The 144,179-nt window shown below is 37.3% G+C and overlaps 8 protein-coding genes and 1 long non-coding RNA gene across 11 annotated transcripts in view; 3 read left to right on the forward strand and 6 right to left on the reverse strand.

The window, feature by feature from the left end:
- Positions 1 to 8,992: 8,992 nt before the first annotated feature.
- LOC128204347 (loricrin-like) lies at positions 8,993 to 10,220 on the reverse strand. The gene is made up of 4 exons (XM_052905762.1): positions 10,202 to 10,220; positions 9,901 to 10,082; positions 9,403 to 9,712; positions 8,993 to 9,119 (listed from the first exon to the last, which is right to left on the reverse strand). Exons 1-4 carry the CDS (start codon positions 10,218 to 10,220, stop codon positions 9,073 to 9,075), a joined length of 558 nt encoding a protein of 185 aa, XP_052761722.1. The 3' UTR covers positions 8,993 to 9,072.
- A 21,535-nt stretch (positions 10,221 to 31,755) lies between these two features.
- Positions 31,756 to 34,425, reverse strand: LOC128204058 (loricrin-like). Its single transcript, XM_052905396.1, has 4 exons — positions 34,301 to 34,425; positions 32,648 to 32,832; positions 32,168 to 32,462; positions 31,756 to 31,911 (listed from the first exon to the last, which is right to left on the reverse strand). Exons 1-4 carry the CDS (start codon positions 34,386 to 34,388, stop codon positions 31,865 to 31,867), a joined length of 615 nt encoding a protein of 204 aa, XP_052761356.1. The 5' UTR covers positions 34,389 to 34,425; the 3' UTR covers positions 31,756 to 31,864.
- A 5,387-nt stretch (positions 34,426 to 39,812) lies between these two features.
- LOC128206888 (extracellular serine/threonine protein CG31145-like) lies at positions 39,813 to 66,561 on the forward strand. Of its 3 annotated transcripts, none has more exons than XM_052909596.1 (13): positions 39,813 to 40,152; positions 47,938 to 47,998; positions 51,502 to 51,650; positions 52,387 to 52,496; positions 53,211 to 53,360; positions 53,800 to 53,927; positions 59,184 to 59,262; positions 60,790 to 60,882; positions 61,409 to 61,521; positions 62,046 to 62,199; positions 62,901 to 63,043; positions 63,756 to 63,837; positions 64,131 to 66,561. In XM_052909596.1, the coding sequence occupies exons 3-13, from the start codon at positions 51,516 to 51,518 to the stop codon at positions 64,411 to 64,413; spliced, it is 1,470 nt and encodes a 489-aa protein (XP_052765556.1). In that variant the 5' UTR covers positions 39,813 to 40,152; positions 47,938 to 47,998; positions 51,502 to 51,515; the 3' UTR covers positions 64,414 to 66,561. The 3 variants fall into 3 exon arrangements, with proteins under 3 accessions (XP_052765556.1, XP_052765557.1, XP_052765558.1); XM_052909597.1 differs by lacking the exon at positions 39,813 to 40,152 and adding an exon at positions 45,558 to 45,650; XM_052909598.1 differs by lacking the exons at positions 39,813 to 40,152; positions 47,938 to 47,998 and adding an exon at positions 50,917 to 51,149.
- A 1,211-nt stretch (positions 66,562 to 67,772) lies between these two features.
- LOC128206847 (uncharacterized) lies at positions 67,773 to 72,197 on the reverse strand. The gene is made up of 8 exons (XM_052909542.1): positions 71,854 to 72,197; positions 71,219 to 71,366; positions 70,385 to 70,500; positions 70,000 to 70,114; positions 69,680 to 69,776; positions 68,960 to 69,091; positions 68,215 to 68,316; positions 67,773 to 67,944 (listed from the first exon to the last, which is right to left on the reverse strand). Exons 1-8 carry the CDS (start codon positions 71,939 to 71,941, stop codon positions 67,852 to 67,854), a joined length of 891 nt encoding a protein of 296 aa, XP_052765502.1. The 5' UTR covers positions 71,942 to 72,197; the 3' UTR covers positions 67,773 to 67,851.
- A 1,421-nt stretch (positions 72,198 to 73,618) lies between these two features.
- LOC128206380 (protocadherin Fat 3-like) lies at positions 73,619 to 94,451 on the reverse strand. Its single transcript, XM_052908779.1, has 22 exons — positions 94,279 to 94,451; positions 93,719 to 93,799; positions 91,546 to 91,707; positions 91,331 to 91,412; positions 90,890 to 91,050; positions 89,900 to 90,073; positions 85,080 to 85,195; positions 84,061 to 84,247; positions 83,267 to 83,431; positions 82,046 to 82,177; positions 81,303 to 81,425; positions 80,647 to 80,868; positions 80,003 to 80,202; positions 78,684 to 78,777; positions 77,936 to 78,022; positions 77,182 to 77,252; positions 76,646 to 76,818; positions 76,062 to 76,168; positions 75,158 to 75,404; positions 74,541 to 74,797; positions 74,218 to 74,281; positions 73,619 to 73,719 (listed from the first exon to the last, which is right to left on the reverse strand). Exons 1-22 carry the CDS (start codon positions 94,337 to 94,339, stop codon positions 73,704 to 73,706), a joined length of 2,982 nt encoding a protein of 993 aa, XP_052764739.1. The 5' UTR covers positions 94,340 to 94,451; the 3' UTR covers positions 73,619 to 73,703.
- Positions 94,452 to 100,280: 5,829 nt separating this feature from the next.
- On the forward strand, positions 100,281 to 102,621 carry LOC128204084 (uncharacterized). The gene is made up of 2 exons (XR_008256089.1): positions 100,281 to 100,367; positions 101,738 to 102,621. It is a non-coding gene; the product is annotated as an uncharacterized LOC128204084 (long non-coding RNA).
- Positions 102,622 to 127,954: 25,333 nt separating this feature from the next.
- LOC128204348 (zinc finger protein 555-like) lies at positions 127,955 to 129,118 on the reverse strand. The gene has a single exon (XM_052905763.1). It carries the CDS (start codon positions 129,116 to 129,118, stop codon positions 127,955 to 127,957), a length of 1,164 nt encoding a protein of 387 aa, XP_052761723.1.
- Positions 129,119 to 130,930: 1,812 nt separating this feature from the next.
- LOC128206539 (uncharacterized) lies at positions 130,931 to 133,101 on the forward strand. The gene is made up of 2 exons (XM_052909088.1): positions 130,931 to 131,674; positions 131,894 to 133,101. Exons 1-2 carry the CDS (start codon positions 131,036 to 131,038, stop codon positions 132,143 to 132,145), a joined length of 891 nt encoding a protein of 296 aa, XP_052765048.1. The 5' UTR covers positions 130,931 to 131,035; the 3' UTR covers positions 132,146 to 133,101.
- A 3,738-nt stretch (positions 133,102 to 136,839) lies between these two features.
- The window catches only part of LOC128206085 (histamine H1 receptor-like), a 9,188-nt gene continuing 1,848 nt past the window's right edge, over positions 136,840 to 144,179 (reverse strand). Inside the window, exon 2 of the mRNA XM_052908247.1 lies at positions 136,840 to 138,740. Coding sequence (XP_052764207.1) covers positions 137,173 to 138,735 — 1,563 coding nt within the window. The 5' untranslated portion in view covers positions 138,736 to 138,740 and the 3' untranslated portion in view covers positions 136,840 to 137,172. The remainder of the gene's footprint in view (positions 138,741 to 144,179) is intronic.

The raw sequence follows: 144,179 nt of genomic DNA on the forward strand, positions 1-144,179 counted from the left end.
ATCAAAGTAGTACCAGAACTGATTATAATGAAGACATCCAATAAAAATAGTTCTCCTAACAAGACAAGCTAATTGTATGTTCTTTTAATGAAGCACAGGAAATGGGTACGTAGCGAGTGAGTAAATCGGGTTAACTACATGAATGTTCTTGCATACGCTCAGATTAAATGCAATAAGAATATGAACATATTGGAAAAGTACGCATCGACATTTTCCGTTCAAAGCTCTTTATAGATAGACTGGTAGCCGCTTTCTCTTTTATCCGAATAGAGACCAGTATCAGCTAACCACGGTGCCCGTCACGCATTCAAAATGTCTTGTGGGTACGTAAACCGAATCAAGCGTGCGGTCTAAGTAGTAAACAACCAGGATATTTGTTTGTTTGTTTTTAAAAGTTTTGTTATCCTTTGTATAGAATGTTGGTATTAATTTATTAACAGGGCTGTTCTTTTTTTCGACCTAATTTTCATGTTTCCGTGACATTTTCTTTTTAAATACAAAGTTTATTTTTTAACTAATCATTGCATGGCACTCAGCACTTTTTTAAATACAGTATGATTTAATGTAAAATAAAAACCATATGCCGCTTACCTGTATAACGTTATAATTTGTGTTTTTAAGGAAAAGTACATTCGGGTACCAGTGTACTGTATTGACTCATTCACTCTGACCAGAGCGGCCGAATGATTCATACATGTACATGTTATCACTACTTCCGGATGCTGATGGTGTGAATTTAATACGTGTTATATTGAAGAAATTTATCAATAAAGTCGCCATTGAATGATTACCACCATCAAACGGATTTATTGTCATCTTACCGTGGATAGCATGTTTAATTTGACACGTAGAATTTCAAGCAATACAAGTTCGTTTGATAAAATCATGTGATTTCAATTTTGCAAAATGGAGATAAATACATATCAAATATGCGCATACTTATTTATGAAGTTTCATCCTAAATGAAGCCAAATGTATTAATATGTGCACAGCATCTGGCTTATGAATATGATGAGTGTTTACCTATGTGCATAGAAAAGTCTTGGAGCCATTCTCAGTGTAAGTACATTTTGTTCAATGACATTGTGTGATAAACCATCGCCATTTGCCTGCTCACTTTTGATTTCTAATCTTATTATGCATCAGTCAATTGTTACCACCCCACGGTGTATACTAGGGAAAGGGGCAGTGCTTTCACCTTTCAGGACTCCTCGCAGTGCCTGATGATTGCGGTGGTTTTATCTTCCCGCAAAATATAGCGGGGAATTACCCTTACCTAAGAACCTGGGGTTGCGAGGTTTTTTGGCAGGGATTTTACCACCAGTTCGTTCCCGCAGGGTAGGGCAGGGATTTTATAGGGGATTGATGGACTGAAAGTCAAAGTATTCCCCAGACCTGGGGGCGGGGGGCGGGCGTGGTTACATTTGACTGGTGCATCATGAAGTTCTTTTTCTGAAGACGCTTTGATCTCACTTTTTGTTTCCTAGCCAAGAATGAAAATCAGTAATCACCCAATGTTGTGGCATAGTGAAGTAATGAAGATTTAACCTCACAACAGCCTTTCTCAAATGCTGTCCAGGCTTTTTTATGCTTAAGAATAACTTACCTGGCGATGTCAGACCAGAAATCGTCTTGGCATGAGATTGGATTACTATGGATCAGTATGCACCAGTCAATTGTAACCAGGGCCCTCACATCCGGGGGTATACCGGGGAAATGGGCCGTGTTTTTACCTTTCAGGTGGCCCCGCAGTACCGGGTCTTCGTGGAAAATACAGTGCGGATGTGGCTTAACCTAATGTCCCTTGGGTGCTGGGGGGGATTTGGTGGGAACTTTGCCATCAGATCATCCCTGCAGGGCGGGGATTTTAGCTTGGGTTGGCTGGACCGAAAGTAAAAGTCCTTGCTATTCCCTGGACCGGGGGGCGCATGGTTACAACTGACGGATGCATAAGCTTGCGTATACATTCAGATACAGTGTTTTGGTGCGCAGTTGACAAATTAACTAATTACATATAAGTTATACTTTGCAATATAAATCATAGATTTGAAAATGGTAACCTGTATCAATAAATGCAATTATACATAAATAACTGTGCAAATGTTTATGAATCATCCCGTACCTTGCAGGGTCTATGTTATTTAAAAAAAAATATACTAGGGGAGCTTTCAAGATTAGCTTTCCAATCGCATACACAATGCAGTTTGAAACCTTGATAATTCAAACAAATCTTGGTTGCAGACCATTACTATTAAATATTTTATAAGTCACAGACATTATAAGGTACATTTTAAATGTGCTGTACTCAGTTAATAATGAAAAAGAAAAAAAAAACTTTCTTTTTTTTATAGAAACCTGACATTAACTTGGTATCGATGTGTACAATTAATGCATTGAAACTTACTAACTGATGATGCACATAGTTTACAAATGATTTATTAATAGCAGTTATTTCGTGTTTTTCCATTAAAAAAGATTACTAGGTACATTGTATGCCTACCGAGTATAATTCATTCCTTATGTGTAATTAGCCGTTGATGTTATTACGTGATTTAAGCGAGTTTGGTATATATCTGGAAATTCAACCCAGTAAGAGTAAGTCTGAATAGCATAGTGGATTCGACACTGCACTGCATTTTTTTACATTTTGGTATTTTATTTACAATAACGATATCAAAGAGTAAAACAGTTTATTAAAAAATTGTCCTTAGATTACAATGAAGACATCCAATAAAAATCGTTTTGGTGCCAATCTGGTGTACAGTCCCTTTAATAAACAACAAGTGAAGCCAATGCTGTATTAAATTTGAGACAAACAAAAAAGAAGACAGTACAACGTTTAAAAAGTGTGACCAATTTGAGAATACCCGGTACCTTACGTAATTTATAAATTTTCATGCGATTCAGACAATTTTAATGCTAGAAATCACAAAAAAAAACATTCCCTTGAATTATTCCTATCATAGTTTTAACTCATAATCAAATTTCAATGCACAGCATTTGAAATAATTTTAAACAGATGAAAAACTGTTATTTTTAAAAAGTACAATACATTGTTTATCTTTTATGTGACATAACATTAATATAAAAAAATATTCAGATGATAATTTAGAGACTTGTCTTGCTCTTAAATGTGAACAAGTATGCTTGGGATTGAACACTAAGGAAAACAAATTTCAAAGAATGAAATAAAATGAAGCACAAATTATACAAAAATTGAAAGTTTTAGACTTTGAAAACTTAAACATTTATACTAAATACGGTTACATAAAATGATGAATACATTTGTAGGATTTGATATCCCACTAAATGTAACCGTCGGCTTCGTTCATTCTAAACTTTTTCTCAGTGATAAGGAATAAATTTTATTCACTGCAGTTGTTTTCTAACTTTATGAAAATAAGAACAATGGAAACAATGCATTTACTACTGTTTATCAGTGCAGATTGTGGGAGGTCATGGTTGATTTCACTGAAACACCAATAAGTCCTGCCGAAATTTGATTCTAATTGGTCAGTCAGGTGTTTTTGGTAGGCATAATTAGTATGAATCTTAATTTTAACCATCATTTATGAATGTTTACAAAATCATTGAATATTGAAATAACAAGCGAAATGTTAGTTTGAATGATGAATGCCATGAAATATGTGAAGTATTCAAAAAGATACCATTTCCAGCTTGTGTAAGTATTGAGAAAATTATTAAGTAAAAATATTTATTTTTTATCTGGAAAATGTTGAAATCTCATGTTTAGGCTTATAGTGATCATACTTGATTGCTATGTTATTGCAATATGTTTTATTCATTGCAATATTAATGTAAAACATTTTTTATGTTGACTTAAGTTTGTAGATAATACTAATGGTATAGGTGATATGAGAATGATGTGTTTTTAAAATCCCTTTTGGTATTGTGAGTTCTTTGCTCCAGTCTTGATCAGTTTAGCTTTTGAAGATTTTCAAAGTAACTGCAAAACAAGTCCAGCTGTCTAGAAAGACTATGTCAAACCCTTACCAGATAAAATTTCTAGTGTTTTCAAATTATCAAATTGGCAATGGTTTTATCAGAACATAGGATATTAATGCTAGTTGTTTTAAAGAAAATTCTAGTGGTTGTATGTGGAATGATATATCATAAGTGGAACTAAATTGAACATAATGAAATGCAGTATTGCTTAACCAGCTCAATTGACATCATGAGTTGGACATTAAATTGCTGCAATTAAAGGCACATCTAGATATCAGAATTATTCAAACTCTGATTTAGCAACCTTATTATAGTTTAATATATGAACTACTTTTGCGAAATGAAAGCTTTTTAGATTTACAAGGGCGGGTAAAAGTATTTGTAGTTAAGGAAATGTACTGCAACACCTGATACATGTTGCCTAGGAACCCTACAAATTCTAGGCACTCCAAATGGTACAGTTCTATTCAATTCGGAGTGCCTGAAATGAAAGCTTCTTGATTCTACATTCAACATCTTTCTATATGGCCAATGACCAGGAGAATCATGAACCTACAACCATTTGCAACTATTGAGATAGGGAGCTATCAGGACAGAGACAGAGGACAATACAAGAATGGCCAACTGTTGCATTTATTGATGTCTTTTACAAATATTATCCAAAGTATGGCCCTGTGGTTTAAAGCTCCCCTGAAAGAGGTGACAGGTTTTCTATATAGGATATAATTACATCATTGAAAATCTTCTCTGAAACTGCAAATAACAGACCTTTGATATAAAATGATTTAATCAAATCAAAGAAGTATGTGTACTTTGGTTAACATACGCCAACCACGTAAATTAATTTGTTTAGGTCTGGTTTAACGACATTGAGATTTTCAAAAGAACTAGGACTTTATCTGATTAAACACTTTAGCCCCCCCACCCTCCCTTTACCCACATTTTTAAAATTTCCTTTGCAGCTTGCATGCAGTTTTAGTCTAAAGTTTAAGCTAGCCCATTAAACAGTGACCCCTTGTGATGTGAGCCGATTTGTTTAATGCTTAGAACATGGTTATCAACATTCCCCTAAATGAAGCCCTAGTCCATCAGTGCTTTCAGCACTTTGATTCTTTTTGTAAGCATTTCCGCTTGGAATGATATTCCTGAGGCTCGAAGTATTTTGGCCGGGTTCAGGGATATCGAGCCAGCGGGTTTCGACTGTATATAATATATGGTTTAAATGTGGTGCGGGGCTCTTGCACCCAAACAATGCTATCTTAAATTTGAAATGATACATTTGATTTTAACGGTACAAAAGTAAAAAATAAGTTGAACAATTTAAGGGGGAATGGAGGAAGCGTCGGTGCAAAACGGTTACTTCACCATCTATCCCCGTAGTTGCAGATACTATTACACAAGGAGACCTGGATGTGCAAATGTAATCATTCAGGGACGAGCGAATCTGGTTTGAACCATTTTGACGACAATGTGACTAACCTGGCTACAGGAACTATGATAATTAATCAACTATTACGTATTTGACGCGATGTCGGGGCAATCGCAGTACTTATACTCGACAATTGACGACAAAACTCCCCAATATCGACCAAAGTCGGCGAATACAAGTTTCTACCGTTTTGATTGGCTACTTAATTCGCTAAATACGGGATTCGAGGAACAAACCATTTTCATTGGCTCTCGAAACTCGCCCTAATATGAGAATGCTGTAAATTATGTTAAAAGGCAGCCATGTCGTTTTCCGTTTGACCGACTATTTTGAAAAAAAAATTGGCGTCTTTTAAACAAATTATACGGTTTTGATATCACAATTGTATTTAACCTGTTGGTGGAATTTACGAAAGATATCCTTTTGGAAACCGACAAAATGGACGACGAAGGTGAAAACAATTTTGAACGTTTGGCAAACGACTTACGAAATACTCAAGAAAAGATATGCTTCCTTAGAGTTTATTTATAAGTCTGTGCAATGTCACTATAAAGGATGCATGTCAAAATCAGCAAAGTCTAGTATAGAAAAGCAGAAACCATGATTGAAAAATGGATAAATAAGTTTCAACAGAAACTTGTAAGGTATTAGAATATTTTTAACAAAAATGTCGTAGCATACATAAGAATGATCAATAAAGTACTTATTAATTAGAAGATTTCATATTGGTCGAGTTATTTGCCCTCGGTCAGTAGTATTGGCCTTTGGGCTCAGGCCCTTACAGCTAACCTCGGACAATTAACTGGGCCCATATGAAATCCCCTAATTAATAACATTTTAGTAAAACCGAGGTTCCAAACACCTGAACATTGTCATTCGTGTTTTACTCTATCACGAGGGTGAAAGTGAACTCATTGATTCAAAGTGGGCTAATTGAGATAGTCACTGCAGAAAGGAAAGTCTCCGAGCGCTTTAGCACCTGGACCTAGGTGCGAACAAAACTGATCGTGGCCTTGGCACCCGCAACAGAGGAAACTAGGACCAAAGAAGAGTCTCCAACCCTCGAGGAAATCACTTTAAGGTGATTCTGATTTACTTCTTTATTTTTTGTTAGATTTTGATTTCATTGGAATATTTGAAAGTATTTGTTAGGCTAAACAAATACCGGTTTTAATGATTTTATGGTTTGGTAACAATAGAAAAGCAAATAAGCATGCAAAATACGACTCTTAGAGAAGCCGTCGCGTTTATATGTATTTAGCATAACTATTTTTAAGACACAACTGGACTGCAAAAAACAACTGCAGCTATGTTTAAGAAGTACACTTGTTTTAAATTACCGTTTTATAAATTGTTCTCATCATAGAAGCATTATTATAGTAAAGTAGACCGGTTCCCGCTAAAGGTGCTGTACTGTACATCAAGTTTAACTAATATCACTAATACACGTAAGAAAAATCGACAGTCTACTTTCTATGCGTTTATCGAATTTAAGCAGGCGTTCGACCCAATCAATACAAACCTTTTCTGGTTTAAATTAGGCGATATTGGAGTATCGATCAAGATGCTATTTGTAGTGAAGTCTCTGAACAGATATAAATCGGCATGTGTACGTCTTAATGCTCATTGTATGTGACTGGTTTTCTGTAAATACCGGAGTCCGTCAAGGATGATCACTGTCAACCGTTCTTTTTAATATCTTCATAAATAACCTTGCCATACTATTAAAATTACTCAAAAAGTTGTTGAAATAGGATACACAACAACTTTTATCCAACTTTATGCAGATGATATTGTATTAATTGCTGATACTAAAAATGGTCTGCAGCTTGAATTATCTTTATGGCTGTAAGTTTTAGTAAGAGCAATGTTGTACAATTTCGATCAAATTCTGTACAAAGGCCAGGTGATGTTTTCACTTGTGGAGACTCAGTATTAGACTATGCTTGTCCATATATCTATCTTAGTATTATACTGTCAGAGCACCTTAATTATAGCATCATGACAATAATATTTGTCCAAAGTGAAGGGCGTGCCCTTGGTCTTCTCATTGCACGATTAATAAATAGCTAGGACCTCCCTTATGGTGTTTATACTAGTTATACAATTCTATTTGTCTCAATAATTACAAACAGCGCTTAAATATGGGGAACAAAGTCTTGCTCTTGCATCAATGCTGTTCACTATCGAGCAATGAGATTATTTTTGGGCACTGGCAAGGCCACATCAAATGCAGCAGTCCAGTATGATATGGGCTGGAAACCGACAGTTAAGTGGAGAAATGGAAGTCTGTTTGTAATAAGGCTCCCCTTAGAAAACTTTTCTTAAAGTGTCTGTATGATCTTTTGGTGTCAATAGGGTATATGTATACATACAATTACGACGATATACGCGATCATATATGTCCGTGATATATACAATGTCATACACCACAATGCACCATTTAAGACTGAGCCAACACAAATTGTTCATGTTTATGAACAGTCTCCAGTCTGAGTTTAGAATAAAATTAAATCTTGATTTGTTTGTAACTATAACATTCCTTTTTAAAGAGAGTTGATGGCGAAAAATTCTGTAGATAAAATTGTAAACACGTGTCATTACTTTATTATTTGCACAGATTGTTGTTTAAAAGAATGCAATGGAAACAATGTTTATCACATTTTAATCATGACATTTTCTGAGTCTTATTTAAAGTCAGGCTTGTCACTGTCCGTACAGATAGAGTCAGGAGAGGGAAAACAGGCCCAAAGTGACGCACCAAGTACAGGAGGGAGGGAACGCACGCCTCAAGTGACGCACCAAGTACTCGAGGGAGGCGACGCACGCCCCACGTGACGCACCAATTACTTGAGGGAGGGAACGCACGCCTCAAGTGACGCACCAAGTACTTGAGGGAGGGAATGCACGCCTCAAGTGACGCACCAAGTACTCGAGGGAGGCGACGCACGCCCCACGTGACGCACCGATTGCTTGAGGTAGGGAATGCACGCCTCAAGTGACGCACCAAGTACTTGAGGGAGTGAATGCACGCTTCTAGTGAGGCACCAAGTCCTAAAGGGAGGGAACGCACGCCTCAAGTGACGCACCAAGTACTTGAGGGAGGGAACGCACGCCTCAAGTGACGCATCAAGTACTTGAGGGATGGAACGCACGCTTCAAGTGACGCACCAAGTACTTGAGGGAGGGAACGCACGCCTCAAGTGACGCATCAAGTACTTGAGGGATGGAACGCACGCTTCAAGTGACGCACCAAGTACTTAAGAGAGGGAACGCACGCCTCAAGTGACGCACCAAGTACTTGAGGGAATGGATCCACGCCCCATGTGACGCACCAAGAACTGGAGGGAGGGGACGTATGCCCATAAAGACACGTGAAGTACAGGAGGGAGGGGACGTATGTCCATAGTGACGTACCAAGTAAAGGAGGGATAGAAAGTACGCCACAAATGACGCCCCAAGTTCAGGAGGAAGAGAATGCGCGCCCCAAGTGACGCCCCTAAGTAGCATAGCCTCTAATGTCAAATCCTGTATCTGCTTCCCTTATAGCCGCGTAAACAAAACACGTGCTTCATCTCCGGGTTTTATTTGGAGATTGCATGTATACATTATAATACAAGATAAAGGTCAAAGTCAATGTGAAATCGGTTGATCTGGTGGGTATCGGGCAGTGGGTACTAGTATCTGACCTTACAGCCAAACATGCATCCGCCGCTTGACCCTCCTGTAACAAAAGTGTTTAACTATAATATATACTTTATAGACACCACGTAATTCAAGTTCTTTATCATTAAAATTATATAAACATAATACAAAAATGTAGTATTTCATCCCAAGTATAAATTACAGACATACTCGTAGCAACAGTGTTAAAATTATGTTATGTAGGTATATTACACATATCTGAAATCCAGTTAAAAATATAAAGACTCTTGAAAGTCATATACAATATGTACATTCATTTGGATTCAAAACGTTTCCGTTTTGTTAAACATGCAATTCCTCACCCGATCTTCGGCCCCCACAGGAGCCTCCTGCGCATCCGCCGCCAGATCCGCCACCAGGAGCGAACGGTCCGCCGGAGCCGCTCCCCCCACAGGATCCACCAGCACAGCCGCCACCAGGACTGCCGCCGGAAGTCCCAGACGACCAAGAAGATTGTCTTGACCAGGAAGATCGACTTCCGGAAGAGCCGCCGCCGATACCTCCAATTCCACCAGATGGCAAATACGAGCCGCCCATATTGCCGCCGCCTGGAATCCCACCGGAACCGGAAGACCAGGTCCTTGACCATGATGAACCGGATGGCTGGCTTACCTGTGGTAATAACCGACAGTTGTTAAGTCGGTTTATGCGCCTAAAAAGACTGAACACTTTTAAATGTTTACTTTTTAAATTCTGTACCAACTTTTTTCCCCTCAAAATACAAGTGATTACAATCTATTAATTTTAGCGAGCATGAAAGGATCATATTCAGTTTCTATAACATGTAAAAAAAACCTCACCTGTACTGGTGTCCCAGATGACCACCCGCTAGACCAGGACGTTCCGGTGCCCGACCCCCCGGGAACATAGGGGGGACCTGTTCCTCCACAAGAACCCCCGGCGCAGCCTCCGCCGCTCGACCCCCCGGTACCGCATCCACCGGCACCACAACCGCCACCACCGCAGCCGCCACCACCACAACCTTGGCAAGAACATTAATATTTATTTAATTATACTACTTATTTTAAGTAGTTTTATAGTTTTATTAGAGCTTCCCAGGCAAGATGCTACCGACATTTGTGCATCTTTTAGGTTTTATACCGGCGGCTTGTCGTCGCATTCTACCATTAGCAATGGGCTATTGTTGTAGATGATTGTTTTAACTGCTACATGTATATAGTTAACAGTGGGGACATTAAAAACCATGGCACCCCAGTTTTATCCAGCCCTAGATTATTTTAATTGATTATTTTGCGCCAGGTAAGTTCAGTCTGTATTTATGCTTTAGAAAAAGTATTAAAGCCTCAGTGCCGCTTAAGATTAAAATAATTAGAGAGAAAAAATATAAAATAGAGCATTTAACTATGATAGAGTCTCATATCATATATGATAAATTCCTGAGGTCCACAAGATGCTTTATTAAAAAGAAATGAAAGGAAAAACAAACGAAATTCCTGGTCCACTGACTTACTATATGCTAATGAGGCAGATAAGTGGGCGGAGCATAGCATTTATGCTGTTTAGATAAGATCTCGCTCATGTTTTTGTAAAATGCACTTTTTATGTTTGCCGAAATAAAGTGGGGCAAATCACAAGGAGTGTTAAAAGATATTAAAAGCTTGAACCTTTCAGGAAATGTTCATATTTGCTCAAATATCGTCTACAAGACCACAATTATAATGCTTTGTTGTTGGTTATTGGTTGATTTACATTATCAAGGGATGTTATTTAAGGAATGAATTGCGGGCTTGATGTCATTATCGGGGTATGAACGCAATTGGGCTGGTCAAAGTGTGTGGAGTCCGAAGGACTCCACGAGTACTTTGACCAGCCCAATTGCGTTCATATCCCCGATAATGACATCAAGCCCGCAATTCATTACTAATGTATGGTCAAAATGGCAAAATATAAAATAGATCTATTGAAGCCCTTATGGGATTGTGGTTCAGGTGAAGAATATTCTGTTGGTCTTTTTCTTGACTTTACCGGCGAGGGTTGGCACCCCACTAAAACAAAAACATTTTTTTATACTATTACTGTATTTTTTTCTGCATTTTCGATATCATAGAGTAAAATAAATATAAAATAAGTGTTTTCGGACGAATTACTGGGAAAACTATTTAAACCAAAAACTTCTTAGTTACAAAATGCAAATCATTAGTATACGAAGCAACATAGAATTTCGATTTACAAACAAAAAGATAAATTTACATCACTAAAACATAATGGAACTTTAAGTGAAGCACTGCAACATAGGCATTTAAAAACACGCCTTAGAACATAGCGGTTTGCCAAACTAAAGTTTAATTATTATTTTAAGAATCATCTATAACTGTACACAGGGCTTTTTTTCGTGTATCATATTTCTCGAAAAATATATCTTTGGTCTTTTTTGAAATAATTTCTACCAACGTTTCATACATTGTTATGTAAAGCAACTTACACTTTGCTTCTGAACAAACGGTTATCATGTGAGCCATCCATCATTATTAGAATGCGAAGATGTGTAAGTGGATTTTAGATATTTACATCAAAATGTTTATTTTAGTGATCAACCATTATAATATTAGAAATATTCAAACTTCATAATTTGTAAAAGTAAAATGAAACCAGTAACTATTTTTTTGGAATTATGATTGATGGATTACCTTAAAATATTAAATATTTGAATCTAAGAACGATTTAGCTCATCGGATTACTTGATAGAAATAGCTGACTAATGAAGAATGAAGTCAATGATGTATTGACAAAGTATACCATCCTAGTGAATAGGTAAAAAAATGTTTTCATCAATATTAAAGGTTGAATTTCTAAAACAAATGCAATAAGCCAGTGAACGTTTAAATCCAAGAGAACAATAAAGAGTCAACACTCACCGACAGCTCTCCTAATTCTGCTGAACAATTTAAAACCGAACGATAATTCTGCTAAGCAAACTAGCGCAATTATTACAAAAACCTTCATTTTGAAATTAAAATTATTGAAAATTTGAATTAATTCTATTACACTTATGGACAGCCAGTTCCGTATGCTGGTAGGACAGCGGACTGCCGGGTTTATATGGGCGGATTTTAATTGAAATGTACTCTCAAACATTGGTTTTGCATGTAAAACAAGATATTGAAAAACTATTCAACATCTTCCTGCTGTTTAAAAATTAACATTTTAATACAAACATCCTAAAAATTCTGAGAACCCAAATATATGTTGTTAATCAGAATGCATGTTTTAATTGATGATATTAATTCAACACCTTGTAACGGAGTTCGTATTAGTTTACTTTCATATGTGTCTTAAAGGATTAATTTAAGAAATGTATGGGGTTTTAATCACCCGAGGGGGGGGGGGGGGGGTTGTTGACATGTTTTTTTTTTGTTTTTTTTTTTAATTTGTTACAAAGTCATTCATATCATCTTTGATGGCAACAGGTGAATACATAAAGGTTATACTAGTCGTTTATAACATATACAGCAATTTTAACATCAATGCTTTACTTTTAAAGATTTGCAATTTTAAGTCTTAACTCGAGGTGTTAGTGAATATGCACCATGTAGTTTCAGTTTCAGATTCAGTTGTGACATTGCACACGCAAACGAAATTTAACATTTAAAGTCTGAATGTCCAGCTAGCTTAACAAACTGAATACAAACAATATTCTGCATTGAATAGCCAGCTAGTTCGACACATTATTATACTATTCTACATAAAATGTCCAACTCGCCAGAATAATGAAATTCTACATTGAATGTCCAACTGGCCCGACAAATGATATTTTACCTTGAATGTCCAACTGGCCCGACAAATGATATTCTACCTTGAATGTCCAACTGGTCCGACAAATGATATTCTACATTGAATGTCCAACTGGCCCGACAAATGATATTATACATTGAATTTCCAACTGGCCCGACACATGATATTCTGCTTTGAATGTCCAACTGGCCCGACAAATGATATTATACATTGAATTTCCAACTGGCCCGACACATGATATTCTGCTTTGAATGTCCAACTGGCCCGACAAATGATATTCTACATTGAATGTCCAACTGGCCCGACAAATGATATTCTACATTGAATGTCCAACTGGCCCGACAAATGATATTCTACATTGAATGTTCAACTGGCCAGACAAATGATATTCTACAAGGAATGTTCAGCTGGCCCGACATATGACTTTCTAGCCGAATGTCAAGCTGGCCCGACAAATGATATTATACATTGAATGTCAAGCTGGCCCGACAAATGATATTCTACATTGAATGTCCAACTGGCCCGACAAATGATATTCTACCTTGAATGTCCAACTGGTCCGACAAATGATATTCTACCTTGAATGTCCAACTGGTCCGACAAATGATATTCTACATTGAATGTCCAACTGGCCCGACAAATATTATCCTACAGTGAATGTTCAACTGGCCAGACAAATGATATTCTACAAGGAATGTTCAGCTGGCCCGACATATGACTTTCTAGCCGAATGTCAAGCTGGCCCGACAAATGATATTATACATTGAATGTCAAGCTGGCCCGACAAATGATATTCTACATTGAATGTCCAACTGGCCCGACAAATGATATTCTACATTGAATGTCAATCTGGCCCGTTAAACGATATTGAATTCCAACATTTCACATACTCAGAGAGTTATAAGCTTGAACGTCGTGCAATATTTATTCGTTCGTCGGACTGGATCGACATCCTTGTCAATGTTTTTGGCGCAATCAAATTCACTTCTTTATTTTTTTTTATCGAATTCACTATTGATACTGCTTAGCCAGTTAAGCATTGCTGTTTTTAACGTTGCCTAGGTGAGCTACAAGTTATTGATGCTGTTTTCAAAGGTCAATGAACATAACATTTGACATTTACTTAACATATGTTAACATGCATTTTGATACTATTTTTAGATACACAAAGTCAAAATGCTAGCTTAAAGGAATGTGCTTTTACGTAATTGAATTGTTTAATTAATTTCATAATTGACAACAAGTTGTATTTGTTTTTAGCCGTTCCTTAAGCGATCTTGTTAGGTTAATCAGTTTTCAAAGAAAACAAGTAAAGCATAAAAATGCAGGGTGAGTCAAAATGAAACGCCTACAGTGCATGCAAACCTAGTTATTTCCTGTTAAAGGGACCTGCTCATGTTTATTGTATGCCGAAATCAAGATGGCAAATCATTAGAAGTGTTTAAACTAAGAATCCAAAGGTATATATATGTATATAATTTGCGTGATTGGTTAATTGACATTATTACGTTATCTTATCAATGTTTTGTTAGAAGTTCAAACTATCCATCACTATTGCATAAGTCCTGGTAGCCTGGTGGTGTAGACGTCGGTTTTCTATTTTTAAAGCTGTAGGCCGCTCTCGGAAATTTACCATCGGCAGTTCGTCATAACATTTTTAACTTTTGAAGAAATAATGCGCGCACGGGCGTATCAACCCCAGCACTAGTAGAACTGCGGTGGTCAACGACCTTATTGTCATAAACATTGATATCTAAATTATCTAGTTACCAATCTGCTCCAATAGCTACGGACTTCGTTCTGCATATAAGGTAGCTTGCTAAAAATAGCGATGTAAGGAGTATTCATGATATGTTATGCGGTTAATATTGTGCAAATTAACTGTATGTTTGCGTAATTACGCAATTAAACTCATAGAAAACGCAATTATTCTAATATCTACGGGTTACGAAAGGCAATATAAAAAAACAGAACACGCAAATAGTTTCAAAATGAACGCGTTCTGAATCAAAATAAATAGAAGTGAAAATCTACGTTTAAATTTAAGCCGGGACGGGAAACTAGATAAAAGTACTATCGGTTAAAAATAGAATCTGGGTCATCGGAATCGAACAAGTTTATTTCCCGGAAATTAACCCGGATAACTCGTTAAAGCCCGGAAAAACATGGATCATATTGAAGTTTATTTCCCAGAAATTAACCCGGATAACTCGTTAAAGCCCGGAAAAAACATGGATCATATTGAAGTTTATTTCCCGGAAATTAACCCGGATAACTCGTTAAAGCCCGGAAAAAACATGGATCATATTGAAGTTTATTTCCCGGAAATTAACCCGGATAACTCGTTAAAGCCCGGAAAAACATGGATCATATTGAAGATGTAATTAAAAGCTCATTTGGCGCAAAATATTTTAAGTGAAATCATAATATTTCATTATATTATATATTCAGGTTTTTGGTGATATTTGTTCATTCATCAGCATATTTTCCATGTTTCACATATCGGCTCTTACTTGACAATAATTTATTAAAGGCCTAGTTTAAGGAATGTTTGGCATGATAATCCCCTGCTGTGTATCTCCTGCTAATTGCATTGGTATCACAGTTTCCTGTGTATTAGTTTATTGGCTCAGGGCCATTTAGGGTCCATTTCTATAATAAAACCTCCCAAATTACACAGCAGGATTCTCAGATCTGAGATCTGATTAGAGGGATCAAGGCAAGTAGATTAAGATCAATACACAGGTTGTGTAGTGTACCCAGATTTAGGGGTGGGGGTGGGAGGTCACTTATAGAAGGCTTCATCAAGGCCTTTAAGATTGTTAGTGTGTACTTACACAAAATAGATCGTTATGTGACTGAGTCGCATCAAAGCATTTTAATATTTGTGTTAGTACATACTAACAACCTTTAACCATTACTAAATGCATTTTATACACTTTTAAAATTAAAATCGAAGCGCATAAAGCGTTTAGTATAGTCATGTTTTGCTGAATGGAAAGGAAAGTGTGTAAAGATCTCTCAGTTTTGTCTCAGTAATATCAGTCTTGAGCATGTTGCATATACATATTTAATTATTTAAAAACCACTAATATCATTCTGTTCGTTTTTGTCCACGAGTGAAATAGGCTGAGAGCAATATTAAGATGCACCAATACATACAGGGAATACATGGTATGTGGGTGATTCGATCCAGAGGAATTTAGCGCGCGGATCCTGTCATTTTAGAAAGAAACCTCAAACAAAAACTCAATTAACATGTCTAATGCATTTTGCATTATGCATTTCGTTTAGCGGTCTTACCCTGGTTATAAATTAAATACGACTCATTTTGTTGGATGCATTTGGTTTAGCGGTCTTAGCCTGGTTATAAATTAAATACGACTCATTTTGTTGGATGCATTTGGTTTAGCGGTCTTACCCTGGTAGTAAATTAAATACGATTCAATCATGTTTGGAGTGTTGAGTAGATTTTACTAAAAATGCCTAAGTGCTTTATCCGTTGCAGTGCATTGTTTATGAAACCAAATTTCTAGATAAGGTTTCATATGCAATTGAGTGTTAGTCCATACCTTAGCAATAGTTTAGGTATTCCGAATAATAATAATAATAATAATAATAATAATAATAATAATAATAATAATAATAATAATAATAATAATAATAATAATAGTAATAATAATAATAATAATAATAATAATATCTTTATTCAGAGAAGGTATAAACACATTAAGACATAATTACAGGTTCAACCATAACACCATCATATTTACAATGTGGCCTTCTATGAAGAAAAACAAACAAACAAAAACAAAATGCATTTGGTAAATCATAAAACATCTGCATCGCACTTATACATTCCTATACAAGAACTTTTGATGTTTTGAATATAAATATTCTATACAAATCATGTTTAATAAACATAACAATTATTTCAATATACATCATGTACACGCCGACAGACACTTAATAAAACACAATAATATATAAAACAACAGTTATTTCAATCTTTAAGATAATGAAAAGATGATATACCTTTTTGAAACTAATGATATGCACATTTCAAGAGGTGCACTTAATAATTATGCTTAAATGTGTTTTTTGCATTTCGTATTTCATCCAGAATAGTATTCCAAACCTTCATAATGTAGTACGCAAAGGAATTCATGAAATAGTTAGTTCGCGGTGTTTGTTTCAAAACTAAATCTTGTTTTGAAGTTTATCTTTGAGAATAGTGTTCATTATTTGCAAAGATAAGCAATTCAGACATATACCTCAGCGCCTTTCCATTGAGGGTATTATAGACAAGGGTTGCACAGTGATATTTACACCTGTCTGTAAACGTTAGCCACTGAAGTTCTTGTAACACTCCGTTTGAAGATGATCGTTTAGGAATTTTAAGAATGATTTTCGCAGCCCTATTTTGCAATGATTTAACTTTATGTAAGTAACCTGAGTTTCCTTTGCCCCAAATATGACAACAATAATCTAAAATTGGAAGAATATATGCATTGTAAAACAAACGTTTCATCTCATCATTGAGGTAGAACAATAGACGTTTATTAAAATAAATTGAAATGGGTATTTCAAATGACTTAGACTCCATGGTTTTGATTATATTGTGCATCAGCATAACACTCTAAAAGTATCTGCAAAGGAATTCATGAGCAAGCATATACTATACTTTCTTCAGATTGTTGTGTTGTTATGTTTTTCAATAACATGACTATACGCACAAAACGTTGCAGGCCGAAAGCCTTTTAACGCCTTAAGCGCTTTGATTTCTTAACTTTACCGGCGTGTGTTCGCACTCAACGAACAAAACCTTCTTAAAGTGTTTGAATGATCTGTTAAGTGTCAATAAGGTATACAAGTTTACATACGATTGCGGGCATATACGCGATCATGTGTCAGTGATATGCGATGCCATAAACCAGAATGCACTACTGAGCCAACAGAAAGTGTTCCTGTTTCTGAGTTCAGAATCAAGACTCATAATAGAAAATCTTTATTTGTTTGTACCTTTTCTTCACTGCTGTATGTTAACAATCATTTACTTTAGTATTGACACAAATTGTTGTTTAAAAGAATGCAATGAAAACAATGTTTGTTCGAATTTTAAACATGTCATTTTCTGAGTCTAATTCTTAATTCAGACTTAAGCCTGTTCGTACACATAGAGCCAGGAGGGAGGGGACGCACGTCCCAAGTGATGCACCAAATACAGGAGGGAGGGGACGCACGCCCCAAGTGATGCACCAAGTACAGGAGGGAGGAGACGCACGCCCCAAGTGATGCACCAAGTACAGGAGGGAGGAGACGCACGCCCCAAGTGATGCACCAAGTACAGGAGGGAGGGGACGCACGCCCCAAGTGATGCACCAAATACAGGAGGGAGGGGACGCACGCCCCAAGTGATGCACCAAGTACAGGAGGGAGGAGACGCACGCCCCAAGTGATGCACCAAGTACAGGAGGGAGGAGACGCACGCCCCAAGTGATGCACCAAGTACAGGAGGGAGGGGACGCACGCCCCAAGTGACGCACCAAGTACAGGAGGGAGGGGACGCACGCTCCAAGTGACGCACCAAGTAGAGGAGGGAGAGGGACGCACGCCCCAAGTACAGGAGGGAGGGGACGCATGCTCCAAGTGATGCACCAAGCAAAGGAGGGAGGGGACGCACGCTCCAAGTTACGCAAAAAGTACTTGAGGGAGGTGACGCACGCCCCATGTGACGTTTCTGGCCTTTTCTGTCAGATCCTGGATAACCCCCAACACTTGTCACCACTAAGACAAAACACTTGTTTCATCTCCTAGTTTTATTTGGAGAATTGCATGTATACAATATAATACAAGATAAAGGTCAGAGTCAATGCGATATTTGTATGTCTGTTGGGTACCGAGAGGTGGGTATTAGTATCTGACCTTACAGCCAAACATGCATCCGCCGCTCGAACCTCCTGTAATAAGAGTTACAACTACAATATATACTTAACATACACGACGTGTTTCACGTTCTTTATCGTTATAAATATAATCATAACACAACTAATGAAATAGTTCAGCTCAAGTATAAATAAAGACATATTCGAAGCAACTGTGTTAAAAAAATCTGTTATGTAGAAGGATGTGAAAACCCCTGACAGACATAAACAATATGTACATTCGATTGTATTCAAACGTTTTCGTATTGTTAAACCAGCAATTCCTCACCCGATCTTCTACCGCCTCCCCCACAGGATCCACCTGCGCAACCGCCACCAGGACTGCCTCCGGGGGTCCCAGACGACCAAGAAGACTGTCGTGACCAGGAAGATCGTCTTCCGGAAGAGCCGCCGCCGTTACCTCCCATTCCACCCGATGGAAAAGACGAGCCGCCCATGTTGCCGCCGCCTGGAACCCCACCGGAACCGGAAGAATAGGTCCTTGACCATGACGAACGGCTCGTCCCTCCGGTACCGCATCCGCCCGCACCACATCCGCCCGCACCACAGCCGCCACCACCACAACCTTAGGACAGAGCATTGATATATATTTATTCATATGTAGTAGTATGATTTTATGAGAGCTTCCAGGGCAAGATGCAACCGACATTTGTGCATCTTTTAGGTTTTATACCCGCGGCTTGTTGTCGCATTCTACCATTTGCACTTGGCTACTGATGTTATTAATTGTGGGACATTAAAACCATGGCAACCCAATCCCAGTTTAATCCACCCCTTGATTATTTTCAATGACAGATTATTTTGCGTCAAATAATTTCAGTCTGCATTGATGCTCTAGTTGAAGTATTAAGAGCGTCGCATCAATAGGGACTTTTAGAAAAGACTGAGAATATAGCGGTTTGATCGACTAAAGTTTAATTTTTGTAAAAGTATCATCTATTACTCTATACAGAGCTTTTTTGTGTATCTTTTTTCCGAAGAACATATCTTTCGTTATTTTTTAAATAATTTCTATCAACGTCATCGATTTTTTTCCTCTTGTTATACATCGTTCTGTAAAGCAACTTTGCTCGGAATGAAAATAAGTGTATTAAGAATTCTGAATAAATGGTTATCATATGACCGTTGATATGTTTAAGGAATATAAAAACACAATATGCATAAGTAAGGTAAGACTTATCAGGCAGTAAGGATGTATCAATGAAAAAGAGACGCTTAAGGTAAGCCATCCATCATTAGAATGCAAAGATGTGCAAGTGCATTTTAGATATTAACATCGATGTGTTTATTTTAGTGATTTAAGTGATACTCGTATTAAAAATCAATACATACACATGTATAACAAACATATATTTTGAGTGATGAACCTTCAACTACTTAACTAAATAATGCATTTTTGGAAATTATTGATTACTGATCACAAGATTGTAACCGTGTATTTCACAGCTGAAAACGCAGTAATATCAAATGACTTTGTACAAGTAGTTAAGTGATACTCAGATGTATAATAGTTTCTTAGCTTAAATGAGTCATGTAAATAATATTAAGTTTTTAGGATAGACTAAATTGTTTTTATCTTTTATCAACAATGTCAATATATGAGTTTCGGTCTCATGTAAGTCAATTTTATGAATGGATGTGCACTGAATTTTTAGATATTTGTATTTTATGTTTTGTAATGTTGTGTACATATGAGACTTGAATAAACTATAAAACTTAAAAAAAAATCAAAAACAATCATCGTCAGATAATTATGGTAAAAATACTAATTTTCTGCACCTTTCTTTCAAATTAACACGGTATTCTTCATAACACTCATCGTTTTCGAGTTTTATTAATCCTTTTCGGTAAATAAAATAATTAAAATAATCGTATTATTGTGGTCCATCTTATATTGGAGTAAGAGTGTATTTTAAAAATGGATGCTTATCACCCAAAAACAAACTTTTCCAAAATTAAAACAAATCTTTTTAAGTTTATGCAATTTCTTACTTAAAAACTCATTATGCAATGCACATAATAAGAAAAAATAATAAAATGAAAAAAGCGGAAAACATCTTTTTGAAAAGCATTATTACGTTTAATAAAAAGGTTATAAGACGAAACAGCATTCGACTTAAAAAAAAGAATAATAATAAATAAACCTACTTTAATGTCCTGGCCTCGTATTAAATATTTTTCTTAATTGAATCTAAGAACGATGTAGCTAATCGGATTACGTGTTATTAATACCTGCCAAATAGAGTGAATGAAGTCGATGCTTAATGGCCATAATATTAGCTTTGTTGAAGATGAATATTGAATACCGCCCTTAGTAGAAGAAAATGAATAATGTTTTCATCAAATTTGACGTTGAATTTCTAAAATAAATGCTACAAGCCAGTGAACGTTTAAATCCAAGAGAACAATAAAGAGTCAACACTTACCGACTGCTCTCCTTATTCTGCTGTACAATCTCGAACCGCACGATAATTCTGCTAAGCAAACTAGCGCTATTATAACAAAAACTTTCATCTTGAAAGTTAATATTATTTAAAAGAATGAATTCTTGTTCATGTATGGACAGCCCGTCCCTTATGCTGTGAGGACGGCGGACGGCTGGGTTTATATGGGCGAATTTTAATTGAGATGTATTCTCAAACATTTGTCTGCATGTAAAACAAGATATTGAAAAACTATTCAACATCTTCCTGCTGGTTAAAAATTATCTTTAAAACACAAACATCCTAAAAATTCTGAGAACCTAAGGAAATCTTGTTCATCAGCATGCATTTTTAAGTTGATGATATTAATGCAACACCTTGTAATGGATTTCGTATTAGTTTGCTTTCATTTGTGTTTTAACGGATTAATTTAAGAAATGTCTGGGGTTTTAATTATTCAAAGGGGAAATACATACCTTGCAGTTTCGGATTCAGTGGTGACATTGCACACGCAGACGAAATTTAACATTCAAAGGGTGAATGTCCAGCTAGCTCAACAAAATGAAGACATTTAAAATTGAGTGTCCAGCTGGCTCGCAAACGAAATTCTGGAAGTAGAACTGGCTCTTCAAACGACATTCTGTATTGAATGTCCAGCGGGTTCGACAAGTGATATTCTACATTGATTGTCCAGCTGGCACAATAAACAATAATTTACTTTGAATGTCCAACTTGTCCGATAAATGATATTCTACATTGAATGTCTAACTGGCCCGATAAGCGATATTATACTTTGAATGTCCAACTGGCCCGACAAATGATATTATACATTGAATGTCCAACTGACCCGACCTAAGATATTATACATTGAATGTCCAACTGACCCGACATATGATATTATACTTTGAATGTCCAACTGGCCCGACATATGATATTATACATTGAATGTCCAACTGGCCCGACATATGATATTATACTTTGAATGTCCAACTGGCCCGACATATGATATTATACATTGAATGTCCAACTGACCCGACATATGATATTATACATTGAATTTCCAACTGGCCCGACATATGATATTATACATTGAATTTCCAACTGGCCTGACATATGATATTATACATTGAATTTCCAACTGGCCCGACATATGATATTATACATTGAATGTCCAACTGACCCGACATATGATATTATACATTGAATTTCCAACTGGCCTGACATATGATATTATACATTGAATGTCCAACTGACCCGACATATGATATTATACATTGAATGTCCAACTGGCCCGACATATGATATTACACTTTGAATGTCCAACTGGCCCGACATATGATATTATACTTTGAATGCCCATCTGGCCTGATAAACGATATTCTACTTTGAATGTCCAACTGGCCCGACAAACGCTATTCTACTTTGAATGTCCAACTGGCCCGACAAATGCTATTCTACTTTGAATGTCCAACTGGCCCGACAAACGATATTCTACTTTGAATGTCCAACTGGCCCGACAAATGATATTCTACTTTGCATGTTAATCTGGCCCGATAAACGACATTGAATTCTGACATTTCACATACTCAGAGCATTATAAGCTTGAACGTCGTGCAATATTTATTCATTCGTCGAACTGAATCGACATCCTGGTCAATGTTTTGGCGCAATTAAATTGACTTCATTTATTATTTTCTTTCTAATGGAATTCACGATAGTTCCAGCCTAACCAGTTAAGCATTGCTGTTTGAAACGTTGCCTAGGTGATCTACACGTTATTGAAGCTGTTTACCAAGGTCAATGAACATAACATTTGGCATTTCTTTAACAAGTGTTAACATGCATTTTGATATTATTTTTAGATACACAAAGTCAAAACGTCAGCTAAAAGAAATGTGCATTTACGTAATTGAATTGTTAAATTAATTTCATAATTGACAACAAGTTGTATTTGTTTTCTGCCGTTCCTTAAGTGGTCTTGTTAGGTTAATCAGTTTTCATAGAAAACAAGTAAAAGCATAAAAATGCAGAGTGAATCAAAATGAAACGCCGGCATTGGGCGCAAACCTATGTTCTTTGTATGCCGAAATCAAGATATATATATATATATATATAGGCCTGCAGATTTTTATAACAGTCTCTCTGAATTTATCATCGGCAGATCGACATAACATTTTTAACGTTTGACTTATTAATGCGCGCACAGTGGTTTCAACCCCAGCACGACCTTATTTACATAAATGTTTACACTTATCGATAAGATGAAGTGTTTTGATACTTTTTATAGAAATTCATTATTGTTAAAGATGTACAAATGCGGAATACAAGGGAAAATACTTAGCATTGTTCGCGACATGTATCAAAAAGTCAAACAATAGATATTGTGTAAAATAAATGTCTTCTTATTCTGATTTCTTTTCTGATGGCTCGCGTCAAGGAGAAGTTATGTCTCCTTTATTATTTTCTTTATTTGTTGTAGATCTAGAGTTGTATTTACAGAATGATATGAACTCTGGTCTGCACTTAGATTATTTTATTTTAATATTGTTATAATTTGCTGATATCACGGCCATTGTAGGCAAATCTCCTGAAGATATTCAGATTCAATTAAATAATTTATCAAGTCATTGTACCATGTGGTTAAAAGGTAAATAGTATTAAATACTGATAAAACAAAAACAAAATGGTTTTTCGAAAAAATGGCGGGCTTTTGCCTTACGAAAGATAGACTAATAACAGTCAGGAGAAACAAGTGTTTCAAGATTTTAATAATTTAGGTGTTATGTTTAATTATATTGGTAACTTTAGTCTGTGTCAGGAGCATTTGATTGGAAAAGCCCTTAAGGCAATGAATGTTTTATTTTACAAATGGCATGACTTTGATTTTTAACCCAAGATCATGTGTAAACTTGTTGACGCCTTTTTTGGTTCCATCTTAAATTACTTGAAGCAGAGGTCTGGCCCCAATTTCTCGAAACTGCTTAAGCTTAACAGGCTTAAGTGGATTATTTCAATTAGCCAAAATACATACTAATAATGGATTTTGATAAATGATAAATGGTTTTTTCTAATTAGCATACAGATTTTTCTTATATGATTGATAAAAACTCTTAAATAAGTAAATATTACGCATATTATAGAACAACAAAAATAGTGAGTTTAGCTTAATCCTGTTATGAGGGACTTAAGAAGTTTCGAGAAATTGGGGCCAGTGGATTTACTAAATCTAAAGGAATAGAGAGAGTTCACTTAAATTGTTGTAAAAGATTATTGAGAGTTAGAACTCATACTTGCAATGCACGTGTATATGGGGAATTAGGCAGTTACCCTTTCTATCTGCATAGATACATTCATATATTAAAATATTGGTTCAAGATTGTTACCACTGACAATATTATTATAAAAACAGTATTTAACCGAGCTGTGTATTATTGCGCTAAAGGTTGTCGCAATTGAGTTTATTATGTTAAGAATATGTTAGATGAGTTAGGCTTTAGCCACGTTTTTGATAATGTTCTAAATATTGATGGAAATGTAGATTCTATTAGATTATGTGTAGATTATACGATACTTTTAACCAAGATTGGTTCAGTACAGTAGAAAATAGTTGCGTATTGAATGTATATTTAAGGAATAATTTGCGGGGTTGATGTCATTATCGGGGTATGAACGCAATTGGGCTGGTCTAAGTGTGTGGAGTCAGAAGGACTCCACGCGTACTTTGACCAGCACAATTGCGTTCATATCTCCGATAATGACATCAACCCCGCAATTCATTCCTTATATTTACACCAATAGTTCATTATTTTGTTAAAAAAAAAAACGTTAAAAAAATACTTCATTTCATTTCAGATTACCTTTCAGTAATCCTTTCTTACCCATTCTGTAAATAGGACGACCCGACTGTTGCCGGAAACATTTTTTTCAAATGACGTCACAATAACGCCGGAAAAGATCAACCACTTGAAATCACTTTTAAACGTAAAATTGAAACACTTTTGGCAACAAAACGTTTAAAATATAATAAATTAGCACTTTCTAAAATGTTGATTTATATTTTACGGGACCGGCTGACACAATACAAACAATAACAAGATCAATAGTTTTCATGTTTATTGTTATGCGATGAATTGCGATCCGAACATATCCGAAGATGTTGCGTTCATCGATTGATGAACGCAATTGCCGAAAGGCAGTTCATTTAAGTTGAAAGTTGAGGTGTAAATATATAACAGTTAAATCATGTTTAGCATATGAAACTTACTTAGATATTTCACCAGGAAGTTTTAAATTATACTTAAGTCGATTACGTCTAACTGTTCACCCACTTTTTATTCAAACTAGTAGACATGCCAGAAATAACATACCGAGAGCTGAAAGGTAACGACAATAATGTAATTCTTTGGATATCGAAAATGAATTTTTACTTTATATGCATCTGTTCTGATTTTGATGCTCTTAGAAGGAACTATATAAAAATACTATTTTGTAAAGCTTTCAGTGTTTAAATGTATCCAGTTAATACATTCAACTAACAGAACGAAACTTATAAAACTATATATCTTTGTTAACGAATATCTTAAAATAAGATCAAGCTTACTAAATGTCAATACTTAATTTCATTTATAAGCCATGTTCGCCTTCTCATTTATTATTTATTGTTTTTGTTGTTGTTGTTGTTGTTTTTCTACAAATTTGTATCTTGTAATGTGTATATTTATTATTGCAATTGCAGGGGGTCCAACGTGAAATGTGTTCGCCGAATTTTAAGTGAGGGAAATTGTGTGAAGCCGAATAAAATGGCGGCGTTGAAAGGAATTTCGGTGTTTCAAGGGTGTATTTTCACCTGGTAAGTAAGTTATATCACCTTTCTCGCAATATAAATACGCCTACCCGGAGACCACACGTGTAAGCGTCTCTCGGTTTTTCAACCTATGTTTCTAGAGGCCTTTACAAAAAAGTTATTGAATGTAAAAGCTGAACGATTGATTGTTTACAAAGTGAAAATAGAAAATTGCGTGACTTGAAACTGTGTTTTCGGCCCAAGTTGACCATTCTTGTACCTGTTTAAGCTATTTGTTATTGAATATTTGCATTATTTATCTTTTCGACCGCTACTGCACTTACATAGGTATTATAAGGCCGATTTTTTCATGTTTAAACACCTTTAATGTTGGGCGACGAAGTTTTATGCAGATTTTGTGTTAAGCAGAATCAAAATAAGCGTGCTTTTAAGCTGCATTTTCACAGATTAAACAGTTTGACAACTTTTTAATTTAAGTCCTGGAACGAGCCATTTTTGCGAAAATCCATGGAAACCCGCTATAAAAGACTGCCGACAATTTTTTTTTTATGTTTTATGCAATTTCTTTTTAAATCGTTAGTAACGGTTTAAGCTATAAAACATTATTATTTTAACGGAAATATGAAAATCTGCGATCTGATCTTTAATTAATAATCTTTTAATATCAGTTTACTATTACTTAAGCAAATAATTGTTCTTGCCAAGACAAAAAATAAAAATAAAGTTGTAAAAACGGAATATCTGTGTGAGTGCAACATTAATAGCGTTCTTAAGACACATTTTAATTAGGGATGCAAACGAATGGCAATATTGATATTCGAATATTCGATCACCGAAATACATATTTTGGAAAATGTAGTAAACTACTATTATTATTCGCTTAAGTAATAGCCCGGGCAATTTTACCCTACTTTGTCGCGCGGTGGACCCTGATTTTCCCTAAATGAGTCTTTGAAATTCGATATTTTCAGGAATAAAGAAAAACAGTACATTATAAACAGACAAACAGCAAAATCAAATAATTTCAATTCCGCTGCCTTTATATTTGTAAACAATGTGAAATAAGATGCATTCCTAGTCAAATAGCGTTTTGCGCCAATGGAGGGTCTTTCCGTAGGACAAGCGGCCTCGTTCTGAGATTGACCTCTAATTTGACGAAATATAACTTTGGAAAACTCAAACCAACTCGAGAACTAGTAAAATAATAAAACGAAAACATATCTGGATTTGACTCATTTATTGAACAACAATAGCGAAAAATTATCCTAAAACGCTATACTATATGTTTACATTTCAAAGCACGAACATTGTATCGAAACATGGAAAACAGTTTAAAGCACAAATATGTAACAACATTATTGTAGCACATGACATTCATATCATCACGGCAATTTGAGCTATGTTGCACAGCTTAATTTCCAGCCAAGACAAAACATTAGTGTTAAAGCCGATTCCTAGTCAGATGATGTAACAGTAGGCGGACTTTTTACAGTACCCGACGATATGTCCCTAAATGACATATGACACGTGTTTAGTGTATTGTCATCACATTCACAACTCTTGCATTAGGGGCCAGTCGTTGTAAAAACAAAACAAACGAACTTTATAAACAACAACAGTGTTGTAGGCAAAAGGTTTTTTATTCTCTTTATTGAGAATTAGTATTATTACTTTTTTTTCGAATATTCGAATACCGATTTTGACATTCGAATACCAAACGTTTGATCGAATATTCGTTTGCATCCCTAATTTTAATATTAATAATAAAAGAAAATGTGGTACCCGATAAGAACATACCACGTGTTTTTAATGCAAAATTACACACCAGATACACCTGTATACTATTTTAGCAAAATTGTATACTCTAAAATTCACCATTTTACACTGACCGAAGATACATTTATCGTATGGGAAGACACCCCACAGCCTCTTTTAATTCATAGACGATGTTGAGGGTATAAACACTTCACTGCGGTCAATAACTTAAGTTCACTGAAATACGTGTACCAATGTTAAGGTAGAATAAATATTTGAGTGGGTTATACATTTGCGTGAAATTCCACTATCTATAATCCTGCATTGATAAGAATACCATATACTCTTAACAAATTATTTTGGACCAGATTAGACAACATAAATATCAGCACATTTCAGTGAAAGTAAGTCATTGTGCTTTATTATTATATCATAACATTTATTTCATACATATATTTTGTTATTTAGCGTTGTACCCAAAGATCCATTGCAAGACAACTGCCGGGGTTGGTGGGGTTGGGTATGGGCATGGGTAGACTTAAACTGCTTTAAAACGTATTTTCCTTGGTAAGGATAAAATTAGACTGATAATATTGCATTCATTGTATTTGCCGTATTGCGGAACGTTCGTGTTACATCAAGAGTTCTTACATTTATTTACCGAGTAATAATTTCATTTCCGAGTTCATATAGATGAATTGCTGGAATACTATACAAGTAATTTTGCATAACAAATACACGGTACGTTCAAATTTCCTTTTGTTATAATTATTAACATGTGTTACAGCTCATGTCTTAATTAAACTATTATTAACGCATGCATATTCTGATTCTGCTTAACACAAAAACTGCATAAAACTTCGTCGCCCAACATAAAAGGTGTTTAAACATGAAAAAATCGGCCTTATAATACCTATGTAAGTGCAGTAGCGGTCGAAAAGATAAATAATGCAAATATTCAATAACAAATAGCTTAAACAGGTACAAGAATGATTAACTTGGACCGAAAACACAGTTTCAAGTCACGCAATTTTCTATTTTCACTTTGTAAACAATCAATCGTTCAGCTTATACATTCAATAACTTTTTTGTAAAGGCCTCTAGAAACATAGGTTGAAAAACCGAGAGACGCTTACACGTGTGGTCTCCGGGTAGGCGTATTTATATTGCGAGAAAGGTGATATAACTTACTTACCAGGTGAAAATACACCCTTGAAACACCGAAATTCCTTTCAACGCCGCCATTTTATTCGGCTTCACACAATTTCCCTCACTTAAAATTCGGCGAACACATTTCACGTTGGACCCCCTGAATTGTGTATTATCATTGCTCATACACGTTGACAAATTGTATTGTGAAATGTATGTGTTGTGATGATGTACTATGTGCAAGTCAGTAAACTGTCTTTGTCTGTCTGTCTGTCTGTCTGTCTGTAAACTAAATTACCTAGTTACCAATCTGCTCTAATAGCTACGGGCTGCGTTCTGCATATTAAGTAGCTTGCTAAAATAAGCGCTGTAAGGAGTAATCATAATATGTTATGCGGTTAATATATATAGAGCGAATTAATTGCGTGTTTGCGTAATTACCCAATTAAACTAATAGGAAACGCATATTTTTTTACAATAACAACAACAATTACCATTATTTCCCCATGTTAACATGCCAATTTTTCTAATATCGACGCGTTACAAAAGGCAATTTCAAAAACTGAACACGCAAATAGTTTCAAAACAGATACGTACTGAATCAAAATAAATACATGTAATTATCTATGTTTAGATTAAAGCCGGGCCGGGGAACAAGATAAATGTATTATCGGTTAAAAATATAATCTGGGTCATCGGATTCGGACAGGTTTATTTCCCGGAAATTAACCCGGAGAACTCGTTTAAACTGGGTAAAAACATGGATCATATTGATAATGCAATTAATGCAAAAATATATTAAGTGAAATTAAAATAGTTCATGTTATCATATAAACAGTTTGTTTGGTGATAGTAGTTCATTCAAAAGCATATTTCTATTTTTAAAAGAGTTTAAATCGGCTCTTACTTGACAATTATTTGTTAAGATTGTTAGTTGTACTAGATTGTGAGTATTTAAAATTACTTTGACTTCATGGTTTTGATTTTATTGAGATTCAGCATAAAACTCGAAAGGTATCTGCGAAGGAATTCATGAGCATGCAAAATATCTTCAGATGTTTATGTTAATTTATTTTAAAATTACATGACTATACTACCAAAACGTAGCATAGCAAAAGCCTATCGACGCCTTAAGCGCTTTGATTGCTTAACTTTACCGGCGTTGGTTCGCACCCAACGAACACCAAAATAAATTTGTTCATACTATTTTTTTCTTCAAATTCGATATCATAGAGTAACAATGATAAAATTAGTGTTTTCAGATGCATTACCGAGACAATCCAGCATTCAACCACCTCCAATTGTGATCTGTTTTAATGACACCAGAATACCGTTCAAACAGCAACAACAAGTATGCATTTGCATCTAAGAAACACTAGCGAAGGAAGAGAATGAGAGGGGAAGGGAAGTCCCACACCAAACCTTCTTAAAGTGTCTGGAGGACATATACGCGATCATGTGTCAGTGATATGCAATGCCATAAACCAGAATGCACTACTGAGCCAACAGAAAGTGTTCCTGTTTACAAACAGTCTCAGGTCTGAGTTCAGAATCAAAACTCATAATAGCAAATCTTGATTTGTCTGTACCTTTCCTTCACTGATATATGTTAACACTCATTTACTCTATTATTTACACAAATTGTTGTTTAAAAGAATGCAATGAAAACAATGATGTTTACATTTTAAACATGCCATTTACTGAGTTTGATTCTGAAGTCAGGCTTGATACTGCTCGTACACATAGAGCCAGGAGTTAGGGCAGGCACGCCAAAAGTGACGCACCATGTACAGGAGGGAGGGCAGGCACGCCCAAAGTGACGCACCATGTACAGGAGGGAGGGCAGGCACGCCCAAAGTGACGCACCATGTACAGGAGGGAGGGCAGGCACGCCCAAAGTGACGCACCATGTACAGGAGGGAGGGCAGGCACGCCCAAAGTGACGCACCATGTACAGGAGGGAGGGCAGGCACGCCCAAAGTGACGCACCATGTACAGGAGGGAGGGCAGGCACGCCCAAAGTGACGCACCATGTACAGGAGTTAGGGGACGAACGCCCAAAGTGACGCACCATGTACAGGAGTTAGGGGAGGCACGCCCCAAGTGACGCACCATGTACAGGAGTTAGGGGACGAACGCCCAAAGTGACGCACCATGTACAGGAGGGAGGGCAGGCACGCCCAAAGTGACGCACCATGTACAGGAGGGAGGGCAGGCACGCCCAAAGTGACGCACCATGTACAGGAGGGAGGGCAGGCACGCCCAAAGTGACGCACCATGTACAGGAGGGAGGGCAGGCACGCCCAAAGTGACGCACCATGTACAGGAGGGAGGGCAGGCACGCCCAAAGTGACGCACCATGTACAGGAGGGAGGGCAGGCACGCCCAAAGTGACGCACCATGTACAGGAGGGAGGGCAGGCACGCCCAAAGTGACGCACCATGTACAGGAGGGAGGGCAGGCACGCCCAAAGTGACGCACCATGTACAGGAGTGAGGGCAGGCACGCCCAAAGTGACGCACCATGTACAGGAGTTAGGGGACGAACGCCCCAAGTGTTGCACCATGTACAGGAGAAAGAGGACGAACGCCCAAGTGACGCATCAAGTACAGGAGGGAGGGGACGAACGCCCCAAGTGACGCACCATGTACATGAGTGAGGGGACGAACGCCCCAAGTGACGCACCAAGTATAGGAGGGAGGGGACGCACGCCCCAAGTGACGCACCTGGGACGAGCACCCAAAGTAACGCCCCCAACTAGCATAACCCCTTATGTCATATCCTGGATCTGCCCCCGCCCTTATATCTACTAAAACAAAACACGTGTTTCATCTCCGGGTTTTATTTGGAGAATTGCATGTATACAATATAACAAACGGTAAAGGTAAAAGTCAATGTGAAATCGGTTGATCTGGTGAGTATCGGGCAGTGGGTTTTAGTATCTGACCTTACAGCCAAACATGCATCCGCCGCTCGAACCTCCTGTAACAAGTGTGCATAACTATAACAAACACTTTATATACACCACGTAATTCACGTTCTTTATCATTAGAAATAACAAAAATAATATTTCATCTCAAGTATAAATTACAGACATACGCGTAGCAACTGTGTTCAAAAATCTGTTATGTAGGTATATTACACAGCTCTGAAATCCAGTTAATAGACAGTCTTATACAGTATGTACATACATGTGGATTCAAAACGTTTCCGTTTTGTTAAACATGCAATTTCTCACCCGATCTTCTGCCCCCACAGGAGCCCCCTGCGCAACCGCCACCAGGAGCGGTTCCACCGGAGCCGCCTCCCCCACAGGATCCGCCGGCGCAACCGCCACCAGGACTGCCGCCTGAAGTCCCAGACGACCAAGATGATTTTCGTGACCAGGAAGATCGACTACCGGAAGAGCCGCCGCCGATACCTCCCATTCCACCAGATGGCAAAGACGAGCCGCCCATGTTGCTGCCGCCTGGAGCCCCACCGGAACCGGAAGACCAGGTCCTTGACCATGATGAACCGGATGGTTGGCTTACCTGTGATTAGCACAAATGTAAAGTCGGCTTATGTGTCTTTAAAAAGACGGAAAACTTTTAAATGGTAACTTTTTTAATTCTGTACCAAAAATTCTTACCTCAAAATACAAGTAATTAAAACCAATTTATGTTTTACGAGTATGAATAATCATAAATATTTTGAATGGCATGTAAACCAAGCTTACCTGGACTGGTGTCCCAGATGACCACCCGCTAGACCAGGACGTTCCGGTTCCCGATCCCCCTGGAACGTAGGCTGGACCTGTACCTCCGCAGGAGCCCCCGGCGCAGCCTCCACCGCTCGACCCTCCGGTACCACATCCACCAGCACCACAACCACCACCACCACCGCAGCCGCCAGCACCACAACCTTGGCAAGAACATTAAAATTTATTTATTTCTATGTCGTTAAATAATTTAATGAGATCTTCGAGGGCAAGATGTTACCTACATGTGTGCATCTCTTAGGTTTCAAACGAGCTGCTTGTCGTCCACCGTTAGCGCTGGGCTATTGATGTTTATGATTGTTTTACTGCTTTATAGATAAAGGGGACATACAAAACCATGGCGAATCAGTCCCAGTTTTATCCAGTCCTAGATTATTTTCAATGAAAGATTATTTTGCGTCAAATAATTTCAGTCTGCATTGATGCTTTAGCATGAAGTAAAACGGTGCAATATCGGTGTTTTTAACGCCCCCGCACCCCCACCCCCACCCCAAAAATGTAAAGAAAAACAACAACAAATACACTGAGAATACATCGGGTTACGCAAGAGTTTAATTATTACTGTTTAAATAATAGCATCGTTAACTGTATACAGGGCTTTTTTCGTGTATCATTTCTCAAAGAACAAATCTTTCGCCATTTTTGAAATAATTTCTATCCACGTGGTCGAAATGTTTCCTCTATTTTTCTATCGTTCTGTAAAGCAACTTGAATTTTGCTCGGAGCTGCTCTGTATGAGGAATAATAAAATACATAATACATACTATACATACATAACTCCCCAGGCAGTAAACATGTACCAAGGAAAATATAAATTAAGTTTAGCCAGCCATCATTAGAATGCAAAGATGTTTTAGTGCATTTTTAATATTAACATCGAGATGTTTATATTAGTGCTTAACCATTATATTATTTGTGCATGGAATACATTTTTGAACATCACTATAATGGCGCTTCTACTACGCTAGAATGTAAGTTCAATGGACTTAATAAAACATATTTTACTAAGAATAAATAGCAACATAATCTTTATATAAAAAAGTTCTCGGTGAAACCTTTAGGAATATTCAAACTTCATATATTGTAACATTAAATTGAAACTTCACCTGTAGCTATTTTTGTATGAATGATTGATGGATAACCTAAAAAACATACCCTTTTTCTGAGAATATTTTGAAATGATGTTATCACCCGAAAATAATATTGTCCAAAAAAAATAGATATATCTTTTTAAGTATATGCAAATTCAAACTTTGAAATCTTTAAAATCATTCTGCAGTGAGCAATATTGTAACCGTGTATTTAATAGCAGAAGGCGCAAAAACATTAAATGATTGGTGAATGCTAAAAGATTTACTGAGGTCTACTATAGTCTCATAAGGTAGGAATACCGTGTTTTATGCTCATTTCTTCCAAATCATACTCGGTATCCTTCATAAGAACCATTGTTTTCGACAATAATTCATCATTTTTGTAATTTTTAAACAATATTATTAATTGTGGTAAATCTTATCTGGGAGTAAGCGTGCATCTTGAAAGGTTGAATTTCTAAAAGAAATGGTATAAATGTACGTTTAAAATTCAAGAGAACAATAAAGATTCGACACTCACCGACAGTTCTCCTAATTCTGCTGTACAATTTCAAACCGAACGATAATTCCGCTAAGCAAACTAGCGCAATTATTACAAAAACCTTCATTTTGATAAAAAATATTTAAATTTTCAGTAAATGTTCGTTCACGTATGGACAGCCAGGCCCGTATGCTGGTAGGACGGCGGATTACTGGGTTTATATGGGCGAATATTAATTGAAATGTACTCTCAAAACATTTGTTTGCATGTAAAACAAGATATTGAAAAACTTTTCAACATCTTCCTACTGGTGAAAAATTAACACTATAACACAATAACATCCTAATAATTCTGAGAACATAATTTATTTCCTGTCAATCATCATGCATGTTTTAGTTGATGACAGTAATTCAGCACCTTTTGACGAATTTAATTTGTGTTTTAAAGGATTGATTTAAGAAATGTCTGGTTTTTTAATCGGCAACTTTGAATCCTCCGTTTTAGGAAGCCAATGAAGAATACAATTTATGTTTTATTTGTTTGATATGCCGGAGGGGGCGGGATATCCTGGGCCTGCATTTATTAACGTATGAGTCTGAGTAGAGACAAAGACTCAGGCGCATGATTTTTTAAATATGTCACCAAGTCATTAATATCACTCCTGTTGACAATATAGGAATACATAAAGGTTAAAACAATTCATATAACATATACAGCATTTTTAACAAATAATAATAATAATAATAATAATAATAATAATAATAATAATAATAATGATAATAAGGATAATAATAATAATAATAATAATAATAATGCTAATAATAATAATAATAATAATAATAATAATAATAATAATAATAATGATAATGATAATAATGATAATAATAATAACATCTTTATTTTAAGAAGGTAACACATTATGGCATAATTACAGTGTCAACTATAAAACATCATATTTATAATATGGCCTTCTAAAACAAAACATAATGACATCTTTATTCAATTCACACTTATTATTCAAATATCATCAAATACGATAAACAACATAACATCTTAACTTTTTTAGATTTTTAGTTGTGAGCCTCAAAACTCTAACTCTATTGATGTAATTAAGTACGGACTCTGCAGTTTCAGATATAGTGGTAACATTGCACATTGAAATAAGATTTTTTAGGCCGCTAAGCCGCTTACTTCACGACACTATGCCGCTAGGCCGCTGGACTGCTTGATCGGCTTTTTGAAAAAAAATTGTTGATAATCGTTTATGAGTGATGAATTTTGCATCAGTCATTGTTTTCCAAGAACACGCATAAACAATTGCTTTGAAATAGAGAACAAATTTGGAACGCTAGGTCGCCACTTTCACGCCACTAGGCCGCTAACTTCACGCCGCTAGACCGCTAACTTCACGTACATCTCGAACTCTATGTGTAATTCAGTACAGACCCTGCAGTTTCGGACTTAGCGGTGACATAGTACACGCAAGCGATACTTAACTTTAAAAATCGGAATGTCCAGCTGGCTTGACGACATTTGGCATTGAATGTCTTGTTGGTTCAAGAAATGAGATTCTACTTTGTATGTCAATCTGGCCGGAATTATAAACGACATTATAGATACTTGGTTGAAGGGTATAGACAGTGGTGATTATGTAGGGGCCATTTATCTCGATCTCCGAAAAGCATTTGACTTAGTCGACCATGAAATACTCTTACACAAACTTAAACTTTATCACTTCACAGAAAGGTCTATGAAGTTATTTAGGTCCTATCTGACTAACAGGATGCAATTTGTGAAAGGGAACAACATAAATTCAGAGAAAATGAAAACTATGTCGGGTGTCCCTCAAGGATCAATACTCGGTCCCTTACTTTTTCTAATATACATCAATGATATGCCTTTAATTTCTTCCAATTCATGTATTGACTTATATGCAGATGATTCCACGTTATACAAAATAGGTCCAAGTATATTGAGCATTCAGTCAGATCTACAAAAAAGTCTTAATAGTGTGAGCTGTTGGTGTGAGACAAATAATATGTCAATCCATCCATCAAAAACCAAATGTATGATTCTATGTACTAATTATAAGGCAAAACATGCATTGCAACTTGAACTATCAATAGATGGATTGTCAGTAGAAAACGTGAAATGTCAAAAGGTCCTCGGGGTGCATGTTGATCAGACATTGTCATGGCATACACATGTTAAGACTGTAGTGAATAAGCTTAATTCAAAATTGGCACTTTTAAGAAGAATAGCATATTATTTAACAGACGAGATGAAATCATTGTATTATATTGCATATATCATGTCAAACATGGAGTACTGTTGTAGTGTCTGGGGACTTACACATTCCTCAGATACCACAAAAATCACTAACATTCAGAAAAGAGCGATTAAGCTAATAATCAAGTCGGGAACTAGCCACTGTGGAAACATGTTCAAACAGTCTGGGTTGCTATCTTTTGAAGACAGGTGCTATTATCATCTCTCATTACTTGTTTTCAAAAGCATGAATTGTTTGACTCCTTCGTACTTCACAGAATTGTTAACATTTGCCAAAAATGAGCACTATAACTTGCGTTCTTCAGAAAACAAGGATCTTTTTGTTGTAAAACCTAGAACAAACTATATCAAAAATACATTTGCCTATAAAGCAATGAAAATTTGGAATAATCTTCCTACATACATAAAATGTCAAGATAAGCTACCAGCCTTTAAACATGCATTAAAAGGCTACTTATTGGCAAAATAATTTTATCACATGAACAAAAAATCTTGACACTTTATTTAAATCACATTATAATAAATAGTTCATTGTTTACATGAATTGTGTTAATGTACGTATATGACATTCTTGCAACAACTTGTAATGGATACTACCAAATATGTAAATATATTGATTGAATGTGGTTTTACTGAATATATCTACATTATTTACAGTATGAAATTATTGCAATTTATAATCATCATATTAAACTGAGTTGTGTTTGTCGAAGAAATGTATGATAGTGATAGTGTGAATGTATGTTTTGTATGTTGCTTAATATGTATAGTACATGTGTTTTTGTAATACTTTTTGTGTGAAGGCCATGCTGGAAATAAGTAGTATGTCTGTAATGATTGTACACTTAGTATGTAACCTTCGTTAAATAAAGTTGTTATTATTATTATTATTACATTGAATTCCGGCATTTCACATACTCAGATAATTTTAAGCTTGAACGTCGTGTCAATGAATGGCGCAATCAAACTGGCTTGATTATTATCATTTTTTTAAATAGAATTCACTAAAGATACGAAAGACCGGTGGTAACATTTGAAGTTGAAATCATGAGTTCGTGAAGGTGAAATCGTGAAATTGTGGATTCGTGAAGTTGAAATCGTAAATTCGTGAAAAGGAAATCAGGAAATATTGAATTTAAAATGTTACCACCGGTCTTTCGTAGCTAAGCCAGTTAAGATCTGCTGTTTAAACGTTGCATATCTAAAAGCTATTGAAGCTGTTTACCCAGGTCAATGAACATAGCATTTGACATTTACTTAACATATGTTTACATGCATTTTGATACTATTCTAAGATACAGAAAGTCAAAACGTCAGCTAAAAGAAATGTGTAATTACGTAATTAAATTGTTCAATTAATTTCGTCTTCAGCCGTTCCTAAAGCGTTCTTGTTAGGTTAATCAGTTTTCAAAGTAACGCATAAAAATACACAGTGAGTCAAACTGGAACGCCTACAGTGCGTGCATACATAGTTGTTTTCTGTTTAATAATGATAACAACGTGTTATATTGTTTTCAATAAATTTAAAGTAAATTAATCATAAACAAAACTTAATTCCATAAAAAAAAAAAAAGTTACCTGTCACAGTGTTAGATAATTATAAATATATACATTTTTTCATGAATTAAGTGCATTCATTCATTAAAAAAAAACTGAATATAAATTCAACATAAATTGAACTCCCCAATTCAAGGAAGCCTCTGTCTATTCCTATTTTGCGTTTGTCCATGTCTTTGCTATGGTGGCTGAATATACGACAAAATGTCAGTACGCCAAGTAGCGCGCCGGAAATACGCCACATGCGCCAAGTAGCAGGCCGGAATTACGCCATGTGGGGGGCGATAATTCAACACTGCGCCAAGAAGCGGGCCGGAATAGCGCCATGTGGCGGGCGATAATCCAACACTGCGCCAAGTAGCGGGCCGGAATAACGCCATGTGGCGGGCGATAATCCAACACTGCGCCAAGTAGCGGGCCGGAATAACGCCATGTGGAGGGCGATAATCCAACACTACGCACAGTAGCGGGCCGGAAATACGCCATGTGGCGGGTGATAATCCAAGCACTACGCCAAGTAGAGGCCCGAAGACACACCATGTGGCGGGGATATGGTGGGGCGAAATAACAGTGTGTATACCACGTGATAAATTACGTCATAAATTCTACGCAGGAAGGCAACATTTTGCTTCGAATGAAGACTTTAAACGAAGATAACTTCCCTATTCCTTCACCATCTTAAGTGAATTATAGCTCAGTCTTCGCCGGTTACAGAACCCCGCCATCGGTCTTTTACCAGAGTTTGATTGAAAATTTATTTTCTTAAAACACTCCGACAAACCTTTTCTCGAAACCGCTGCCTGTTGGAGCACTGTCAAAACATTATTTAGGAAACAGGTTTGTTGAAGTGTTTAAAGTAACTTTTAACCTAATCAAACTCCGGTAATTAAACGAAGGCGGAACACTGAATAAGACATCGAGGATAAGCGTTTCTGCTGACCATACTTTCTGTCGCTTCACTAAAATTACAGTCACACAAGTGGATCCAAGCACAGTGATTTGACATGGGAATAAACTCCTACTTTGGTGTCATTTGACCTGTACAAAATTTAGTGACATTTAAATTTAGGGCATTTCGTGATTTTCTGACATTGTTGCAGTAATTCATAGTTATTTTATGCTAGATATTTGGTAGGAGTGACCCCTTTGATAAATCTGAAGAAAAACTATTTTAGGTTAAATGTCAATACATTTTGTACAGGTCAAATGACACCAAAGCAGGAGTTCATTCCCATCAAATCACTGTGTATCCAGGTTACCTCAAATCGTCCAAGTTTACTTTAAATATCAATACAGATGAAAAAAAGGAATAATATACGGCCAGATCACACCATTTCCGATTAGAAATTGTTAAAATCTTCTTACGGGAGTATCCCTCCACCCACGCTTTAAATCATATAAATATCGGTTCTGAGTGAGAGATCAAAAGGTTACGCCCCTAAGGTATGCCCCCTCTAACGTTGAATCCAGGTTCCGCCACCTGGTAAACGAGTCTCTGTGTTCACACATTTGTATTATCATAATTGCTTTCTTTCACAGTAAAATGCAGTCTCTGTATGCACACAATTTTATAAATTATCATAACTGCTGTCGATACTTTCTTTCGCTTCACTCATATATACCCATATGCCAAATTTATATCTAATGAGTTTACCAGAAGTAAGGGGAGTAACTGTTACCAACCTTGTTCTATAAATAGTATCACTTAAGGTAAATATATGTGGTCAGTTCCTTTCATTAATTAGGTTTTTAAGTTATAATGATACAGTGTTGGTGAATTGGATATCTTTATGGTTTATATAACATGCTAAATGTTGTAATACAGAAGTAAAATGCAGTGACTGGCTTAACTTAGTGTGATAATCTTGAAATAACTGACTATGCATAGTTTATAACGAAGGATTACATGTTTTAATCATTCCCAAATGAAGTGTCCGAATCCGGATTTTCAAGTGCCCTTTGCGGAAACAGACATTATGAGCTTTCTCTCTGCCAGTGGAGAGCCGATTAAACATTTGCTTAATTGTTTGTGACATAGTTAAAGGGTAAGTTCAATTATTATTTTATGTGTTCACTTTATTTGTGTCACTAAAATGTAACGTATTATTAGCCTTTTGAAAACATTCTTAAACGAGGGACCACTAATCAGTAATTCAATTCAATACGGATTAAATTAGATAACGCAATATACATGTTTTAAATTTTACTTAACAGTTGGTTAAGTTTTAATATATATACGATGAGAGATTCACTTGCTATGCATCGATACTTTCTTTAATGTGAATTAGGTGCACTATTTCAACATCGTTTAAAGTACACTTCTGTATATTGAACTGTTAAACACAAGAAAAAAACAAGAACTTATAAAACTACCTTTATTTGTCAAATAAGCTCTGAGTACTAGAAGATCAACTTAATATCTTGATTTACAATTATAATAGTTTTGTTCATTTTCACCTGATTCGAATATATATTTTTGAATATATATGTATTATTCTATTTCATATGATGTATGACCTATGTCATACCATGTCTTTGTTTATTTATTATTCATTTGTAGTTAAGAAGATGATGTACTTTTTACAAGTCTTAATGAAATATCTGTTCTGTTCTGTTATGTTCTATATTAAAATGCAAGTATGCGGATAGTTAACACTACATGTATTTGCATCAGTAGCCCTCTCAACTTGACCAGTCATATTTCATTAAGTTACCGGCGCTTGTCATTTTAATTCGGCTGTTATTAATTGTTACCACAAAGTGGACGGTGGTCGGGATATGACATCAAAGACACGCGGTTAGTCTGCATTACCTCGGGGCTAATGAATTATTGTTTTGAATTACACGCACACGGGGCGGGGCGGTGGATCAAGGTTTGTGGGGTCATCTTAATATCCATTCCATTCCCATTCCATATTTTTATTGCATAAAATAATACAATATTTTAAAAAAGCAAAAACAACAACAAAAACAATACATACAATATCAAATTAATAAGACATTGAATTAACAAAAGCTTGAGGTGGATAAATGGATAATAAAATGCTTTTTCTTAGACATCACATTTATGATATTAGAGTTTGAATTGCTAAATACATTAATTTTGAAATATTATGACGATTTTCTCATAAAGTGTCAATTGATGGCCAATGGCAAAAATGTGGTTTGAAAAATGTGTTTCTTAGTTCTCTGTAGTTTTGACATACTAACAGAAAATTATGAAAGTTAAAAAAAAATATTCTGTTTCAATTAAATTCATATAAAATGATGACCACAGTCTTTCATTTTGTGGTGTGTTTGAATATCTTTCCGTTTAATAGCCAGTTGGTGCACTGATGTTCGAAATTGTGCTCATGCATAGTTTAAGTATTTCTCGCTGATAAAAGCTGTGTACTCTTACGAATGTGTGTCTCGTAGCATCACTTCTCAACCTAGAGGAACTATTTATTTCCAAGTACCATTTTTGGAAATAATTATCAAGTATTAACGAGCGATCGGCACAGATGAAAAAGTTACCTTTTTAACACAGCTGAACATGCAGAATGTAATAAACTGTCCTTAAACAGACAACTACACTTCTTGGCTTTGATTAACAGGGGTGCGCTACTTTGGACATGCTGCTCCCCTCTCTTATCCCTTTGATCGCAGGATTGGGGGGGGGGGGGGGGGGGTCCCGGGACATGCCGTATCCCCTCCGGAAAAAAAACCTTACAGGCCTTACACGAGATGTTTAGTTTCCGAAGGTTATTGAACCTGTGACATAGATACACACACTTGCTTGCATCTTGACTTACTTATACATTTGTATTATCTTATTGAAATTGTTCAAATGGAATTTGTCTTTGAAACCAAATAAACTCATTTACTATAAAGAATATATGATATTGGATTGACCTTTATCCACAGAAGTATATTTTGATCTACGAGACTGTGACAGAGAAATAGATCTGCAAAATGAAAGCCGTTTTATAAACCGCACTGATTACTGGAATAAAAAGAACCACATGGTCTGAACATAAACTTAGATAGCTAATTAAAACTTTCATTTACGACAAAATCTTCCATTTACAGTTTTTAAATGAAACTAGAAAGACGTCGTACAATACCTTCGACGCGTTTTTTTAGAAACCAAGAAAGCGAAATTTTACTAATTGGTCTGGAACTGGCAGACTTGTGCATGACCACGGCAGAATAATTTAACTTATTTTGATGCGTAATTATGCATGTAATACAGTCGAACCCTGTTGGCTCGAACTCGCTTGGCTCGAATTCCTTGTTGGCTCGAACTGGACCGATTTCATTAAACTGAAGGAAAGTATTACCGCTTGGCTCGAATTTTCCGAGGCTCGAGGTAATTTCGCCGGTCCCTTGGAGTTCGAGGCAACGGGGTCCGACTGTTAATACAATATAGCTGAACAAATGATAAAACGTATAACAGCATATGTGATTCAACTAACTAGACCGTAGTTTCTTATTTATGGAACAAAATCCTTAAACTGCCTATCAAAATCATAACAATGTTCTTCAACGGAGTTGAAATGTCGTCAGTTTCCTGGCTCTTAAGGTTGGCATATAATTGAGCGAGTATATCGTAGACCATAAGTGGTTCATTAAAGAGGTCTTAGACTTGAAAACTCTGTGTTTGGAGATACATCTCAAACTAATTTCAAGAAGTTTAACGAAGCGGTCGTATGCAGTATAACCCCAAACCTTATCTTAAGTATTGCCTGAGTCATTCCATTTTTTGTACAGGCCATTTAATTCTTCAGGCCAATCAATGCACTTAAATTTTGCTGAATATTAGTTGTTTATTATGCCCCCATTCGAAGAAGAGGGGTATATTGCTTTGCACAGGCATGTCGGTATGTCGGTCGGTCGGTCGGTCGGTCCGTCGGTAGACCAAAGCTTGTCCGAGTGATAACTCAACAATTCCTGGACGTATGGTCATCGAACTTGACATGAAGGTTGGGCCTGAGAAGTAGATGACCCCTATTGATTTTAGGGCTCATCGGGTCAAAGGTCAAGGTCACAGTGACCTTGAATGGTAAAATAATTTTAAAGCTTGTCCGAGTGATAACTCAACAATGCCTAGACCTATGGTCATCAAACTTGATATGGAAGTTGGGCCTGGCCATTAGATGACCCCTATTGTTTTTGGGGGTCATCGGGTCAAAGGTCAAGGTCACAGTGACCTTGAATGGTAAAAGGATGTCCAAGTGATAACTCGACAATGCCTGCACCTTTGGCCCTCATTCTTGACTTGGAGGTTGGGCCTGACCAGTAGCTGACCCCTATTGTTTTTGGGCTCATCGGGTCAAAGATCTAGGTCATAGTGACATTGAATGGTAAAATGTTGTCCGAGTGATAACTCAACAATGCCTGCACCCATGGCCCTTATAATTGACTTGAAGGTTGGGCCTGACCAGTAGATGAACCCTATTGTTTTTGGGGGTCATCAGGCCAAAGGTCAAGGCCACAGTGAACTTGAATGGTAAAAGGTTGTCCATGTGATAACTCGACAATGCCTACTCCCATGGCCCTCAAACTTGACTTGGAGGTTGGGCCTGACCAGTAGATGACCCCTATTGTTTTGGGGGGTCATCGGGCCAAAGGTCAAGGTCACAGTGACCTTGAATGGTAAAAGGTTGTCCGTGTCATTACTCGCCAATGCCTGCACCTATGGCCCTCAAACTTGACTTGGAGGTTGGGCCTGACCAGTAGATGACCCCTATTGTTTTTGGGGGTCATTGGGCCAAAGGTCAAGGTCACAGTGACCTTGAATGGTGAAAGGTTGTCTGAGTGATAACTCGACAATGCCTGCACCTACGGCCATCAAACTTGAATTGGAGGTTGGGCCTGACCGGTAGATGGCCCCTATTGATTTTAGGGGTCATTGGGCCAAAGGTCAAGGTAACAGTGACTTTGAACGATAAAAGGTTGCCCGAGTGATAACTCAACAATGCCTGCGTCCATGGCCCTCAAACCTGACTTGGAGGTTGGGTCTGACCAGTATATGACCCCTATTGATTTAAGGGGTCAGAGGTCAAGGTCACAGTGACCTTGAAAGCAAACTCGACAATTCCTGGATCTATGGTCATCAAACTTGACATGAAGGTTGGGCCTGACCAGTAGATGACCCCTCTTGACTTTGGGGGTCATCAGGCCAAGGTCAAGGTCACAGTAACCTTTAACGCAAAAAAGTTAACACATCTTCTCCCAGTGATATCTCAACAATGCCTGAATCTATGATCATCAAACTTGACATGTAAGTTGGGCCTGACCAGGAGATGACCCTTATTGATTTTAGGAGTCATTGGGTCAAAGGTCAGGTTCACAGTGAGTGACCTTAAATGCGAAAATGTTTCAAGTGATAATTGGACAATGCCTGCACCCATGGCACTCAAACTTGACTTGGAGTTGTGTCTGACCTGTAGATGACCCCTTATGATTTAAGGGGTCATTGGATCAAAGGTCAAGGTTACAGTGACCGTGAATGAAAAATGCTTGTCTGTGTGATAACTTGTCAATGCCTGCACCCATGGCCCTCAAACTTAACATTTAGATTTTTGGTGACCAGCTGATGACTACTATGGATTTTGAGGTCATAGAGTCAAAGGTCATGATCATAACACACTCTATCCTCAAACTTTGAATGGTCATAATCTTAAAACTGCCTCAACGGCATACAATGTTAGCGACAAATCAGCTGTCATTTCGGTCCATGCATATTTCATTCAATTGTCCATATAATCCTGACCACATGGCGCTGGGGGGGGGGGGGGGGGGCATAATGTTTGACAAACATCTCTTGTTGAAAACAGCTTCTGATCTCTGAATATTGATATTAAACGAGTGATAACCAACCTAATTGTATTGAGTGGTACTGAGTGGTATTAAGTGATACTGAGTGGTACTGAGTGGTCCTGGGTGATGCTGAGCGATACTGAGTGGCATTAAGTGATACTGAGTGATACTGAGTGGTACTGAGTGATACAGAGTGATATTCAGTGGTACTGAGTAGTACTTAGTGGTACTAAGAGGTACGTAAAAGGTATTGAGTGGTATTGAGTGGTACTGAGTGGTACGTGAAAGTTATTAAGTAGTACGTGAAAGGTATTGCGTGGTATTGTAATTGCCTCCTCATCTGGCTCATTGGAAGTCTACCGAATACGGTACATGAACCCAAAGATAACCCTATTGTATTTAATGGAATCAGTAATCAGTATTATGACAGTGGCAATCGATTTATTGTCATTCGAAGCAGCATCGGCTATGGAGGAGGCTGCGAGAGTATCGACCCGCCGTCCCGTCGGCACACGTGCTGCTGTATCTTCCCTCTATCTTTCATTTGAACCACATCTGCTGGATGTTCTTGCATGATTGCGTTATATGTGGGTAACATATTGTTCTTCATGAACGTAATCATTGATAATTGTATATATATATGTGTGTGGGAACATATTGTATTTATGTGATCTTAAATAGCATATTAGTGGAACGTTTTCCCTGTGGTTTATGTTAGCTCGTACATTGAAAACCTGAGGCAAGTATGCTGTTTGTTTACTTAGAGTAACGCCTATTACTAATGCAAATGTACTGATGTTGGCAATGCATTCGTACTTTACGTTAACCAGATTGACTAATGTAAAAACACGGTGTGTGGCAGGATACTATTATGACATCGAATCAAATTAGTCCTTTAGGTTATACGTTATATAGGTTACTTGTGTGTGGAGTTGTGTGTGCCATTGTGTATTTGGTTAGGGTAGGGGTGGTAGGGATGGGTTAGATGTTCTGGTGGGGGAGGTAGGGATGGGTTAGATGTTCTGGTGGGGGATGGTAGGGATGGGTAAGATGTTCTGGTGGGGGAGGTAGGGATGGGTTAGATGTTCTGGTGGCTATGGTAGGGATGGGTTAGATGTTCTGGTGGCTATGGTAGGGATGGGTTAGATATTCTGGTGGGGGAGGTAGGGATGGGTTCGATGTTCTGGTGGCTATGGTAGGGATGGGTTAGATGTTCTGGTGGGAATGGTAGGGATGGGTTAGATGTTCTGGTGGGGATGGTAGGGATGGGTAAGATGTTCTGGTGGGGTAGGTAGGGATGGATAAGATGTTCTGGTGGGAATGGCAGGGATGGGTTAGATGTTCTGGTGGGGGAGGTAGGGATGGGTTAGATGTTCTGGTGGGGGAGGTAGGGATGGGTTAGATGTTCTGGTGGCTATGGTAGGGATGGGTTAGATGTTCTGGTGGGAATGGTAGGGATGGGTAAAATGTTCTGGTGGGGATGGTAGGGATGGGTAAGATGTTCTGGTGGCTATGGTAGGGATGGGTTAGATGTTCTGGTGGATATGGTAGGGATGGGTTAGATGTTCTGGTGGCTATGGTAGGGATGGGTTAGATGTTCTGGTGGGGGAGGTAGGGATGGGTTAGATGTTCTGGTTGGGATGGTAGGGATGGGTTAGATGTTCTGGTGACTATGGTAGGGATGGGTTAGATGTTCTGTTCGGGGAGGTAGGGATGGGTTAGATGTTCTGGTAGGGGAGGTAGGGATGGGTTAGATGTTCTTGTAGGGGAGGTAGGGATGGGTTAGATGTTCTGGTGGCTATGGTAGGGATGGGTTAGATGTTCTGGTGGGGGAGGTAGGGATGGGTTAGATGTTCTGGTGGGTGAGGTAGGGATGGGTTAGATGTTCTGGTGGCTATTGTAGGGATGGGTTAGATGTTCTGGTGTGAATGGTAGAGATGGGTTAGATGTTCTGGTGGGGATGGTAGGGATGGGTAAGATGTTCTGGTGGGGTAGGTAGGGATGGGTAAGATGTTCTAGTGGGAATGGCAGGGATGGGTTAGATGTTCTGGTGGGGGAGGTAGGGATGGGTTAGATGTTCTGGTGGGGGAGGTTGGGATGGGTTAGATGTTCTGGTGGGAATGGTGGGGATGGGTTAGATGTTCTGGTGGGAATGGTAGGGATGGGTTAGATGTTCTGGTGTGAATGGTAGGGATGGGTTAGATGTTCTGGTGGGAATGGTATGGATGGGTTAGATGTTCTGGTGTGAATGGTAGGGATGGGTTAGATGTTCTGGTGGGAATGGTATGGATGGGTTAGATGTTCTGGTGTGAATGGTAGGGATGGGTTAGATGTTCTGGTGGGAATGGTAGGGATGGGTTAGATGTTCTGGTGGGAATGGTAGGGATGGGTTAGATGTTCTGGTGTGAATGGTAGGGATGGGTTAGATGTTCTGGTGGGAATGGTAGGGATGGGTTAGATGTTCTGGTGGAGTAGGTAGGGAGGGTAAGATGTTCTGCTGGGGTAGGTTGGGAGCGTTAGTGGTTCTGGTGGGGTACGTTGGGATGGATTGGTTGTTCTGGTGGTGATGGCAGGGATGGGTTAGATGTTCTGGTGGGGTAGGTAGGGAGGGGTTAGATGTTCTGTCGGGGTAGGTAGGGAGGGGTTAGTTGTTCTGGTGGGTTGATATTCTGGTGGGGTGGTAGGGAGGGAGTGGCTATTCTGAGGAGGTGGTAGGGAGGAGGTATATGTTCTGGTGGGGTGGTAGGGAGGGTAAGATGTTCTGGTGTGGATGGTAGGGAGGGAATAGATGTTTTTATGAGGTATTAGGGAGGGGACTAGTTATTCTGATGGGGTGGTAAGGAGGAGGTATATGTTCTGGTGGTTTGGTAGGGAGGGGGTACATAAATAATACTCAATAAAAAACGGAATATGAAATGTATTATGCATAATTACCGAAGAATTGACGGAACATGAACCCACTGCAAGGTGTCCTTAATTAGCAGTTGAAATGAGAAAATTATTAAAAAAATATTATTTTTTTGCAGTTTATGCTGCGATGAGGAAACCTTTCAAGAGACAATTTCACGACAAGATTCCATGATAAAGGTAAGCATACGTTCAAATTGGCTCTAATGTATGTAAGTGAATATACATATGTATTTGCTAGAATTGAGAAATCAGAGCCGAGTATTTCGTGCACTTCATTTTGATAATTGGTGTATGTGACTGATTCCATTCATATATTCGACCGTGACGTCATATTTCATGCTATGATATATTGGTGTTTACGCTCATAAATGTGTCTCCGCAAATGTTACCGCCGGACGGATTCGGATATAGTTTCTAAAAAGGCTTCAGACGAAGGTAAAGTCGGTTTAATTATTAAATGTAAAGTGGGTTATTTATCTCGTATGCCCGCTAGCTAGTATAGAGACGTTTGCGCCAAACACTAAAACAGATATTTAATAGTTTTGCTTTACCCAACTATTACTAATTACCGGGCTATGTATGAGTTAAAAAAATACCGAAAGAGGAATCATTCTTGACATTATTAAAGTACTTTTTCATAGACTTTTACACGAATCAAGAGTTTTAGCAACTCTTCAATTTTATGTGTAACCGAAACAGTAGATGTTTTTATTTGAATTTTAGTCTGCTTGACTTTTTCGCTTGAAAATAAAAATTAATGCTTAACCACGTTTTTCTTTTGCTGTTCCATAAATCACACAGTTGCTGTTAAATAGAAGTGCTGCAATAACAGTGATCCAATCAATAAAATAGGATGCAGGAAATGTCTGATAGTTATATCCTTTATTGTTATCATTTTAAATTTCTAATCTATGACTTGGTTGATTCAATGTCTTTCTTACAAGTAAAATCCTTTATTAGTATTGCCATATTAATTGATGAATAGTTATATAGTTAAATGGGTGGCTAAAAACTTACTTTGAAAGTGGATTTGACATTGCTTGATTTAAAATAACATGCTATCGTAATTGAGCATTAAATCACTTCGTCCGACCTTGTCGGACATCGTCCGTCGCTTGGCGACACAACTTCGTGTTTGGGTTGTTACAATGAACTTTGCCCTTGAGTAAGCCGCATTCACTCGTCCGTTGCACAGTCCGTATACAATGTACCTGATTTTTGGATAATTTCAAATAACCTAAGCGAAATCTTCGCAGCAAAGACGCGACGTGTCAAGTGCCATTCAAAGTTCCCTCGTTGAGAGATCAAAGTCCCTCGTCCATGGGTCAATGTCCTTCGCACAAAGGTCAATATTATTAGTTCAAAGGTCAATGTCCCTTTAGGTCCTTCGCTCATAAATTAAGGTCCCTCGCTTTAAAGTCAAGATACTTCGTTGTCACTCGCTCAGAGATTAAGATCCCTCGCTCAAACCTCCAGATCAATTATTCAAATCTCCAGATCCCACGCTCAAATTTTTTGTAACTCGGGGCCACGATCGCTCGCTCAGATCACTGTTCTTCGCCAAACATCAAGATCCCTCGCTTAAGAGCCAATGCCCTTCATTCGGATGTAGGTGTGGGGTTTTCAGGGGTAAAGTTCCCTTGCACAAAGGTCAAGATCTCGCGCAAAGGTTTAAGTCACTCGGTCAGAGTTCATTACATCTCGGTCAAAGGTCAAGGTCCTTCGCTCAAGGGTCAACATCCATCACTCAGATAAATCAAATCGCTCTCTCAAAGGTCAAATGTCAAGGTTCCTGGCTCCTAGGTCAAGGAAAGGACATTCCCTATTAAGACCGGCCATAAATAGATTTACTCGCATCGCTTAAAGTAGGCGACATATAATTATGGTCTTAAGAATTTCTTATGTTATGTGAACGCGTTATAAATACATTGCTTGCATTTACCTATCTTTACCAACACTTTCTATTTGGATAAAGATTACTTTTGTTTGGCCTTATAAAAATCTGATAAATCTTATTCAATGTTACGCGAAAATGCCAGAAGAAAAAGATTTTGTACACCAGTGTAAGTTACTCACTCTAATGTAGTTGTTTTGGCAGAGGTAATGCACACACGGTGTACATGTACATTTAAATCAAATTTATGGATATGTTTCGTGACTATTTTCGTCATAACAAGGTAATCTCGGTTCGCTTAAGTTTAGTTTTAAACACAATAAATATGAAATAAGATGTACAAGAGTCATAGGAAAAACGCATAGACTCCCTTTAATTTATCGAGGTTTTGATATTTTCTCATAATATTTGGGAAAATGGTAAAACGTTATTCATTTAAGGTTTTTTACCCCAGGAGAACGACACCCTCAAGTCCGAATTCGCGAATGGAATAACGTCGTAATCACAGCGTGCTGTTTTTGATATACACACATTCTAAAACATTAAAAGAAACTATATTATTTGTGTACTTGTGCAAAGGTTGTGTTTTACGGCTACTATTACAGTAGCAGTAGTCGAAAACTTACTTTAAAACAAAGAAAATATATGATTTAATTTAAATGATGGCGTTTTGTACGTTATTTGACGTCATTAGAATGCGCAACGTCTTGCTCTACCTGACCTGTTTTAAACTATAGCAAACAAACATACCGAATTGAAAGTGTGCATATTATTAGAACATGTATATTTTGGCGCTTCCAGTTATACGCATAATTATAATTATTACCCAAGTAGTGTAAAATGCACTAGCGGATCCCGGCGCCCCCCCCCCCCCCCCGAAAAGAAATCAACAACATTTACTTTTAATTTCAATACAGGAGAAGAAAGGGATGAAAGATTCACGCCAAAGATGCACCATTTCGGACAAGATAATGTTAAAATTATTTGGGTGTTACCCCGAAACCCCTGCCAAAACTTTAAACCATATAAATTTCTGTTCTTAGGGAGGGGCGGAGGTAAAAAAATACGCCCCAAAGTTACGCCCGCTCTAACGTCAAAATCTAGAGCCGCCCCTGTAATGTACATTATCTACATATTGTTTAATATCCCTCGAAGTTTATCGATTTTGTCATTACACACGTTCAAGTTTACGACGCTTGAAGATCACTACATCTAAACTCGCACTTATACATTAAAACCAATACAAGAGAATATATATTCTTCTCCTCGGGACATATAATAATTGTTTTCGGTGTTCCTTCATTAATGTTTAAAGACGGTGTGAAACGCTTAGATATTAAACAACTTGTATCTCAAAAATTAAATGCATCGACATAATAATAATACAAATAAATTGAAAGTGTCCAGAGGTCTTTTACTGGGACTATAAATTTCGTAAGTCACACTACCTTCATTTTACACTTGGTTTGATACTTGTTATGGCATTCATATCACGATTTTATCGTATAAGGTATGGTATTAGTATTTTACAATGAATCATATATTGAATGAGAATGAAAAATCATAAAAGCGTATAATTTGTTCGACATGAGTGTCACGATCAGCGGTCCATGCCTCATACCATGTACCATGTCGCTACAAGCATTAGGGATTCACCCACTTGCTAGGTTTTTAACTATGGCGTAAACGAATATGTTTGTTTCCAGCTACCCTGTTTGTTAGCCCCGACTGTTGACGTTTCTATTGCCTTCTGATTTTGTTTTAAATATTTGGTTGGTCGTTACAGAGCGTGCCGTGTAGATGATGAAGCTGCGAGAACGTGTTGTGGGGGCCGCGTTGCTAGCTGTGACGGGCCTCATCACATGTCTGCTGTGGGTGGGGATCTCGTGCCCGACACAGGAAGCATCGAGTCGGCGACCGTACCTTAACATCCAGGTAATATGTTGTCTTGTGCTTGTTTTAACTCGTATTAGACTATAAGTATGTATATATTATATGGTTTAAAGCTGCACTCTCACAAATTGAACTTGTTGGCAACTTTTTATTTGTTGTCTTGGAACGAGCCAATTTTTGCGAAAATGCATGGAAACTAGTTATATAAGACTGCTGACAACAGGATCATAGAATTTTATATTTTAGTTCAAAAATTGATGTTTTATGCCTTTTTCTTAAAACGTAAATTACTGTTAGTAACGGTTTAAGCCATAAAACATTAATTTTTGAACGGAAATATGAAAATCTGCGATCTGTTCTTTTGTGAGCAATCTTATATCATTGGTTTGCAGATATTTCCGCTCAAATTTGCTCTTTCAACGACAAAACATAAAAAGTTGTAAAACGGTATATCTGTGAGAGTGCAGCTTTAATAACATAATGAAAAAATGAAAACATTTATATCAATGAAACCATACTTCTAAATCCTTCAATATATCGGTGTGCAGTTTATTCATACGACATGGTATCAAAGCGCGTTAGAGAATCTGGGTTTGATCAGTATCTTAATCTCATTTTATTAATGTAAACTATTCATACTTACACGTGGATGCGACATCAGGTGGCATGGAACAGGCCACACGTTGACCTGATGTTCACAAAAGCACTGTACATGTGCACATGCATGCAGTTTTATCAATCTTCACGATCACTTGTAGCATTCATTCAATTGTTGTAGCGGACAGTGTTGCAGCAGGGGTCGCGGAACTCCGAGAGTGAGGTGGACCGGGAGCCGCAGAGTCCGGAAGTTCAAAACACCACTGCCATGTATGATGAACTTGTCGAATGGTAAGAATTTAATACAATCAATGTTAAAGGGGCTGTACTCCATATGATGAAATAGCGAAAAAACAGAAAAAAGAAATTGTCGAAAACTGACATAAACTTGGTATCGATGCGTACAATGCATTTAAACTTACTAACTGAAGAACCACATAGTTTACAATTAATTTATATTTCGCAGTTTTTTCGTATTTTCCATTAAAAAAGGATTACTAGATATGTCTACCGAGTAGAATTCATTCATTATGAGTGATTGGCTAGTGAATGTTATCACGTGATATTACCAAGTTAGGTATATAGCTTAAATATTTCAACCGCTTAGGGTTAGCCTTTGTAGCACAGTGGATACAACATTCGACTGCAATTTTGCCGACACCGGTTCGAACCCGGTCTCCGACCCGATTTGGGTATTTTTGTACAATAATGATATCAAAGAGTAAGTAAAACATTTTATTAAATAATTGTCCTGAGATTCGTTACAGAAAAAAAATTTGGTGCCAATCTGGTGTACAGTCCCTTAAAGTACATAAAGAAGTATTTACGTTCAGTGTATCTAATGCGTTGTAGATCATTGACAGAACCTCAAATTCCGAAAAACAATGGGCGAAAGTAAACACCGTCTTTATAATATGTAAGCAAGTTAATCGCCTTAACCAGGCTGTGTTTTTACGTTTATTAAACACACATTACACCGATACATGTTTATTTACTTACTCGCAGGTTGATCCGGAAGCTGCAGGCTGTGCCAGAAGCAGACTTTCGACGGGAAAGGCTGCGGCGGACGTCCATGGCGGATCTTGTTAGCTCCCTGGGAGGCGCTGGCAGACGCGCCTCGAAGCGACTTCCCGCATGGAACGCCAAAAATACTGGGTAACTACAATTGTTCTGTTATGTTATAATTACCACAATACAACCCGGTTTATTACAATTATACACGAGCGCTTTGTATCATGTTGTCAAAGGCAACGTTCAATAACTAGCGAGCGTATAAGTGTATTTCTGTTCCTGGCGTTGTTTATCCGCACGAAAGTTGTTGAACGGTTAAGCGCCGCCCATTTGTTACCGTTTCTATAAAGGAGTTAAGCAATGAAACTACTATCGAACATGGTATACCAAGTGTTATTCGTCTTTCTTTTTATGTTGAGAAATGACAATGTAGCTTTCAGGAAAGGAAAACCCTTATTCAGTTATATACCATAAAAGCCGGACATCTTGAAGTAGACTATTTTACCTTATTTGACAGTTTTGAGCAGTCTGTGTATTGGCTATTGATATTTACAACCAAGCCCGTTTTAACATTGTGTTACAGTGGACGCCCGAACTCCAACTATTACCGGTTCCACCAGAATGCGCGGGCGGCGGCACTCTACGAACCGGATGACCCAGCCATAGATGGGCTTATCAGGGACATGGCAACTAAGCCCTTTCAGACTCTAGGTGAGAAAAATTATAAAAAGGCATTAATACAGAGCATAATGTACTCAAGTGGCTACAAGTCCTTCTGGGTACTCAAGTGGCTACAAGTCCTTCTATGTGCTCAAGTGGCTACTCGTCCTTCTCGGTACTCAAGTGGCTACAAGTCCTTCTTGGTACTCAAGTGGCTACAAGTCCTACTATGTGCAGTACTTCAGTGGTGTAGAAGTCCTACTGGTATCTCAAGTGGCTACAAGTTCTACTACGTACTCAAGTTGCTACAAGTCTACTAGGTACTAAGGTGTCTACTAGTCCTACTCTGTATTCAAGTGGCGACGAGTCCTTCTTGGTACTCAAGTGGCTATAGTCCTACTATGTGCAGTACTTCAGTGGTGTAGAAGTCCTACTGGTATCTCAAGTGGCTACAAGTTCTACTACGTACTCAAGTGGCTACTCGTCCTTCTCGGTACTCAAGTGGCTACAAGTCTTTCTTGGTACTCAAGTGGCTACAAGTCCTACTATGTGCAGTACTTCAGTGGTGTAGAAGTCCTACTGGTATCTCAAGTGGCTACAAGTTCTACTACGTACTCAAGTTGCTACAAGTCTACTAGGTACTAAGGTGTCTACTAGTCCTACTCTGTATTCAAGTGGCGACGAGTCCTTCTATGTACTTTGGTGTCTACAAATCCTACTCTGTACTCAAGTTGCTACAAGTCCTAATCTGTACTTAAGTGGCACAAGTCCTAATCTGTACTTAAGTGGCACAAGTCTTACTCTGTACTCAAGTTGCTACAAGTCCTAATCTGTACTTAAGAGCCACAAATCCTACTCTGTACTCAAGTTGCTACAAGTCCTACTCTGTACTTAAGTGGCTACAAGTCCAACTAGGTACTCAAGTGGCTACAAGTCCTACTATGTACTTAAGTGGCTACAAGTCCTACTCTGTACTCAAGTTGCTACAAGTCCTACTCTGTACTCAAGTGGCTACAAGTCCAACTAGGTACTCAAGTGGCTACAAGTCCTACTATGTACTTAAGTGGCTACAAGTCCTACTCTGTACTCAAGTTGCTACAAGTCCTACTCTGTACTCAAGTTGCTACAAGTCCTAATCTGTACTTAAGTGGCACAAGTCCTACTCTGTACTCAAGTGGCTTCAAGTCCAACTAGGTACTCAAGTGGCTACAAGTCCTACTATGTACTTAAGTGGCTACAAGTCCTACTCTGTACTCAAGTTGCTACAAGTCCTACTCTGTACTCAAGTTGCTACAAGTCCTAATCTGTACTTAAGTGGCACAAGTCCTACTCTGTACTCAAGTTGCTACAAGTCCTACTCTGTACTCAAGTTGCTACAAGTCCTTCTCTGTATTCAAGTTGATACAAGTCCTAATCTGTACTTAAGTGGCACAAGTCCTAATCTGTACTTAATTTGCTACAAGTCCTACTCTGTACTTAAGTGGCACAAATCCTACTCTGTACTAAAGTTGCTTCAAGTCCTAATCTGTACTTAAGTGGCACAAGTCCTAATCTGTACTTTAGTGGCACAAGTCCTACTCTGTACTCAAGTTGCTACAAGTCCTAATCTGTACTTAAGTGGCACAAGTCCTACTCTGTATTCAAGTTGATACAAGTCCTAATCTGTACTCAAGTTGCTACAAGTCCTAATCTGTACTTAAGTGGCACAAATCCTACTCTGTACTCAAGTTGCTACAAGTCCTACTCTGTACTTAAGTGGCACAAGTCCTACTCTGTACTCAAGTTGCTACAAGTCCTAATCTGTACTTAAGTGGCACAAGTCCTACTCTGTATTCAAGTTGATACAAGTCCTAATCTGTACTGAAGTGGCACAAGTCCTAATCTGTACTTAATTTGCTACAAGTCCTACTCTGTACTTAAGTGGAACAAATCCTACTCTGTACTCAAGTTGCTTCAAGTCCTAATCTGTACTTAAGTGGCACAAGTCCTAATCTGTACTTAAGTGGCACAAGTCCTACTCTGTACTCAAGTTGCTACAAGTCCTAATCTGTAATTAAGTGGCACAAGTCCTAATCTGTACTTAAGTGGCACAAGTCCTTATCTGTACTCAAGTTGCTACAAGTCCTAATCTGTACTTAAGTGGCACAAATCCTACTCTGTACTCAAGTTGCTACAAGTCCTACTCTGTACTTAAGTGGCACAAGTCCTACTCTGTACTCAAGTTGCTACAAGTCTTAATCTGTACTTAAGTGGCACAAGTCCTACTCTGTACTCAAGTTGCTACAAGTCCTAATCTGTACTGAAGTGGCACAAGTCCTAATCTGTACTTAATTTGCTACAAGTCCTACTCTGTACTTAAGTGGAACAAATCCTACTCTGTACTCAAGTTGCTTCAAGTCCTAATCTGTACTTAAGTGGCACAAGTCCTAATCTGTACTTAAGTGGCACAAGTCCTACTCTGTACTCAAGTTGCTACAAGTCCTAATCTGTAATTAAGTGGCACAAGTCCTAATCTGTACTTAAGTGGCACAAGTCCTTATCTGTACTCAAGTTGCTACAAGTCCTAATCTGTACTTAAGTGGCACAAATCCTACTCTGTACTCAAGTTGCTACAAGTCCTACTCTGTACTTAAGTGGCACAAGTCCTACTCTGTACTCAAGTTGCTACAAGTCTTAATCTGTACTTAAGTGGCACAAGTCCTACTCTGTACTCAAGTTGCTACAAGTCCTACTCTGTACTTAAGTGGCACAAGTCCTACTCTGTACTCAAGTTGCTACAAGTCCTACTCTGTACTCAAGTGGCTACAAGTCCAACTAGGTACTCAAGTGGCTACAAGTCCTACTATGTACTTAAGTGGCTACAAGTCCTACTATGTTATCAAGTTGCTACATGTCCTACTCTGTACTTAAGTGGCTACAAGTCCTACAAGGCAAAACTGTACATATTTGTAGAAGTCCTACTAAATACTCTAAATTCTACTAGATACATAAACGGTGTAGAAGTCTTACTAGATACATAAACGGTGTAGAAGTCTTTCTAGATACATAAACGGTGTAGAAGTCTTACTAGATACATTAACGGTGTAGAAGTCTTATTAGGTACTCAAACGGTGTAGAAGTCTTATTAGGTACTCAAACGGTGTAGAAGTTTTACTAGGTACTCAATCTGTGTAGAAGTCTTACTAGGTACTCAATCTGTGTAGAAGTCTTACTAGGTACTCAAACGGTGTAGAAGTCTTACTAGGTACTCAATCTGTGTAGAAGTCTTACTAGGTACTCAATCGGTGTAGAAGTCTTACTAGGTACTCAATCGGTGTAGAAGTCTTACTAGGTACTCAATCGGTGTAAAGTCCGCATTCATTCCAACTGCAGTTGTATGGTTTTCTTAGCCTCTTATAATCAAAGCGAGTCTTATTTGCCATTCCCTTCATTCGTTGTCAATATGCCGTATATAGTCATGTAAAAATTATAAACATAGGGTACATTTATACATTTATACAATTACCTTGCTATTACCAACTGAAACATGATTAACTTCTTTGAGGTAGGATATAAAAGTAGTTTCTTATGACACAGCTATTCATTTTCGCCCTGACGCTGAATCTAATCTGATTACTAGAAGCTGAAGTTGTGAAGTCTAAGAGACGTGATCCGTAATAAGTATATTATAAATTTTACGCTCCCTTTCCTTATAATGCTATTATCAAAGGCAGCTGCACAATTCTCTGTGGACAGGGTCCATGTATAGTGTGCAACATCACGACATACAGAATCATGCATAACTTATTTATTTTCGAAATAAATTAAGACACAAGCTGACTCGTCTAGCCATGATTTCCATAAAAAAATCATTTGATGAAACATGCATGCACATTCAAATTTGTCCCTAACCAAGTTACCAAGGCCAGTTCTCTATTTGATGTTTCAACGAAATTGCAAATATTGAACGAAGCAATCAACCGTGTTGTCAGTTGTCTAGAACGTGTGACGTCACTCATGGTACAGCCATCTTTGATACCCACAGTAAGGGCGGGATTGTGGAACACGTGTCTGCCTTTCACAGTAGATGTCTTTTGCTTGGCGGTATGACGGTATATGTGTCTGCCTTGTATCCGAGATGTGTCAGGTTCGAAAGCTACGTTGAGGGCGGTATCGCGGAAAATGTATTTGTCTTTCATCCGAGATGTGTCAGGTTCGAAAGCTACGTTGAGGGCGGTATCGCGAAAAATGTATTTGCCTTTCATTGGAGATGTCATGCGTCAGGGTCGATGTCTACGTTGAGGGCGGTATCGCGGAAAATGTATTTGTCTTTCATCCGAGATGTGTCAGGTTCGAAAGCTACGTTGAGGGCGGTATCGCGAAAAATGTATTTGCCTTTCATTGGAGATGTCATGCGTCAGGGTCGATGTCTACGTTGAGGGCGGTATCGCGGAAAATGTATTTGCCTTTCATTGGAGATGACATGCGTCAGGGTCGATGTCTACGTTGAGGGCGGTATCGCGGAAAATGTATTTGCCTTTCATTGGAGATGTCATGTGTCAGGGTCGATTTCTACGTTGAGGGATGTATCGCGGAAAATGTATTTGCCTTTCATTGGAGATATCATGCGTCAGGGTCGATGTCTACGTTGAGGGCGGTATCGCGGAAAATGTATTTGCCTTTCATTGGAGATGTCGTGTGTCAGGGTCGATGTCTACGTTGAGGGCGGTATCGCGGAAAATGTATTTGCCTTTCATTGGAGATGTCATGTGTCAGGGTCGATTTCTACGTTGAGGGATGTATCGCGGAAAATGTATTTGCCTTTCATTGGAGATGTCATGCGTCAAGGTCGATGTCTACGTTGAGGGCGGTATCGCGGAAAATGTATTTGCCTTTCATTGGAGATGTCATGCGTCAGGGTCGATATCTACGTTGAGGGATTTTCATTCATTCGAGAGGTCATGGGTTAGGGTCGATACCCAGGGTGAGGATGGTTTCTGGTGCATGTGTCAACTTTTCATACGAGAGGGTATGGGTCAGAGTCGATACCTAGGGTGAGGGTGGTATTGTGAAACGTGTGTCTGCCGGCCATCCGAGAGGTCACGCGTCAGCGTCAATGCTCAAGCTGAAAGCGTTATCGTGTTCCATGCGTTGTGACCAAGAGGTTAAATGCTCGGGCCGGACAAGACTACTTTTTCGTGATCGCTCAAAATGGACACTATTTTTGGATTTTATCGAGGCATATGACCAATTTCCGCTGTCCTCACGATCGAACTTACATAGATTTCCTGTAGTATACATAATAAACCGACCTGATTGTTCTTTCAGAGATGATGACCCGCGGCACAGAGTTAAAGTTGCTCGTAAAGTTTGATGATAGATCACAAGCGGTCTTCAAACCCATGAGGTAGGAATTATAGAACTGATAGTATATAGTATTCACACTCATAACGTATGGTTAGGGTTTCAGATTCATCCACATTGTCTTCAAAACATTTTAGAAGTGAGGACTAACCTTGAAGCGGTGAAGAGAAACGTTTTAAGTTACTCAGGTATTCGATTTACAATGTCATTTCATATGGCCATTGGTAATAAAGTAAAACTGCGGTCGTTCGAAAATGCGGTCGCTCGAGAACTGGCGATCGGTCGAGGTCGAAGCTTAGTACCGACCATTATTTCATCTATTTTCATATAAAATATACTCATGATGGATCGAAACCTAAATAAGTCGAGGAGTCGAGCACCATTGCTAGTCCCAAATACACAAATCATACGCAATACCTTATGATTACCTCGAGGTTATATGTTTAATGTCTGCTAACCCGTTTTATGTCTGCTAACCCGTTTTATGTCTGCTAACCCGTTTTATGTCTGCTAACCCGTTTATGTCTGCTAACCCGTTTATGTCTGCTAACCCGTTTTATGTCTGCTAACCCGTTTTATGTCTGCTAACCCGTTTTATGTCTGCTAACCCGTTTTATTTTTGGTATCATTTGAAAGGACATTGCTAGCTGATAAATAAACAAGAAAATAAACGACAGCAAATGATAAAGTTATTGCAATTTGTTATGTTGTTCTTTACTTTAACTGAAATCCGACATGAAAAAGGCAAATTTGGAATCTTTCAAGCCCAAGAAAGCTTGTATGCGTAATTTGTTTCGGCAAATCTTTATATATCCTTTGTATACGCCTCAAACCCTTTAAAATACGAACAAACTATTATGGCGTCACCTGGCATCCAACATTCATTTAATGAAGTATCAAATATCTAAAAATGGAATCCGATAACGCCCTTCTGCGTTCAAGAACTAATAGATTGTGATGCCTGTTTCTTTGACGAAACGGAAAGCTGATATAAATCTTCCAAGGGTTATTCAATACTTTTAAATATATTGTAATGGTCTTTCATTTTTCTGAGAAAGTCTTACAACATTTTAACAAACACGCACGCTTTATCACGGGGATGGTAAAAGCAGGTCGTAATTTTCTAGAAGAGATATCCAATACTCTTTTGTCAGTAATGATCACAAATACATTACTTTTATATCTGCCAAGCTGCTACTAAAGCCGCTGTAAGTCTTTGTGGTTATTAGAATCTAAATACCATGTCTAAATACATATTCGTCTCTCTTACCTGACCTATTATTATAATGGATGCCTTATATTTTAAACTGCATGGTGCACTTAAAAAACATAGTAGCTCTAACCAGGGTATCGAGTGTAACCAGGGTACCATCCTGTCTATGTACTATGGGCCACAACCTGAGCATACTTTTACTGTCCTTGGGTCTGACGCCGATGGAGGAATTTCCAGGTTGCGTCGTAAACCCCCTCCCCCAACCCTCCCGCACCAAGTATACTGCCATTATTGAACAGCAGGTACACGCGCATATGGACACTGTGATATTCATCACTTCGGTACTCTCTGTTTCAGATGGGGTCGGGACCACGAGACCCTTCCAAACCACTACTACTTCAACGACTACGAAAGACATAACGCCGAGATAGCCGCTTTCCATCTCGACAGGTACGGAGAAGTTCGGGGTTTACAAAAGTTTACGGTTATTCAATCACCAACCACATGCAGTTATATGACTGCTTTTACATATTGCTTTTTATAATTTATACCAATTCTGAATCATTTTGTCTTAAAAAAACAACTCAAAAAACAACAACTATTTATTCAAAGTATATAGAAAAATAATCTTAAGTTTTATACCGGAGTTCCTGCGTGTTAGAAATGATTATGCAATGGCGTCCCAGTTGTACTGGTTTCGTATCAGCAATTTAGTGAAAACTTTCGGAAGAACGCTTGTCAACGGGTCAAAGACTATACAGTGGTCAATTGACGCCTAGGATTATATTCACGTTGCCAGTTTTTAATAGACTGGTACCGTACGTTACTTTACGTTGTTTGGAGAAAAGAGAAATTCAATGAAGGTACCAGTCTACTGTTTGGTTGTTTTTTGGTCATTGTGACTGTCTGGATGACTACCCATATTTAGCATTCATATAAATGGAAAGTTAACAGTTAATTATTTCTGTTATTTCAGAGTGCTCGGGTTTTACCGTGTCCCCCCGGTCACTGGCCGGATAGTTAACATGACCAGTGAGATATTTCTGCTAGCAGAAAAAGCCCTCAGGAAAACCTTCTACGTCTCTCCTAGTACGTTTTCCTCAATTTTACACTAATTACTTAAAGGCACACCTGTTTTAGACTGGCGGAATCCCCCAGTCTTTAGGTACGACCATAAGTGTCCGAAATGAGTGTATGCTGTTCAAAGTTGAAATCGAACGATCGTTATTCAATAAAATCTGTGGTTTCAAATATATGAATTGCTGGTTAATTATAGGTGAGGCTGTTGCTTAATTGAGATTTGCTAAATATATGCTTTCTCGTTTAAGAAAAAGCCACATATGTTACTATATTAAAGATAAAATCTACTAGAATTGATTTTTCATATGTTTTATAGACGAAGCTTTAATCTGAATTGATATTTTCTACTTAAAAATGTATAATTGCATTATACCAAATGGTAATTAGTCTATGTAAAATTTGAAAACACAAGCAAGAACATACACGCGTCAACCAATCGTTTTGTTCCTACAAGTAAATGGTGCTTAATAAACTTAATATATACTTCATTACTTTGAACATTGAAAGGGACCTTTAAATTTCTCCAATTTCAGTTGGTAACATGTGTTTTTTCGGCGAATGTACCTACTACTGTGACAGCCGGCATTCGTTCTGTGGTGAGGTGGATATGCTGGAGGGATCCTTGATGGCCTGGCTGCCGGAACCGCCCGCAGGGGAAAGGGACCGCTGGCGGAGCCCATATAGAAGGTATGTTTTGTGGGATATATTTGGGGCTCTGGCTGTCGGAACTGCCTGTCGGGGATGGTGACCGCTGTCGGAGCCCATATAGAAGGTATGTTTTTTGGAATATATTGGGTGTTCATGGCTGCCGGAACTGCCTGTCGGGGATAGTGACCGCTGTCGGAGCCCATATAGAAGGTATGTTTTTTTGGAATATATTGGGGGTTCATGGCTGCCGGAACTGCCTGTCGGGGATAGTGACCGCTGGCGGAGTCCATATAGAATGTATGTATTTTGGGATACATGGAGGACTCACTTGCTGCCGGAACCGCCTGGCTGGTGGAGTCTGTAATTAGATGCTAGGTATTGCCAAAACCGCCTATCGGGGACAGGGATCGCTGGTGGAGTCTGTAAAGAATGTATACGCCGGCCTTACTATGAGTTTAGTAGTAAACTGCGCCGAGACGTTGTATCTCATTTAGACAGAACATGATTGTATTTTAAGTCGTTGTGATGTTTGTTGCCCGGTATGTTGCCCGGTATGCGTATTCATTGGTTAATATATTATTGACCTCTATTACCCCGCTTGGTATCCATACTAGTCAGTAATCTGCCTGGATTGCTTTTAAATATGCCCTAAAATATGTATCGGTCGAGTGAAATAACTAACTTATCCCCCCCCCCACGTTCACTTACAGTTCTACTTATTGTGCGCATGCGTATAACAGGTCGTATAGCAAGTTCCGGAAGGCGGACTGGGAAGAGGATGATGGCTACTGCCGCCAAAAGTTGATGCAGCCGGACGGAACCTACCTCTACCCACGCTTCATTCCAGATCTCGTAGACACCCATATATTCGACTTTATGACAGGTAAGGATATACTATTTTTTAGCTCGTCTCTGGAAGACAGATCTCTATAAGCTGAGCAAAACCACTATTTCTGTCTCCCATGTGATAGATGTGAGATTAAATAAATAAATGAAATATAAATAGGGCTTTACGTTCCCATTGCTGGGCCATTACCCGTTTTAGTTGTAGCGTAATTATTATTAATATTGTCAAAGACAGTTAAACAGGTCATTACATTACCATAAGCATACTCGTCGCAACAATGTTACACAAACCTGGTAACATGTGCACGATTGACTATACCCGAAATTTTAAAACAAGAAGTAAAATACAAGTCGTTGGTGTGTCATCATGTAACGCTGCTTTTTTATGAGATTTTGTTGCTGACATTGGACAATCCGACATGAACAGTATTCATTCGGAACCTGGGGCCATGATAACGAACAGTCACAACTTTGATTTCAGTGGCAAATCTTCATTTCATTGTGTATTTTCCATTCTGGTTGAGCATGTATGATGAGATTTCCTGAATTTAAATACGGCTTTTGACGCTGACATTTATTGGGAGACTTTTTTTGTAATGTAGTTAAAGAGCTTTTCTGAGTCCGAGTCTGAACTCAGAATTGAAACTGTTCGAAATCACGGCACCGAGGATATTGTAGTTTCAAAATTAGATTTTGAATATGAGTTTCTTTAAAATGTTATAAAGATAGAGTGATGATGTGCATTTCAGGCAACATGGACAGACACCATGTAGAAGTGTTCCAACATTTACGAAATGACAGCGCACCACTTTTAATGGACAATGGCAGAGGGTAGGGATTTAGAACCTTCTTGCTATCAGCTGAAACTTTTTCTGGGCTATTTTAGCTTAAGAAATGTTATCTAAGCCTAACTCACTGAACTAATTTTGCTTGGAGGCTTTTTGTTCCCTTTTTCATTCAAAACTGAAAAAAACTAATATCACAGTGAATATCAAAACGATATACTTGTACAAACATAATCTAATATTTATAACTTTTATTTTATCTTATTGGTTTCGGGTCATAATGTGACTGTTCCATGTAATGAAAAGGTATTTATAATACGTTAATTTCGATTATTCTAGGTTCGGCAAGTCTGCTGTAGACGAGATGTCAATCCTTGCCCCTCTCCAGCAGTGCTGCAAGATCCGCCTGTCAACCCTCCACAAGCTCGCCAAGCTCTATATCGGCCCTGAGCGTCTCAGTGAACTCCTGGACAAATCCCTCAGGTCCGACCCGGTATATCCGGTCTTGGCGACCAAATATATGCCCGCCTTAGACCGGCGTTTGCTGATAATTCTTAGAGCGGTCGCCACATGCGTAAAAGAATATTCGGTTAATGACGTCATTGTGCCGGACAAGTTTTAAAAAATCAGATATTGTTATACATTCAAACAGCTATGTTATGGTGCCATACCACAAAATTCATTATCCATAAGTGTTTATGACGTCATTGTTCGAAGCCAAATTCCAACATTCAACGGACTTGATGTGACGTCACCGTGCACGTGCGGGACCAATTTAATATGACTTCTTATTAATTACGCTATTTATCCTTTTGTTTTAATTGTGCTGTGCAGGTTTATTTGAGATTTCAGCAAGTTATGAGTGATTCTATGAGACTACAGCAAAGTTAAAGTACTATCACACACAATCTTCCTCAAATTAACAGCTCTACTACATGGTCTTCCACGAAAAACATTATCTTCCTTAGCGTACAACATCACCCTGAAGAACATCATCTCCTTAATGTACACTACTTTTCTTAAAGAACACCATCTTCCTTAAAGAACACCATCTCCTTTAAAGAACACAATCTTCCTTGAAGAAAACCATCTTCCATTAAGTTCAAGACCTTCCTTGAAGTTTAAGATCTTCCTTGAAGTTGAAGATCTTCCTTGAAGTTCAAGATCTTCCGTGAAGTTTAAGACCTTCCTTAAAGGCCTAGTTTAACCCTTCTATAAGTGACACCCCCCCCCCCCCCCAAAAAAAAAAAAAAAAAAAAAAAAACCCAAAAGCAACAACGTATAATTGTACACAACCTCTGTTAATTGAGCTTAATCTTATTGCTTAATTGGCTTATCAGATCTCCAATCTGAGTATCCTGCTGTGCAGTTTTCGATGTTTTATTATTAAAATGGACCCTAAATGGCCCTGAGCCAATAAGCGAATACACAGGAAATTGGCCCCTACTGTGACACCAGTGCAATGAGCAGGAGATGCACAGCAGGGGATTATCATGCCAACATTCCTTAAACTAGGCATTTAATGTACACGGGGAAACAACCTCGGATGTATGGCGGTACATCAGTAGAAGTTTTTCGTAAAAAATAAATTGTAGTAGTAAATATTTGTAGTGTTTTAGCGTGTATTGTGTATTACTAAGTTTTAATTGATTGCCATTGAAGTGTATTATTTTATAAATAATTGAAATTTCAAAGAGTAAAGTCATTAAAATAACCTGTTAAATTGAAATTACTACGCGATCTACTTGCAGCGTAGTTAAATATCAAGATTACTGACATTGTAAACCGCCCCTGCACATTTGAGGTTGTTTTCGATTAAAAATGGCCGAGATGTTGCGAATGAAACGCTCTCCTTTAGCGCTCTTTCTTAAAAAAAACATCTAAATTCTTTCAAAAAGTACTTTCATGAACATTTGCAGGAAAAGTGTTAATGGGAATAGGGTTTTAATCATTTTGAATTTGTCGCACTAACTCTGTAAACAAGTAGATCTCAGAGAGAAGAAACTCCTAGTAAACATGTTTTTGTGTTTGTGTTATCACACATAGATATTTATTTCATTCTTTCATGGTGGCATTGATCTGTATTTGTATCAGCTGAGGGTTTTTTGTACGGCCTGTGATATACATGTTATATGCGTAATCTTATGATCTGAACAGCGTTTGTACTATGTTTATATTTGGCGTAAAAAATACAATGTGAACGTTCGTGCTTTATACAATTGTTGTATGTATATATGAATGACGTGTATCCGGTGCTCTTTTTTTCTAATGCGAGTTACGTATGCTGTTAAAACAGTGATGCAGATATACATTGGACCAAGCTGTCATTATTGCTTATTGGAAGATGTCATTGCAATGCATGTATTTTGTTCGAAATTCTTTTAAGATTATGTTACAGTTTTCCTTGATTTTGAAAAACAAATGCTCTTAAATAACACAAATGTAGTCTTAACACTGTTGAATTTTAGATTTTATTATAATCCCCTTCAATTGTTCTTATATTTCAACCTCTTTTAACGGTCACATATAAGATTGTATTTTTGTTAATGAATTATCATTTTATGTGTTTTATTTTGTTCATGCTTCCATTCAAAACAGAGGATGCAGACATTCCATGCTTATAATGAAATTGACATGTTTTTTGTTCTTTTTAAAAATGTTGAAGATCTAATTATTTGCTTCATGTTGATGTGTACATTGTCTGTGCTCTTTTTTTGACATGAAAAATACTGTATGAAGTAATATGAAGTAATATGAGATTATGTCGGTGCCTCGTTTTTTCTCTTGTCTTACGTACATCCTGGACACCATATAGTTTCTTCCCAATCTTTATGGAACATGGTCAAATTGTTTGCCTCAATGAATAGTCGGACAAGTCCGATACTAAGCCATCCGGGCTTAAAATGAGGTCACTAGGTCAAATTATTGTCACACTTGACGTATATTAATCTCTAGTTTTTATTCATTCTAGAAAACAAGTTTTGTGAATCATTATTTTCATCACCATCATCAATATGAAATTCGTCACCTTCGTCAATTTTACGTGTTATCTATCGGTAATAATTGTTATTATAATGATCATCATTGTCGACTTCGACGGCGCTGCCACTGCAAACAGTAAACCTTACTGAGATGATGAAGTTGATTTCTTGAGAAAACGTGGCCGCATTAACTATGAAGAATTCAATAGTTGGAAATGTGGAAAACAAAAGCGTGGTACTAGGTCAGTTCATAAAGACATCGTGCATGTAACTATGTACAGTCATCATTCAGACCACATGTTTGACCAAATCTGAAACTTGGCCAGAGGATCAGTGTCAATCAATGTTTACCTGGACAAGATCTGTATAAGGTCATATGACAGTCACAACTTAGTTCAGCCGGGAAGGTCTTGGTTTCTGTAGCCAAAACGTGTTGAGATAACTTCGTACAATGGCCAGGGTCACGCCTGGAGATCAATATTGTACGGAATGGTAAAAAGCAATACGTTATGGTTCAGTCATAACGTTGTCAATACGTGTTTTATTGACACAAAGTGTAGATAACATGAACGACATGTCGCGTATAAACGTTTAGCTCTCATAACTAATCTCAAGGTCAATGATCTGATGAAATAATGGGATATATTGTTGTTGTTTTTTAAATCGACGTTTGTTTTCCAAGTATATATCATCCGTCTGACGAGACCTATGTGGGGGCAATCGTCACGTTCCCGTGACAGTTACTGTTGTTGAGTATCATCATTCAAATCTAACATTGTTTGTCGAGCGCAGTAGTTAGAGCGTCTCACCAATGATCATCCGGGTTTGATTTCCGGCCATGGCGCATATGAGTTTGGTTTGTGGTCACCAAGCCGGATAAGTGCTTTTTCCGGGTACTCTGGTTTCCCCAACAACACACACTCGCGTAAAATCATGCCAACGAGCGTGATTAATATAAAGCTGTTACAACTTGTTTCACAATCGCTGTAAAACATACAAGTTTAAACCAAACAATCATTTATTGCTTCATTCACATCAGAAAGTAGTTATGGTTTCATAGCAACGTATGATGTCCGTATTCATACACGGACGTAGTGGTAAAGCGGTTCATTCTTTCCCTCACCAAGGGTGTAGTAGCCGCTGTCTGTGGCGTCCCAACATACAGACTCGCCCTGGTGAAAAAAGATCATACTGGGTGCACCGTACTATATTCGGGTATTGTTACATTGCTCTCTTTTTAGTGTAAGTAATCCGATGTTTGGCTGACATATTTCCCAAATACGTATAAGGATCTTCAATAGTTTACATACTTTGTAGAAATGTCTGTGCTTTCCGCCCAAAAATGTATATTCCTTATTCCTAAAAAAAGCTAAGCATGCTTTTTTAAGTTCATTGTATACTTAACGGTACAAAGAAATTTAAGAAACTATCACAGTGCTCACCTGGTGTTCATGGATATATGGAACCTTATCTCCCGGCTGTTGTAACAAGGCAATGTAGTCATGACTACGGCTGGCGTCCCAGTAGTAGATCGCCTCGTGTGTCTACGGATATATATATGTATAGTCGTATGTGTTTCAGTTTCTCATAAAAATAATATATCATACACTATTAGCCACGAGGATTGTTGAAGAGACTGTACACACGCATGAGCATGAGGAGAGGAAACATTTTGGCTTCAAACTACATGTATTCAGCTTTTCCAAGTTTAGTACAATCGGAACACCTCGGCCATTTCCGCCCTACGACGACCTTCGAATGTATGCCGGTGCAGTAGTAAAAGAAGATCGTAAAATTAGTAATAATATCTTTATCCATTTGAAGTGTTTTAACGTGTAATTTTTATTACTAAGATCAAATTTATTCCCAGTGAAATGAATTATTGCAATAATAATTCAATTCCTAAGAGTGAAGTCTTTAGGATTAACTGCTAAAATGAAATAACTATGCGCTATACTTGCAGCATAGTTAAATGTTAAGAATTCTGACATCGTAAACCATTTCGAAGGAAAATGGCCGAGGTGCACCGGTTGAGTATAGAAAAAGTTCAAGTCACACAAGTTGATATAAAAAATCTTCTGAGATGCCATTGAAATTTTAATATTTGTTAGGAGATGTCTAATAATTAGCTGTGAACCCGTCACGGTAGATAATGCTACAGATTAACCTCGCTACGAATACTCGAACCTTGATAAGAATGGCGTTCCCGTCAAGCGAGATATCTCCGCCCACTGGGTCATTTTGGGTGGAGTCAATGTTCAACTGAGCTGATGACGTCACGGACACACGTGACCCCGCTCCCCAGGCCGACATTGGAAGCTATTCGTTGAACATAAATCGGAAAGGTAAAAAAAATATCATTTTTATTAACGTACTACTTATGGTCATGTCAGATGATTGTGTTAATATTGGTCATGACCAGATTACATCCAATACAGCATTGCTGCTGGAACAGTTGTCACAAAAATTGTTAGAAATACTGCGTGTATCCGGTAAACTAGCGCAGAAACGAATTCACAGAAAACAACGATGCCGTTAACAACGCTGTTGATTTAAACAAACTTTCGGAAAAATCGGCCAACCGTGAATGAAGGAAATCCGGGGGATACATTTTGACTTCATAGGAATATATCTGCGAAAGACATCTAATCTTGTGTTGTAGTAAAAGTGCAAGAGAGTACCGTGTTAATGCAGAGAATGACCATTTTTTTATTGTGTCAATACCGTATGAATTTAATCAATAATTTGATATAACCTTCTTTTCTTGAAGTGTCAACATTGTTCAGAGTATATTAAAACATATGCAAAATAAATGTCAAATAATTGAATTGCTAAAATTAATTATGAATACGATGTATTAAGTTCCTATCTAATGTGGCATACTAACGTCGTCCGGAGCTAGCGTACCTGAGCTATGGTCCTGTGTCCTGCGTGGCCCTTGGCGATGATGTATGTATTTCCATCTGGGTCCACCATAAGTGTCTCAGCGTCCGGCTCGCTCCACCTACAGGAGCAATGCTCAAACAAGTAGTAGGAACAACATAAAAAAAATATGAATGTACGTGAAATCGAACATGAGAGTGAACGGAATTATTTTTGACTGTCAACTAAATGAGGTTGGTAAATGTTACTTTCAATGTGTTTTTGAAGACTAGCGGAACACGTTATAATATCAGGGATGTAAGACGATGGATAACATTTAGTACAAGGTACAGGTTATATCGTACGTGAACATGAGTTTGTCTGTCTGTGATACAACTATGGACTGGTCAACCAAATTGTCCGGCTCCCGGAACCGGAACACGTTGTTTAAAGCGCCATGCCCACTGTTGCCGAAATCCCCTGAGATAATGTCATTTATATTTAGATTCGGCCGATTGTGGTATGGTAAACCACCAGTACAACAGCATTACAAAGCTAATGAACGAACACTCACTTACAAGATGTATTTCAATTCCGACAACTCTGCCAAAAGTTTAACGATTCAAGAAATTCATTCAATAATTTATTCAGTTTTTAACATTTTTATTATAACATAACCTTGATACCTTGGTCATCTCCTGAGATCACAACAAGTTTTTTGTTGCTGGGCTAGTATTTACATTGTCTTACCTACGTAGATGCAGTATTGTCTGCTGCCTGGTGCACAAACCCCGAGTGCGATGTCTTCCCAGTCATTGTTGGTTACCCCAGTGATGTCGAAGGTGGCCAACAGATCACCCGTCGAACTGACAACATGAAAATCCCTTTTGCACAAGCTTGTTAGTATTTATTATGTTATTTACAAGGACGAAGGTTTAGTGCAAATTTTTAGGCTTTGGCATTTTAAGTATTATGTTTTGATATTCACGAGTCTACCAAGCTACGGAAGGAATTCGCATAGCTTTAACTTTTATACATACACAATAAGTGATAAAGTATAAATATTTATTTTGTTTTAGTTATTTTTTGTTATTCGTGTCCAGATCATTTCTATTGAATATCGATGGAAATATGTTTGGTGCAAGTTTTTTCAACAAATAGGATTGCTCTTGATTGATTTAGTTATCGCTTAAAGAAAAAATAAGTTGTACTCTTTCTATTTGCTCTAACTTTCACGAACCCTAAACTTTAACCCCTTAAAGAAATATTGGTTAGATAGCTTGTTGATCATTTAGAACAAACTTGTGGTACATGTAGTAGTGTGTATGCTTATTTATAGCTAATAAGAACCTAACATATATTGCATATTTAAATTCTTTGACAACTTCTATGAACTTGGATAAGAAATGGAACTGGGTATCCGCTTATCGTATGCCAAATAAAACAGTTCTTAATAATGTCGCTCACTTCATTGTATACTTGTAATAATGTTGATACATTTATATATAATTGTACCAAAAAACAAACCTGTAAAGGGTTATCTCAAATGAATGTAAATAAAAAATGACATATATTTCCTGAAACCTTATGGCGTAAATTTTCGACGGATGTCCGTGGTCGTTGTGTGTGTACAGGGTACCAGGATGTTTCCGGCTCGCCGCCAGACCGGATGCCTCCGTAATCTGATGCGCGCCGACAATGCCTACCTCGTTACCATTGGTGAACGTTGGTGCTTTGAAAAAATTAAACATCAGACATATATTTCAGAAGAAACATTTATATGCTGTTCTCTTAACTAAATGTTTTACAAAACGTAACTTATTTTAAGTTCATAAATAATTTACCAAAATCGTCCGCATTGTGATGATGATGATGATGATGATGATGATGATGATCATCATCATCATCATCATCATCATCATGACGACGACGACGATGATGATGAGGAGGAGGAGGACGACGAAGACGATGACGAAGACGATGACGATGACGATGACGATGATGATGACGATGACGATAATGATGATGATGATGATGATGATGATGATGATGATGATGATGATGATGATGATGATGATGATGATGATACTGATGATGATGATGGTTATGCCTTGCAACGATCTTTGCGTCTCTTAGAGTAAATCTTTAATCGTTTAACAACTGCATTAAACATATTTAAATGTATAAAATAAGAGGCAAGAAATAAAGTAAAAACTTACCTTGTCTTTTCACCATACTTTTGGCAATACTTCCAATCATGAAGCAGCTTGAAAGCACAGAAATCAGCAAATATCTACTTGGATTCATTGTGTTGAGTTATCTTCAGTGTGTTTAATTTACGAGCTGTTTGATGAATTTCTAATGATGCAGGTCTTAACTACGGTGGCTGATTGCTGCCATTTATGGTGCAGTCACAAAATGACGTTTTAGAGAATCTCAAATCTAGCGTATAAGAAATAATAAAGTTTTGTCAACACGTAGTCATATGCCCCCGCAAAAGAATCGACAAGTCAACAGTATTAATATATTGGACGCATGCATAACGTATTGAACGTATCCATATCGAATATTTAACCTAGTTTTAACATATTACTTACAAAATTGTGCTTACAGAGCAATGCTTGTTTTTCTATATGCTCTGGATTACCTTTAAACTGTAATAGGCCAGTAAATCGGTTAACTCTACAGGAGGTGCAGTTATTTCACCTATCTTACGCCCTGAACTAATATCAACATGCATGGTCGTCGCTACACAAGAATGCGTGCAAGGACACTATCTTGGCAACGTAAAAATGATGTCATTAAACTCTTCTTTAAATCAGTTTAGTCCCAATTTTCGACATTGCATTCACAGACATGATATCTGTCCGCTTTGTTTCTGATGATAAGTTTGATGATTATTATGTATTCTAACCATATTATGTAACTGTATACGTGTAAGCTTATTATATAGGTGCGGATCCAGGATTTGACTTTAGAAGGGGCGCAACCTCAGACACAGTACCCTAAAATATATATAGTTTAAATTCGGTATGGAGGCCCCAACAAAATATCGGCTATTTTTTTATTTTGGTATAAGATGGTGCATTCTAGTGTATTATATGCATATGTTTTCTCCTATTTTAATCGCCATTTACACTTTCGATGGATTTTATTTTTTACATCTAAAAATCTCCCTTCACATAACGTTTGTAATTTATTATGTGTTTGCCCTCCATGTTTGGAGGAAATAAAAGATCTAGCGTATAGTATGTATATATACAGTAAAAAGTGCATATAAAAAAATCAATATTTTTTTTCACATTTTTTTTATTTTAAACAAAAATGATTTAGTTTAAAAATCCGTTGCAGTGTTAATAGCCTGTTCTTTGTTTCTACCTCAAGTGAGGCGTATTATGTTTCTTGCAATAACCAAATGTGACGTTACAAGTTAACACTCTATTGCTCAATGCGATATACATGACAGTTTAAATCATTTCCCAACTTAATTAATTTACTAAAAACACTTGTCATATAATAACTGAAAAACTTTAAATAATCGTTTATTTGCTTTGAAATACATTCTTTCCTTAAAACACTTATAGTTTTCTTTAAATTAAACTATGACTTGAGCTGTTTTATGAATCCCGCTCTAGTCCTCTCTGTTCTTCTTCGAACTTTGGTTTAAGTTGTTTTTCTTATGAAATTCCATAATAATTTGTATATATTCACACTTTTATATATACATATATGTATGCACAAAATCCACAATTAGGCATAATTTATATTCGGCAATTAAACCTTCGTTTTAATAAATAATAGATACATTCATGTACAAAATATTTCCCGCTAAACATGCATGAAAAATAATGGTTGGACAATCGGCTAATCATGAACATGTTACGGAATCATGGAACTCTATCATTCCAAAGAATTGCAAACAATGCGTTTACTTTCGTCAGCGTTAAAACGGATTGGACATGCTGTTTGTCGATAATAAATAACTACTGAACGAAATTTTATTCAACAATAAAACAAAAACTATTAAAATGTTCGCAGTGTAAATCCTCCTCATATGTGTTCTGTTCCTTTATCCAACCCATTTGCTGAAAGATAAAAAAAATATCGCATCATCATCATCATCATCATCATCATCAGCAGCAGCAGCAGCAGCAGCACCACCACCATCACCACCATCACCATCACCCTCATCATTACCACCACCACCACCACCACCACCACCACCACCATCATCATCATCATCATCATCATCATCATCATCATCATCATCATCATCATCATCATCATCATCATCATCAACAACATCATCATCATCCCTTTGAGTAATAACTTTCCTACTGTTTCAAAGCAAACAATTTATGATACACGAACAATTCTGTGTCCATACATGCCAGGTTGGATGTAATACATACAGATTTTCATCATTCAAAATGTAACTGAGTGAGCGTTGAATTGCTCTTCACTGTATAGGTGATAAGATAATTTGCATGTAGAGTATCATAAATGCAATTATTGTTTGTAGATGTATATATTAATGAGCTCAGATGAGCTGTCATTATGTGTTTTGATACAAAACGACATACTCTTGTTGTTTAAAATCGGTGTGGTTCCATAAATGCCAGGACCGGTTACCATCAGCTGTTTTAACTGAAAATAGAATTCGCAAGAACACATTTTAAACATATACATTTGTAAAACAGAATCTACACACGGAGATTTAACGCATACACATGTCACAAGAATTTAAATAAACAGATAGAAGAACAAATTCAAAAGATTATTATTACTATGTATTTAGCAAATATGAAAACTTATTCTTAACGGTTTTTTTTTAGTTTCAATACCAAATAGACAAATCGGCCTTCGGTGTCATAAAGATGAGATAACGGTCTTTGAAAATAATAACCTTCTGGTGGCTTTGGCTTTCGTTTAAAGCAGTCAAACATACTGGACGACTCCTTCTTTGGCGTTTCCGGAAGTGGTTGCTTAACCACTTTGACGGGTGTAACAGGCCGTCTGACCATTTGGACTGATTCTACCCTTCTGACCATTTTGACGGGCTCGACCCGCCTGACCACGGTGCGGGTAGGCGGGGCCGCGCGACGGACGACCGTCCGTGGAGCCGCCCGCGCTCTTCTGAATCCTTTGCCTCCGCCGAAGCAGCTGTAAACAATAACAATCATATGACGGCGATTCATTGTTAGCTCGTCGAATCCAAATTAAAACTTCTACTTAACCAGTTCATTTTCGGTAAAACATGATATACATGAACATAATAATTTTTAATTACTTTTTAACAATAAAGCTCACTTTTTTTGTTTTGTTGTTTGTGTTTATGTAGTTGTTTTTATGGTTGTTGTAGTTGTTGTTGGTGTTGTTGTTGGTGTTGCTGCTGAATGTAGTTTTGTTTGACAAGCTCTGGTGATATTCATTTTCAAAAAAAACATGAATGATGTCGTCAACTTAAAAAAATGACTATCACGTGTATAGCTGCAGATATTTTGACCAAGAAACATTACATACCGTCCACGACATAGACTGGCGCAGAGGGCTGGGTTTGCGCAGCATCGGAAGCACATATATCCCAGCAGCCCCAACATGAGTGCCCCCAAGATTACGGCCGGGATGAGCCAAGCTAAGTTTCCGGTGTCGTCCAGGAAGGAGCTGATGTTGTTAAAGTTTGCCGGTAGTACCGTTGTCGTTGTTGCTGCTGTGGTTGTTGGCGGGACGTCGGTGATTGTAACCGTTACTGGCGACACGTCCGTGTGGCCTTAAAAAGAAACTTTATTATAACTTATCATTTTTGCGGGCAAGTCCTTTGACAATAAAAGTTTGTGCTAAACATGGAACGTTTGGATTAAATGACGACCCGTGACAGGTCCTATATTTATCATATTATTTGCATGCAATTTGACCCGATTACAGGGTACCTTAAAAACTTTTTTTTCTAAGATCACTGTGTTCGTGCTCTTTCTCATACATACTGTCGAACCCCGTTGGCTCGAACTCCAAGGGACCAACGAAAATACCTCGAGCCTCGGAAAATTCAAGCCAAGCGGTAATGTTTTCCTTCAGTTTAATGAAATTTGTCCTTTACATCAGTTCGAGCCAACAAGAAATTCGAGCCAAACGAGTTCGAGCCAACGGGGTTCGACTGTATACATAAGTATGTGTTTCAAGACGTACCACGAACACCATCGGAACAATTCTCCTTTTTTACATGTGAATGTTTACATCGACACCGGCTGGTATGAATAAACGCCGTTTCAGGACCGTACCGTGCCGATACGCAAATTCAGACCCAAGTTCAACACTTTCATTTGAGCTAAAACACTTTAAGGGGCGGCGGAAAATGAGGGGGCGGGCGGAGATGAAAATCTAGCAATTAGTTTATAGTTGCCTTACCCACATTGTCCCATGCCCTTACCCGCTTCGTCCTTTACATAGACGTTGAACGTCCGGCTTGTTGGGGCCAGCACGCCAGTCCAGTCCACCTTAGAAACAAACACCCCATTCTCATCAATGCCGAACTCTCTGGAATATGTGTAATATTGGTTCTTTCATTTAAATGATGGTTTTTGTTTTGATAGTGATTTTTGAGAAAGAATCTGACAAAAACCAACAAATTGCTATGACTAAGCGTATATAAACAGGAAAAAACGCAATGAAATCAACATATGCAGACAATAAGTTTCTATCGTTTCGCACAAGGATCAGAAGTATAAGTCTTAACCAATAACAAGAGGCCCACAATCAGCACACTTACTTCGCCCAAGTGAAGTACCTTCCGCCTGGGGTTAGCACACATGAACAGCTGATGTCTATATAATATCCGGTAGAGGGCGAAAATGGCACGCCTACTAATATAGATATTTATTTCCCCAACCATAATCCTGAACCTAACTAACTCTAACCCTAACCCGTTTGGCGTATATATAAGCACCGCTTAAGCCTCGCCGACGTCCACATGTTATTTAGACTTTTCGCTGTGAACTATGGCGGATCACTTACGAGGAGTCAGTCGTGTAGGTGTGTCGGCGGTGTTCCGGCAGAACGTCGATATCGGTGGCGTCAACGTTTCCGAACATCGCGCCGGCCGTCGTGTCGTTCGTTATGGAGTACGTATAAGCCGTCTTGTCGAGGACGGGAGGGTTGTCGTCTTCCTCGTGAATGGTGATCTCCAACTGGACGGGATATACCACATTAATATCACAACATTAGCACAGAAGAAAAACAAATACAGGCGACAGCGTTTAACATTCTCTAATAAAGACATTTCATTCGAAACCGTGCAAATACTGTTAAGTCAAGTGAAACAAAAGGTTAAGGGCCATGTCCCTTCGGGCAAAGACAAATGAGAGATCGAACGCTTGTCTAAACGAAAATATTTATAAAACACACATTTTATGTATTTAAAAAAACAACATAAAAATAAATAACAATAGACGCATTTTAGCAAATTTTAGAGATTTTTTGTACAGAACCCACTTTTTATTCGGGAAGGGAATTTCAACTATCTGTGTAAAGGAAAATAACAATGTGTTTACTGTTGTGGTGGCAGACAGCCCCTCTTTATCATAGACTGTTATGGTACAAGTCACGACGTCAAATGCAGCCCCTGAATAATAGAAACCATTTAAATTACTTGCGTTTGCATGAATAATCATGTTTATCAAACTATTCACTGATCGTGCTTTCTTTAACTTAACAGAGGTAAAGTCATTGCATTTTTTATCGGCACATGTATAGAAAGCCAAATCTACATAAACTCAAAAATATTCGAAGAGCAGGGAGTTTTTATTGGTGTCGAGACTGGTCTTAGTATCGAAGTGGTCAGAAATGTTCATTTTATGAAAATAAGGTGTCCATTTAATTTTGATTTTATGTGGTTAACATTCGTTACTGCTCTGAAATAAATTTTGTTATGGAAACATTTTTTGGAAGTTTTGCAAAGGAAGATGCGCGAATTGTAATGGAGACAGCAACTTCTCGTTTACAACTTAGTTATTTGAGTTGTAATTCAATGTACCTTAAAATCTTTAATACAAAGAGAAAGGCACTTGATAAGCACAGCTGCTCTAATAGTGCATTAAACACGTTTCTTACACACAACAATCGTAAACAGTTCTTACAAAAAAAAATATGTTCAATATTCAAGAATCACTTGATCTTAACCTTATCTCGCAATTATCAATTACCTTGCGTCATTAAAAGCAGTCTCGTCACCCGTTATACAATTACTCAGTCTCTCGGCACTTTCAGTGCTTTGATTTATGATCGATGTTAAAGTTAGTAACCTACTGTTCGATCCATCCAGATCATGCTCGGCTGTCTGCTGTATGAAGGCGTCACATGTCAGCTTGGTTGTGCCCGGTATGTGGAAGTAGCCTGTAGTAAGAATGGAATATAAATTTACCAGTAACCGGAGGTATCAGTAGTGTTTATCTTTTGCATGAAAACCTTGAGATTATATAACTTACATTTCCAGCCGATAAACTTTATATAATCAACCAATGAACTCGCATCAGTGGCACCGGATTTTCAAAATTATTCTTGCGTTAGTATAATATTATATATACAGAACAAAGTGCATATTTAAAAAAAATATAATTTTTTTTTTCGTTATTATAGTTTTTAGTTTGGAATTGTAAGATTATTTTTTTGAAAATCTGGCGCCAGTGACTCGCATATCAGCTTCCAATAGGTATCCCATCCAATCGATAGGAATTGATCTTTTGCAACTTAGATTTACAACTTAACATATATGAATTAATGATTTGGTTCCCCGCCTGTTGAAAACACGTCATAAACTTGGACATTACCGAGGTAAGTAAGCAGAAGACCTAACCGCTGACATCCAAACATTTGAAATCATTAACCTTAAACAGTTTTAATCAAGGATTTACCAATTCTTGTATACATGTAAACACCTCACGCTAGTACGTCATGCATGACGTAAATATAATTTGTAACACGCAGCGCATCTCAAACAAACTTGTTCATTGAGGGTTCAATAACATTGAAAAAGACAAAATGCTAACACGCGTACCTATTCCTCCACAGTCGATGTCGTACTGTCGTGTATCGTAGTTATCTTCGTCTGTGACGTCAAACAGGGGACACTCGAGCGTTAACGGAGACGACTGAAATAGTTCAGATGCAATTTAATATTAAGATATTAAGGCGCCATTTTTCCGCCGTACATTTCCCTTGGTTGTGTCTGTATATGCGCAGTCGAATCTCGATATGTCGAAATCTGTTATCTCGATATTCTGGCCACGTGGAATTTTTTTCGATATTTTTTTTATCATTAAAGCACTTTCTGTATTTCGGTTATATCGAATGTTCGTTATCTCGAAGTATTTCCCGAGGTCCCAACGACTTCGACATAGCGAGATTCAATTGTATAAACAATTGAAAGTATAAGTGTTTTATCTAGATTCACAAATACTAGACCAATACAATCATAATTATATTCTACGTAGTATTTCACATATGTATCCCTTTATATGCTGTCTTAAATATTCCGAAATCATAAAACATTTTCTACATGAACCGTTTTTTTCTGATCGTTTGACTCTGAATATGAAACATTTCACACATTATTATCGTTTAAAGTTTTCAAGAGTAATAAAATCCATTTCAATCGGAACACCTCGGCCACTGTCCAGCATCGAAAACCACCTTTAATGTATGCGGTGCTTTAGTAGAAGAAGTAAAATTATTGTATTATATAACATGTATATAATACAATATTTATTAATTGTTTTTACGTGTGGTATGGATTACTCATTCCAAATTGATTGTTAATGAAGAGTGTAACTGTATACAAAAATAATATCCGAGAGAGTAAAATCCTTACTTTTAAATTGCAAGTACTATGCTATTTACTTGCAGTGTAGTAAAATGTTGATAACTCCTACATCGTAAACGGTCCATACACGTCCAGCTGTTTTCGTGAAAAAAAAAGGTAGAGGTGTTCCGATTGAATCAATTCAAAACCCATTCGGAGAACCTCGGTCATTTTTTTTTTATCGAAAACAACCTCGGATGTATATGGACGGTTTACATACTCAGAAATCGGTATGTTTAAGCCCGCTGCAAGTAGATCGCGTCGTAATTTAATTTATCAGTTAAACTTAATAACTTAGTAACTCTTAGTAATCTTAATTATGTTTGCAGTAAAACACTTCACTGGCAATCAATTTAAACTTAGATCTACAAATACAAGCTAAAACACTACATTTAATTAATGATACAATTAAAAAAAATACGGACTACTTCTACTGATGTACCGGAATACATCCGAGGTTGTTTTCGAGAAAAATGACCGAGGAGTTCCAAATGTTCGGAAAACCAAAAACGTACCGCTCCTTCCACCGTCTCGATGGCGTATCTGACCTGGTTGAACGTCGGCGTCTCGTTGACGTCGGTGACGGTAATCTCGAGTTGACGGTACTCCGAGTACTCACGTCCGTCAAACGTACGTATGTTAACGTATGTAGTCAGTAAACCCTGACGTGACAGCTCTTCAAAGTCGAGGTCTACCTTGGTGAATATCTCTCCAGCTATTTTGAATAATGAGAAAAAGATGTTCTCGGCTTTGGACTGAATTCACAAAACATCTCATTTTTTTTCCTCAATTAACTCTTTTTTCTTAATTAAGTATCTCTCTTTTCATGTGACATAATAACTAAATAATACCAGAAATACATTAGTTTCAATGAAATTATAAAAATCATACTTATTATTATAAAATACATACAATTTACTTTTCAATTGTCTTTTCAAAGTTTCGCAAATTGACTTAAGTTAAGAAATGACTTAAGCACTTTTATAAATTCCGACTAGACATTGTAAAGACTGTTTGATCATACATATATACATGTATATTGTTACAAGAACTACAAGGGAGATGTTATTGGTAGCTTTCCATAAAGATTTAATGGTGTGTCTTATCTTTATTAAAAGTTCGGTGTATCTTTCATAGGGGAGATAACTTGTGAACTTACTGTCCGGATCGAAGTCGTAGAGTTGTTCTCCTTGTCCGTTAACAAACTCCATCTCATACACAAGTGGATCGCCGTCGGCGTCACTTCCACTGGCTGTGAACACTGACGTAACTGTGCCTACAGGGTTCGGATCTCCCTCGTCGGTGTGCTCCGCCACGCTGATCTGGTCGTAATCCGGAAGTACCTCTGTCGGCTGCACGAGCGTCGGAGGGGTGTTGATATCTAAGTGAAATGTTTTAACTTATGCTGTAGGCACTAGAAAGGATGCCAGTTGTTGCCTTTTATGAAATATAAGATGGAATAGTCGTATTATAGACGCAACTTTTTTCACCGCGTGGAATGACAGAACTGTAAAATTGCACAAATCCACCAGCTGTAGGGTGTCCAACGTAAACATATTTTGCGGAATTTTAAGTGAGGGAAATGTTAGATGCGGAAAAATTGTCGGTTTGTCAAAATATTTAGGTGTTTTCAGAGAATATTTTTTTTAATTCTGTAACCAGGTCAAAACAGTATCCGAAATCACCTAAATACTTAGATAAACAAATAAATAAATAACTTTGGGCCCCCTGCAATACAGCTGGTAAATTGGAGCAATTTTAGGATATTAGTATTAAGGATTATATTGCTGACATTTGTTGTTCAGCATTACGTACCAATTATTTCGATGGTCATGGAGGTTGGTCCGACGTTGTTGTACGGGTCGGTGACGTTTATTGTAGCGACGTACGGCGAAGTCCTGTGAGAATTCAGGTTCTCTGTGGCATGAATCTCACCGTCTGTGTGGAAATGAAATAGCGTTTATTCGAGTATTACAATGTTTGTTCACGTTGAGTTACAATGGTTACCACAAAAGGAAATAGGCTTTTGCACGTGCTCTAAGATCGTACTTTTCCTTCCGGACCGGAAATACATGAAATATACTTATTTGAAGATACAGCCCCTCAGTCCACATGCGCTCTCAAGCTCGCCTCTCATCGGGTACGCTGCGGTAACTGGGTACCAAGGACTACTTTTGTGTGTAATAATAAATACTAACTCGGTCCATGACAATGGGCCAGTCCTAATAGATCACATTTGAAATTATGCTGTTTCCCCTCCCTTGGGACGTTGTGATTACAGTGGGTACCAGGGACTACTTTCAAGTGTTATGATAAAACATATCCGGACAAATGACGTAGAATCAGCTACCACAGAATAAATGTGTGAAGATAAGCTCGTTCCTCCCAAGGTACATGACGGTTACAGCGAGTACCAGGGACTACTTTTTGTGTAATGAAAATACTAGCTCGGGTACATGACGAACGGGTAGCGCAGCCACCAAAGTACACATGTGAAAAAAATGCTGGACCCGTTGCGATTATTGTGGGTACTATTGAGTTTTTGAACGTGTACTTACTCTTCAACATGATGAAGGGGCAGCCTCCACAGTCCATAGTGAAATTCATCTTGTCATTTTCTGGGTCCGTGGCGGTGACTGTGTGAACCAAGTCACCGGCGTTCGTGGTCGCTGCCGACACCGTTATCTTTGCTGAAATCATTTAGACACGTTAACTATAAGACGCATTAGGTACCGAACTACGGTGCATTAAGTACCGGACTACGGCGCAAAAGTACCGGACCATGGCGCATAAGTACCGGACTATGGCGCATAAGTACCGGACTATGGCGCATAAGTGCAGGACTATGGCGCATAAGTACCGGACTATGGCGCATAAGTACCGGACTATGGCGCATAAGTACCGGACTGTGGCGCATTAGGTACCGGTCTATGGCGCATTAGGTACCGGGCTACGGTGCATTAAGTACCTGACTACTGCGCATTAATTACCAGACTACGGCGCATTAACTACTGGACTACGGCGCATTAGCACCGGACTACAGCACATAGATACCGTATAATCCAGTTAACATGGTGATCAAAAAGAATTAATAGAAACAATTTTCCAACGTGCCTTACATGTTTAAGGGATGGAGGTCATAGCAAAAACAAGAAGTCACCTGACTTCAGGTTGTCTGGTTAGCGCAGTGGTTTGCGCACACGCTTCTCACTAAGGCGACCCGGATTCGAATCCCGGCCTGGGCACATGTGAGTTTGGTTAGTGGTCACCAAGCTGGACAAGTGGGTTTTCACCGGGTACTCCGGTTTCCCCCAAAACACAAGACCACATTCTCGCGCAACATCCTGCCAACGAGAGTGACTTAGTTTAAGCTATCATAGCTTCCTTCACAATCGTTGTGCAATATATAATATAAAAAAGTAAAGAAGTCATGACCTCCTTTCTTGACATTCTGGGAAGAGGGCCAATACCCTTTATATTTGGAATACAATTTAACTTTGGATTAGTGGCACAATAGACGCATGAGGGTGAGAGTGGTTTAGTGGTATAGGTTTCCACCCCTCACCAAAAAGGTTGTGGGTTCGATCCCCAACGGGGGTACATTCTCATGACTTGTCAAAAAGGACACAGTATCGATTTCTTCCCATGAAACGGACTCGATTGTGATCTTATAAGCTATCAGCTTTTGTCACAACTCAAATCATTTTGTAGCCGTCTTTGGTTTATACTACATGTATTTACCAAAGGCGGCTACAAACATGATTTATTTGAGTCCTTACCCGGTATGTCTGGTACCGGTGGCTCGTTTGGTGTGATGGAGATCTGGAGCTCCTTGACGGCAGAGTCTGACTGACCATCGTTACACACGATAAACAGCGAGTACAGGGGTATGAGGTCATAGTTCAGGGCTGCTCCAGGGGTCGGGTCGTAGAACACAGTGTAATCTGAAAGATGGGTGAGATTCACACGGTATATAGTGATCGTTACAAAAGATAAACAGCGAATACAGGATTTGACGTCATAGTACATGAGCCGTAGTACACCTTGTAGTTTGAAATGACGCATGTTATCATTTAAGTTCTCTTTGAAATTTGTTTTAAATTGGTTTTCATCCATAACACCATTGTATAATTTAGGATTAAATAGTTTGAAATTAACTTAGTAGGGTGAATATTTTCAAAGAGTTTAAATGTTTTAAAAGTTTGAACACTAGGCTAGAGATAATGGAAATCATGTTTCTTCATCGTTTCATAGTGAAAACCCGTCGATGCAAATTGAACAAAAACATTTACAAAATAACCCAACGTAATGTATCCTCCCAATGGTAGCGCATATAATTGAGAAGGGAAAAAGTGGACTATAAAATACAATTGTAAAACGTTATACAGTCGAACCCCGATTTCCTCGTTGGCTTGAACTGGATGTAAAGGACCAATTCTTTATTCTGAAGGTAACCATTCCCGCTTGGCTCGATTTCCCCGAGGCTCGAGGTATTTTCGCCGTTCCCTGCGAGTTCGGGGCAACGGGGTTCGACTGTATAATACACCGATACAAATAACACAATTATCCCTACCCGCTGTGTTGTCGGCGAACCTCAGAGTGAACGGAACGGTGCCGGCAGGGTCCGTGGACTGGATGGAGCAGCTGACGTCACTTAGCGGCCCGTCGTCTGTGAAGACCAGTTGGTGTAGGGAGACGCTTGCGGACGCATCCTCCCGCAGTGACACCGCCGCTATCGGAAGGCTCGTGATTATTGGGCCCTGGATATGATAATTTGTCCGATACTTTAATTAACTGCGGGGCTAAATGATATAACCTATTCTCTATACAAATGTTGAGGTGCAAAACGTTCGTCATTTACCTTTTTTAAGAATTTAGAACGATTCAGCTTTTTAAGATATAGCAACACGTCTTTAATCAAAGTACTGAGAGTACTGCTGGAAGGGGATTTGTGTCATAAATATTACCTTCTGACTTATGTTTTAGCCAGTATTATATTCATACTATTGGGATACTACTATTCTTCTTTGAATATTTATGAATGCGACTTAAAGGCGCAAAATAAAGCTTGATATACTTTTTTCTGATTTTAATGCATTATCATGTTTAACTCATTTGACTTTGATGATCAAAACAATTAAATGCATATGGTTTTGGTGCAGATAAAATATAAGCCATAATAATTGATAGCTTACACAAAATCCCCACTAAAAAAACCACCAAAATACGCTCATATTTTTTTATCTGTAAATGCAGGGTTTTTTTCAGTCGCGCATTTTTACAATATGCGATATCTTCATTTATTCAGTCATTTCATTGGATACTAAGGTTCAATTTAACACGAATAATCTTTGGCAGACGCAAAATGCGATTATGTATGAAAGTAATGAAGAAAATATGCACTTTAAAGTGCAGCCTATGAAGAAAGGCACCTGAGTGATGGCTTTGGGAATGGCAATATATACGCAAGCAGAAAATTCAAAAAGTCACACATAATCAAAACAAGACGCCCGATGATGTATAACGTTGTTTACCATGTATGCATGCTATATGGATATATGAAATAGCAAAATACAAGGAAAAGTAACTCACGGTTTCTACCACCGTGACGGTAAGAGTTGCGGTCCCTGTGTGGAGACAGTGATCAACGACTTCAAACACTACGTCGTATTCGCCGACGGCCAGAGGGGTGCTCAATACCTGAACGTCTGCAAAAAGAAAGGATCGTTGCATGCATCTGTGTGTGCGTATACCTCGTGATAAATTACGTCATAAATGCTACGTCGGAAAGCAACATTTTACTTCAAATGAAGACTAAAAACAAAGAAAACGTTTTTCTTCATCATTTTAAATGAAACAAAGGGAAGTCTATGCCGCTTAAAAAGTCCTGCTTGTTTTATTACCAGATTTTAAAGGTTATTGATTTTACACTTCAACAAACATTTTCCCCATATAACGTTTTGACAGTGCTCATTTAGGCGTCGGTTTGGTGAAAAGGTTTGATTTTAAAGAAACTTTACTGTCAATCAAACTCTGGAAATAGACCGATGGTGAAGAAATAGTAAAGTTGTTTTTGTTTAAAGTCTTCATTTAAAGCCTTCCGACGTAGCATTAATGGCGCAACTTATCACGTGGTATACACACACTGTGTGTCATGTGCTTTAAAGGGAATGCTACTGTGACGAGAATGGTTGTAGTTTCTGAAAATAAAAAGTATTCCAAGACCTTATTCACCCCTACCACCAGCGATGAACTCAAAACCTTGACGACTTTAACGGAACTCCCTCTGTATAACACAAGAGTGAGACACCTAACGTCATTCACCAAAGTGACGTTAGGGTCGCTTCATAAATCACGTTCACCATCGCTATCTTGGGACCATGTCAATACAGATCTTAGTGTATTTAAAGGCCTTGTTTAAGGAGTGTTTGGCATGATAATACCCTGCTGTGCATCTGCTGCTAATTTCACTGATGTCACAGTAGGGGCCAATTTCCTGTATATTGGTTTATTGGCTTAGGGCCACTTAAGGTCCAATATTATAATGAAACTTCCAAAACTGCACAGCAGTATACTCAGATTAGAGATCTGGTAAGAGGGATCAAGGAAAGTAGATTAAGATCAAGACACAGAGGTTGTGTACTTTACACCGATTTTTTATTTATTTATTTATTTATTTATTTATTTATTTATTTTTTATTTTTTTATTTTTTATTTTTTTTTGGGGGGGGGGGGTGGGGGTCACTTATAGAAGGCTTAAACTAGGTCTTTAAGGACTAAATAAATTGAAATCATCTTAGTACCATAGTTTCATTACTTTGCTAGATACGTGTGTGAATTGTGAGCCAACACCGAAAATGACCCTGAAGCTGGGGAAATAAAACATCGATGTATTGCCGTTTGTGACGTTTATATAGATGTAAGATGATTGAAGTTACAAACAGCCTCTGGGACATAATCGCCACTGGAATGTTCCGTGTTGTGTCCAGTGTAGAAGAAGAATGGGTTTTCACTTTGATTTCCTCAAATATGCATGTAGATCATGAGTATATTGATAATGTATTCGCAAGTCGTATAATGGGATAAATGCTGAGATAGTATTTGAGTTTTCTGATTTTATTTAATGTTAAAATACCAATTCAAGGCACCATGCATAAACACTCACACTTAATTTTTCACGTAGAAGAAGTATTCAGGTGAAAGCTAAAATTGAACTCAGTCCGCCTGATAAGTACACATTATTAGCCAACCATTTACACCGCTCGCCTGCGGTAACAACTGACAGTACGGGGTAAGTAGTACGCAAAAGAAATGAATCCTACTAGGTAGACATAACTAGTAATCTTTTTTAATGGAAAAATACAAAAAAAATGCGAAAAACAAATTAATTGCAAACTATGTGGTACTTCAGTTAGTAAGTTTCAATGCATTGAACACATCGATACCAAGTTTGTGTCAGTTTCCGCCAATTTTCTCTTTTTTTCGCTAATTTTCATCATACGGAGTTCAGTCCCTTCAAAGAGTATCTAATTGTAGCATGCGATTCAATTTAAAGAAGAGTTGTCTCCCCTGCATGGTGCATGTAAACGAGCTTTTGATTTATATAAATATTTCTCCCACCTCAGATAAGTAGATCCAATAATTTAACCATGCTAGAAATTCCTATCTTGCCCACGGGCGAAGATAAAATGCCCGTATGGAACTCCATTTTAATGGTCGCCACATCTGTAGCATCATGGAAATATTGTCTTGTGGCAATATTTAGAACGTTAATTATTTATTTCTCGCTTCAAATGTCACCATAAAACAGTTTTAACGCACCTTTCAAGAAATAATGTTTTACTCTCCTTAGAACTATTTAATTACCGATTTGACAATTAACATAATCGGAATCACTGCGCGCATAACCATGAAAACCACGAATTATCGCATATCCATACGAAGAAAAAAAAATACACTTAACTTTATTTAACTAAGGTGTGAGAGGAAAAGCATCTACCATAGCCGCTCGAGTAAGATAGGTTCAACCTCGTTTCCGCACCCTACGCTCGGGTCGGAATGAATCTATCTTACACTCCCGGCCATGGAAGATACTCATAGTCTTATCATTGTCTGGGGTACATTTAAAAATGAAGTCTTACTTAATTTATCCATCTTATTTTCACATTCTTTTACCCATTTGATTATTTTTGAAACAAACGTATTTTAACCCAGCTGGAACCTATACAAACTAAAAGCTTTTATTTCCAGGTTACCGATACATTATTATGTATTGTTATGTATGTCTGTTATACACATCGTAACATATCTGATCGGGCTAATGCTTTTGTTATCATATAACCGTCTTAAGATTCTTGTATCTTGTATTTTTAATCATAACAATATTAATGTCACAATTTCATAAGGGTGTCGACTGATGATTCCGATCATTTTTATAGTCAAAATAGTGACGTAGATTCCATGTAGAAGGAATGAATCATCCACATTGTGCCTTAAAGCTGCACTCTCACAGATTTACCGTTTTGACAACTTTTTTTGTCTTGGAATGAACCAAGTTTTAGTTGTCTTGAAACCAGTGATACAAGACTGATGACAAATGATCAGATCGCAGTTTTTCATATTCACGAACGATTTTTATGACGTTATTAACGCTTTAAGAAAAATGACATTTTCTGCATATCTTGAAACATTTAGGTTTTGTTCTATTCAGTGTGTATACCACGTGATAAATTACGTCATGTATGCTGCGTCGGAAGGCTAAAATGAAGACTTAAATCAAAGATAACTTTTCATTTACAAAACTATTTTAAATGAAACAAAGGGCAGTCTATGCCGCTTAAAGAGTCCCGCATTTGTTTTATTTCCGAAATTTGATGGGGTCGTTAGTTTCATCGAACACTTCGACAAACCTGTTTCCAAAACAATGTTTTGACAGTGCTCCGTCAGACGGCCGTATTGTGAAAGGGTTTGTCAAAGTGTTTTAAGAAACTAAACTCGCGATCAAATTCTAGTAAAAGACCGAAGGCGGGGCTCCGTAAGCGGCATAGACTGCGCTATGTTTCATTTAAAATGGTGAATAAATAGTAAAGTGATCTTTGTTTAAAATCTTTTTTCTAATAAAAAAATTGCCTTCCGACGTAGCATTTGGTTTAAACAGTATTTATTTTTTATAACAAATAAACATTTACAACATACACATATAATATATAGAATTGAGGAGAAAGCCATAGGTTTGTATGAAATCTCTTTTGTATACGTAGCATTTATGACGCAATTTATCACGTGGTATACACACACTGCTATTGGTCGTTGTCTTTAATGACTAAAGTAAAGGCATTGATGACCCTGAGACAAATCAAATACAAATGTTAAAACTGTCAATCTGTAAGAGTGCAGCTTTCAAACACAGACGTTAGAATGGAAGAATAGATAAGTACGTGTACCCAATGATTGGACAAATAACAAATTTAAAGAAATGATTTGCTAAATAATTAGGTAAATATAAATATTACGCAAAGTCTTTGATGTTTCTTAAAGCATTATGTAGAACAATTAAAATAGAAAGAAGTTAAGAGTAGAAAGCTATTTGTATAAAAATGAACGGTCTGTTTGCACAACAAGTTTTTATCATTCAGTTAAGATATCTTATTGATAAAGTTGTGAAGTAAAGTTTAACAGCGATTTGACCTTAAGTAAACAAACACAGTGGTAAGAAAGGCAAGGGTTAAATATTGTTTGTATGCACAGACAAAACATAAATGGTTTTATTCAACGCAGTTCAATAACTTTTTCGTACAAGTACATTTCAACAATCTTTAATTTTTTAGTGATTTACATTATATTGTGAAATCTACCCAATTACTAGACCAGCTACTGTTTAATATCTACCGCTTCACCTGATAAAGATTAATAACCGCTGACTGTTGAAGTACTTTGCTAAATTTATTGGGAAACGTGAGAATTACTCATTAAACACAAACTAATGATGACCGTTAGTTAAGGTTTAGAGATCGCCTACAGTGTTTTTATTACATTTAGTAAAACTCATTTTTCTGAAACATACATTGTCACCGTGTCTTTAAGTTTATTCATATTTGTTATATCCAACAGGAAGCAAACGTTCCTGCAGTACTTCATATGCACACCTCGACCCAATCGTAAACCCCTCTTTATCCAGAATAAAGTGACCAGCAATCTTGACCTCATAATCCTTTTTCTTGACATCATTCCCTTGAAACTCACTACTTGTTACGTACATTCAGTGAACAAGACACCAGTTATCCAATATATACAGGTACTTTGTGTAAGATATCCCACATGTTTGGTACCTTGACGTGAGTTTTGAACAAACGGGCTTGGATATATAACAAAAACATTCGATAAAAAATATTGAAAGAAGCAAATCATCGTACCGTTGCCAACGAGATCAAACATTGTGCTGGCGGGACTGAGGGTGACGGTGAGGGCCGCGATGTCGTCAGGGTTGTCGTCCGTGGGGGTGAGGGAGTGGACCACCGTCGCCGCCGCCGACGTGGAGCTGATTGTTTTTGTCGCTGGAAGGCTTGTACCGAAATGTGGCACCGCGTCTATAGGACAATTAAATTGCACGAACCATACGAGGATTTTATACATTTTTTTTTTAAATTTTCACAGTCAAATTAAAAGAAAAAATATAAGAGAATTTAAATTGAATGGATGTATATTAAATAACATCAATGAACATAAAGATTTTCGGATATTATTAAGTTATTATATCAAATGACAAGTGAGATATTTAACTTAGGCCTAAAAAAAATGTCTGTTTCGGGTAACCCGACCCTACCTATAAAAATGCGCCGACCCTAACTATTTTTTTCCGTTTATGAGCAAAAAAAATATTCGTTAGCGAATAGAGAGTTACGAAGGGCGGATAAATGCATATTTTAATCAGAATTATTGTTTATATGATAAAACAAAGTCAGGCAATGACAGTAATGTAGGAAAGACTGCCATGTGTAAGAAAACACTCTGAACTTACGACAGATTTTGAAAAAAAAAAAAATCCCGACCTACCCTACCTAGAAATTTTAGGAAGGTTACCCTAAACAAACATTTTTTTTGGCCTTAGGAAAATGGCTTAAGATGGTTTTGGAATACCGGCCAGAACACGTACTTTTCTTAGTCGTCTTTACGTATGATAACACTTAAGGGACGACCTCTAATGTAAACACAAAAATCTCATTTACGGGAGGGAAAGGTCCGCTAAGCCTAGTAAAACTAATATATAAGTTAACCCAGCGTCAGCCCGCTGTTATAGAGGAATGCTCCAGCAAATCTTGTCCATGAACACGAATGACCATCAGGTGGCTGCTGTCGGTATCCAAAAAGTTTAAATGATATATAATATTAGCCTTTCTACTCACTGCTCGTGAGAACAGCTCCAAACATCCAGCGTTCCCCGTTCACGAGCGTGTTTGGCAAGGCTACGGTGCCGCCTTCGGCTGTTTTGCCGGCAAAATTGACGGCCCCCATCGTGTAGGCGGCGTTCGTCTCTAATGCCACAGCATCTGTTGCTGACGAGTGCCTGAAACGAAGATGTTTTATTTATCGCCTGTAAGACCGAATGTAACGTTTGTTCATGAACGCGTGATGTCAGATTTGTTTTCAAAGAGCACATCCAGTTACGTTTCAGTTTTTGATTTTATAGCGAAAACAGTTCACTTTATGCATATACAACAAAGAGTCTAAAAAGTATTCGTAATTTCAATTGTTTGTTTTTTTTCAAAATAATCCGAAGTTTTGATTTTAATGAATATACAGTTGATCATCATTGGAAAGCTATATACTTGTATGTAAAAACTAACCAGCCGATTTCAAAGTTTTGTTCCACGGAGACTTGTGCGCTTGTCCCTATACTGTATCGTGTGGCCGTTCCGGCAACGGCACCTGTAATCGTCCAAGGCTTCATGTGTCAGGTCATGTCCTTCTTTAAGTTTTAATAATCCATAACGAAATTTTATTTACACTCAAATACAAACCGATATATTTAAGTTTGTCATGTTATTTTAACAATTGATACCTGTGTATATGTTTTCCCCCATGACCGTGTAGCTGTTTCCGGCATCTTGCCTTAAAACTTGGGCGCTCAGGTCGCCGGCGGCGGCCGTCGCGAACCGCCACTCCGAAATTACCCCGCAACACGGCACCTTCATGCTGGCACCGCGCATCACGTACGACCTATCTGGGGACAAAACGACAAGGGGTATATTTGAAAAATACGACCTCAGACACCCACGATGGTTATGTGTATGTACTTATTGAGGGGACAATGTCCTTTGACGTCATAGACCCCTATTATGCGTGCTGTGACACAGACGTTTGAATTCTATTCGATTCTAGTTTTGTCCGCAAATAATTGCATGCACTTAGCATGATCGTAACACAGATACTAGAAGACTTCGTCCGAACTGTAACATTTCAGGCTTTATTACGTAATTGTGCGATGACATGAATTAAAATATTAATGAATAGTAATTTGCAAAGTGAGCGCAGCGAAGAAGCCCTTCTTAATCTTTAAGATATTAATTCAGGTCATCTAACTGATTTAGAATACTTTCTTATTGGCTGACACATCGTCAACGCAAAATCTGACGAAATAATTGTGTATCGGACAAGTGGCAGTTGGCGGACCTTTAAACTTCTTCGTAATTCTTCATGAGTTAGCCTAGTACTTGATGATTACCTATCTGCTATGACATAGGCTTAAAATGTAGGTTGTGTTCTAAGTTCTGTAGAACGTTAAGATATTCACTTCTATATCATATATAGCCAAAGTATTATTTATGTAAAAATTGTCTTTAATTGTTATTCTGAACCATTTGATGCAAACACGTTGAGACGAGGATCATTTTAAGCTCTGCATTTGTTCTAACCCGTTCAATATATCACTTAGATAATAGAATATTTACATTCGCCTGGTCCTTTGTACAGAGAAAACTGGACGTTCGTATTGTAAAACACGCAAATAAAGTTATGACGTCAGTATTGATATCAATATAGCGCTCCGACTGGATTCGCGCGACCCCATTTAACAAATGTTAAACGACGTTATAAAATATCAGCTATTCCCTTTTACAAACGTATGTTGTCGGTTACATTTCTTTAAGAACACATACTCAACTGCAGAAGATACTGATAATTTTTAATTGTAATGAATAAAAAATATGTTGATGTAAGTATTGAAAATATGTTTTCTTGCGTTTATGCTGTATGCATGCAGGAGGGAAGGCGAGCAAATGGCCAAGAAGCGCTAGCGCGCTTCATGTAATTGACTCGCCTGCCCTACTGCGTTCATACAGCATAAACACGAGAAAATGCGAACAAACCTTAAATAACATATAATGTTGCAATCTAGTAGTTGCAAAATATGCTGAATGAAATATGTTAAACCTATTCACGATGTTGTAAATGATGTGAGCTACATTGATACATTGAATCAAGCGTCTTAAATCATCAGAAATATCATGTCATTGAGATAAAGCAGCGATAGTAAAGATAAACATCAGTTCTTAAGTTTGATAGTTAGAATAATTGCATGACATTTGATTTTGAAACTTAATATTGAATTTATTATTTTTTCAATCACTTGCATACAAACATGTATGTTTACTCGTCCCAATATTCAATAAATGAAAATTGAATTGATGTTTATGAACGACACCGTGTCAAATGAAAGTTTAGTATTTCTTCAAATACAGGGCCACTGCTTGTAAAGGAAGAGAATTCTATGCATACATAACACATATTTGAGCAATAATTGATGCGCCTAAATGGGCTTGATTGACTTTGTTTGGGTAAAATAAACTCCGTCGATTAGTTTGTAATTTGGATGAAAGGCTATTAACACATATTTAAAATATATTGTGCATGAGTATTTGATAGCAAATGTTCAGTTTATATATTTTATGAAATACAGCCACAAGCTTATAAGCTTTTAAGCCCAAATATTTCTGAGCGACAGAGTTGTCAGACTGAAACTAAACTTGGGCAGCCTCTGGCAAATAGATATGTCAAATAACAAGAGTTCTAATTTTAATCATAATAATTAGTGTTTAAAAGGATGGTTTTATTTAAGCATAAGTCAAGCCTACTTTGTTCAATGCCGCATTTTTGTGATGTGTGAGCGCAGAACACCGAAATGGCATTTGTTTCGTATCAAAAAGAAGTAAAAGCCAACCCTATTGTTAAATAACCTGTGTTTGGACCAGTCGTAGTTCCGGTGGTGGTCGGGTTAGGCTCCCCCAGCACCTGACCCGTACAGTCTGGTCCCTGACCTGAAACAAACATACAAATTCTTACGGATTAATCTGGATGGACCTCATTCATTCCCACACATTTCGTTACTCTCCTACCAAAAATTCCGTTAGTGTCGGACCCATTCGAGTAACTCTCGAACCCCTTACGTGACCCTCCAACCCCTTCCGTTACTCTCCAAACCATAATATTACTCTTCGACACATTCCATTACTCTCCGACCCCTCTGTTACTCTCCGACCCCTTGCGTTACTATTAACCAACCCACGACCTGTCAACGCACCCCCTCTTATGTGGGATGCCGACACCATTTGTATGATATTTGCCGGAAGAAAAATAAAACATTTTTTTAAAAAGTGTTCGCCGTTGTGTGTTAAATGGTTTTGATAAAATAAGGAAACGTAAAGTTGAATTTCCAAATTCTCTGACGATGCATGTTAATGTGTTTATAATCAAAGAGAAACATTAACAACACCAAAAACTACAAAACGATACAAACCATTCGTATAAACGATGAAAATCACAAGAAAAATAACTATTTCATTAAAATAAAAATCCATGTATGTTTATAATAGAAAAGAGCGAAACGAAGAATTCACATAAACATTTATGAATATGTCCGAAATCACTTTGATTGATTATTTTCTATCAGTCAGTAATTCTTAAAACCGGAAAGAACTTGCGCAGCATTGCCGAATTTCTGGTAAGGGTCGATCCAAAAATTCAATCCACAAGAACAGATTCAATATAATCTTCGAAGCCAAATTGTCGCCTAATCAAACCCAGCTTTAGATTACTAGCAACTTGATCCCTAGGTTTGTAGATTTAACAAGAACATGCAACCAAATTGCATTTTTTATGTCGTGTAGACACTATATAATTACCTATTTAGAATAACATAATTATAGGCACGGATGTGGAGTGTGTGTTTGTTTCTAAGGGTTTTTATATGTCTGCACGCTTATCTCGTGGCAACGACTTTCTATCTCGTTCCCAAGTATTTCTTATCTCGTGGCCTCGACTTACTATCTCGTTCCACAGACTTTCTTATCTCGTGGCAACGACTTTCTATCTCGTTCCCAAGTATTTCTTATCTCGTGGCCTCGACCTACTATCTCGTTCCCAAGTATTTCTTATCTCGCGGTCACGACTTACTATCTCGTTCCCAAGTATTTCTTATCTCGCGGTCACGACTTACTATATCGTTCCAAAGACTTTCTTATCTCGTGGCCACGACTTACTATCTCGTTCCCAAGTATTTCTTATCTCGTGGCCTCGACTTACTATCTCGTTCCCAAGTATTTCTTACCTCGCGGTCACGACCTACTATCTCGTTCCCAAGTATTTCTTACCTCGCGGTCACGACCTACTATCTCGTTCCCAAGTATTTCTTATCTCGCGGTCACGACTTACTATTTCGTTCCAAAGACTTTCTTATCTCGCGGCCACGACTTACTATCTCGTTCCCAAGACTTTCTTATCTCGTGGCCACGACTTACGATCTCGTTCCCAAGACTTTCTTATCCCGCGGCCACGACTTATTATCTCGTTCCCAAGACTTTCTTATCCCGCGGCCACGACTTATTATCTCGTTCCCAAGACTTTCTTATCCCGCGGCCATGACTTACGATCTCGTTCCCAAGACTTTCTTATCCCGCGGCCACGACTTATTATCTCGTTCCCAAGACTTTCTTATCTCATGGCCACGACTTTCTATCTCGTCCCCAAGTCTTTCTTATCCCGTGGCCACGACTTACTATCTCGTTCCCAAGTCTTTCTTATCTCTTGACCACGACTTACTATCTCGTTCCCAAATCTTTCGTTTCTCGATGTAAGGACTAAGCTATGTGACGACTTAACATCTCATTTCCATGGCTTTTTTATCTGTCAGTCTTGGCGACAACTTACTTAGTAGTGGGAACGAGTAAGTAAATCGTTGCCATGGAAAAGAATCACACGTGTCACATTAATGCCATCGTACATTAGAAGTAATAGAATTCTCTACTCTAATCAAGATATGAGAAGAGTTGAGATACAAGGTGATTCAGGTGCAACACCCTATCTCTTTTCGAAAAGATCCCTTGGGTCTTGAACGTGACGGCTGTTAAACTGAACCGCCTCACGAGAGACAACTGTCCTGGGATTTTACCAGTACTGAGTCCTCAAAGTACTATCTTTTCATGCCACGCGCTAGGCAAGGGAGCTACTTGTACCAATATTTCTCGGTATAACGAGGTCCGGTGATTAACCCGGGACGCCCTACCACAGAGCTTCCGGGGCGATCACGAGTGGTTCCACCATGTGTTTTACTTATTTCTTCCTAATCAGTATAGATGTTTCTTTACATGTTCTATGGTGTTAGCTTGATACGTAATATTGTATTTGTTTCTCCTGTTTGTTTGGTTGATATACGCATGTCGTATCACAATGAAATCACTTGTTCTGGACAGTCTAGGTTTGTTTGTGGAAATAACAAAAGTAGTACAGATCTTGCTAAAGTTTGCCTGAGGTGGAGCACCTCGGCAATTTTCCATCGAAAACCCCTCGAATGTATATAAACGTTTTATAATATTTCATATAAACAGTTAAGCCAAAGGACTAACGAATCTAAATTGTATTTATGCAATAAAACACCTCCCTGGAAATCAATTTAAGCTTAAAAATAAACGCAAATTTAAATCTTAATATTTACAATTGTTCCAATCAAATAATAGAACTGAGCTTATTAAACTATGTCTGCTTGCTAAAGATTTTTTTTTAATTTAAGATCCGCTATAATAAAAATCAGAACTTAATGTACAGTCAAAATTCGAAGTCTTCGGCACCCTAGGAAATACTTCGAGATAACGAACATTCGATATAACCGAAATACAAAAGGACCCAAAATATTTGAAACAAGTTTGACATAAAAGAGGTCAATATAGCGATTTTTGACTGTTGTTAAAAGTGTTCATCCTCTGACGTAGATAGAAGTGTTCATCCTCTGACGTAGATAGAAGTGTTAATCCTCTGACGTAGATAGATTATTATCATTTAAAAAGTTGCCCAATTTGTCACTTTTTCTTCGGTGAGAGTGTGATTGCAATCTTGTTATGAAACAACCCTCAACATGCGTATTGCTGACGGAAATGATATATGAAAAGAATAATTTCATAAACTGAAGAGTACATTTAATATACAAAAAGAAAACCAGCTTAATTCTTTAATTAATCGGCTGTAGCAAGCCCGAATACAGAAGCTATTCACTACCTCCATTTACCATGCGCCAAAATCAATGCGCATTGATAAGACGGATTCAATTCACTGATCATCTATGTTGACATCATATATAAATAAAGATCAATGCCTGAACCGAATATTAAGAAAATAGTATGAAGATTAAAAGGAAATATCAATGCCAAGACCTCAAAACAGAAGGTCGTAGAATTTCAAAACGGAAAATCTGTCAACAAGATTTGAATGTACGTATCTAATGTCGACTTTCAAGAGCTGTTATTATTGCTTCCCATACAAACATGTCAACAAGATTTGAATGTTCGTATCAGGTGAAGTCTTTAAGATTTTTTGTTATTATTATTCCTTTCAAACATAATATGCAAAATATCCATTGGGTCAAGTTGAGTTCGAACCTTTTCCAAAAAATGTCATTTTTCTCGACTGTGTTTTTCAGTAGAAGCTCGCAGTCAATTCAGGCCCATAATATATTTTGACGCGTTTATAAGACGAGATTTAACCCAGGGTGAAATAATATAGGGGCAAATATGGGCATATAAACACTCAATTTGTTTCACTTGCGGTATCAATGAAGCCGAATGGTCATAGAGTAGTATAGATTCAGATTCGTTTTAATTTCAGTCACCAAGATGATATCGACATAAAACATAAGCTCTGTAGAGCTTTTAAACCCAATATCTTAAAACTGCAGGATAAAGGTTAGAGAGTCAGCTAATCAAACCAAGTATATACCAGTGAATATTTTAAAGTTCTATAGTCTGATGTATGTGCCCGATCGAAGCCTTTGAATTCACACTGAACGTTATAGTATATACTGCCATATTAAGTGGATGTAATGACGCTCAATTATTTATGGACCAATGCATATGCATTGAGATTTATTCAAATGTCTGAGTCACAGCACTTTTCCGAACCATTGACGTCAGGTTCATGTCAATGCAAACTTTAAATAGTGATTAAATGTCTCAAGAGATTTTTCATCGTAGTTTCGACTCCCATCAAACCTTTGTACTTTTGTCTTTAAATTCTTAAAATGATGAAAAAATGTTGGCTGATTTCTGCCATTTCATGTTATGTCATTGTTGCTCCACCATTTCATTCGAGCATTGCCGCCCCTCCATTCGGCGCATTTTTGCATTGTCGCCGCGCCATTTGGCGCATTTTTGCATTGTCGCCAAATGCGCCACGCAAGTTGGCGCATTTTCGAATTGTTGCCTTTTTGCCCGGCCATTTATTGTCGCCGCGAAGAGGCGGAAACAGGACAAAAGGGTTACTTAATTTCAATAATTGCATATTAAACTGAGTAACACTATGTTTATGTGCAGCTGCACGATTCGTCACAAAAATGTATGAAAAGGCAGTGGTATGGGTTTTTTTTCTTGATATTATTTTGGGCATGACTACAGAAAGACGAAAATGCGAAACGAAGGTAGCGTTTTGTCGAAATTCAACTTTTAGCTGCGAAAATGTGAAATTGTGCCATGTGGCGGCCCAAAACGTGCCAAGTGGGTAGACCGATGCAAAACATGATATGGCAGAAATCAGCTTCCATATAAAATCGGAGATAATTTATTTTACCAATTATATTTGCAGAATGCACTTTAAAATTGGACTCATTGTCCATTCCCATTGGTCCTCAAAAACTGTGAATTTGGTTAGTGGTCACCAAGCCGTCCAAGTGTTTTTTCTCCGGGTACTTCGGTTTCCCCACAACACACGAATACACTCTCGTGCAACCTCGTATCAACATCGTACCAACACCGTTCCAACATCGTACCAACATCGTACCAACATCGTACCAACATCGTACCAACATCGCACCAATATCTTACCAACATCGTACCAACATCGCACCAACATCGTACCAACATCGTACCAACATCGTACCAACATCGCACCAACATCGCACCAACATCGCACCAACATCGTACCAACATCGTACCAACATCGTACCAACATCGTGCCAACATCGCACCAACATCGCACCAACATCGTACCAACATCGTACAAACATCGTGCCAACATCGCACCAACATCGCACCAATATCTTACCAACATCGTACCAACATCGCACCAATATCGTACCAACATCGTACCAACATCGTACCAACATCGTACCAACATCGTACAAACATCGTGCCAACATCGCACCAACATCGTACCAACATCGTACCAACATCGCACCAACATCGTACCAACATCGTGCCAACATCGTACAACATCGTGCCAACGAGAGTGACTTAGTATAAGTTATCATAATTTTCTTCAAAATCATTTTAAAATATATAATGTTAAATCAAAACTAAAAACCGAAACGGCGATTAATGTGATACCCACTGAGACGAAAAATCGACAAAAGGTCGTGTATGTTTTCGTCCTACATTTGACACGTTTTCGATTTCGGGTTATCGCTTTTTGCCCTGACAACCCGACAAGGAAAGGCACTCCGGCAAATAAACTATTTGTCGTCTAAAGGCCTCTTCGCCCGAACACCTGACATCACGAAATAGCAGAAATAATCCACCATATACAAAATTGAAATTGTTGTGACATAAAATGATGGTAACTCTACAACATAGTTGTGGTAATGGCCCTATCGTGACATTAAAGGGTCCACTCGCTCATGTGTTTTGTAACATACATTGTGTTTTTCGAAATAAAGTGTGGCAAATCATTAGTAGTATTAATACTAAGATACCGAACGCTGGAATCCTTCAGCAAATGTTGCAATTTGCTCAAATATCGTCAAATAAGACCACAATTTTAATTATCGTTATAAACGCTTATAATCACTTAATTTACAGCTTTGTTGTTGCGTGATTGGTTGATGGCATCATCACGTGATGTTATAAGTGTATTGTTAAGAGGTTAAAATATCGACCACTCTTGCATGGCAACTTTTTTGGAAAAGGCGTCGGGTTTTTTATTTCTTGACTTAACTGCCGTAGTAAAAACAAAATTCATATTTATACTATAACTGTATTTTGTGTGAGTGTTTCTCAGATGCATTACTGTGAAAACTTGTTTTGGTCCAAAACATGAGCAAGTACCTATAAGTAAAAGTGCGGAGCTACCATTAGTAAGGTTCATTAATAAAACCGCACACAACTTAAACATATCATACAAAAATCAAGTTTCAAGGACTCAGGTAGCGCATGCATTATAATTTATCGTACCGCTTTTTCCATTCAAGTGATACTACTCAAATATCCTCCGTTTACAAAAGCCACTGGGTTGAATCTTGACAAAAAATGAATATAAGTACATGAGACTGCTATAAACCCAGTTTACTAAACATGGTTATATACTGAGTTCATAGCGGCATTAATATAAAGGAGTTGACATTCTAGGCAGGTAAATACATTCATTTTAAAGTATTTATCATACCAAAATTCACTGCTGATTTATATGATTTATAGATATTTCAAATCTGCTATTGTGTTTTTTTCTTCAAATATTGACAATTCACTTTAACGCACAATTAAATATCATGTTAATCATTCTCACGTTGTATAAAGTTTGGAATAAATCGAGCTCAATTGTTATTGAACAATTATATCGTTTCATGATAGTTTATTCAAAAGCATAATTAAAGGTCATAGGCCCGTGAGCAACCATCAATGGAATTCATAATCTATATAATTATATACAATTCATATCAATCGATCGTAGGTCAAAATATTATAAGTTACGGGGGTCAGTATTCGCTCCCACCCGTTATAGTTTCCTTCGCCCCGTATACCCCATATCGGGTCACCTATTAACCCCGTAACGTATATATCATGTCGACAACCTGTTTACATGTTTAAATGTTTCATTTATTCATCATAATCGGCAAATAGAAGCCATTTTGGTTCGATATAAATTTGGTGACTCAATATGGAAAAATATGGGGTCACCACGTGACCAGTCCTGGACCAATAGCGTTGCGTCATGCGTTTATGTTGGAGGCGTGATATATATGAATGCATGTATACTCATAAAATTACAATTACAGTGTACAAGGTACTCACGAAACATACATTGTACATTGACAGTACACATAGTATATGATATAATCATAGTGAGGAGACAGTGGTTAAACATAATCATAAATACAACATGGAGTCTCTTAGTTCAAAATAAGTTCAACGACGTACATGGTTTGAAATGTGTTTGTACAATAATTTACAAGATACATGGCTTGAAATGTGCTTATACAATTACATATGAGGACCATTTTACTCTAATATGCATTTTCGATCATAAAAGTATATCCATGATGATTTTATATACTATAGAATAGTTCCTTACTACGCCGATGATGTCTTCCTTTGAAAGCTGAAGAGTTTGCTCAATAACATCGAAGTTGGATTTAACTAGCAGTGTAATTATGATTAGAATACAACCTACATTTTAAGCCAATGAAATTGCAGAAAGGCAATCATTAAGAACTAGACTTAATTATTAAGAGCTTCACCTCTAGCGGGTGTTTAAAGGTCTGCCTACTGCCACCCATCAGATAAACACTCCCTTCATCAGATTTTGCGTTGTCAATGTGTCAGCCAATGAGGTTGTATTCTAAGTATACGCTTACTCCGTCCATTCTTATTCATTAAGAATTAACTTCAAGTCAACTATAACATGGAAAAAACAATTAACTACGAAAATATATAATACATGTAGTTCCATTAGTATGCATTTCATTCAGACTAACAAATGCAAAAAAGTTCCTTCTTTTTCAGCATTCAAAGATCACATCTACCTCACGTAATCACTAACGTCATCAATTCCTCGCTGACGTCACAATGTCTCTATTCAAGAAGGCGAGCACGTTGTTTATGAAGTGGTACGACAAGGCGCGGGCGATCATGCAGATGTTTACCCCTATCCCGCTTCCAGACCCCATCAGGATGGTGCACAGAATATACAAGAAAATAATGGAATAGCAGTGTTATAATTACGGAATCGGACTACTTTCATGCTGTTGAAATGTTCAGAATTGCGGACTGACCTTTATTTTCCCTATTTGTTCACATGTTTTGTTCCTAAGTAGAAGAGCAAGCGTTGCATGTTCCAAATAGGATGCTATTACGAATTAGCAAATTATGTTGGTGTATACACAGTCATTTGATAGGAATGAACTACTGCTTTGGTGTCATATGACCTGAAATACATTTAGTGACATTTAACCTAAAAATAAAATTCTTCAGATTTATCAAAGCAGGGGTTAATTCCTATCAAATGACTGTGAGTGTATATGTATTAAACAGTCATAATGTTCTGTTGTTAGCCATGATCTTCATACACAGCCACGTTTGTATTTTACCATAACTGACATTGATACGTACCTCACTCAGCGTTCATTCCAAACATGTACATGAGAGATATACAGTATGTTTACTTACCATGCTTATCGTTTATGTCAACTGCCCATGTCACTGTATACAATGTGAGACGGTACACGTAACGTCAACGTTGATAATGTACGTTAATCATACATACGTGTTTAGTTTCATTCACATACTTACGTACGCTGTACCTTTACTTTTATAAACTGTATTTTTACGAAAGTTGGTGACCATGGTGTCTTCATTGCTTTCAATACAATAAAACAAACAAAATCAAATCAAGATCATTGTGTCTTTACAACTGGATATTAGTATGGAATACTTACTATATAATATATTATATTTAATTCAACACCGTACTATACTCCGACATTATGTGAATTTTCCAAACATCATTTTAATTACATATAGTGTTGGGTTTTTTTAACTTTTAAAGCTGCACTCTCAAAGATTGACCGTTTTGACATATGTCTTTAATTTTTGTCATGAAATTAGACAATTATTGCGTTAGTGACACCATTGATATAAGACTGCTGAAAATATCAGATCGCAGTTTCCATATATACATTAAATAAATGATGTTTATGTCGAAATGTCAGCAGTCTAATTACACTGTTTTTTTCAGACATTAACGTAACAGTTGGCTAATTCGAAGATAAAAAGGTCAAAAGCTGTCAAAATGGTCAATCTGTGAGATTGCAGCTTAAACAAATTGCATTGGCACCAGCGAATTGAAATAACCCTAATCTCATATCAATAGAAACAAGTAGATCTTCCCGAGGATTGAATTTGAAAGCTGAATCATCCTTCTGTTCTGCATGATTTGATGGATACATTGCTGACGACACTGACATAATATACGATTCAAGTATCAGAGTATACCAATACACCGGATTAACCCCTACATGCCGTCGACAAACTACACGCCGAACGCTGTAAAGTATATGCCTCCATAGTTTATTTGTACAATAATATTACATGATAAATAGAAGCGTCTAGGTTTTACCTTTCCATTTTGTATATTGTAATTTTAATGGTCTCGTTGTTAATCTAATCGGAGATTCGCAGGGCCGGGGCTCCGGGGAGCCATTGTGGGGGTGCTGTCAGGTACCACTGACTGTGTGCTTTGTAAATGGCTGACGTAAAGGCTTCGTACAAAGAAGTTGATACAGGAAGTATGCATTTTAAACATTTATAGTTTCTAAACATTAGTATGTGTTACATATAATTCATTTAACACGAAACTAAAACACAAATCATACAGTCAAACAAGTTGTAATGGAGGAATGCATCACATTACATTTCTCAAACAACATACTTCAGGAATTTACATAATTTTATGAATTTGTAAGCAGCAGGTTTAATCTTTGATTTTTGAAACATTTGGAAACCGATATAAAAAATTTCAGTGAATCTTTTTTTCTACTCTTACAAAAATAGCAACATTAAGTAAAAAGTGAAACTCATAACCAATACACTTTTTATAACATAGTAACGAATAACATCTGTAACGAAATATAAGATATATATTATAAGATCACTATTACAAACATTTTCAGAAATTACGAGGGAGATCAGCGCAAGGGAGATAACTAGGGCATATCAACTCAGTTTAGTTTTACATATTCATATCTCATGTCTATCACTCTACGGCGGCATAGAGTTGACATGTTTGAATATTACTATCACTTGACCACGACTTACTAACTCGTGTCCCACGACTAAGTAAAGTCGTGGCCACGAGATAAATGAAAGCATAGTGTTGAACGGTTTGAGCGACGATTCCTTCTATTGGATACACGCGCTCCCGCAAAACTCACTCACTCACTCATCATTAAGGTAATTTCACTGATAGAGCAGTACAGAAGGGAGAAAATCTCAATGAATTAATTATCTACTGTATATCTGAGTTCCCTCCCCTGTAGTACCTTATTTTTAGGATTATTATGCAACCTTATCAAGAGTTCTCCAGTTTATAGGAGTTTTTCCTTTTATATCCGTGTTATAAGTGTGTTAACTGTTCATAAACGCAAAATATAACATACTCTTACTTTTAACCAAACATGAACTGATTTTATAAATCGAACATTAATTATTCCAGGTATGTTTCATGAATTGATTTTCATTGGCGCCGCTCTGGAGAGCGCGCCTATTATGGAATGGGAATTTATTTTAGTTAGTGGTAGGAGCGGTTTTTAAGTTGATTGACAGTTGGGTTTTACTGTTATTTTATTATGATTAAGAAATGCATCATAGAAAATATTTAAATGATTTCAGCAGGTTGTCTTATTATTAACTATTTTTTATGAATTTATAAAACTGCTATATATTTTCAAACATCGAAATACTGCTCTGTTTCGAAGGCTCACAAGATCAATCAAAATGATTTTTTTCCATGTGTATCAATAATATGTTCGGTTGAACGTAATTTTTCTGTTAACTGAAGTTTATTTTACCAGAAACTGTTGTGTTTATTTCATAATCTCTGATAATGTGAAAAAAAAAATCTTCAAAATTTGGATAAAAGTCCCATAGTGTACCATGATAATAACTATGTTGTCCGTAAAAGCTTTATAAAAGTGTGTATTACTTATACCTTAATTCAGTTCAAATAATTATGGCCTTTAAGGATTTGTGTTTTCATAATATAGATTTCCTGTTATATTGAGCTTTGTCAATTTGTGTTGATGTTTTGTTTTATGTACAATTACTACTTCTATTTCCTAACTTTTGTCTCATTTGTCAAATTGAATTGTTACATATTTAAGTGAAAAAACACACACACTATTTTTAAAGATGCAGTCTTACTCCCCAATAAGACTTATGATAATTAATATTATTGTTTTCATTTTTTCAAAATGGGTTGATAGATGTCGAAGGATCTTGAGTTCAATTTGCTAATAAGAATGAAGTTAAAACATGGTATTTCTGCCTTGTGATACTATAGTAGACCACACTAGATCTTTTAGCAATCACCAATTGATCATTTAATATTTGTCATGCATTCTGCTATTATAAACAGGGTGACAAGCTTGTTATCAGTAAACGATATTTCAGTAAATGCATTATTTAGTAAGTAGTTATTGTTTTTTTCACTCAATTTGATGTGTGTTATATATACAATTATATGTATTGATTTCAAATAAGAGTTTCATTTTAAAGATGCTCATTTAAAGATAATGAACAGACACACAAAAACTAGACACATTTGATACTAATTATACGAATGATTATTGTTTTATATATAGGTGACCTCTGATTTGTTTTGGAGATATTCATAAATGGGTGTTATTCTTTATTGTCTTCAGTTTCTTATACATTTAAGGATTTTTATAATTGCTTTTCTGGTATATATTACAATGTAATTTAATGCAAATGAAAACACACTTTAAACTGGACACATTTGATACTAATGATATAAATGATTATTGTTTACATGTACTCTGATTTGTTATGAAGATATTCATATAGGGGTGTTCTTCATGATATTATACATTTTGGACTTAATTTAGTATATTTCCTTCATACATAGTCTGATACATATTCAGTTTGAATGCGTTATTTTTATCATATTTGAAAAAAATGCCATTGTCCAGTAAGACACATGCTGTTTTTGTGTTAATATCAACTAAAACATCCATTTTCTACTCTTCTTTATTATGTAAATGAAGAAGTTAACATTAGTATTATTAAACAGCTAAAAACAATGCATGTTATGCTATAAATGCATTTCATCTAGTAAACAATGTTCACTTTTTATATAACAGTTCAATAATTATGTTCTATTTATGTTTTCAACTTTACAGTTCAATAATTATGTTCTATTTATGTTTGCAACTTTCGGACGAAATGATAATGTTTATTAAAGTATTACACAAATTGTTAAATTGTTATTTCATATCACTTCTTCATGATGAATGAGGTAACTTATTCTTCCCTACAAGTTGTCATTCCAGCATGGTGACGTTGCCCCCTCCCCCTATATGCTTAGAACTGCAGTGTACATGAACAATAACTCTATTTCAGTGTATTGCAAGAGTTATTCCCTTTGTATCTTTTCCTGTCCGGAGCATAACTAGAAAACTACTTTTTTGGAATTTCATTAAACATCATTTAATGGTATTTAGCACAACGAGAGGAAGTGCAGTGCACAATGACTATAGCTGTTTTTAAGCTAATTACATAATTATTGCCCTTTGCCGCTTTTTCTTTACCAGAGCATTACTTTAAAACTACTTATGGTATTGAAATAAAACTTGGTATATGGGTATGTGGCAGTGACAAAAAGTACAGTGCACAAGCACCCTAATTCTGTCGTGTTCATTAATGTACCCCACCCCTAATGAAATGTTCAACTTGAAAATCTTCAATTTCAATGCTTTTGCCTATGTTGTCATGCAGGAAACTACAAACATTTTGAGAATTTCATAGATGCGGTTCAATGCACCATAATATGCTTGTTGGCCTTGACATTCCTTGTTTTTCAACATATAACAAGTGCATAAAATATTAAACGGCGCCCTTTGATGCTTTGCATCAATGGTCTTTCTTGTTGAAATCTGGTACATTCTCATATGATTTTCATGGACTCAAAAAAAGTTTGTGGTCTATTATTGAAGTCTTGAGCAAGCGCTCAATTCCTAAAAAATGACTCATTGCACCTCTTATTTGCTTATATGTAATCACATTTCTATCAATTCGCATATGCCAAAGTTCACATCTCATTTTTATCGTACAAATATTGACTAGGCAGATACATTTAAAACAACAACAATTTATTTACAAAACGATAATTTTCTAAATCTGACAAAATCAGATTAAAAATACAAATATTAATTAATATGTTAATTACTGTCTGGGTATTGGAGCGTTTGATTGGTTTGTTTGTTTCTTGTTAGATTGATTGGTTGATTGATTGATGGATGGATGGATGGATGGATGGATGGATGGATGGATGGATTGACTGATAAGTGGTTGATTGATTGATTGATTGATTGATTGATTGATTGATTGATTGATTGATTGATTGATTACATTTAATATTTATATTCGTGTTTTATTGATTTGATGGATGGGTTGTGCCCACGAATCAATTTAAGAATGTTTGAGTTTGGTTTGTGGTCACAAAGCTGGAACTCCGGGAACTCCTCACACCACAAGACCACACTCCAGCGTAACATCGTGCCAACAAGAGTGATAATATAATGTTGTAATAACTTGTTTCACAATCGTTGTAAAATAGATAAGTTTAAACTCAACCAATTTTATAAACGATCAAAATGAACAAGCAGTTAGAAACACTCAATCTGAAAGCCTGAGAAGTTTGACTAAAAGCGATACTAGATCGGTTTATTTGTGAGTTATCTTATATGGCTAAATTGAAGGCATTGATGCTAAAGACAGCTGATTCTGAGACTAAAAATTAGAATTTGTCTAAGCTATCAAACTGTTAAGAGTGCATCTTTAAAACGCTTCTTAAACCCACACATATCCGGTTTATCAGAACATCCGTCTGTGAAATTTATCGAAAACAAGCTGGCTTTCTCAGTTTACGCGATCACAGGTCTTATTTTCTCAACACTCGTTCAGTTGTCACATTTCACAGTTGCTATCACACCGTGTTCGCGGATCTCGGTGGTGCGGACGATACATCATCATCTGCCACGCTCTCACTTTTCTCACAAGTTCCGTCATGATCAGAGAAAGAATAAATCCTCAAATAGTCTCCATGCTTGCCCTGCGAGCTATAGCTGCTCACATACAGCGTCTTTTTGGCGTCACAGTAACACACAGACCAGGGGCAGTGGAGCCCGTCTTTTTCACTTAATAAAACGCCAACTTTTTCACAGTCCGATGATATAAGATGGAGGTTATGCGTAAATCTGCTGCAAACAAGCACGTTACCGTCGCCCACTGACGTTAACCCTCGTGGCCAACGTAAACTTTTGTCTGCGTAAGTGTTCAAGACGTTACCGTCCTTTGATATTTTCATTACAGTGCTATTCCAGTAGTTTGATATAAAGATGCTGTCATTTTGCACTGTTAGATAGTCTGGCCACGTGAACAAAGGGGCTCCCGTCGTTTTGTCACGTGTGATACGTTTCAGTATAGCCCCGTCTAACGTCATAATCTCCACCTTTGACGGAGAGGAAAAAAGAAAAGACACAAATAGTTTTCCATCAAGGAACTCTATCCCCTCGCATTTCCCAATTGTGATAATAGATGTCAGCTCATCCAAAACGTTGTAGTAGATAGTGGAAAAGATCTGTATCTTGGATTCTTCCGGTAACGTAACGGCTAATGCGTCAAGGTTCGAGAGTACCGTCACGTCTCGTGGTTCGGACGAGAGTTTGAACGTGGCCGCGAGAGATTTGTCACGTGTATTAACGAGCTTTACACTGGCGTTGTTGTTGTCCACGATCACAATTCGATCCTCTGATAACACGGCGGACCCTGTAACAAACAGAAGAGCCATATATTTATTATGTTCAATTACAAATAGGACATTTCAAAATGTCAGTTCTTTTTTTCTTTTGATAATGAGATAGAAACCTAAATTCAAAGTGAGTATCATATAATTATATTGATAATAAAAATGATCATACGAATATATGATTTCTTTTTATGTTTGCCGTCAATAAAATGAACATTATTTATATGTAAACATGCATTTTCGGCATACATTGTTAATATATATATATATATATATAACATTTGCAAAAATGAATAAACTGCTTGAGTAATGGTTAGAGATGGTCACATAACCATTTACTTTGTGTAAGAATATACAAAATGTACTTGCAATCTTCAAGTTCTAGTGGTCTACAATAGATTGTGAAAACTACCAACAGACTAGCACAGTCAGTTTATATATTATACCACTTCACCTGATTTAAATCAATGACGTTTGACTGCTGATTTACAGAAATCTTCGAAGAACTGAGAAAAACAGCCTTCATATTAGACAAGATATATTGCTGACCACTTAATATGTTTGTATTCCGGACTTTTAAATCCTACATTTTCATCCGCGACATTTAATATTCGATCCGCGACGATTATATTCTACTTGTGACGAATTCCAGCACCAATAACTCTAGTGCGGTTAGGTCACGCATGTTGTGTGTATTGTTCAGAGGCGTGTGATATCTTGGGGAAGTTCCAATAAAAATCCTGTAATCGACAGTATCTGTCCATTTATCCATTATATAAAACCAAAAACATTGGGATAATGAAAGTTATCGGAAAGCGACTCGTAAAAATCAATTAAGTATGCAATTTTATACAATTAATAACGATGTTATCCGGATATTAGTGGGTTGATATGTCACATTTGCGTTGCTGCAAAAATAATCGTTGAAAACTACATTTACCTGTACTACAAAATTATTACTTTATTTACCCGAACAAATTACTAACGGGCATTCAACTAATAGGTTTAAGCTACATCCTGTAAATCAGGGGAATAGGTTCAGGCCACATCCCGTGAATCAGGGCAATAGGTTCAGGCCACATCCTTAAAATCAGGGGATTAGGTTCACGCCACATCCTTTAAATCAGGGGAATAGGTTCACGCTACATCCCGTTAATCAGGGAAATAGGTTCACGCCACATCCTTTAAATCAGGGGAATAGATTCACGCTACATCCCGTTAATCAGGGAAATAGGTTCACGCCACATCCTTTAAATCAGGGGAATAGGTTCACGCTACATCCCGTTAATAAGGGGAATAGGTTCACGCCACATCCTTTAAATCAGGGGAATAGGTTCACGCTACATCCCGTCAATCAAGGGAATAAGTTCACTCTACATCCTTTAAATCAGGGGAATAGGTTCACGCTACATCCCGTCAATCAGGGGAATAGGTTCACGCTACATCCCGTTAATCAGGGAAATAGGTTCACGCCACATCCTTTAAATCAGGGGAATAGGTTCACGCTACATCCCGTTAATAAGGGGAATAGGTTCACGCCACATCCTTTAAATCAGGGGAATAGGTTCACGCTACATCCCGTCAATCAAGGGAATAAGTTCACTCTACATCCTTTAAATCAGGGGAATAGGTTCACGCTACATCCCGTCAATCAGGGGAATAGGTTCACGCCACATCCTTTAAATCAGAGGAATAGGTTCACGCCACATCCTGTAAATCAGGGGAATAAGTTCACGCTTCATCCCGTAAATCAGGGGAATAAGTTCACGCCACATCCTTTAAATCAGGGGAATAGGTTCACGCTACATCCTTTAAATCAGGGGAATAGGTTCTCGCTACATCCCGTAAATCAGGGGAAAATGTTCACGCTACATTCTTTAAATCAGAGGAAAAGGTTCACGCTACATCCCGTAAATCAGGGGAATAGGTTTAAGCTACATCCCGTAAATCAGGAGAATAGGTTCACGCCACATCCCGTGAATTAGGGGAAAAGGTTCACGCCACATCCTTTAAATCAGGGGAATAGGTTCACGCCACATCCTGTGAATCAGTGGAATAAGTTCACGCCACATCCTTTAAATCAGGGGAATAGGTTCACGCTTCATCCCGTTAATCAGGGGAATATGTTCACGCCACATCCTTTAAATCAGGGGAATATGTTCACGCTACATCCCGTAAATCAGGGGAATATGTTCAAGCCACATCCCGTGAATCAGTGGAATAAATTCACGCCACATCATTTTAATCAGGGGAATATGTTCACGCTACATCCCGTAAATCAGGGGAATAGATTCACGCCACATCCCGTGAATCAGGGGAATAGGTTTACGCCACATTCTTTAAATCAAGGGAATAGGTTCACGCCACATCCCGCGAATCAGGGGAATAGGTTAACGCCACATCCCGTAAATCAAGGGAATAGGTACCCGCCACATCCCGTTAATCAGGGGAAAAGGTTCACGCCAAATCCTTTGAATCAGAGGAATAAGTTCCCGCCACATCCCGTAATTGAGGGGAATAGATTCCCGCCACATCCCTTTAATAAGGGGGATAGATTCCCGCCACATTCCGTTAATCAGGGGAATAGGTTCCCGCCACATCCCGTGAATCAGGGGAATAGGTTTACGCCACATTCTTTAAATCAAGGGAATAGGTTCACGCCACATCCCGCGAATCAGGGGAATAGGTTAACGCAACATCCCGTAAATCAGGGGAATAGGTACCGCCACATCCCGTTAATCAGGGGAAAAAGGTTCACGCCAAATCCTTTGAATCAGGGGAATAGGTTTCCGCCACATCCCGTAAAACAGGGGAATAGGTTTCTGCCACATCCCGTTCATCAGAGGAATAAGTTCCCGCCACATCCCGTAAATAAGGGGAATAGATTCTCGCCACATCCCGTAATTGAGGGGAATAGATTCCCGCCACATCCCGTTAATAAGGGGGATAGGTTCCCGCCACATCCCGTTAATCAGGGAAATAGGTTCTCGTCACATCCCGTTAATCACGGGAATAAGTTACCGCCGAATCCCATTCATCAGACGCAAATAGGAGGAATAGGTTCCCGCCACATCTCGTAAATAGGGGGAATAGGTTCCCGCCACATCCCGTTCATCAGGGAAATAGGTTCCCGTCACATCCCGTAAATAATGGGCATATGTTCCCGCTACATCCCGTATATTAGGGGAATATGTTCCCGCCACATCCCCTAAACTCAGTGTGCGAAATAATTACCTCCCCCCCGCACTCGTAAATCACGGGGAGAAATGATTTCTTTGAAACATTCCCGTATTATTTTATCCCGCTGATTAATGGAGGTGCTACACTTATCCCAACCTTGTTAACGGAAGTTTAAAATAAAACTTATTTCTGGTGCGAAAGGGAAAATAAGGTCGGTAAAAAAGAGCCATAAATTAACCTTAATAAAGATGGCCAATTTGATAGCCGTTATATGAAAAATGAAGCATGTATTTTCTAGGTTAGCGCCTTCGTGCAAAGTAATAGCCTTTAATTTTTTTGAAGCACTAAAATCGTGTTTGGTTATTTGCATTGATTTTATCAATTATACAAATGCCAATAATCATCATACCAGTTATAAAGCATGTCTTCCTCTCGTTCGCAGCTCTCACACAGATCCGCCCCTTGAATTTCGGCATCATGTCCATCATGCTACCAGTTTTCGCGTCCCTTTCTTCATCCTCTATGGCCTTTAAGGGTGGGATCTTCTCCTTGTTAATCGGTTGTTTCCCCTTGGGAACCTCTATGGCCTTTGATGGTGGGGTCTTCTCCTTTTGGGTCGGTTGCTTCCCCTTGGGAGCATCTGCATCCTTTGATGATGGGTTATCCTCCTTCTGGGCCGGTTGTTTCCCCTTTGGTGCCTCTACGGCCTTTGATGGTTGTTTTTCTTCCTTTTTGGCCATTTGTTTCTCCTTCGGAGCCTCTACGGCCTTTGCTGGTTGAGTTTTATCATTATGTGCCGGTTGTTTTCCTTCGGGAGTCTCTACGGCCTTTGGTGGTGTGGTCTTCTCCTTCAGGGCCGGTTGCTTCCCCTTAGGAGCCTCTACGGCCTTTGCTGATTTATTTGTTTTATTCTGGGCCGGTTGTGTCCCTTTGGCAGCCTCTACGGCTTTTGGCGGTTGGATTTTCTCCTTTGGGGCTGGTTGTTTCGCCTTGGGAACCACTCCATTCTTTAATGATTGGTTTGTCTCCTGCTGAGACGGTTGTTTTCCCTTGGGAGCCCCTAAGGCCTTTGATGGTGGGACCTTCTCTTTGTGGGTCAGTTGCTTCCCTTTGGAGGTACGCACGGCCTTTTGTGATGGTGTCGTCTCACTGTGGGCCGGTTGTTTCCCTTTTGGAGCGTCTACGGTCTTTGATTGAGGAATCTTTTTCTTCAGCTTTGTGGAGATGGTGGTTATCTGAGTCACTGAATTGCTTCCACCCATCTGAAATGTATTGAGCAATTCAACACGAACGTTTTTTAAAGCTTGTTTTTTTTCGAAACAAGAAAGCCGAACTGTGCTCATATTATAAATCTAATAATTATACGTTTAAAATGTTCAAGCAAATCATGTTTATATGCCTACAAAAGAAATCTTTAACACAGAGTTATTAATCACACTTAAGTAATGTTAGCTTAATCATTATTGTTTATGTTCTTTTCATCACAAACAGTAGGCATTTTACGAAAACTGTCAATTTTTCTCAATGTTCATGTACACGCGCCCAAAAATGTAAGCAATGACAATATTTCGACATATAATCGCAGCATCAGTACACATGTTACTAGTGACAGTACAAAATTGTGATGTCGTCTGCGAAAATGAGTCTTGCTGGGTTATTCGCGTCAATGACAACTTTTAACCAAGAGACAGAAAACAAAACAAATGTATCAATGGGGAAAGTAAAAGGAAATAACCTTTTTGAAAATATGTTTAAAAAACACGAAGCCTGAAACATCGCAAAAGTGAAAACCTCACGTTTTCCTCTTCAGAACTCATTACCGCTGATGACGTTACAATTATACATGTGTAGCAAGATCAAAGAATGCTCTAGCTTTAATAATTGTCGAGATACGTGCTTTTGGTTTACTTGATAAAACGAACTAGTATAAGAATCCGCCTGCAGCGTCTTTTTTAAATCATTCTGATGGTAACGATGGTGAAGCAGGTCGACTCTATCCTACCACAGTCAAGACAATGCTGTAACTTTTGAGTGTGATCTAAGGTTTTGAGTTGATATAAACATTGTCATGAACGTTATTTTGCTGAATAAGCTTCGGGCCACGTTTCGATAAAGATCGTATATTTCCAGGCGAAGCATCGTTTTTGGCGTAAGCTGCGTTTCAAAAACATAAAATCGTAAGGACATGTGTCGTATATATTCTGTCAGTAGCTTTACGTGTGTACCTGAGCGCTCTTAAGCAACGTAAAGCGACTTACGACTAAGATACCTTATTAAAACGTAAAACGGAATCCCCTTGCTTGCACGTCAACATGTTGAGAGTGTAAACGAAATATCTAACAACATAATTGCAAATAAAATAAATGAAATACTCACTTTTGCGTCTTATCCTGTGCAACATGAATTGGTTATTTCATATTTCTTTAATTTGTTCAACTTCAAATATTGAACTTAATAATTAACTGCTAAAACGGATTACAAGTCGGTTAAGCGGTTTTAAAATAAAAACAGAACAGCCTTTATAAGGTTAAATACATTCAGTATTCGCTCGTTAACCATGAGGTCACCTATACAAGTAGGAAGCACTTTATGTATAAGTATTACCTGTAAAAATAATAATGTAACACTTTAAATGGTCCAGAAGGAATGTTTTCAAACACATTTAAGAGAACCGCTCACACATTTCATGTTGGCGACATTTGTTTATCAACTTTTGTTGTTACAGTAAGTGATTCAAATGATTAAACTATTTCGATACAAGAAATACAATTTCAATGCTCATTATGTTCCATAGTTTAAGCATTTTATGGAGCAATGTTTGATGTTAGTATATGTTAAGACGATGTACGTTTGTATAAGTCTCTTAATGAAATGTTTGTCTGTTATATTCACCATACGAATGTATAATTCAAACATGTTAAACTTGCATATATCCACAACTCTGGCGATTTATTTATATATCGTTAGGCCAAAATTCTTTGTTTCTACTAACGTTTTTAAAAAGGGATGTAGGCATAACCATTTTTTTTTCTTAAAACCGGGATTCTGTAATAAATCGACCTCTAACATGGTATGTCCCAATTTAAGAAGATTTTGAATATCAAATTGTTAAAGTTTAACGAGTACACTCAAATTGCACAAATAACGAAAATCTACACAGCAAAAACAGTGTATAAGATCGGGAAGAAAAAATATGGTCGGTCGGGTAAGAGGAAACAAACAAAGTAGATACGCCTTACTCGGATCCGCCGATCCGATCGTCTCTTTTTTGAGGGTAAAAAACAGGGCAGTTTAAACTTGGAAAAAAACCGACATCCTTCTGTCAATCCGACAACTATATGTCTGACCTCAATCATCCGTACCGGTAATGATTTTTGGATACCATTTCAACATTTATTGAACTTATATTTATTTTGTCTAACCATTGTTTTCCTGGTCATAGTTCATCACAATTTTATAAATAACTAAGCTTGTATGTGAATTCAAATATGATAAGACAAAAGTGTCTCTCTTCCCTTTGTTCTCATTACATTGGTATATCTTTAAACAGTTAAACCATTTTCAGAGAGGTGATTGTTTGCTATACATATACTGTTCAGTTTTTGTTCTTTTATATAGCTATTTTTTCATGTCTGTGTTTTAATTTTGTTTCTTTCAGTGTCGTTTTTGAAGTAACGTCAAATTATTTTTATTTTGTTTAAAATCTTGCGGATTTCGAGTGTGTCTGTATGTTTGACAGTGTCGTTCCTTTATATAACAGACGTGAAAACAAAATATAAATAATTTAAAGTTTTTGTTCTTTCTGGAATTGTATGACATCACTCTTTAAGCTGCAGTCTGACAGTTTTTACCCTTTTTTAGTTTTAGTCAATGGAATGCAGTTATATAAGATAACTCACAATAGAACAGGTCTAAATTGTTTGAAAATCTGCCGAAAATTTAGTGTTTCTGAAACCGTCAGTAACGCTTTTAGCCATTAAACATTTTCGAACGCTAATGTGAAAGACTGCGTTCTGATCTTTTGTTAGCAATCTTATATCACTGGTTTCAAGACGTTTACGCAAAGATTGCCTCATTCGAGGACAAGAACTAAAAAACAGTTGTCAAAACGGTCAATCTGTCAGAGTGAAGCTTTAAAAGGGTCTATTTGATGAGGACAGAGCTTTATTACACGGGCGGTTGTTGGCATTTCACATAAATTGTTTTCAAATTAATGAAGTCAGTCACAGTATGAATAAAATGAACATCATCAAAACACCTCCAAAAGGTGCAAATGCTAATAACGTTTGTAATATTGTTGCTTTATTCAGTCTTGTTACAGCAGAATTAATCATCAGATCTGACTATTGACCACTCGTGTCCACGCCATGTGTTTTTGTTCAAGCTGAGAGAGTATACATAACTACGCCAATCATTTCAATGTCGCATAAATAGTTTTGCGGAGCCGCGATTTAATTTGACATCGAAATGACCACCGAATCCAATTACTGTAAAAACAGGTACGAAAACTCTTTTCAGCAAATATTGACCGCCGAAAAAGACCAATTGCTTCCAACAAAAGAGCTACCTTTGTTTCTCTCACTTACCGTAAATTGTAGAGGCCACGTAACATATGGATGGTCGAAGTAGCGCCATTAGTCTCTGCGTTTTTGTCAGCCAATCAGAATCGAGCATCGGCAAACGCCCTTCTTTTTCTCGCCAAAAAATAAGTTTTATGTTATGATTAATGTCATATCATAACAATCTTCAGACACTTTAATATCATAGTTGAATTAAATATATAGTTCTTATCAAAGCTTTAATATTACACGTTTTTGCCTAAAACTGAGTTTCGCTGTGAATTCGCGGTTTTGGCAAATTAGTAACACTTTTTTGTGTTTATGTTATAAACATTTTTTTCGTGTGGAGATTTCACGAAATCCTCAAGGGGTGTGGATGACTATTTACACATTCGTTGTGCCTCTTAGTCAGAATAAGCACATTTTTGTGAACGGCGCGAACCTTGATAAATACACGAAAAATATACAAAAATGATACGCCAAGAGGGTCTTAACTGCGAAATGCCTGTGAATAATTCATTTTCACCCTTCTCGGACTTAAGACGGGCGATATATCAAACTTCGGGAGAAAGTTATCCAAGCAGTAATGGAGGCTACCAAGGTGTTGCAGCGAACATACATAAATATGACTGCAGTTTTCAAACTGGCGATGATGGCGCAGTTGGTGACCAGGGCGTCGTGTACGAGCAACTTGGAGCCGAAGGCAACCTTGTTCCGACGGCTGGTCGGGAACATGAAGCCGACGAGCCTCAGCAACGCGAGGACCTTATGTCGTGCCGGAAGCCGATCACCGTTGGAAAAGAGGACCACATGGTCCTCCCAGCATGCCGGAAGTACCCTATGTTCAACCACCCGTCACAGTACTCTGTCGGCATTCAAAACTTTGGACCCAGCGGACCGGAATATGGGAAATCTGCCTTCACCGGTGGCGGAGCGCTATACCCGTCCACTTTTCAGCGGCAGAACCCTGCCTATTCCATGCCAATGTATACAGACTCATTCGGCATGGGACAACATTATTACCATGGTGGCCAGATGTCCCCGGCCCTCGGACACTCACCCCCGGGACTCATGCCCATGGGGTGCGTCCAGCCGGGCCCCGGGGCGGGCTTTTACCCCCACAACAGTGTGTGTGTGTACCTGTGTAATAGAGACTTGTGGTCCAAGTTTCACCAGCACACGTGCGAGATGATCATAACCAAGCAAGGAAGGTAATCACGCGTTTGTCAATTCAATTCAATTCAATATTTTTATTGCAGTAAACATAATAAACATGTGTATAGTAAATACATAATACAAATACAGTGCAAGGCATGGATTTAGACAACAATTTTTTTGACTGAAGAGCATAACATTTCTGTGTTTAATTTCAATTAAACAGTATTATTAATTTTGATATATTAAGAAAAAAAACACAAAAAATACTACCAGTGTTTAGACTTGCTTTTGTTTAATTGCGAAATCTCAATGACCAGTTTTGTACATTAAATATGGAATAAGAATTCGTCCGGCGAACTCATCCGTGGTAACATTAGCGTCAGCGGACTAGATCTAAATAGTGCCCATGAACATCTTAAGATGCAGGTTTTCATGCTTCCCAGCGAAAAGCGTTAGCGACGCAACTAAAAATTAAATGATTTTAGATTATTAAAATTTGGTGTTTACAAATAACTGGTTAAACTATTTAGAGTATTAACCTGCAGTTGGCGTTTGATAAGTGTATCAATGAGTTAATGTTATGACATTTATTTGAACGCCTTTTTAAGCCAACATGAGATCTTTATTATATGAGCGTTTTCTTCGATGTAATCATTTTTTTTTTTAAATGATGTGATAAAATATGATTTATGCATTACAAAAGTTAGAAAGAAAGATCGTCTTGTTCATCGACGTACAGGAAACTTTTCCACATGCGTACGATCGAATATTGTATAACCGAGGACTTATTTTAGATACTTTAGTAAGTTGTACCGATCAAATTGAAAGATCTTCTTCAAGAATCAAATAAAATTTAAACTGTCCAATAAAGCTCTTCGTTTCGAAATATATATATTTACTAGTCAAAAATATTATTTCGAAAATTCGATCGTACGATATGGGTGTTTATTAGATGTTTCCATTAAACATAAATATTAAGAACAACGTTACTTTAACTAGTTGTGGGCAAGTTTAATTCTAATATCTCAAAAAACGAAAACAACTCCAAGAATAAACATCAGAATGCAATCAATTCCTTACAATTTTGAGGCCCGAGCCTTTGAGGTTTGAATGGGAAGACATCAAATTTTGAAAAATAAAAAAATCTATTTTTTTTTTTGGTTAAATCTCATTTCCAGAAATTTAAATTCACATACAAACACAGCGCTTACAAACACTGTTCTATGGCAAAGCAGGCATTTTCAGACGTAAAAAAGAAATGAACTATTGATACATCACAAACCACAGACAATACTTTTAGACGTTTCATATTCATACACAATAATATTAATATTTGAAAGCATATTGACGCTTCAAATTAATCTCGTGCTGAGCATGCTTAAATTTTAGAATAATACAGTTTGTTGCACTTCAGCGAAATTTCATTTAGAATTCATTTTTTGTTAATGAATTAACAACATGTGAATACGACATCCGCGCATTGCATCGATTTGGTTCAACATCAGATAAAAAAAAACATTTATAAAACCTACAATATAGGCATTGTATAGAGATTATTACAATCATTTTTAATGGAATAAATCAAAATTAGATGACCAATTAGGATGTATGAAAGGCCTAGTGTTATAATGTTATAATATTACAGAATCAAAACACACCGCCACCTGAAGAAGGTGATCTTTGGGATTAATAAATATTTGGATTAATCAGGATTGATCAAGATTGTATTAAGCTGATATACCTAACACGTTTATTAATAGGTTTTCGATATATTTATTGAATTGTTTGGTTATATATTTTTATTTAGTTTTTATTTACTTTATTTTGTACTTCTTTTTGATTACTGTTTTTTTTTATTTCTTAATTTCATAATTATTTTATGTTCTTATTTATTTATTTATTGTTTATTCCTTTCCTTATTTATTTTGATTTATTTATTTATTTATTTATTTATTTATTTATTTATTTATTTATTTATTTATTTATTTATTTATTTATTTATTTATTTTATTTATTTATTTTATTTATTTATTTATTTATTTATTTATTTATTTATTTATTTATTTATTTATTTATTTATTTATTTATTTATTTATTTATTTATTTCGTTCGTTCGTTCGTTCGTTCGTTCGTTCGTTCGTTCGTTCGTTCATTCATTCATTCAATCATTCATTTATTAATTCATTTTGTCATTCATTCATTCGTTCACCCATTTTTTTGTTTTCATGTATAAATTTATTTATGTATACATTTATTCATTCATTTTTTATGTATACATTTATTCGTTAATATTTATTCATTCATAATTACACGTTTCGTTTATGTTTTGTTTACATAACTCATAATGTTGATTGTTAAATCGTATATTTTTTAGTTTTTCTAAATATTTTAAAACAACAACAACAACAACAACAACACAAATCCGTTCTTTGCAATATATCAAAAAGCAAAGTCGGCACAGTTCTCCGTGGCGTCAGTCTGTCAGCTTGTATTGGCTAGGCAATGTTTGTGAAAGTTACGAAAGTGAAACAAACAATATTAAAAACATTTTTTTCTCACGGACGTATATTGGAACTAGCATTTTTTTAGCCGGTATTTACCACAAATAAGTAACTGCTAAGTACTTCAAATGATAGAAATATAGGCATCCTTCGGAACTGTGAACCACAAAACGGCCTGAAAATCAGGAGACAATGGTTGTGGATCGCGGTTCAAGGCATGGCGCAGCGAACATTTATACCAAGTGTTTACATTAAAAGTCTATTATCAGTCATTTTGGACAATCATTGCCAATAATTAAACATGAAAAGATCAATAACATAGCTGATTGGTGCTGATTTCAGCCGTAAATGACAACAGTTGCGAAGATTGCTGAAATACTGTAAAGCGTTAGGCGTTTATATAGTCAAAATCGAGTGAAAGTTGATTTCGTTATACACCGTAAAAATACAAATGACAGTAACATTTACATAAATAACTTAAAGATGCACTCTTACTCCAAAATAGATATACCACAATTAATAAAATTGTTTAAATATACCAAAAAGAATAAATAAATGTCAATAACAATGATTCTTATGAAGGATACCGAGGTTAATTTAAAAGAAAGGTGCAGAAACATAGTATTCTAACCTATGCGTGATAGTAAATCACTGTAAATCTTTTAGCATTCACCACTCATTTAATATTTATGCGTTTTCAGCTCTGAAATACATGGTTGCAATCGTGTTAACAGAAATTATTATTTTCCATAATTGCATTATTTAGTAAGTAGTTAAAGGTTTATCACTCAAAATTCATCTTTGTTATACATGTGTATGTATTGATTTTGAATAAGTGTCATTTTAACGTTTTATTTAGTATTCTAAACATTGCAAAAGCTTGCAGAAAACTCATATAAACCATTGACATAGTCACCACATCACCTGGGGTCATATTTATAAAGCATTTTAGTGAAAATGTTCATAAAGTATATTGTTTTAACTTGAATTCAAAGAAAACAAAACAATGTTTTTACACAAAATATAGGGAAAGAAGCAAAACAAAAGATCTATTTAATAATAAGGCATATAAATGGTTTGTTGATAAAATTATTATATAGAAAAATAATTATTAGACTAATCATTCTTTCGAAAAAACGTTTACTTGAGTGATATCATTCGGAACTCCTCGGCCATTTTTTTCAAAAACAACCTCGGATGTATTTGGACGGTTTACATACTCAAAAAGAGGAACGTTTAAGTCCGCTGCAAGTAGATCGCTTAGTAATTTTATTTAGCAGTTAAACTTTTTGTCTTAACTGATGGGAATCTTTATTATGTTTGCAATAATACACTTCACTGGAAATCAATTTAAACTTAAATCAATAAATTTAACTGTAAAACACTAAATTTATTTAACGATTTAATTCAAAAGAATACGAACTCCTTCAAATGATGTACCGGCATACATCCGAGGTTGTTTTTGAAAATAAAATGACCGAAGAGTTCCGAATGGAGTGATATTTATTATTTTGAGTTATTTCTCAGGTACAAGTTGTGCTCTAGAAATAATATCTTCTAGAAAATATTGAGCAAAGATGTTTATCAATATTATGCACAAGCGAATGCGCTTTCAAAAAGAGTAAAACATCTATAATTTTGAATAACGTCATGCTGAAATGTGGAAAAAATCTTCAGATTTTTGTGATGCATTTACAAACAAATAGTCCTTTTCAAGCTTTCGAACAAGACAAGTCTGTTTTATCACATAGCCAAACACGGCAATTTATCGCACATAGTAATTTTTGTAAATGTTTCTAAGTAATTTGGCGTCAGTTCTCCATGATCTATATAGCAACGCATCCTCGGTACTCACGGTATTAATGTAGTATTGAATATTAGTAACCTGCAGCCAACAACACCTTATATTTTGTATCAAATAGAGGATAATTGTTTGTTTCAGTGTAAGATCGTAATATATTTCGTCGAGTGAGCACCTAAACATTAATGAGTGACGTAGCCACGAGTGAAATATTCAATGTGGTGTGCACGAGTATTTATTGTTCACGAAACTGTGATATATCAATTGTATTCTACTGATAAATCTCTATCAACCACCGGAAAACATTTTATAAAAAAGTATAGATATTGAGGGAATATTTTGTACCACTCTTCTTCATACAATATCTCATATATTTACAGACGAATGTTCCCGACCCTACAGTACAGCTTGACGGGACTGGAGCCCCACAGTCAGTATAATGTATTTGTGGACATTGTGCTAGCAGACAACAGTCATTGGAAGTTCCAGAACGGACACTGGGTCCCCTGCGGTCAGGCCGAGCAGCTCCCCCAAAGTAGGCCATATTCTAAGGATTTATTATTTGGCATTTGTTTTCCTTTGTTTTGGGCACACAATGTCTTCTGCACACATCGCTGTTTTTTTCTGAACTCCGCCCTTTACGTAATGCGAGATGTTCCGCGAAAGTCCCTTTTGCGCTTAGATATGGATACGACAAGATATGAGACTCGGCTTAGTTTCTCTGGTGCGCTGGGGATCTCCTCAGCTCTGTGTTCATATCATCTATTGCCCAAGATGTACTCGCCGCCCTTATAAGTGGGCAACATGCAATTAAGAGTTCATAACACTGAGTTTCAGAAAATGTTGAAAGGGTAAAGAATATTTAGTTTATGAAACTAGGTTTATACATTTGTTTGTTTAACATAATTTGCATAATTACCTGCTCATTTTAAACGACGCACTCACATATTTGTTCGTGTATCTCGCAATACTTCAAACAGTGTTTTTTTTGCAAGTATCTACACTAATGGACAAGTCTATTATTGCAAAGTATTAGACAGTGGCAAATGACATATTTGGTACACAACTTTAAGTAAGCTGACAAAAGTTGCATTGCGAGACAAAGTAATGATTAATCGCCCCGCAAACACAGCTTCCAAGCAGCAGGCGACATCTTGAGACCGCCATTTTGTCACCAGCGTCTATTCGGATAGTGTCATTACTTGTCGATGGTCGTTGAACAATCCGTTAAGATGGCGCTTACAGCCAATAGAGATAATTAGAGAAGTTCAGTATTGACACTTGACCACAGCATGTCAGAATTGAAATTTTACAACCACAATTATTTACCTAAATTGGATAAAAAGTGTATTATTTAGAAAACAGAACGTCCGTTAAACCACAGAGTTGAAATCTTGAGTTTTCAAAGGATTTAAAAATATTATTATTTTGCCAAAAAATCTGATAAAAACAAAGCAAATGTAACATTTTTATTAACATGCACTGAGTAATTGTTAGATGACATGAAGTAAATTTTTAATGATTAAGACTAGGTGGTGGGAGTTTATCAAACGAGCCCTTCTTATTATCATTAAAATACAGTTCCAACACAAAATCTGACGCAATTAGTAAATATCGGATGAGTGGCAGTAGGCGGACCTTTAAACACCCGCGAATGTTGACATTCTTAATAATAAAGCCTAGTCTTTAAGGCTTGCCAGTCTGCCATTTCATTGGCTAAAAATGTAGGTTGTATTCTAATATGCATAACCTGACTCAGAGTAAAAGTCGGCTATTCTGAAAACTGTCACAAAACACCTGCTTGCATTCGCCATACAGTGGGAATTGTAAATCGACTCTTTATATCGTAATTTCAAAACTAAACTAACGGAATATGTTCAATATGTTTAATTCAGTTAATGAATGCAATACAAATAACCTTAGTCTGGAAGCCCCATCCTATACTCACTGTTATATAAACTCCTATCAAACCTGGTCAAAGTCGCATTTGAACTATTATAGTTTTCCTAACACCTCGGGTTCAAAGGAGTGACAAGTCACACCGCACCTGTCTGTTACTGTCGGTCCTGTGGCGTGGCACTGGTTTAATAAGTCGCCTTTGTTCAAATATAGATGTATTTCTGAACTAAATATTCAGCGACTTTTCACCTAGGTAATACTGATGTTACCACAGGTGTAATAGCCATGTTTCCTTCCTTTCACAAGCGTGTGTATTAACACCCGCATCGGTTCAACCCTATAGTCCACCGAATATAAAGGTGTATTTCACACATATATAACGTCTGTCCTCTATTAAACGGTGGTGGATCCGTGGTCTAGTGGTAACACACTTTCCTGTCAATCCAGGGGTCGCTGGTTTGATTCGACGCGACTAAAAAGATACATATCGTCTTCCGGGGGGGGGCGATAAATGGGGTCCCGTGTGGCAGTGCTGGTGCAATACACTGGTGAACGTTAAAGAACCAGAGTAGCTCTTACCAGGTTTACAATATTATTGGAGCACTCGCCGAATGGAGATTGCCAGAGTGCGAATATAAATAAGCTTACAATCCCAAACGGCCAAAAGCGTAATTTGTGTGTATTTTTTTCTTCCACAGACGGACGAGTGTACCTCCATCCGGACTCTCCCAACTCCGGGGCACACTGGATGAAACAGGACATCGTGTTCAGCAAGCTCAAACTGACCAACAACAAAAACGCCGAGTCGGGACAGGTATGTCCAATCAATCCTTTGTGACATTGGTTCAATATTGGTTGAATGACAGACTATTGGTCTTGTCCCTGTAGTTTCAACTGTTCTATTTAGTCATTAAATATTATTCAGAGTCATTTTAGATCATACTAGTAATTTTCTAAGATTGGACGCAGTAACAGACAAATGTGTCCCAATTAAAGTGCATGATATTTTACAGAAAACATGTTTATTATTATTTGTCATTTGAGAGAATGCTAGTATACCGGTATACAATCTCATTAAAATCATATCTTGACGTTCACTTCATTTCATTACGTTATGTACCACATAGCGTAACGTCGTGAAGCGTGTATTGGGGATCTGATTTTAATGAGATTGACCGGTATATATCTATACACATATCATTTGACCACCTAAAACGACGGCGATGCACACTCTGGCACTTAAATTTTCTGACTGATCTAGCAGAAACGCATAATACATGAATCAACCATTTAAATAAAATACATTTTTTTTAAATTTAATAATTTTCTCCCGTATAAACTCTATTGATTAAATTTCAAAGCATATTTGAAAAGGCTGTGTTACGTACATATTTGCGGATAAAAGATGGAAGGACTTTTCGAGGCAGAGAATTTTCAAGTAGCAAGGCATTCGCCCTTCTCCCAATATGACTCGGGTTCGACACACTCTCCTAATCTTTCATAAAGAATACCACGGGTGGTATTCAACACGGGTCTTAATCGGATCTAAGAACGATGTAGCTAATCGGATTTCTCGATATAAATAACGCACCTTTATAGTGAGTGGAGTCAGTGATGTATGGCCATACGATTGACTTAAGTTGTATACAGAATACTAGTGCAACCCAAGTACTAGTTTCGACCCATTAATGAGCGAGGACTCGAGAGGGATTCAAATTATCGTGTAGCTGTTTCAAGCTCCATTTGAATATAAACCAGCAAAACCTCAATTACCACTTCTTGTGTCCACTCTTCTAGGTGATCCTGAACTCCATGCACAAGTACCAACCGCGAATACATGTGATTCAACTTGACGCATGCGCACCGGAGGACCAGAAGAGCCTGCAGACACACTCATTCCCGGAAACACAGTTTATCGCAGTCACTGCATACCAGAACACAGATGTAATTTATTTTTAAAAAATCCTTTCATAATTTAATCAAACAAAGTTGCTCTTATTTAAATAATGTTTATTTTTATAGAACTGTTATTTTCCTATACGCATGTTTTCAACAGAAATATTAAGTTAAAAACATGTCAATAATGTAGTTCTTGTAAAGAAAAAGAGTTACTGGCTACCATTTCCATGAAGCATTGTTAAATTTATCATGGCTTTTTCCAGATAACTCAGCTTAAAATTGACCACAATCCATTTGCCAAGGGATTCCGAGACAGCTTTGACAGGTAAGACCATCTTCTTTAAATTAAAATATTACGGTAGATGTACTTGAAGACAGTTAGACAAACACACGCCATGTACAGTACAGTCGAACCCCGTTGGCTCGAACTCTCAGGGACCGGCGAAATTACCTCAAGCCTCGAAAAACTCGAGCCAAGCGGTAACGCCTACCTTAATCGACTGTAAAATATTGTCTCTCATTCAATCAAAATGAACAGAAGCAACAAGCAAGAAAACCGTGTTTGTGTATCTTATTAAAAACACGAACCAAAAATGGTATATATACATTATAGCACAGATGACATTAAATACATTATGCGTAAACGAATATACTGATTTCATTGCAGGTGTCCAGAAAGGACAACGCCTTCCCCGCCAGGTTATCCAAATACAACATTTCCGTTCTCCATACCGAGGTCGATAAACTTCGGAGGACGACACAACAGCCAATCAAATCGCCTCTATCCTCTTACGTCATCAAATACTACAAGCAACGGAACCAATTTTAGCCAATCAGAAAGTGGGACATCATACAACGATAGCACAACGGAAACAAAACCGGAACTGAACATAGTTCAAGACAGAAATGAGGGGAAAACAAGTTCGATTGAAATAGAGAAAGAACAGATGCTTCATTCACAACAAATGCGTAAAACTTCAGAAATCGTTCACATCAAACCAGAGCCTTGCACACTTGTACAGAACCGATGGGCAGACGACAATAGGCAGACTGGTTTATCTGATACTTCTGAACCTGCTTTAAAACGAATGCGATTTGTAGAAACCAGTCATCATTATGACACTGAGGACAGTTCTGCGATTACTGCGCATGCGCCCGAAAATGTTCGACATTCATTGGAAGATGGAAAACACGCGTTCCTGGTTACAAACAATGGGTACGACTTACAACATTGTAAAACAGAGGCTCCGAGCTGGTAGTTTTAGGAGGAAGTATTTCATTCCCTTGTTACATTGTATTTGAAAATTGTAATCATGTTATAATATTATATTGACATTGTTTATAAATCTCATGAGATCAACTATGAAATGTTCAGAGAAGAAAGCAAACATAATATATGTTTAATTGGATGCATATTGATGAAAAGTGACTTCATTTCATTTCATTTTAAATATTGTCAGTTTCTGTCAAAATGTTAATGTCGTTTAAACAGTTTGCTGCGTCTTGTGTGCTAAAGCGATTATAAATTCATTGCTAGAATTTCATCCCCGGCCACCGCCTCTTTTTCCGCAGCCCCTCAATTTTTATTGACTTAAATCAAACTGTTGAACTGTTGCCTGCATTTTCGTACTGGCCTGAAACGGCGTTTATTCATACCAGCCGGTATCGATGTAAACATTCACATGTAAAAAAGGAGAAGTGTTACGATGGTGTTCACAGTTCGTCTAGAAACACATGTATAAGGCCCTTATGCAATTTGGTAGAGCATTGAAACATATTCAATGGTAAAACAGTCATCTAAGAAAAAATAAAATATATACGTTACCAATCGCCCCCATTTTAAAGATTGATGAAAATCAAGCAATTATTTTATATTGGCCTAACTATTAACCAAAGTTATAAGTTTTCAATTGATTGTTCATTTTTTTTACCTCTTTCGAAAAATGTAAAGGGTATAGGTGTAAACATATGTTTTCAGTAGAAAGACTTGATGGTACAAAATAACATTGTTTTATATTCCATTTATTCCACCAAAATGATAAGTACTGCATGCATTTGTGTTACATTACACCTTCACAATGATATTTGTTATTCATGAAGCTATCATAATAGCCTATACATTGTTGTTTCATTCTATTTATGTATAAATAAACCGTCTTCATATGTTTGTGTGCTGTCCTTTTAATTTTTTGTTTGGTTCGACCTTGTTTGCTCGTCGGTTTTTTCGAACAAAACGTCGATGAGTTGTGAGAGCCGTTGTGTCGTCGATGAGTTGCGAGAACCTTTGTGTCGTCGATAAGTTGTGAGAACCTTTGTGTCGTCGATGAGTTGTGAGAGCCTTTGTGTCATCGATGAGTTGTGAGAACATTTGTGTCGTCGATGAGTTGTGAGAACATTTGTGTCGTCGATGAGTTGTGAGAGCCTTTGTGTCGTCGATGAGTTGTGAGAACCTTTGTGTCGTCGATGAGTTGTGAGAACCTTTGTGTCGTCGATGAGTTGTGAGAACCTTTGTGTCGTCGATGAGTTGTGAGAACCTTTGTGTCGTCGATGAGTTGTGAGAGCCTTTGTGTCGTCGATGAGTTGTGAGAGCCTTTGTGTCGTCGATGAGTTGTGAGAACCTTTGTGTCGTCGATGAGTTGTGAGAACCTTTGTGTCGTCGATGAGTTGTGAGAGCCTTTGTGTCGTCGATGAGTTGTGAGAGCCTTTGTGTCGTCGATGAGTTGTGAGAGCCTTTGTGTCGTCGATGAGTTGTGAGAGCCTTTGTGTCGTCGATGAGTTGTGAGAACCTTTGTGTCGTCGATGAGTTGTGAGAGCCTTTGTGTCGTCGATGAGCTGTGAGAACATTTGTGGCGTCGATGAGTTGTGAGAGCCTTTGTGTCGTCTATGAGTTGTGAGAGCCTTTGTATCGTCGATGTAAGAGCTTTTGTGTGGTCGATGAGTTGTGTGAGAGCCTTTGTGTCGTCGATGAGTTGTGAGAACCTTTGTGTCGTCGATGAGTTGTGAGAGCCTTTGTGTCGTCGATGAGTTGTGAGAACCTTTGTGTCGTCGATGAGTTGTGAAACCTTTGTGTCGTCGATGAGTTGTGAGAACCTTTGTGTCGTCGATGAGTTGTGAGAGCCAGTGTGTCGTCGATGAGTTGTGAGAGCCAGTGTGTCGTCGATGAGTTGTGAGAACCTTTGTGTCGTCGATGAGTTGTGAGAGCCTTTGTGTCGTCGATGAGTTGTGAGAGCATTTTTGTCGTCGATGAGTTGTGAGAGCCAGTGTGTCGTCGATGAGTTGTGAGAGCCAGTGTGTCATCGACACATACAGGAACCTAATACCCGACAATTTCGTGGGTAAACTCATATTTTTGATTAAACACTTTTAATGAATAATTTCTATTCAGAAACAAAGAACACAAAGTGATATAACTGACACCATCGTTAATTTGTTTTCTTTCTATTTTCTATTTATGTTTGATAATCTACGACTATCTTGTTTAATCTTGTTTAAATCAATGGTCACTTTTTCTCTTTTAATATCATGACCATTTTTAGAATAATATAGACCATCACGTACAAAAACGTGTTATGTATTTCCGTCTGTCCTTGAGACAGGTGTGGCGCTGGGCGGAGATTGATTCCATGTTCCTGCCATGATCCTACCAATTAGCATAACCAGCAATTATTGGTCTATTGTTTTCATTGCATCCATAGAAGATAGACAATCAATGAGATATAAATATAGGTTTGTCTTTATTTGTATGTCGGAAACGCATCTTACACTTTGACCGGTTGTACTTATTCACTCTGCTCTTTTGGACTTTACTTTTTTCAGGACAGTGCTATTCAGTGCTATTCAAACAAACAAATTGAGTCATATCTCAGATGTTATAGGGTTTTACAGGATTTAGATAAATTCCTTCTTAAAAATACACTAAGCAACATAAATCTAGACGTCAAAACATAAACTGTGTCTCTTCTACAAAATGCATAATAATGACACGATCCTATCTTTCTATGTAAATGCATTCATTAGTTGTTGATACTACGTCATATAGACTCAGAAACATTTCGCAGTAACGTAACTTACATTGCAAATCCCAACACTTCTCTCAAGCGCTTGTACCATCAACAATCTCTTTGTCATCCACAAGTGCATCTACATCACTGCATTGCATCGTTCTGAATGAATTTTTTTCTAAGAACATCGTAGAAAGCCCCATGTGTGTAATAGCAATAGATGACACATACCACTTTTGCACATGTCCGTTATATACCAACCAAAGGATGGTCTTGTTTTAAAATCTCAGTACCTTTACCATTATTACTTTACAATAAGGCCCCACTTTCTCGAAATTCCTTAAGCTTATCTTTAGCTTATTTCAATAAGCCAAAATACATACTTAAATTTCATTAAGATAAGTGAAAGACGATTTATTGTTATGATCAGAAAGAAAATTCATATTTAAAAGTCTAAAATCACAAATTTGAAAGAAATAAAAAGAAAATGAGTTTAGCTTAGTCCTGTTATAAAGGACTAAAGCGTTCGAGAGTTTGAACACATAGACTTCAGAGATTGTCAAAGAACTAATGTATTTTCTGCGGCCACCCGGAAGTGAATTCAACTATGTAAAATTATTTACAGACAATTTAAGAATTGAACCAGTAACACTCATTTGATGATGATGATGATGATGATGATGATGATGATGATGATGATGATGATGATGATGATGATGATGATGATGATGATGATGATGATGATGATGATGATGATGATGATGATGATGATGATGATGATGATGATGATGATGATGATGATGATGATGATGATGATGATGATGATGATGACGACGACGACGACGACGACGACGACGACGAAGACGACGACGACGATGACGGTGATGATGATGGTGATGGTGATGATGATGATGATGATGATGATGATGATGATGATGATGATGATGATGATGATGATGATGATGATGATGATGATGATGATGCAAAGTAAAGATATCTAGTGACGATTAAAAAGTGTTGATAGAAGGATTTTAATATAAGTATCAATCTGTCAATGGGATATAATTATATTTCGGAAACACATCTTACATCTTGTCCGGTTGTACTTATTTACTTTGCTCATCTCTGAACTAAACATCCCTATATAACACACGTTTATATCATCTTCGTTCGGATTTGCTCTTAAAATTCACACCTACGCCTGCGTTTAAGTAAATATGGATTTTTATTACTCGGAACAAAACTTTATTTAAACATCACCATGGAAACAGATTATGTTGAGACAATAAGACGCCTGTTGGCACGTATAAAAGTACGGAGGCGGTCAACAGTGCAGATGCTGGCAGCCAGACATAGCTCCCGCCGTCCCTCAAGTGATGTTTTTTTGTCGCCGACGTCTCTTACAGCCCTTACTGAAAGAAGAACGTCACGCGAGAAGTCAACCGGAAGTTGCAGTAGGTGGTCAGGAGAAAGCCAGGTGTTTACCGACGATATCAGTAATAAATTCCCTTGCAACCAGGAACTAACCACACAGAACAAGCTAAGAAAATACAGCTTGTCTCGTGCACCACCGAACTCACCGCTCACGTCGAATGAACAGCCGTCCGCTGTCAAGAAGTCAGTTTCAGATGCCCAATTCGTATTTGGGAAAGACTATCATTGCCATTCATCGACAGATCTTCAGAGCTGCAGTAGCGAAGCTTGGCCACCAACCCCACCGCCCACCATATGCATTTCTCCCGCGACAGAAGACATCAATGACAAAGGAGACAAATCCCCTCGGAAGAAGCTCTCCTCGTCCTTGTCTGCTCCCCTCTCCCCGAGACCCGCCAGTGACGAACAGAGAACTAAAGTGTGTCAGGACATGCAGATGAAACTTGACGTCATTAAAGCTGATTTGGTATAAAATAGTTTTCTTTTCATCTTAAGTAAGTTTCCCTGTCCAATAATAATCGATACATAACTCGTGTTATACTAACCCCATTACAAACTTACTTCATACATGTTAAATTAAGAAGTAATTTTCGTAACATTATAGGATAAGCGTGTTTTAAATTGCATAATGTAAGTTAACTCATTTAATTGAAGCAAAATTTTTAAAGCATAGAAATAATTTCAGCTGGCAATGCAGAAAGGTGACCAGGACCTGGCGAAAAAGCTTCTGTGCATTTATTCAGAAATCCAGGCTATTAAGACGAGTAGATCGTGTTTCAAGTACAGCGAACTACTTGGCGATGCGTTTTACGAGGCGGAAGACGCGGAGGAACTTTCTAATATGTGTGATGCGGCTCCGATATCTACGAATAAACTTCTTGTTAGCAGGGGCGTTACAAATTTTAACATTTCGCCTAGACGATTTTCTTGCTTTTAGTTATATCTCAAAAGTAACTTAGTTTTAACGTATTTAGAAAAAAGGCATTTAAAAGTTTGTAAATGTATATTCATGTACTATTAAGCATTTCATTTTAATATGTATGTAATAATATGTAATCTTAAGTTAGGGCGTTGCAAATGAATACCTAATAGTCAAACTGAACTTGAATGTATAGAAATGCATAAAACACTTACATAACGTTTTTACAAATCCCAAGTTTGGTTTAAAATGTTTTATAATCGTTGTTTATCAGTGAAATAATTTTCAACATTACAATCGAACCTCGATGGCTCGAACTCCCAGGGACCGGCGAAAATACCTCGAGACTCGAAAAATCGAGCCAACCGGGAATGCTTACCTTCATTATAAAGAAATCAGTCCTTTACATCTAGTTCGACCCAACGAGGAATTCGAGCCATACGAGTTCGAGCCAACGGGGTTTCTACTGTAGTTGTTTAATATATTTCGGGGTTTTCCCTCGGAAAATGCTGCCAATGAGACACAAGTTTCAGCTCGCCTTTGTTTCTGGAAGAGTTGTGATAGACTTGATGTCGTTCTTGTCGTCTGCGTCGTTGTGCAGTTTTAAAATCGGCCATGACTAAAAGACCAACGTTCAGGATATTTCAATATAACTTGGTAAACATGTTGCCAGAAAAACGAACATGTGTAGCAGGGTCCAAAAATTTTGCTTTTAAGTATTATTCTTGAGTTGTTTTCGACTAAAAAAGGCGCTGGTGTTCGCTTTGCAGAGTTCTTGTTCAAATGTTACTCGTATATATAATCAATATACATGTAAACATACATTTTGAGTGAAAAACCTTTAACTTTTAACAAAAGTATGCATTTATGGAAAATTTAAATTACTGATAACAAGATTGTAACCGTGTATTTAAAAACTAAAAACGCACAAATATTGAATGACTGATTGGTACTAAAAGATTTACGGAAATCAATGATCGTCTCCTTAAAAGAGTTTGGGTGAATGCCCTTGAACCCATGTTTCATACTAATGAGAAAGCGGTTAAATCAAAATGGATTATGAATTATGTCACGTGCAGCATTTAAACATGTTGCGTTTCTGACAAACCGAAAGTGAACATGAACTGATGGCTCCTTCGTACGCGTTCGAATGCGATTCACATGGACTCTCCCAAATATTCACGAGGGTCAACGTAACATTTGGAGAAAAATAACGCAAACTATTGCTTCTTTACAATAAATAATACAAAAATCTTATTAAATACCGACGATCTCGGCGATGTATACATGTCTTTCTTTTAGCGTTGTACTTTTCGTGTGTGTTGTCGTTTCGCTTTGTGATTTCCGGTTTGAAACATTATGCAAATTAGCATTTCCCGAACATGATCAGAACATGCATGGCGGGCGATTTGAAATAATTTCATTTCATAAGATCGAAATACTGAGCTGTCTGCATCTTTTTTCAAATGAAAGACGGTATACTTCATAAGAATCATTGTTATTCGATATTTATTCATCGTTTTTGGTAAATAAAAACAATTGTATTAGTTGTGGTACAGCTTGTTTGGGAGTAAACGTGTGTGCATCTTTAATGTTCAGAATTTCCGTAGAAACTTTCAAATGGGTCAAAGGCTTAACCACAGCACCAAGGCAGAATGGCAAAAGTGTGTAAGACAGAGATAGCACAAACAAGTTTTTCGTGAGATATCCTCGGCTAATCAGATCAACGTAAATACTATAGTCATTAGTACAACCTTTAAGTATAAATAGCTTCAGTCATTGGAATCCATAACCGCCCGGCCGGTTAGCTCAATTGGTAGAGCGTTGGACTGTGAATCGGACAATCAGGGTTCGCTTCCCGGGCGGACCAGGTCTCTTCTGTTGTGATTGGTTATGAAATCCTTTCTACGACCATTCACACTGTACCACTGCTCCTGGCATGTACAGAACTTGTCAGTTCCTTGCAGAGGTGAAGGCACCTAGTACTGGTTAACCGCCACCAATCCATATCCGCCCCTCGTTTGGGGTTGTATAGTACCTTTTCTTGTCAAACAACATTTCCGTACTTTAGTGACCTAGCCTTGCAAGTGCATTCAAATCTAGCACTCAGTGTCATCGACAGATTTTACGTGAGCGCAAACAAAAGCAGATACATATCAGGGGGTCCAACGTGAAATGTGTTCGCCGAATTTTAAGTGAGGGAAATTGTGTGAAGCCGAATAAAATGGCGGCGTTGAAAGGAATTTCGGTGTTTCAAGGATGTATTTTCACCTGTTTAGTAAGTTATATCACCTTTCTCGCAATATAAATACGCCTACCCGGAGACCACACGTGTAAGCGTCTCTCGGTTTTTTAACCTATGTTTCTAGAGGCGTTTACAAAAAAAATATTGAATGTATAAGCTGAACGATTGAATGTTTACAAAGTGAAAATAGAAAATTGTGTGACTTGAAACTGTGTTTTCGGCCCAAGTTTACCATTCTTGTACCTGTTTTAGCTGTTTGTTATTGAATATTTGCATTTTTTGGTCGGCAGTCTTATATAGCGGGTTTCCATGGATTTTCGCAAAAATGGCTCGTTCCAGGACTTAAATTAAAAAGTTGTCAAACCGTTTAATCTGTGAAAATGTAGCTTTAAAGAACGCTTATTCTGATTCTGCTTCACACAAAAACTGCATACAACTTCGTCGCCCAACATAAAAGGTGTTTAAACATGAAAAAATCGGCCGTATAATACCCATGTAAGTGCAGTAGCGGTCGAAAAGATAAATAATACAAATATTCAATAACAAACAGCTAAAACAGGTACAAGAATGGTAAACTTGGGCCGAAAATACAGTTTCAAGTCACGCAATTTTCTATTTTCACTTTGTAAACAATCAATCGTTCAGCTTATACATTCAATAACTTTTTTGTAAAGGCCTCTAGAAACATAGGTCAAAAAACCGAGAGACGCTTACACGTGTGGTCTCCGGGTAGGCGTATTTATATTGCGAGAAAGGTGATATAACTTACTAAACAGGTGAAAATACATCCTTGAAACACCGAAATTCCTTTCAACGCCGCCATTTTATTCGGCTTCACACAATTTCCCTCACTTAAAATTCGGCGAACACATTTCACGTTGGACCCCCTGCATATGCCTTCACTTTTGAACATTAAGCCGGACGAGACAGATCAAAACATTTCGAATTATGTACTCTAAAAATGACCCATTCCGTCCGCCACTTTTCCAGCTCTTGTTTTCCAACCCCATGTCTGCTGGAGCCGCCTTTGGGCTAACAGCTCATGTGTCATTACAACGATGTGTTTGTTCCCTGTCGTTCCATGTTCTCGTGTCGCTTCCTAGCGTTGCAGCCAGCTGACCGCGACGCTAAATCTTCCTGTCCAAGGTCAGCACGTGCATAGCCGATGGCGTCGTTAAGCGTCCATGTTTATTTTACTGTAACAGTGTGTGCATACCACGTGATAAATTGCGTCATAAATGCTACGTCGGAACACAACATTTTGATTTGAAAAAAGACTTTAAACAAAGATAACTTCACTATTTCTTCACCATTTTAAATGAAACATAGCGCAGTCTATGCAACTTACGGAGCCCCGCCTTCGGTCTTTTACCAAATTTTGATTGAGAGTTTAGTTTCTTATAACACTTCGTTAAACCTTTTCACGATACGGCCGTCCGACGGAGCACTGACAAAACATTGTTTGGGAAACAGGTTTGCCGAAGTGTTTGTTGAAACTAATCACCTTATCAAACTCCGGTTATAAAACAAATGTGGGGCTCTTTAAGCTGCATAGACTGGCCTTTGTTTCATTTAAAATGGTGCAGTAAGCGAAAAGTTATCTTTGATTTAAGTCTTTATTTTAAGCAAAATATTGCCTTCCGACGTAGCATAAATGACGTAATTTATCACGTGGTATACACACACTGAGACAGGTAACCGCGACGCAAAATCTTCCTGTCCAAGGTCAGCACGTGCATAGCCGATGGCGTCGTTAAGCGCATTCGGCAGCTTTTAATTTTGACAATCAGTTCATGTAACGGTAATAGCGAGACTAAAACTAAATTCTACGTACGTGATTTCCATTCTTATCGTATTTATTGACCTGCATGTTATCGTTAACTTCTCATAGTGTGAAAGTTTTCGGTACGATCATTACAATTCTAGAAAAAATCAAGATCAAAGACAACCGTGACGGATAGAAGATTGCATCTGCGATTAGTAATTCTGACTGCTGGAGCTTGCAGTAAGATAATAAATTGCTTTGTTCGAAATAGTGGTTACAAAATTGAGCCTCACGTTGACATTGATAATTATAAATATATGTGTTGTTGACGATGTACATTGTACAAGTCGAAATAAAATGTCTGTCTGTCTGTCTGTCTGTCTGTCTGTCTTTATACCAAATACTCTTAGTGTAATATATTCCTCATTAAAGAGAAATCTTATCGTGTTTGTTTGTGTAAAAGAGTGTTGAAAATTTACACACAAAAACACACACACTAAAATTACGTATACAGTCAAAGTTCGTTGGCTCGAACTCCCAGGGACCGGCGAAAATACTTCGAGCCTCGAAAAAATCGATCAAAGCGGGAATAGTTACTTTCAGTATGAAGTAATCGGTCCTTAACACCCAGTTCGAGCCAACGAGGAAATCGAGCCAACGGAGTTCGGCTGTAAATTATATTATAGGAAAACTAAAAGTCCGAGCATTTAAACGAATTTTTAATTGCACATACATCAAAAAGCTAAAGAAATTAAACATATGACAACCTCTGTACTGTTCATGTTCAGTATTTTCAGGTAAGCATGTGTAGCACATTATTATGTTCCGCTATACATCCACCTTTGTTTGCACCCAGTGAACATAGGCTCCGTTACAAAGACAAGTTTCGTACATAACACTAAATACCTATATGTACATTTTACTGTGGTATTTACATACAAAGAGAACAAATATAAGCGCACAAAAGTTCAAGACAGCCAGCTGCCAACTCTCAGTCAATGTTAAAAACTCCTACACTGAGAATATTACAATTTGTCATTTTCTTTTACAAAATGGTTTATTAAAAAATGCCGAACAAGCATTGCGGAATCGAGTGTCACAGATTCCGTATATGAGGGGGTTGATTGCACAGTTGAAGAAATATGACCGCAGGAAGAATTTATATACAGCCCTCGCTTCATCAGTAAGGTTGTCAACAAAGTCACTTTTAACAGCCCTCGTCGCCATGACGATCAGATGAGGGAGATAACTCAGTATGTAGACAAGGGAGATCATAAACATTATAAAGGCTGTTTTCCTTGCCCGGACCTCCTTCAAGCACTGTGATTTTCTCAATGATTGAGTTTTGTCGCTCTGACCTCCGAATGTAGTCAGACGTCTTAAGACTATGGAAATCTGACTCCCAGCAGAGGACGCTCGTTTCATCAGCCCGGAAGTAAGTTTGCCTCTCATTAAATCATTCGTCGTCGTAGAAGCAACTATTTTCTTGCCAACATGTCCGTCGCTGTCAATGTTTTCATCATCAGTATTGTTGTTTTCGAAAGGTACATCAACAGTGTTTACGTTTATTTCATTAGTAAAATCATGCATATTTTCTTCAGTCTTGCTGTTGTCTTGATCATCATCTGCGGTATCATCGTTGTCAGATTTTGGCTGTTGTTCTTCATTTTCGTCCTCGTTGTAGCTTGTATAAGAAAGTTCAAGATCTTTTCTTTCCGACCATGACACGTCAGAAAGGGGTTTTGGCTGTTCTTTTATACTCCGTTTTGTAGAATCATTCTTTTGTTGAATAAGGTCACGTTTGGTAATGTTTAAAGGGTTTATAGATCCTAGCACTTTATAGTTATCATTGTTCTCACAAATTGATGACGTCATTGGAATGGATAAACTTCGTGACGTCATCATAGACATTTTCCGTGCCTGTGTTCGAATCCTGTACCCAATAAGACAGTAGAGCGTTGACATGGAAATAATTCCAACAATAAACATTCCACTGAACATGAATGTGTAATAAAATGGAATTTTAGAATCTGTCATGGCATCTGCGGTGGAGCATTCTGATCCAATCAGAGGCTTTGAATAAAGTTCGTGTACTATTTCGAATGTCTTCCTACCGTAAACAAATATGGCGGGCCATGAAACTAGAAGACCAAGAAATGCCCCGAGAAAACACAGGTACCTTGCTTGCTTGGGTTTGATCTGCCATTTCAAGGGTTTACAAACTTTTCTGTGTCTGTCTATGGCGATAATCAGTAGAATGAAGGAGGACGAGCATGTTCCAAACGTGTTAAAGAATCGTGAAAATTTACACATCCAGACGCGTTGAAACGTGTACTGGTTCAAAAGCAAAATCACCTCCAAGGGTATCGCAAAACAGCACGAGAACATGTCGATCCCAGCCACGCACATGATGAACACCTTGGCGTTTGAGAGCTTGTACTGTTTCCTGTAGACATGCATTACAATTCCGTTACCAGCGATACCGAAGGCCGACACCAAGCCGAGAAATATCGCCGTCGGGATCAGGCGAATCATTTCTGCCATGTTCAGGTCGTACAGGATTTCCGTCGACGTCATAAATGAAGAGTTGTTTGCCATGGTTGCTGGAAAATAGAATAATGGTTCGATATAGCAGATACGACCACACAATTGCTTTAGGCTATTAAAAATATGAAACTTGCAAGAGAAATAAGTATAATTCGAAAGAAGCAGTTTATGTAATATATATTTAAAGCTTTTGATCTTGTTGATCAGGTTACAAACATGTGGTTTCAAGAACATACAAATATGTGTTTACATGCCTTATTTTTTATAAACACATGGCAGTGAATCAAACAGACTATTGGCTACTTTTTTCTGATAAGGAACGAACGGTTTTTCCTAGCGTTGTTTAATGTGACACTCTTATTCAAAATCAATACATACACATGTAAAACAAACATAAGTTTTAGTGATACACCCTCAACTACTTACCTAATAATGTATTTATTAAAAACAATAATTACTATTAACAATAATTATTATTACCGTGTATTTAAAAGCTGAAAACGCAAAAATATTTAATGATTGGTGAATGCTAAAAGATTTACTGCGATCTACTATGGTCTCATAAGGTAGCAATTATAGCATGCTTTCTGCATATTCTTTTATATTAAACTCGGTATCCTTCATAAGCATCATTGTTTTCGAAATTTGGTCATCCGTTTTGGTATATTAAAACAATTGTAGTAAATGTATTAAATCTTATTTGAGAGTAAGACTGCATCTTTAATATTCAGTACACATACTTGATAATGGGAATCGTGAAGCCCTAGGCTAAGTGTTTTGTCCGCGTGCAAATTGGCCAATTGTAAATACGAAATTTATATAGTAGTCTTTGTCCTTTAACTCAGATACGTTGGTAATCTTATTCCTTCTTAGTGTCTTAATTGTTTAAGTATACGCTGTGAAAAGCAATTAAGCTATTATTTGTATGATTTTCATTAAATCCCCGGAACTACATCTAAGAAATGTTTATATAAAATCGGAGGAAAAGGTTGGATTTCCTGAAAACCGTTTAATATTATTTCACACAGGTTTCGCGGAAGTACTCTTCAATGCAAATGCCGGTATGCGACTATTAGCTTTTTTATTAAACTTGAACACTTATTTAGGTTTATTAGGTAAGGGGCTAAAACCGTCTTGGAGACCTTCTTATGATATATATGTGATTATATATATATAAGACATCTTTTCACCATCTCTGGCTGATAATCACAACTGAAAACTTGCTTGCCATCACACTTTCACAGTACCCCCCCCCTCCCCCCCCACCCCCATCAGTAGAAACCAGGCCTTTCCCCCACCCCCATCAGTAGAAACCATGCCTTTTTTCTCGAACAGCCTAAAGTAGGCCTAAACATAGGTTAAGCTTAGCACTATATTTTTTCTTCTGGTATAATTTCCTCGTTTTCAAATGTTTTGAGACTTATCAAGAAAATTATTTTTATGATAATTGCGATCAACAAAATGTTCTTTTTTATTTCATTAAATTAAGATGAAGTAAGAATACTTTCATTAATGATATAAGATACTTTAGCCTCTAAGGCTTAAGATAAGATTTGTTTTGAGAAATTGGGGCCCTGTTAATAGTGAAACTGTGTATCCTTTTAATGAAAGTATAAAAATAAACAACCTGTATGAAACCTTCATTATCATTTCATTCAAGCTGATTGCGTAGCTTATTTTTTATCAGTATTCAATGTCAACTTTTAAACATCCCATGACCTAGATTCGCACAAACTGACCTAACTCATGTACAACTTCGGCAAAGTGATGTTTATTTTCAAAAATGATCTAAAGAAACTTCATACTTAGGCGACAATTGTTCCCAATTAATTAGGACCACAACAATTACTCTTTACACTGCTCCATACTTAAGCTGTAAGTATTTTAACCCGAACAAAACAATGGTGATAGACAATTATTTCTCCCTGAAGGGCAGCCTCTTGAACCACTATGTCATGCCCAGAGTTTGTCCCAACATTGAGCAATGTTCAATGGTACTTATGTAAGTTGATGCACACTAAATTGCTTTGCATTCATATTTTTTTCACTTTATTTTAATCAGGATGATTCATCTGTTTGACTCTTTATCTAAAAACAATAACACATCACTTAAGATCACTTAGAATATCAATTGGTTTGGACTAATTCTCTCACTAGTGCGTTTTAGGAATGAATAAAAAACGCAGAAATGGGAAAAGCAACACTGATTAATTTCTGTAAATAAACAGTAATGTGTATTAATGACAATAGCTCGTTAGCTTGTTGGTGACCTTAGCCCTTCTTGTATATTCTTATTCTAAGCACAAAAACGCATCTGTAATGTTATGTGCTATGTATAATAAGAACATTAAGTAACAGGTCCTTGTGTATGTAAAGGAGTAAGTCAGACCCGTGGTGGGGTTTGTGAGATAGCTTTATTCTGTACAACAATAATAACAACAACTTGCTATGATTCTTGAAATACATGAATATAATGCAGTGAAAGCAATTCGCTGACTACTAGCTGGTAGGCGGAGCTTATCAGATCCTGCAGAGCAAATCAGAGACCACTACAACATCCTTTGTGGTTCTCGTGTGTAAAACAATCAACGGACCAACTATTCCGCTCCTAATTCCTCGAACTCAACTCAACTCAACTTTATTCAGTACATAAAGGCCTCCGGCCCAAAATACATACTATAATATATACATCATTAATTACAATACAGTGGTGTCATTGCTTAATACAAATTGTTTACAAACTTCAATCTGCTATTTTTAACAAGTAAAAAATAAATATTTTATATAACAGCCTCATAAGTCCCCTATAACAGGATCAAGCTAAGAACGCTGTATTTGTTCCGGTATAATTTGAGCGGTATTCTTGTTTTGAGACTCTTTCTAGGAAATTAACTTCATGGTACTTGTGACGAACTATTTTATTTTTTATTTTTTGAAATCAAGTCGAAGATAAAAAAATTCCTGAATGAGATAAGATACTTAAACATCACACTGTTGCACTAAGACATGCTCATAGTCAGTGGTCAACATTTTCTTTTGTCAAATGAGATTGCAGTATTTTTTTCCAGTACATTTTCTATGAGCCGTTTGTTTTAATTTAAATCATGCGAAATGATAGATGTAAACACTGGCCAAATTAGTTGTTACTTTTCGCAAGAAAATGCAGACCTCCAAAAAGTGTAAGGTTTAAGGTTGTTAGTGCGAACTAAAAAATGGTTGTGCGACAGTGTCACATCAAACCATTTATTTTTGTAAGTACATACTAACAACCTTTAACCATTTCTGAAACCCTGATAAAGTCGAACCTCGATGGCTCGAACTCCCAGGAACCGGTGACAATACATCGAGCCTCGAACAATTCGAGCCAACCAGGAATGCTTACCTTCAGTATTTATAAAGACATCGGTCTTATACATCCAATTAGAGTCATTCGAGCCATGCCAGTTCGAGCCAACGGGGTTCGACTGCATTTCAAACACAAATCATGAACAATAAACCTGTTGTTTGTGCTCATACCAGTACAAATGGTGAGTAAAAAGAGGAATATGCAGGTACTCCTCAGATCAACTCATCACCTCAATAATTGTGTGAAGTTTAGTGACTTAAATAATGACAAAACGTACTGATGTCAGTTGCTGTGTTCGCGATTGTCTTTCAACGGATCAAACGGGAGTTCACAAAAAAACTTACATCGTAGAAGTACCATTAATAAACAGTTAACGCGAACCAATTCATCATACGGCGACATTGCTATCTGTCCAATCATTTGGTCCATAACAGTCAAGTATCTCATTAATTAATGGACTGTCCAATCCTATAGTACATTAATATGATTGCAACTTCAACATTTATAACCCAACGGTTAAAGCTGCACTCTCACAGATTGAACGTTTTGACAACTATTTTATTTTTTGTCTTGGAACGAGGCAATTTTTGCGAAAATCAATGGAAACCAGTTATATAAAACTGCTGACAAAACATTAGATCGCATATTTTTATATTCAAGTTCAAAAATTGATGTTTTATGCATTTTTCTTAAACCGTTAAACATTAATTTTCGAACGGAAATATGAAAATGTACAATCTGATTTTTGTCAGCAATCTTATTCCATTGGTTTGCAGATATTTACGCAAAAATTTGCTCTTTCCAAGACTAAAAATAAAAAAGCTGTAAAATTGATATATCTGTGAGAGTGCAGCTTTAATAATTTGTTATTGTCATTTGAAACAGTAGGTGATTTCATGTATCATGGCAACGTTTTGAATTGTTTATTTGGAGACCTTTGCTCAAGCCCAAATAAATGACAATGGTATGACTTATTTTTGCTTTCTGACTAAACTCGCGTTCATGCGTTATGTTTTCATTTCATGTTTTAGTCTAAAAGTCGCTCACGTTAGCAATCTGTTTTGTTTTGAATCCCGGTTGTATCGTAGCGTATACACTGCAAACCGGGAACCAAATCGCAGACATCAGCTAACATGAGCGACTGTTTATATCGTTATCTGAACACAGCGCTGGTATAAAGTTACTTGTGATCATGACCTTCGAACGAACGTTGTCATCTGCATACGACTCTCTTGTCTGTTTTTTTTTTCGTGGTAAAATTCAGTTTCACAACAATTTATTTGCATTTTATAACGCTGTGTGTTCTAAGCGAAAGATTTCGCATGACGGCATATACCCGCGTACTTTTAGTCAAAATCTATGCGATACATACGTTCTTACGATTTTTTTTAATGAAACGCAGTTTACGCCGGAAACAGTGTTACGTCTAGAAGTTTATGAACTTTGGTCTTACGTTCTTTATTCACGAACGGCACGATAAAACGTTGATCAATATGGAATTTATGACTCGAATATAACAACAACCTTCAATCCCAAAAAATGAATTTCAACCATCAACACTGCACAGACATATAACATTCCAAGAATTGACTATTACAGTCGCACCTCGATGGCTCGAACTCACAGGGACCGGCAAAAAACATCCAGCCCTGAAAAGTTCGAGCCAACCGGGAGTGCTTACCTTCAGTATAAAGAAATCGGTCCCATGCATCCAGTTCGACCCAGCGATGAATTCGAGCCAAGCAAGTTCGAGCAAACGGGGTTCGACTGTACTTTACTTTTATAACATAGATTAAGTTTATTAAGACTGAAAAAATCATAGAGCATATAAAAAGTTGCGGAAATTCAAATTTATGAATTAAGAACATTACAAACAAATGCAAAACACTAGCGAGATATAGGGGAGAATCTTTTGTTTCAGTTATTTCACAGAGTGAGCAGCTGTAAACTTAGATTTCACCAGTGGCGTAGACACGTGTGAAGAATTTGGTGTTCACGACTGAAGTTCATTTCACTCTTACACTGGAACAAACAATTCCGTTAAAGACAGTTAATCGAAGCTTTTCAGAAAAGCGCGCCAAATTGTAAGCGAATTTAAATACATGTAAGTCGTTGATATTATATGCGCATTGACGTCTTATTTGGACAA

The sequence above is a fragment of the Mya arenaria genome, chromosome 10 (assembly GCF_026914265.1).
Source record: "Mya arenaria isolate MELC-2E11 chromosome 10, ASM2691426v1".
In the NCBI taxonomy this organism is placed as follows: Eukaryota; Metazoa; Mollusca; class Bivalvia; order Myida; family Myidae; genus Mya; species Mya arenaria.

Excerpts from the sequence above, each read along its gene's own strand:
- LOC128204347 (XM_052905762.1), bottom strand. Across the intron at positions 9,713-9,900 it reads CATCTGGGACACCAGTACAG|GTAAGCCAGCCATCCGGTTC; the intron begins GTGAGGTTTTTT and ends TTATTACCACAG. Across the intron at positions 9,120-9,402 it reads CTGTGGGGGCCGAAGATCGG|GAGGGTCAAGCGGCGGATGC; the intron begins GTGAGGAATTGC and ends CTTTTGTTACAG.
- LOC128204058 (XM_052905396.1), bottom strand. The coding sequence starts at position 34,388 with ATGAAGGTTTTTGTAATAATTGCGCTAGTTTGCTTAGCGGAATTATCG. Across the intron at positions 32,463-32,647 it reads CATCTGGGACACCAGTCCAG|GTAAGCCAACCATCCGGTTC; the intron begins GTAAGCTTGGTT and ends TGCTAATCACAG. Across the intron at positions 31,912-32,167 it reads CTGTGGGGGCAGAAGATCGG|GAGGTTCGAGCGGCGGATGC; the intron begins GTGAGAAATTGC and ends CACTTGTTACAG.
- LOC128206888 (XM_052909596.1), top strand. The coding sequence starts at position 51,516 with ATGATGAAGCTGCGAGAACGTGTTGTGGGGGCCGCGTTGCTAGCTGTG. Across the intron at positions 59,263-60,789 it reads GCGGTCTTCAAACCCATGAG|ATGGGGTCGGGACCACGAGA; the intron begins GTAGGAATTATA and ends TCTCTGTTTCAG. Across the intron at positions 63,838-64,130 it reads TTAATGGACAATGGCAGAGG|GTTCGGCAAGTCTGCTGTAG; the intron begins GTAGGGATTTAG and ends CGATTATTCTAG.
- LOC128206847 (XM_052909542.1), bottom strand. The coding sequence starts at position 71,941 with ATGAATCCAAGTAGATATTTGCTGATTTCTGTGCTTTCAAGCTGCTTC. Across the intron at positions 70,115-70,384 it reads ACAATACTGCATCTACGTAG|GGGATTTCGGCAACAGTGGG; the intron begins GTAAGACAATGT and ends ACATTATCTCAG. Across the intron at positions 67,945-68,214 it reads CATATATCCATGAACACCAG|GGCGAGTCTGTATGTTGGGA; the intron begins GTGAGCACTGTG and ends TTTTTTCACCAG.
- LOC128206380 (XM_052908779.1), bottom strand. The coding sequence starts at position 94,339 with ATGGATTTTTATTTTAATGAAATAGTTATTTTTCTTGTGATTTTCATC. Across the intron at positions 84,248-85,079 it reads CCGTCACGGTGGTAGAAACC|GGCCCAATAATCACGAGCCT; the intron begins GTGAGTTACTTT and ends TATCATATCCAG. Across the intron at positions 81,426-82,045 it reads CCCCTTCATCATGTTGAAGA|ACGGTGAGATTCATGCCACA; the intron begins GTAAGTACACGT and ends ATTTCCACACAG.
- LOC128204348 (XM_052905763.1), bottom strand. The coding sequence starts at position 129,118 with ATGAGTTTACCCACGAAATTGTCGGGTATTAGGTTCCTGTATGTGTCG.
- LOC128206539 (XM_052909088.1), top strand. The coding sequence starts at position 131,036 with ATGGAAACAGATTATGTTGAGACAATAAGACGCCTGTTGGCACGTATA. Across the intron at positions 131,675-131,893 it reads ACGTCATTAAAGCTGATTTG|CTGGCAATGCAGAAAGGTGA; the intron begins GTATAAAATAGT and ends AAATAATTTCAG.